This window comes from Rhododendron vialii, chromosome 10a (genome assembly GCF_030253575.1).
Source record: "Rhododendron vialii isolate Sample 1 chromosome 10a, ASM3025357v1".
NCBI lineage: Eukaryota > Viridiplantae > Streptophyta > Magnoliopsida > Ericales > Ericaceae > Rhododendron > Rhododendron vialii.
The window spans coordinates 24,726,461-24,870,639 of NC_080566.1; the positions used below are offsets into that span (position 1 = coordinate 24,726,461).

Genomic DNA, 144,179 nt, shown 5'->3' on the forward strand with positions numbered 1-144,179 from the left:
GACTTCGTTCATCACACCACGAGGGTTATACTGTTACAGTGTTATGCCCTTTGGACTAAGGAATGCTGGGGCTACATACCAAAGACTTGCAACCATTATGTTCAAGAAGCTCATCGGGAAGACTTTGGAAGTTTACATAGATGATATGGTGGTAAAGAGTCGAGAAAAGGGAGGGCATATTTCTGATCTGAGGGAAGTGTTCGAAATCCTGAGGAAGTATAAGCTGAAACTCAACGCCTCAAAGTGTGCGTTTGGAGTTGGTTCAGGAAAATTCCTGGGCCATTTGGTAACTCTGAGAGGGATAGAGGCAAATCCCGATCAGATTGATGCCTTACAAAGACTACAGAGTCCCAAAACTACCAAGGAAGTCCAGAGACTGACTGGAATGGCAGCAGCACTTAACAGATTCATCAGCAGGTCAAGCGACAAATGCATACCCTTTTTTCAGTTATTAAAAAAAAGGGAGGGATTTGAATGGGGAGCAGAATGTGAACAAGCTTTCCAGGACCTGAAGAAGTACCTGGCCGAGCCCCCACTGTTGTCAACTCCACAGCCTGGTGAGTCTTTAATTCTGTACTTAGCTGTTTCCGAGCATGCAGTAAGTGCAGTCTTGTTGAGGGACTTGGGGATCGAACAAATCCCCATCTATTATGTTAGCAAGACGTTGTTGAGTGCAGAGACAAGATATCTGCCTTTAGAAAAACTTGTCCTGGCACTTAGGACAGCAACCAGGAAATTGCCACACTACTTCCAAAGCCATAAGGTTGTGGTTTATACTGAGTATCCATTAAAATCATTGCTTCGAAAGGCGGATTTCTCAGGACGGATCTCGACATGGTCCGTAGAGTTAAGTCAGTATGATCTCGAGTATCAGCCACGCACAGCAATTAAAGGCCAAGTGTTGGCCGATTTTGTGGCAGAGTTTTCCCCCACTGTTGCTCCTTTGCCTCCTACGAGAAAGGAACAGGCAGCTAAGACATCATCCTTGAAGGATCAACCCGTAGCCGAACAGGATCCCAAAGAATGGAAGTTATTCGTTGATGGATCAGCGTGCAATACTGGTTCTGGAATTGGAGTTGTCCTCTTTCCTCCTCAAGGAGTTCTCATTGAACTCTCTGTTCGGCTTGGATTTAGTGCATCCAATAATGTGGCTGAATATGAAGCACTCTTGGCAGGACTGAGAAGTGCGAAAAACCTTAAAGCAGAGCGGGTAAGGGTGTATTGTGATTCCCAGCTTGTTGTGAATCAACTGTCCGGCGAGTACGAGACTCGAAATGAAAAGATGGTAGCCTACGTGCAGGCAGCAAAAGACTTGCTTGATACCTTCGAGAGGGTATATATTGAGCAAATAAGTTCTGGACAGAATGCTCATGCAGATTCTTTAGCTTGGTTGGCTGCAGCAGTACCAATAGAGTTTAAAAGAAGGGTGGCAGTAGAATACCTCAGTGAGCCGAGCATTGGGAGGAGTGTAGACTTGGTCTTGGACGTGAACCAAGGACCAAGTTGGATGGACCCAATAATGGAGTTCTTACGAGACGAGATACTCCCTTCTGATAAAAAGGAGGCCCACAAGATAAGAGTCAAATCTGCTAGGTTTTGGCTGTCCCCAGAGGGTAAGTTGTATAGGAGATCCTTTACGGGTCCCTATTTGCTATGCGTACATCCTGAGATGGTACAGAAGTTCCTTCATGAAATCCACGAGGGAACATGTGGGAGCCATGCTGGAAGCAGATCTATTGCCCACCGAGCAATTACTCAAGGCTACTGGTGGCCACACATGCAAGAAGATGCAAAGGTGTATGTAAAGATTTGTGAGAAGTGTCAAAAGTTCTCACCAATGATTCGAACACCTGCCGAAGATCTGGTGCCATTAACAAGTCCCTGGCCTTTTGCTCAATGGGGGATGGATATCGTGGGTCCATTGCACAAAGCAACTGGGAATCGAAAATTCCTGCTTGTTGCAACTGACTATTTTACAAGGTGGATTGAGGCAGAACCACTGGCCAAAATCACTGAGCCTATGATAGAAAGGTTCGTGTGGAAAAACATCATCACTCGTTTTGGGGTCCCTTATTCATTGATTACAGACAATGGATCCCAATTCCAGAAGAAATTCAAGGCTTTTTGTGCCCAATATGGAATAAGAAATTTTTATTCCACCCCAGCCTACCCTCAGAGTAATGGGCAAGCAGAGGCGTCTAACAAAACTATCCTAGATGGGATAAAGAAGAGGCTGGACAAAGCAAAGGGAAAATGGCCTGATGAGTTACCATTAGTTTTGTGGGCTCACCGAACAACGCCTAGGAGGTCTACGGGAGAGACCCCCTATTCGTTGGCATTTGGAACAGAGGCCGTCATACCTCTGGAAGTGGGTCTGCCGACCAACAGGACAGCTCTGGTTGAAAGTGGAGGCAATGATAGGGCCCTTCAAATCGTGCTTGACCTTGCCGAGGAGAGGAGAGAAAAAGCCTTGGTACATCTCGCTTCTTGCCAAGAACAGCTGATGAAAAGCTACAACAAGCATGTTCACCCTCGAGAATTTGGTGTTGGGGACCTTGTGCTACGAAAAGTGCTCGGCAACACCAAGGTGGCTAACGAAGGCAAGCTGGGGGCCAACTGGGAGGGCCCATACAGAGTAACTGAGATTATAGGCATAGGAGCCTATCGATTGGCAGATTTGGATGGTGATCCAATTCCAAGGCCTTGGAATGTTCATAATTTACGAAAATTCTTTGTTTAGAAGTATTAAATCCTGTTTTGGATTTACACTACGTGATTGTGTGGGAATTACGAATATAATTCCTTTGTTCTAGTTTTGATTATTTTTTAAAAAGGGTACGAGTAAACGCCCTCTTGCGTTTTACAGATTATGAATAAAATCACTTCTTTCGAATAACTATTGTGGTATTTAAATACGAACTACAAGTTTGGTTCTCCTTATTCGTATTGGGGAGCAGGGTATACCTTTTTGAGTATGTGAAACTTAAAAGTTTTATACATTTTTAAATACGTGGCACTTAACGAATACAAGTACGAAATACTTGTATAGAATCCCCAGTATGTGAATCCTGGGTATAAATTTGAATGCAAGTATGAACACACTTGTATGTATTTTCTTAAAGTACGTGATACTTAGCAAGTATGAAAATACTTGTGTGTTTTCTTTTAACAAATACAAGTACGAAATACTTGTATGGACGTTCAAAGTACGAGATACTTATATGGTGTTTTAAGTACGTGATACTTGAGAACCTGTATTGGCTTGACTTAAATGTAAGCCACATTTAGTTAAGTACGTGAAACTTAAACACAAGTACGAAACACTTGTGTGATGTTCTAAATACGTGATACTTAGGCGATTTTGTGTGAGTACGTGATACTTAACAAGTATGAATACACTTGTAAACTACTAAACTTAAAACAGTACGAGACACTGGGAAACAAATGTTTTTAAGTACGTGAAACTTAAACAACATTAAGTACGTGAAACTTAACAGGCGTGAAAGATTTGCTAAAAAGTACGAAATACTTATGCAAACGAATGATACATAAACGATGCTTAAACAGTACGAAATACTTAGATTGAAATTGCATACGAACAAATGCAGCAAACATGGAAGCCGAGCAAACCATAAAAGTTATGCCACGAAGGGCCGAATACCTGTTTTAAAAGTAAAGTATTGATAGTACTGGTACCACGCAGGGTAAAAAAGGCTATGGTCATGCAAGACCAGCCAGATGATTTTTAAAACTACCTGTTTATTATCTTAATCCAGGTTCTGAACCTCAGAAGGGACATCAGCCTCATCAACAACAGTAGCAGTTTGTACCTTTGGGATAACGATCTCAGTGGTCACTTCCAGAACAGATGATTGCACAACGTCATTTTGTGCCTCAACTTGTATTTCTTCATCAACATCTGCAAAATCATCAATCTGTTGATCAACGTCGTCTGCTGGAGCTGCAACTTGGCGACTTGGTAGATCATTCTCAACCCATAGGGGAGAATCCTCAGCAACTCCTGCCTTTGTAAGGCACGCCTCCCAGCAAGCAACCCAGATTTGGTCTTGAATATCAGGCATCTGCTCGACATAACTTGATGTTGTGGCGTCAAACCCCTTCTGATAACCATCTTCAAAGGATGCCTTTTTGGTGCTGTCCATCTCGGCCAAGACTTGATGCAGACTCTCCTCCGTGGTCACAAGCTTGCCCTTTGTCTCAGACAAGTCAGCTTTAGCTTTATCTCTCTCTCTCTAATCTCGTGACTGTTCGGATCAACCTGGTGTTGTCATTTAAAAGCCTGATCCTCTCGGCTTCAGCTTCCTGGAATTTTTGGCCCAGTACGACCATTTTTTGGATAAACTATAGCAAATACCAGAACGTGAGTAACTTTTTTCTTAAAACTTATAAAGATGAAGCTTTAAAGAAGAGAAGTTTCTATTACCTTGATTCCACTGACGAGACCAGTGGACACAAGCCGATCAGGGGGAGACGAAGACTCTTTCTGTAAGTCAACAGGGAGTAACAATCCTTGGGCCAGAGCAAGTGCTGTTTCCGACGAACTAGCACTGTCCCCGACGTGAACGGGACGGTCTCCTCTAGTGAATAGAGGAGTCCATGTTTGAGGAAGTACTTGGGTAGTTGGTGAAACGGGGTGATGTGTTTCGGTATCTGCTTGAGACGCAGTACCAGTTGGGTCTTCTGATCTAGGCCGTTTGTCTCTGTGAGCATCACTGGCCTCTATGGTAGTCTCCACTTCACAAGATGAAGTGGAGCGGTTCGAACCTCCTCTGTTGCGACGGGGTGCAGGGGGGGCGTTCCCTGTGGAAGCTACCCGACCAGATCCCCGTCCCCGAGAAGAGACGGTGAGGAGGGAGCTGAGGTTTAAAGGCTGACGTGTCATGGTGCTTGAGTTAGGAGAAAATTGAGAATAACCTGAAGAGGATGATTGACTGGTGTCAAGATTCAATACTGGCTGTTCGGGTTGAAGAGGAATGACCTGTCTGGATCTTCGAACTCTAACTCGAGGTAATGGAACACCTTCGGAAATAGGGATTTCACCCAATTGACCAGCTACAGTTACTCCTGCGTTAGCTCTTGTGCTCCTAGGCTGAGGAGCAGTCGATGTAAAGGCAGCGCTGGTGCTAGGATGAGCGAGCCTCCTGTCGATGACACCTCTGTATGCAGGATCGTATCCCAGAAGTACGTCAGCGTCACGACCCCGACCAGCTGTTCGGGTACCAGGCACGCCTTTATATTTCAGAACTTTGTTAATGTCCTCTGTTCGGATGTTGCTTGGTGTACGTCTGGGACGATGATTAACGTTTTCAGCTGCAAAATTCAAATTGAAAAACCAAATTTAGTCCATGCGAAAAGCTACGAGAAAGCAGTAAATGAAGAATTGTAAAAGAGGAAAATCAAGAGCATACGTGGATAGCCCCATATGTGGGGGCAATGGAGCCCCAGCACTTGGCCATCTTCCCCTAAAGGCTCGAATGCTCCAGTTACATAGAGGAAGTCGATCTCATGGTCACGAGCAGAATCTGGCAGATTGAGCACGAAGCGCTTCTCTGCCCTCCTAACTTTGAAGTAGTAAGTATTGTACTCAGGGTTTAGTACTATACTATACCACCACTGGATGTCCCAGATTCCTAAATTGGTTTCTAGAATCCCATTTAGGGCTATAGTCCCCATTATCAGTCTAAAAACGTTCGTAGAAACTTGCATGGGTGTAAGACGGTACCAGCTTAAAATCTGGCGGAGGAGTGGATGAAGGGGGAAACGGACCCCGCCTTCGACAATGGACACGATTGGGATACACATTCTATCCCACGATCCAGCATCCCTATCCGCTCCTAATGGAGCGAGTTCAAGCCCTACGTTTTCAGGGATATTGTATTTCTCTCTAAATGCCGCCATGGCAGCAGGGGTATCACAAAGTTTCCTAAACTTACTGGGTCTAGGAGGGTTGTCGTCCGCCATGAGTATATTCAGAAAAGAAGAAAAGATGGAAATGGGTACGAATTGAAACCCTAAGAAATGACCCACCAAATCTGAGAATGAGATCTCAGATAGAAACCTAAGAAGAAGAAGGGGAATGAGAGCAAGAATCTTACGAGAATATTGTGACGATTCCCTGGAGTGCAATCGAGTTTGCAGGCGGCGGCAATGGCGGAAAGCTTTAAAAAGAAAAACTGGAAGTTTGAATGTTTTGGATGAAAAACCAAAGAGAGCCCTTTCAGGGGTTTAAGGGTAAGAGACGGAGACGAAACGTCTCCTCTCACACCGTTACAGGAAAAAGTAACGGAAAGCAGAAACCGTTCTGACGCCGTTTCATAGAACGTCAGTTCGAAGTTAATGCTAGGCATACGAAAACGTGCCACGTGGAGTCGTTTACCCCGAAATGGTATAATGACATAGGCGCCAAAAGGCATCAATGAAGTATTGAAATTATGACTGCGCGGGATCAAAAGAGTTTGGTCTTGATAGAATTCTGTTTCTAAGCGTCATATATTACCCCCGAACAGTGGTAAATACATGAAGCTGGGGAGCAATTGTAGGGAGGTATTCCCGAGCAGATACATTTAGTTACCAAACACGTGATGTTTGGGAACACGAGGTAAATACGACTGGACTTATCGCCGGGCAGTTCGGTGAACAGCGATATGGACCAGTGATATGAGAAGTCATGGCTTCAAGCAGACTGTTCGGTTATGATACAGCCGAACAGATGTAGTAAAAAACCTAGCACGTGATACGAGTGATCACGGGTTGAAAACAATGCAATCGATATCCGAATAAATGGTACGTAGGACCATAGTTTGAATATAGACAGGACAGTCATCATGCTAAACAAGTGTTCGGCAATATGGACCAGTGACATGAGAAGTCAATGGTCCAGGAAGGTTGTACGGGCTCAAGGACCAGTTACATGTGAGGTAACTGGTCCAAGCCGTCTGTTCGGCTATGAGACGGCCGAACAAAGATGGAACTCCAATCGAGAGTAGGAGCAGAGAGAATACTCTGGAAGATTCCAGAGTAGTCATGTCTCATATAGGGATAAAGATCCCAAGAATATAGGATCTGAGAAAGATACCCAACGAGTATGGGATGTTCGGCTCTTAAAGGAAAAGAATCCTAAAAGGACTCTTTTCCATAAACTGATAAAGGAAACGAGACTCCTTGATATCCTGGGTTTCCTATACGAGTTAGGAATCCTATGGCAATAAGGATGCTTGGACAGCAAGCATCCATGAATCTATAAATATGAGGAAAACCTAGAGGTGAGAGGTACGCAATATTGCATTATTATTGCTTTCCTACTGATAATTAGGGCTGAGTTTTCTAGTACGTGATACTAACAAAAGCATCGGAGGGCCTTTGCCACGAGAGGCAAAGGTGCACTCACCCCCTGTCTATTTTGCAGATTAGGGTTCAGACGTCGAGCTAGGGTTCCGGTGAAGAGGCACGAATAAGCCGTTGCAATCCAGTTGATCCGAAGCGTCAATTGTTTTCATCCCCCTACAGATGTGATTGTAAGCTTAAGTGCCTTTTTGCTTTTGAAGAATTGTTGTAAATTTCGAACTTTATATTAGTGAGTACTAACACTATTTTGGGTTGGTGATCCAACGATGTATTATTTTGGAATGTTTGGAACTTCGGAAAGCTAACGAGGAAATAAAAATCTCTTTGGGGAATATCGTATGTATCTGTGTGAGAATTTTATTATTGGGAATCATTTATTATTATGTTGAAAATCGAGGGCGTGACAGCGTTCCTCGCATCCCACCATCTTCTTGGTCACATAGTAAATGGCTTTTTCAACTCATCCATCCCCTTCTTGTGCTAGCATGCATCCCATTGCCAATTCAGTCATAGACAGGTTTAGAATCAACGATTTTCTCAACACAAGCGGCGTCAAAACCGACGGGTTTTGTAAGTAGTTCCGGATCGCTTCAAAGGCCTTTTGACACCTCTCATCCCATTTGAACAACACATCCTTCTTAAGTAGACAAAACATCGGCTAGCAAGATGAAGTCAATTTGGCGATGAATCTGCTGATGAACTGAATTTTTTCAAGAAAACTCATCTTTCTCGGACCGAGGTGACTCCATCTCAAGAATGGTTTTGATTTTCGATAGATCCACCTTAATGCCTTGAGAAGTGATCTTGAACCCCGGCATTTTTCCCGAGTGACCCCGAACGTGCACTTCGCCGTATTTAGGCGCATTCTGTACTTGCAGATCCTCTCAAAGAAATTTCTAAGTGCGGGGAGATGCCCCTCTCGCTCTTTGGACTTGACAATCATGTCATCGACATAGAATTCCACTTCCTTGTGAATCATGTCATGCAGTCATGTCATAGCAGCCCTCTGATAGGTAGACCCAGCATTTTTCAACCCAAACGACATGACCCTATAACAGTAGGTACCCCATTCAGTGACGAACGTAAGGAAAGAGAGTTGGGACGAGGGAACAAAGCATCCCTAATTTTGGGGATGGAATGGATTGGAATTATTGACGGATAGGAGGAGTGGATGGTTAAAAGGTGATATTTGTAGGGTTAGTTTCTTGGAGTTTAGTGGGGAAGGATAAAGGGATGAGTATATGTATATATGTGGAATAAAAAATGAATGTTAGTGATTTTTATGAAATTAAATAAATGATGAGACTATTCTTAGATTAAATGTTAAATAAACAAATTTATTTATTTATTTATTTAAGTAATATAATTTAGAATAACAATATATTTTTTCAATTGAAAAATTTATGGACAAAATTAGGGTCATTGTAAGGGTGAGCGACTTTTATAGATGAAAGGGTCAATGTAGGCGATTTTAAGGGATAAAATTGTCATTTCCTTCATTTCCATCAACAAAGTGAACCATTTTTTCATATCATATAGACGGGGGGTCTGTTTGAGCGATTTTCAACGTTATGGGGTCTCTATGAGAAACGGGCATAGATGAGGGGGTCTCTGTGGATTTTCACCAAAATATTACTAGTAATTAATCACACGGACAAACAACAAATAATATTGAAACAAGATTGCTAGATTTAATTACTTTGAAAACAATAGTGTGGTATATTTTAGCATTTGAAGGGCTTAACCAGTCAAATGATGGATAACAATTATAGGCCCTTGCACTTTTACTACGAACCTCATAACCCCTTTCTGCACCTGAAAATTTGATAACTGTATAATAGTACTTCGTAATTGAACCAATGTTCTGAATGCCATACCAAACATAGAACTGCTTTTGCTATGGATACAATACTTACCAACACGGATACAACCAGTACCATATAATGCAAAATGAAAAACCATGGCACCCAAATACTTATATACCTTTCACCTACTAAAGAAAAAGAAACAAAACCTTTTCATTACAAAAAGAAACAATACCACAATTAGTCGCTCCGCTTGGTTCCCATTTTTTAGAGTAACTTTTTACTCTCAGCACAGTTTTCAATAAATCTCTCTCTCTCTATCTCTATCTCCACTCATTACCACTCATTACATCCAAAATAACTTTCTAAAATGTAAACCAAATAAAGTGAGTATTTTACAACTCCTTCCGTCTCTTTTTAAGTGTTCAGCTTCATAACTACGAAGACATTGTAGAGACTCGTAATTTATATTTTTTAACTTTCAAAATTTGAGATGTGATGGAGTTGTTGATGTGGATAATATGTTCTGTGGGCCAAGTGTAATTATTTATTAATTATGGGACCTGAAAAAGTGTTTAAGTGTTTGAGGGGGGGTAAGTGTTATTTACCCTATAAATATCAAAAGTCGGGAAAAGGAGAATACACTTTCCCCTCTTCCTCTTTCTTCTTCTACGTCTTCTCCTTCTTCTCCCCTCACACTCTCTCTCTTGACCTAGCTATCTCACTCTCACACCAAATCCATGAAGAATCCACACCATTTCCATCGTATCTTGGCAATCTAGACTCGTTGATTTTGTTGAAAAGTTTGGAGAGAGTTTTCGTGGTGGGTTTCAAACTTGGAAGTCTAGAGCTTGCGTGGATCTCTAGGGTTTTGCTCAAAACCCATCAAGTTTGGATTTCTCTCTCTCTCTCTCTCTCTCTCTCTCTCTCTCTCTCTCTCTCTCTCTCTCTCTCTCTATGTTTATGTGTTGATTGGGTGCTTAGATCAGTGTTTAATCCTCTATTTTTTTGTTGGGTAAAATCTGTCAAAGTCTAAACATCACATAGCTGAAAACCCAATTGCTACTAGTACCACTATTTTCCTCCTATTGCTAGCAATACTCCAAAATTGAAAACAATATTTGCTCCTATCGATACCACATCTTTCTGGCTACCAGTACCATTTTTCTACTCCTACCGGTACCATGTTTATGGCGCTACCGCTAGCAATTGTCCAGAATCAAAACCCAGTTTTTCGCTACTAGTACCACATTTTCCCTCCTACCAGTAGCACCTATAGATTTTTGAAAAAATTCTTGTATTGCGTATTCCAAGGCTGTGGTTCATATGAAATGGATTGTTTCTACATAATTACATGAGATTGAGTTTCTAAATGATAATTTGATACATTGTGGTTAGATGAATGGAACTCGATGATGAGCTTGGTGATGAAATGAAAACATGTGTAGCGAAATGGATGATGTAGGGAGGTATTCCCAAACAAGCCCAATTAGGGCCCAAGCAAGTGGTACGTGGGACCACAGAGTAAGTAAGATAAGATAAACCATCGTGGAAGGTGGTGATCGGCAATACAAGACCGGCGACATGAGAAGTCATTGGTTCAGGTAGTCTGTTCGGTAGATAAGGACAGAAGATACGAGAAGTCATCGATCCAAGTAGTTGGAAAGGTCCAGTGACATGTGAAGTCATTGGACCAGATGGACTGCTCGACAATAAAGGGGCCGAACAGGGAAAGAACTCATAGTATGAGGGCCCATGGTATAAATATAATAGGGACATTCGACGTGCAATACGGTGGTCGGCAATGAGGACCGGCGACATGAGAAGTCATTGGTCCAGGAAGTCTGTACGGGGTCAAGGTTCAACAAATATGAGAAGTTGTTGGACCAAGAGATTGATATAGGTACAGTGACATGTGAAGTCACTGGTCCAAGTAGTCTATTCGGCAATGAGAGGGCCGAACAGGAGGAGAACTTTGGGGAAAGCAGCCCCAGATGCAAGGAAAATTCTGGAAGGTTCCAGAACAATGTAATTCCGTAAGGGAATAAGATCTCGAGAAAATAGGATCACGGAGAGATACCCAACAGGAATGGGATGTTCAGCCAGTTATGGAAAAGAGCCCTAAAAGGACTAAGGCAATGAACTGATAAAGGAACGAGAATCCAAGATATCTTGGGTTTCCTATACGAGATAGGAATCCTAGGGCAACAGGGATGCTTGGGTAGCAAGCATCTATGAATCTATAAATACGAGGTAAACCTAAAGGTAAAAGGTACGCAATACGCAACACTTTGCATGATACAAGTTTCCTACTGATAATTAGGGTTTATTGCTAGTACGTGATACTAATTTAGACATCAGAGGGCCTTTGCCACGAGAGGCAAAGACGCGCTCACCCCTTCACTGTTTTGCAGATTAGGTTTCTGACGACGAACTAGAATTCCGGTGAAGAGGCATGAGTAGCCCTTACAATCTAGTGTTGTTCTAAGCACCAATTGTTTTCATCTACCTACAGATGATTCTCTTATATTGGATTCTTTTATTTACATTCATGGGATTGAGATCTTAAAAGCATATTGGACATAATGTGTGAGTTAAACTGAAGATAAATAATGTTGGCATCTACATTGAAGTAAATAATGATTTTATTGAGAAATGAGGAAAGTAAAGGAAAACAATCTGTCTTAAGAAATTGGAATATGGGCACACAATGCTAGGCGGGGGTCGTACGGGGTCCCAAATACCTGGATAAGGTGGGATGTACGGAGTCCCAAATACCTGGGATTAGGGCCACCTTCGGGTATGGCACTAGGCGGGGATGTACAAGGTCCCAAATACCCGGACAAGGTGGAATGTATGGGGTCCCAAATACCTAGATTATGAACCACTCATGATGTATTGGCATTGAAATGAAAACTTAATCATAAGGGATACGATTGATGAAAAAACTGAGATTTGTGGTATTGTAATACGTGTGTGTGGATGAACGATGTGATTTTGCTAAATATGTTTTAAAGACGTGTGGTGGCATCGTATATTCTTGTTTTTTATTTAAAAAGGGCATTGTGGGTGGAAATGTATGAGTTCCTTTGTTCTAGATCATGATGGTGTGTTAGCCTTATACAAATTTTATTGTTCATGTTATGATTCTTTGGCACGTCATCTCATATTCATTTAGAGTTAGCGGAGATTTTTGTACTAGGCAATTGTAAATCAACCCTTCCATTTTAATGTGCCAATCCAAGACCATGACATGGAGTGTGCATTGCTGGACCGTCTTTTGGAAAGTTTCTTGCAAAGTTATTTGTCTCTCTTCTTCTTTTTTTTGAATGGCAGTTATTTTTGTTATCTTATGTAAATCTTTTTTTTTTTTTTTGGAAGATGAGAATGTAACTTTATAACTAAATCTTTTTTACCATGGATAAATCTAAAGATTACTTGACTTCTTATATCTCGTTATACATATGGGATATTGGGCGGTGGTCCCGTGGATGTACATGGATTTCAGCATGATACTTGTAGGTATCTATGTATGAAAAGGATATTATTTTATTTATGAGAAATCCTTTATTATTATGTTTTAAATCGAGGGCGTAACAGACATCATTACAGTTTTCACATCAACTTTTACCTATACCTTTCAAAATTATCCTTCACTTTTGCTCATTTGTTCTTTACCCATTAACTTCTCCTAAAAAAGGACAAAATGAGGATTTTACAAAATTTTAACCATTAACTTTTGGGAAAATGACGGCTAAGGACATGTTTTGATAATTAATACTCGCTAAGGACATTTTCAGTATTAACAAATGTTCTTAGCATGTCCTTAGCGGGTATTAATTATTAATACACATCTTGAGCCGTCATTTTCCTTTAACTTTTACTTTTCAAACTGGACACTTCTTAAAGGACAGTTTAAAATGGAATATAAGACTCTTATTTGAAAACGAAGAGAGTAATATATATAGTCTTGGAAGTAAAAACGGAAGGTGGTTGAATTGTCCATTTCTCCAAAATAACTTTTCCTCTCCCCCAAAATCCTTGTTATATATGTACCCGAAAAAAAATTCTTTTTTGATCGGCAAATTTTTTTTATTAATCTCCAAAAAAGTACAAAGATTAAAAGAACAAGAGCAATTGAAAATTAAAATTAATTAATTTTCAAGGCTACCCAAGACTCAGGTGTTGGCTAGAAACCAACAAAAAAGACCGTAAACAAAATGCAACCACCCCTGCCCATCCAAGACAACCACCACACCCCATCCTCTGATTCGCCACCCCATCGGAAAAGACGCTTCTATGCCACCATTAGAACCCGGGGAACCAATCCCTGTTGTTGTCCAGAGCAACACAGAAAAAATGCCTCTCCACTATCGAGATACCTGACCAAATGAAAATCATAGCCGCCGCACACCGCCCATCAACCACCATCTACCACAGGCCAACCATACCAAAAAACCACCAAACACCAAAAAACAGAGAAGACCCATGTTGTCCAGCCCCGAAACACTCCCAGGTTCGGTCGCCAAGAAATCCGCAAATCGATCCTCACAAACAACCAAAGGCACTGAGAGCAAAGAGAAAACGTCGTCGAGACAACCCCGCCTCGGCATCACCCAATGAAATCTCCGAACAGATCATCCCGCTCTATTCAAACGACCCAACTAGATCCTGTTGCAAGGTTTCACTTGCCGTTAAGCCAAATGGTGCAAACCAAAATACCAAAGGAATCAAAGATTCAAAGAAATGAGCAAAATCTCATTAAAGGGGATAAATCCCAAAGGGTAGAGAGATAAACTATGTCTCAATCAATATATTCAATATTCTTAATAACAAAAGCTTACAAATGAGAGACTCACTCACCTATTTATAGACTCAATACTCTACTAGCCCTAAAGACTCTATAATGACATAAGTAACCTTAATTCTACTGCATCATACACCTCCTCTAAAAACAAAACAATTTGTCCTCAAGTTGAACAACAAAACTCAAAGACACTTAAATAAAGAAAACATAGAAGTGATTCTCATGCCGCTCTGAATTAGACATGTGGCTACATGTCACGCCCTCGATTTTCAGCTAAAATAATAATATATTTTTCATAACAAAAGTCTTCCTCTCACACTATATTTACCCTTAACTGACATGTCAATCCAAATAAAGAATCAAAGTCTCTTCTTCTTCTCTCTAAATTTTTTTTTTTTTTACGTAAAGTCTCCAAAACGTCTTCCATTAAAAAAAGGGCTTCACAATAATCAAAGAGATGAGTTTATACATAGCTTTACATATGTTCAAACCAAAAGATACTACATTCAATTGCAGGTGAGGTACACAACATGAATTAGACTAGTTGATAAACAACTCCTTAATAATTCCAACGAAGCTCCCAAGAGACGTCTCCATGTGCACTCCATGCAATCCAAGCTAAGTGCCATGGCGAGTACCTGAAAGGATAGGGTGAGCTACACTAGCTCGTAGAGATATCCATACCTAAATTACATGCAGAAGCGAAGACAAATCACAAGGGAAAACATTTTCCAAAAGCATACGTGTTTTGTCAAAAGTGAAGCTCAAAATGTCATACTCATGCTGGAAAATATTTAACTCCATTTCTCAAACACCAACACTCTCAACCACACACGCCAATATTCTTAAATATCTCAGCTTACCGCTACGGCATTACCCCACCCAATCCCTGCTTTTTCATTTCCATTTTATTGACCTAAAGATTAGTCTGAGTTCTTTAACAAAATGTTTTACTTTCTTTTCTCATACAACTAACCAACCTCTCACCAAAAATATACACACTAGGCATGTAGAGCTAGAACATAAGGTAAGCAATGACAAGTCGAACAATATCACACCTCAACGAGGAAACTCTCCCGTCAATCCCAAATCAAACTTCAAATCTCAACATCTAGCAAAACTCCTCCACATTAAGATTTCCCTTATAAGTCTGACGAACAAATACCATATATGAAACTCTCACAATGCATCACACCACGAGGTACCAATTACACATTCACACAGAACAAGATGCCCATCACACATCAGGAGAACAAGCCACAGTGATTTGGAGGTCTAAAGGGAAAATTAAAAGAAAACATGTATTAACACATTAGACGATCAAAGTTAACAACTCAAACTGACATTTTCAATCTTAGTATGATAATAAATAATAACAAGATTCTCCATTTTCACCATGTCACGCGTTTCGATTTTATTTCCGGGCATTAAGGACCCCGTGCGTCATAGTAAATGTCTTTTGTTCCAAGTGCACATTCCGGGTATTTGGGACCCCGTTCGTCCCCTGCCGGTCATCGCACCAATAGGTGGACCCGTTCACCTACTACCGGTCATCACACCAACAGGTGGACCCGTTCATTCCCTGCCGGTCATCGCACCAATAGGTGGACCCGTTCATTCCCTGCCGGTCATCGCACCAATAGGTGGACCCGTTCATTCCGGGTATTTAGGACCCGTTCATCCCCTGCCGGTCACCACGCCAATTGACGGGCCCGTTCAAGTTTCCTTAAGCCATTTCATTACTCATGTCGTTGATTACTATTACATCACTAAGTCACGAAGTCACGAGGTTCACAACTTGCATTCGGTGTTCGTGTGCTCCGTTTCAATCATATACCTCACATAAAGTGGCTTTAGTTCTCTTTTCGGCATTCGGCAATCGTATACATTAAGCTATCGTCATACTTCCCGTTAAGTGTAAGTTAACGTCCTTGAACTCATAAAGATACATACCATCACTTATGGAAACAAACCACGGCATTAGAATATGAGAACAAGAGTTTTTACAAAAATCTGCAGTGGCTACGGGTAGGACCAAAAACGGACTACGGGTAGCAGGACAAATGTTCAGTTTCTGATCAGTGGCTACGGGTAGTACCAAAAACGGACTACGGGTAGCGCCTGGAAATTTCAGCGCGATACACAGATTTCAAGGGCCAACAATACACTTCAAAACAACAATCAAACACGAGATTTTAGGTACAAATTCAACTCATCAACGTATAGAACAAGTAAGAAATCCCTACATATCAAATTGGCGAAATTAATCATTTACATTTGACCATATCCAATTAAACAACATGAATTCCAGGGCGACACTTAAACCATTGAAAAGTAGACTTCTTCTTCTTTGAATCCATAGGTCATACATCAAAAACAAAGTTCGGGTAACCTAACTACGGCCTTGCGATTATAGCTTCAACATAACAGTAAAAATTGGTGCAAAGGCAGAATTTAGGTCAACTTTGGATGCAAATCTGTTATCGCTCGGACATACCCATGATGCATGGGATGTATCGTTGGAAAGCTCTATGTGTCTAGTTTCTAACAAAACAAACGGTGCGTCATTTCGAGTCCCGAGCCAGGAGTTATGGCCATTTTACCAAAGTCCACCGGTGCTGTCAGATTCTACGCGGGAATAAGTAAAATTGATTGAAAAATCATAACTCTTCCAACTTAAACCCAAAAATATTGAAACCAACGCCAAAAGTCGCACCACCACAAGCCCTACACTCAGTAAAAATCCCAGGTTCAGAAACAAGAGGAGATTAACCCAACAATCAATAGAAATACAGATTCGCAACCATTTTCGCCCTAGTCGACCAACCCTACGTTAGAAATTCACCAAAAATTGTATACTTAACCGAATCACTTGATTCCAACGCCAATCCCTTCTCAACTTAAATATGTAGCTCCTGTAAAAGACCCAAAGCCACCAAATTGTTCATCGTGCCCAGAAAATTAAAAGAAGACAGCCACGCACAGATTCGCACATCCAGGGAACAGCCGGTATTCAAAAATTCATAACTAATTGTGTGATTATCCGTTTTTCATGATCTTGGTACCGAAATCTTCGTATTGAAACGTACTTTAACTGTTATGAAAACACTAAAAATTGGTTCCTAGCAGAAGGGCTCCCAAAAGACAGATTTCCAAAACCCACGAAATTTTCAGCATATACCAGATTTGTTCAAGACTCAAAATAAATGATCAAACTTGATTCTCGCACATTAAACCAACACTTAAACATGTAAAGAAGGCAGGAGATCCGTACCTCGAAGGTTGAAATTAAAACCCCAAGAATCTCCAGGCAAAACCTCTCCCGAAAATACCTCCTCCGAGCTTTCCAACGCGATCAACGGCTAGAACTCGACTCTAGGAGAAGAATACTCCAAGATCCCTTGGTTAATTTGAGATTTGGGGAAGAAATTTGAAGAGAGAGAGAGAGAGAGAGAGAGAGAGAGAGAGAGAGAAGCCGTGGGAGAGATGAGAGAGTGGCGTGGGTGTGTGTTGTGTTTACTGTGAGAGAAAAGAGAGAATTATAATTGAGGAGAAAATTATCTCCTACACCCACACATACATCTATCACATGCCATACACTCACATATTTCACAATTGCACCGAATTTTCAACTTCTTGCACATCAATCCCCAATTCATTATCCACCGTAATAATCAATTCTTTTAAAAAGGGTCCTCTAATATCCCCAACATTAAAAATAAAAAGGTTTTTAATACGGGTCTCTACACTACATTCCTTGATCAACGGATCACCCTCAACACAACCAATATTCAATATGAGCTTCTTCTGAATACATCCACCGCGGCCATACTTAGGTGTGAATAAGCAATCCATTTGGTATGTCTTTGGTATAGCAAAACACCTTCAAAAGATCTCTGAACACATACTCCCAAAATATACTTAGACCAATCATCATTCGAAGATATAAAAACGTACACCACATCATACCCAAGACTTGCTCGAGTGAACACCATGCCCAAGGGGTCTTCAAACTGTTCCATGAGTGCTTCTGCTTGTTTTGATGAAGTCTGGTGAGTGGGCGTGGAGAAAAGTTTTGGCTTGGGGACCAATGTACCACAAACTTGAACATCTTGCAATTGGGGCAATTCGGGAGGCAACACTTGAAAGCAATCCTCGACATGTTTTTCAACCAACTCTTCATCAAATAGTGTAGCTTCCAAATCATTCCCGTAATCTTCAAGTTGAGTGACTTGTTCCAAAGGCAACTTGAAATTCAAGTCTTGAGAGCAATCTTCAATCTCAAGGTCACAACTTACCTCTTTTCCATAACCTTCCGCCAAAAGTTCCTCACCACCTTATCTAGGCCTAAGAAAACTTTCTTTGAGCATATCAATAAGCATTCCCTCTTCATGATTAACACCAAACTCTAACTTGTCATAAATAGGAACATCTCCATGTGAGAGTTCATCAAAAGTAGAAACATCATTATAACCAATGTCCTCCTTTGAAAATTCGTCGAACACAGTACCTCCCTCAAAATCATCTCCAAAGTCTTCATTTGGAGACTCAACAAAGACTGGCAAATCTTCAAACCCATCTTCGACATCAAAGACATAATCAAATTCAAGAACACCGTAGTTCTTCACTTGGGTGTTCATCAAAGATTGGAACATTAGTGTACCTACAATCATCATTACAACTTGGTCCTATCACCTCATTGAAAAAAAGAGTATCAAGAATGGGCTCACAAGCCTTTTCACCAACTTTCAACTCAAGAAATGGTTCTCCAAGCTTAAAGCATATGAATATTCCACTAGATGACGGATTGCTTGCCTCCAAGGTGCCGGTTAAAGGTTGATTTTCAATTGGAACAGCCCTCAAGGACTTGCTCTTACCAAAACTAATCAAGGAATCGGCATTGAGATGTTTGATGTAAAGATAAGAATTCCTCCTTGAGCTTCTTCTTCATCTTACCCCATTGTCAAATCTTTTCTTTGTCTCTCCTTTGTCGATTAATTTTGAGTTGTATCCACCAATCTGAAGCTCTTCCCTTAAGGCAAGTAGATGCCAACTTCACTTTCTTTTCGTCAGTACTATAACAATATTCAAAAACACTCTCAATGGTGTTCAACCAACCAACGAACTCTAGTGGTCTTCCACAAAACTTGGGAAGTTTATTATCAACATCGTTCACCGATGTGTATTCAAATGTAAAAAGTCTTATGATGAATAGTGCAAGTCAATTATGAACAGTAAAAATGTCAGGAGTAAAAGTCATGTATAATAGTAAAAGTCATGTATAATAAATGTCTGTGGCAGGTAAATTATGTAGCGACTATAATTGGTACATGATGATGTAAGCAAGGTACCAATTATATGTTTATACTGTTTGTATGAGGTCACTACTCCTTCTGAACGTCTATAAAAGGAGGGCCTTACTTCTATAATCACTAAGCGAGTAATCAAGTCAGCTAATACAAGTATCCGTGTGTTCTATAATATCTTCCCTTGTATTCTCTCTCTCTTTGATCATAACCTACTTCGTGTTTGTAAACTTGGTATCAGAGCCATGTCTTCCATTCTAGCTTAAACCCCCTTCTGGGAACTTCTTTTCCAAAACTACTTCAAATCTTTTCTAAAAGAAAAAATTGAAGCGTATGCTCTATGATTGCCTTTTAAGGATCCTCCACATCAGAAACTTCATTAATTATTTTGATTAAAGAATTTTGTATCAGTGGGTTAAAGTACCTTGAGACTTTTGGCTATTGAGCGGTGTGTCTCGGTTTATCTACCCTGGTATATAGAATTTTATTAATCAAAATTGGTTGAAGATTTTAAGTGAAAAAAGAGAAGACTTGCTGTACGAAGGAAGAGAAGAACCCAGAATTTTACTTTAAGAAATAAATCATCTTTTTTCCACCCACTCCTCTGCTACGTCATCTTTAGTTCCTTCATGCTCTTCCACCAGTAGAAATTCCTCCACCTTTTCTTCTAACCTTGAATACTTGTATGAGTTTGAATACCTTCCTGATGATAGTAAGGTTCCTCTTACTGATCTCCCTTTTCTAAATCCCTATAATGCTTTTGTCAGACCCCAAACTTCTATAAAAAAAAGACCGTCACCCAACTTTTCTCCACAAAATGACCAACCTCCGTAAAGAATATGTTCAAGCCTCTAAGTTTGATCAATGCTTCATAGCAACTACAGAAGCTGAACAACTTTTACCTTTGGAAATCCCGGTTGATTTGCCTCGCCTTTGGCAACAACAAGGATTTACCCATCTTCACTTTGGAGCAATCAGATTGGCTGTCACTTTCCATGGCAGGAAAAGTTTACCTGTGACTTCTAGACTTGCTCTGGTAGACACCAGGTTTATCCAGTACCAGCACACATGTATTGCTACAGTCCAAACCACTTTAAATGCTGGAACTGTGATCTTTACCTTCTACCCCAATTTCAATATGCCATTAGCAGATCCTCATCTGCTATCCGCTTTGAAGGTCCAAGTTCAAATTGGTAGTGTCTCCCAAATTTCTACCACATATGTAGCAACCTTTCACTACCAAATGGCCTATCGCCTTCAAAACCATGTCTTTGACATGTCTTTACCGTCCTCCACCGATGAAGCCCTTTTCTTAACTGTCAACGCACCTCACCAAGCTTCTTGTGTCCATGTTCCACGACAGATTTCTCGTCCTGAGCTTCTCAAGCTTCTCCCAGAGTCTTGGGTTACAGCTTATGAGAAAAATCAAAACAAGCCCATACCTGTTCAATCCTCAAATCCAACTTTTATTTCAAAACCTGATGGTACAGTGGAGATTTCTTTCCCAAAAGAAACCTCTGCCTCATCCTCCACCCATCCTGTCATTTTTCCCTCTAGAATTGACATGTTTGTGGATGGTTCTAGGCCTGGCCCTCCAATTAAATATTTTGATCCCAGTGGTCTTCCAATCTTCTATTTCAAAAATTCAGAAACAGGTCATTGTTATTTTGATGCCTGTGACTGTGATGAGTGTCTAGAAGACAGTCTCCTAGAAGATGATGAGGACTTTGAAGATCCATGTCCATGTTCCATATGTCCTTCATTACCTCCCACTCCTTATAAATCTCCACATCCTCCTCAACCTCCCTCTAAAGATGGTTCTTCTGCTCAACCGAGTGGATGTCTTATGTTCACCTCATCTTCTTCTTGGACTAAAGCAGATTTTCCTCCTTTAGAATTTCATAGTTCCCAAGAAAGGACAACCCATCGGCATAAAATTTCAGATTCTACTACCATTCTCCCTGATGGTAGCACCAAAGCAGTGTCAGCAGCAAAAGCAGTAATAAATTGGCAGTCAGCAAATTCTCTAGCTCAAAACAAAATTCTTCAGAGAATTGCTAACTCCCAGCAAATTTGGAGAATGTTGTCCATAAGAAGTTATCAACTTTGGAACTTCTTATCAAAGATTTGCAGCAAAAAATTCAAAATATTCACCAGGAACTTCTCCAGATGGCATATGCCAACCAAGCATTTTCAGCAGCTTTTTCTCAAAAGGATGCTGAAATGAAGCATCTAAAAAATCAGCTTCACTCACTTCAAGCTCAGCAGTATTCTCAGCAAAAAAGCCCATTTGACATGTTCACATCTTCCTCTCAACAAAGTTTGTTTGGGTATCCTCAAATGTCTCAACCCTTACCTATAAACCCTACCTCAGAATTTGGTGAGTCAAGCTCCATCTTTAGGAGCTCATCAACTTTCCTTCCTCCACCAAAAAGACCATCTCCACCAAAACTTCCTTTCCCAAAGCCCCAGATAAAACCTATCCAACCTCCAACAATTCCGTCTCCACCGTCTACATCTGCTCCAACTACCTCTACTCCTTCCAAACCATCTGACCCAAGTTCAAAGTCACCCCAGTTAATGGTTCAGCCAACATCTAACCCTTCCAAAAATCCAATCTCCACTCTCCTACATACCTTAGCCACTATACCAGAAGCTCCATCTCCTGAACCAACCATTGAGTCTGAATCGGATACTGAATCCATTGACTCAATGCCCATTCCTCATGTTTTCATGATGAATCCAGAAAATACTCCAGAGGAACATGTTGATGATCCTATTATTGAAGAAGGTCCTGAGTTTGATACGCCTCCAGAAATTCCCACTTTTGATTCCTTTTCACATTCCAATATCCACACCCAAGATTTCTCCTTTGATAACATTCCCCCATCAAAATGGTTGGATAAACTTTATGAAATTCATGCTTGGTGCACTGCTGCTATGCTATCTCCGAATGCTACACTAAGTATTGTTATTACTAAGTGTACAGCAAAATTTCTTGGCCGTCTACGTCAATGGTACTTAGCTCTTGGTGAATATCGACAGCTACAGCTTAAACAGCTGCCAACTCTTGATCAATTTATCTCAGTCCTGCATACTGAGTTTCTTGGAGACCATAATAACACAAAAGAGTTCGTTCGAGAGGAATATCTCAGCATGAAGTGCTGTTCATTCAAACGAAAAGATCTGGAGATTCATTATGACCGTATGTCTCAGAGATTTTATCTTCTCAACGGCATGGATGATGTCAATCTCAAGCAAGTCTTTCTCAATTCCTTTCCTGAACCATTGGGAAATGAGACAACAAGGTTACTTCACTACTACAAAAATAGATAAAGACCTCGGTTATTTGGTGTGATCTTTCACTTTTAATCTCGCATTCAAAACCGTGGTCTATCAAGGTGTAACTAAAAGTCTCTATATTTTAACCACATGATAAAAACCGTAATTAAAACTCATTAATACCGTGACTAAAAACATAAAAACTGTGATTAAAAAAGACAAAACCGTGACCTTTAATAGCTTAACATCTCAGTTTCATTATAAAACCGTGGTTGTTTAGAGAGTAATAATCTCAGTTTTTGAAAAAACCGAGATTGAAAGTGGCGTTTTCCTAAAGGAAAAAATTCCCCTTTATTTATCCCGCTGGGTTTTGAACCTAAGTCTTTTGAGTTTTACTTAGAAGCTTCAACCAACTGCACCACACACACTTTTCAATATATAATTGAAATATTTAATATATAACATATGCATTTAACATTAAAATATATTTCGAACATCATTTTGAACCTTCAAATATTAAAATTAGAAATTTTGATAAACATGAAAGTTGTAGCCCTTTGTGTTATTGTTCAAACCCAATTTGAATTATCTCAATTAATGGAGTTTTGAGCATAGAGTTGTACTCGAAATACATTTGGCGACGAAACGCAACCTTCATAAATTTCATCACCAAAGGTATCCATTTGGTGACGAAATATATTTTCATCGCTGAAAGTACCCCATTTTTTGACGAAATATTTTTTTGTAGAATGGTTGAGAGTGACATTTATTTAGGGGTATTGCGCGCGTAGTCGATTAAGGGGTAAGCGACTTTCAATTTTTCCTATATAAGAGCTTTCATCTCAAGTCTAAAAAAAAATGTGATGTATTCTCTAACTTACGATCTCAGTTTCTAGATGATTGAGATTAAAGGTTCTTTTTATCTCAGTTTTTCAAAAAATGAGATCTATTCTTTAAGTTACAATCTCACTTTTAGATTATTGAGATTAAAAAATCTTTTCATCTCAGTTTATTTCGAAACGAGATATATTCTTTCATATATAATCTCAGTTTTTTGAGAATGAGATCTATTCTTGAAGTTACAATCTCACTTTTTAGATTATTGAGATTAAAAAAAATTTCCATCTCAGCTTTTTCGTATAACTGAGATTAAAACTATAGTCCATAACATTTTATTACGCTTTTACAAAAAGTGAGATCTTTTTAATTTTTGGACCGTGATCTTTATACCATTTTGTAGTAGTGCTTCAAACAAAAGGATTGACGCTGAATGCAACATCTCTTGGTGGTATTTACCAGCACTCTTTGATTGCCTTAGAAAAATTGTGCAATCACCAGAAATTCCTCAGAACTCTTGAAGAACAGGAAAAACTTCTTAGCAAAGCATGTGACCGTCCTGACCTATCTATAAAGTGCAAAGATAAGAAGTGCACTTGCCGTCCTTCATATCGGAAGTCCAAACACTTTCAGAAATAGAAGTTCCAATCTCCTGGCAAGTATTCAAAGTTTTCAAAATCTAGCAAGTTCTCACGTCGGAAAAAATGGAAATTTTTCAAAAAGAAGAAGTTCAAAGGGCAGCGAAAGTCTGATCGCTGCTACATATACGGAAAGAATGGGCACTATGCAAAATAGTGTTCAAATAAGGCAACAAGGGACAAAATGGTGAGCTCTTTGGCTCTCATTGATGATGATTTTGAAGATGCTGATGTCGAATCTCTGTTTTCTATCGACAATGAAACAACAAATGAAGCAGTCCTTGCATTCACTTTTGATGATTCAGATGATTCATCAGAATCAGATGACTCTTCTGATGATCCTGACTCATTCCCTTACGAAGTCCAAACATTTGAGTTCTCCAATATCATGCTGGCTCAACCTTTAGCCAAGGTCAAAATCTTGCTTGGAAAATATAAGAAACCCATACCAGTAATCGCTTTCTTTGATACTGGTGCAGCAGCCTCCATTCTTAACCCAGCAATTCTTCCCAGGTCCTACTGGCAATCGTGCTTTTGACCCTTTATAGCAGCCAATGGAGAAACTTTTGTCATTACTTTGATCAGTAATCCTATTACCATCCAACTTTTCCCAGGATACACCATAAAACACCAAGTCTATGGTTCTGATCTCCTAAGAAAAGATTTATTGTTAGGCTTTGATATTCTCCAAAATCTCAGCAAAGTCTCTTGGCTCAAAAAAGGTTCAAAACACAAAAACTACCTGTTATTCTGGACCTCCCAACCAAATCTCTTTTCCATCGAAAATTTCTCTTCCATCAAAGAAGCCATAATCCAAACTTCTTGTGTTGAATCTCATTCCCAATTCCTCACCAAATGCTCCAACCCACTTTGGAAAAATCCAGATTTCTTCATTTCTCTTCCTTTTAAAAAAAAATGAAGACATCAACCCCACCAAAGCTACCCATCATGGAATGAACCCAGAACACTACCAGCTTGCTCTTCAAGAGCTCCAGCAACTCCAATCATAAGGTTTGATTGAGCCCACAACCTCTCAGCGGGCATGTGAAGCATTTTATGTGAACAAAAGGACAGAGCAGATAAGAAGAAAGCATCGCCTGGTTATCAACTACCAGACTCTTAATCATTTTTTGCAGGATAACAAATTTCCTCTTCCTCGAAGAAGTGTTCTTTTTGCAAACTTGCATAAAGCTCAAATTTTCTCAAAATTTGACCTAAAAGCAGGTTTCTGACAGCTAGGCATTCATCTAGATGATCGTCCCAAAACTGGTTTTTGCATTCCAGATCACCACTTCCAGTGGTCAGTCATGCCTTTTGGATTGAAAACAGCTCCATCTTTATTTCAAAAGGCCATGATTCGGGTATTTGCTCCTATTCTATCCTCAGCACTTGTCTACATTGATGACATCCTACTTTTTTCTCCAGATATTGAGTCTAATGTTGTCTTACTACAAATTTTTCATTTCCTAATCCAAACTCATGGTATCATGCTCTCAGAGAAAAAGATGCTTCCACTTTTGCTCTACACCAATGTGGAGCACCATAACGATTTTTCAATAGATTGCAATCCATTCTATTGGTCGTATGTTGCAAACGCCGTAACCTTTCAACCAAGGAAGTTACTTCTTCACTCAACTCTTTAATCTCATTCTGATTATCTTTCAAATTGCAATCATTTTGCATTCCACACTGTGGAATAACCTTCAACCATTCACCGTTGTCCACCACAACTTCTCTAACTCTACTTCCTCTTATACTTCTAGCCTGATAAGTCATTACAATACCACAATCAACTCCAAATTAGCAAATCAACCCCAAAGAACATGCAGCCAGTCATGTCAAGACCCGCCTTTTTTTAAAAAAATAAACTCCAAAATACAGTATATCAAATACACTTCCAGGCCCTACTCTTCCAATATCCAAATTTACAATACCAAATTAATATATCTCGCAATTCAAGTTCTTACAACCCAAAATAAAAGTTTGCAAGTCTTATGGACCAAAAATATACAAGTATTTCATTACACTCTTAAATAAAAGACCCATGATTCTTAAGCCTTGAATCCACTTCCAAACCTGAAAAATTTGAGTTAACAACAACATGAGCCACAGCTCGAGCAGGAAATACGCTAAATAAAAAGATAAGAACATGCAAAACTTGATATACAAAATATACTCTTTTTATATATAAGTATTGAAAAGTCTTTCATGCTTTCTTCTCCTTCAATATTCTAAATGAAGTAATTAAATCTCCCAATTCAAAGCCAAGTTCAAAGTAGCAAAAATAATTCATGCATTATACTAAGTGTTTCCAATTTCTCTTTCCCTTCAAATGCTCAAAAGAATGTCATTAAACCACAAACTCAAATCAAATCCCGAATAAAGGAAATTACCCATAAAAGTCGATACGGAAAAATAACAAAGCTCATAATAGAATGACCAACCAAAACGAATACCAAATTTACTCAACCCGAGACATAAAATTATATGAGTTGCTCACCGATACAAGCAACCAAAAACCGTACTAGACGTCTCTAGCACAAGCACTTTACGGGCTACTAACCCGAAAGACAAAGCAACCTACCCCGCGCGGGTTTACGGACTTTCACCGACGGTGTCTTAATTGACCCAAGTAGGTTTACGGACTTTCACCAACGGCGTCTTTATTGACTTTCACCGATGGTGTCTTAATTGACCCGAGTAGGTTTACGGACTTTCACCGACAGCGTCACAATTGACCCAAGTTTCTTGGTGACCCAACTCAAAATCATGAAAATAACAATTCCAATATCTCAATACTTGGCTCTAAGCCCAAATCAACCAAAATTCTTCATATACTCACCCAAACTCATCAAAATAGCCAATATAGGATAAATTCGATGTAGTCTCCATAAAAATCAACTAACAAGTATCCAAATCATATATCACAAAATTTCTTTCACCAGTTCACTAAATGCAAAGAAACAAGTATACTTGGTATAGATCTATGCCCATATAAATTATTTCCATTTCCTCAAACACATGGAGTGCATAAACCAGCTCTTGTCCTAGTATCACTTAAAATTCTTAATTTTCACATTGTAAGAAAACCCACACAGTAAAGTTCAAGAATATCAAAACTGTACGTATAACCTCTATCACAATCATGAATAACTATACAAATCTTCAAGCTAAAACCCATGCGTACCAAGCATATCCAAACAAATCAATTAGGGCTTACTCTATCATTGGATTAACTCTAACCAAAGCTCAAATTAAGTATACACCAAGGCATATACATACCCATATTTAATCATTTAGCATAAATCCTACCTCAAAGAGAGAAATCCCCAAATTGATGAAATCCCAAATTTGACTGATTGAGATTTTGTTCGGATAGATGCGTAGCCCTTTGTCCGTAGATCACGTTTTCTTCTTGCTTTGTTGTGAGATTCTCGAACCTTGGCCTTCAATTTTGTATTTGAACCATGAGGGCTTGAAGAAGGAGAGAAAACAGAGAGAGAAGACGCAGGAAAAAGGAAAAAGAAGAAATGAGAATCGGCTGGGTCTCTTGGATCCTTTTAAGTGTAGTTATTACACTACACCCCTCGACTACCTTAAGTACTTTCTCAAGTCCTAGAATTTAATATGTAGCTACACTAATACCCTATGAGCTATAAAAATAAATAGTAACTACTCATAAAAGTTACCCACCGCAGGTTCCCCAACACTCTCGTCCTATGGCCCACGAACTCAGGCTCGCACGACCAAACATACATATACATATATAAAATAAAATTCATTGCGCACAAAATTATCTACTCATAATTCCACGTAACCATATCATAAATAAATTAATTAAAATTAGGGACAGATCTCTACAAGTCACCTCAGTCGCTGAACTCAGTTAACTCAGTGATTTTAGACCCAAACTCAGCCAACTCAGTACAACAACTCAACCAAAATCGATCAAACTCAATTAACTCAGCACCAAACCGTCTCAACTCGCAAGTAAACAACAGAAATCTGATAGTAATCGCAACAAACCGCAACAAACAAGACAAACTTAACTAAAATCAAGCCTAAATTTCATATTCAAGTGTCAGAGTAGTTCAAACACCCTTACCGTTGTTTTTGAGTGCCAGAAGAGAGTTAGTCAACATATTAGACTTGAATTGAAGGTTGTTCGACCCTAATCAACAATTTCAAAGTCAATCTAAGGTTGTTCGAAGTGTATGAGTGATTCAAACACCATAGAAGCACTTTGCAAGTACGGGTCTCAATTTCGAGCTCCGAAATGGCTGAATCGAGTGTGAAATCACTTGTTTGAGGTCCGAAATAGGCAGATCTGGCCTTGTTAGGGTTCGAAAATGAGTTTTAAGTGCATGAATAGTGCCGAAGTGAAGATTCGAGCACTGGGTCGTACATGAATAGTGTCAAAATGGGCAGATCTGTAGCCAAAATGGGTTTTAGATGTCTGAACAGCAAGAATCAGCTCCGAATCGAAAATGGTCAAATTATGAGTTTCACTGGTCGAAATCAAGTTTTAGGGTCGTGGGTTGGACGGAGAAAACGAGCGGATTGGGCTCTGACGAGGTTTTTCAATGCCATTTTAGTGTTTTAGCGAGGTTTTGGTTTTCGTCGAGATGAACGGTGTAGCCAAAATGGGTTTTAGATGTCTTTTTTTGATCCTCTGTTTTAGATGTCTGAACATCAAGAATCAGCTCTGAATCGAAAATGGTCAAATTATGAGTTTCACGGGTCGAAATCAAGTTTTAGGGTCGTGGGTTGGACGGAGAAAACGAGCGGATTGGGCTCTGACGAGGTTTTTCAATGCCATTTTAGTGTTTCAGCGAGGTTTTGGTTTTCGTCGAGATGAATGGTGTAGCCAAAATGGGTTTTAGATGTCTGAACAGCAAGAATCAGCTCCGAACCGAAAATGGTCGATTTATGAGTTTCCCAGGTCGAAATCAAGTTCTAGGGTCGTGGGTTGGACGGAGAAAACGAGCGGACTAGGCTCTGACGAGATTTTTCAATGCCATTTTAGTGTTTCAGCGAGGTTTAGGTTTTCATTGAGACGAACGGTGTAGCCAAAATGGGTTTTAGATGTCTGAACAACAAGAATCAGCTCCGAACCGAAAATGGTCGATTTATGAGTTTCAAGGGTCGAAATCAAGTTCTAGGGTCGTGGGTTGAATGGAGAAAACGAGCGTACTGGGCTCTGACGAGATTTTTCATTGCCATTTTAGTGTTTCAGCGAGGTTTAGGTTTTCGTCGAGATGAACGGTAGGGATCAAGCCTAGAAGCTTTGATACCAAATGATGCAAACCAAAATACAAAAGAAATCAAATATTCAAAAAAATGAGCAAAATCCCATTAAAGGGGATAAACCCGAGAGAGAGAGAGAGAGAGAGAGAGAGAGAGAGAGAGAGAGAGAGACTATGTCTGAATCAATATAGTCCAATCTGCAAGCCTTAAATAAGCAAACAATAAGCCAATAAAAATAAAAGAAACTATAAAGACCTATCAAAATGTTTTCCTGCTTAGCCCTAAATTCATCCAAGAAAGGAAAATGCAAAACTGAATTTTACATTCTTTGCTGCAATAAAAGGAAAATGTGAGACTTTTCTCCTTGTTCACGAATCTTACAGTTTATGCTATAATAACGCAATGTGAAAGGATTCACATGAAACTACCTCAGTTAGTTTTCTTTTCTTCTTCCTTTATTACTTCCAGACCAGGAGCAGCCTGATTTCCATCTTCACCAGCAAAACCGAATTCATTTACCCGTTTCTTGTCGACTGGATAAATCCACCTCTGGTACACATATATGAGAAAGATAACATCTGCATGGCATGAGCAGGAAGATAGAAAAGTAAGTGTACCAGGTCATATGACGTAAAACATGCAACATATTCCATAGAAGTTGTTTCCGAACCCAGGAATTATGTTCCATGGTCGTAAAGTACTATGTTGGCACATTGGCAACGTTGTTAACCTTGTGCACCTGCAAGCCTCAGGGACATTAAAAAAAAAAAAAAAAAGAAGAAGGCCAAAACTATTTGATCAGTTCTACTTTTGGGCCTCTTAGAGCAATCTCTGATCATATCAACGAAGTTAAATCCCATGAAGGGATATTTCTACTCAAATCTGATGAAATTTGTTAAATAACTGAGGTTAAATAGGGTTCTCTCCAGCGAAAAAATCAAGATTTTTCTGACATGTTACGAATTTTTAAAAACCATTTCACGAATGAGAATTTGGAGTCAAATCACATTAGTTTTACTCAAATCTTGATCAAAATATGGAGTATGGGTTGCAGATGGCCTAGCAACAAGGACTGAAAATCTTGGTAACGTGCTTCCACTAACGCACAGGACCCTGACCCCCACCAAAACAACATAAAAAGCCACCACAGACGGAAAAAAATAACGCTGACACTGCTGCATGATAATTATCGAAACAAACTTTGAAAGAACTCATACTATATCCCTGCAGCAGATCCTAGTTAAGAACCTCATTCTGTGACAGAGTGCAGTTAAGGTATGTGACATTTCCTTGTAAATCACACTGTTACCACAACTCACCATCACGGAAGACAGAAAGCCTATGCAATGTCGGCATTTTTATGACGAAGGCAAAGAGATCATCAATAATGGTATTAAGAAACTTGTAGGTCATCTGCCTCCAGGGTAGATGGGCCACAGACTTCAGCTTATAGTTGATGAACAATTGAGGGCACATCATTGAAAAACCTGCAAAATAATAGGAAAGAAATCAATCCAAATAACATGTCAAATTCTTTACCGACGACGACATTCATATGAGATGTGCATTTGTTGATAAGTGATGACATATTCCCGTACATAGATGGCCAAGTAAGAAGATGATCGAAACTTGTCACTAAGTGTTAAGTTATGGGTTTATATGTAATTAGCTGTAGTTTACATTTAATCTCTTATGTAAGTAGATTAGAAGATAAGGGTCTAATGTGTAATTATTGATTACAGTTGTATAAGTATAACGTAATGAGAAATAAACCTAATTACTCTGGGTTTTCCAATTCTATCGTAATCTTTCATGGTATCAAAGCATCGACGTACCTAGGGCGTCCGTGGGTCATCATCGTCCGTTGGTGGGTTGCACACAAGAAGCCAACGTTGGACTTCTACCAACGTCAAACTTCATCCAGTCATCTTCCTGAAGTCGTGGACCAGGAGTTTTTTTTTCACCCACGGCAATGGCAATATCGATCGATCTTTCTATTGCTGATCCTTTAGGTCGATTAAATCATATCCTCTGACAGACTTGTCTCCAATCTCGACTACAGCCTTCAATCTTGAGCAACGACAGCCTCCAATCTCGAGCCTATCTCTGCCGTTTGCCTTTGAAATTGACTGGGTCAGATCAGCTGAGCTATTTCGGCGCTCGCAAGTCCTTGTTCTGTCCACTTTGATACTCGAAGGTTCTCGGTTTGCAGTTTCTGTTTGATTGAACGAAACCCAATCTGTTCCGGCTTGTTTTTCAGATCTCATTTAGCCTTTTTTAACACTGTTTCAGCAGTCATACAGTGGTAAGTGCTCTAATCTGTCTCTGGGAGGTCGAATTTGTGTTTGTCTACGCTTGCTTTCGGCTGGGTCACACCTATTTACTGTGATTTGTGTTGCTTTAAGGCTGTGTACTGCTGGGTTAATTGAATATTGTGTATTTGGGGTTGTTGTTCTACTATTAAGATGTCAGAGGGTAAAAACAAGACTTCCGCTAGTACAAAGGATGAGTTGAATCATGTAGGGACTTTGGAAAACTATCCTCTGGATATTTGTCATATTAAATTGGATGGTACCAATTATTTGATTTGGTCTCGCACTTTTACTTTAGCTATTGAGGCCAAAGGGATGTCAGAGTTCATTGAGAACCCTGTTACTCCACCTGTTGAGACTGTTGAACTTAAGAAGTTTAAATCTCAGAAATCATTGGTCATGACCTGGTTATTTAACTCCATGAGAGCTGATATTCGCCATACTTTCCTGCTTCTTAATACTCCGTATCAAATTTGGACAACTGCAACCCAAACCTATTCGCAACAAGGTAATGATGCACAGTGTTTTGAGTTGAGGAAAAGACTCCGTACATTGGAACAAAATCATCGCTCCGTCGCTGTATACTTTGCTGACCTGAGTGGAGCTTGGGGGGAATTTGATTATTATCAGGGCTTCCAGGCTGTTTGTGATGTGGATGCTGCTAATTGGCTAAAAAGGATGGAGAAAGAGCGTGTTTATGACTTTCTTGCTGGTCTTGATTTGGAGCTTGATCCAATTAGAGTGCAGGTGTTGGGTCGTGTTCCGTTTCCATCATTGGGAGAGGCCTATTCTATTGTTCAGCAGGAGGAGAGTAGGAGGGGTGCTATGTTGCACCCTCCTATTTCTGATCGTTCTGCCCTGGTTGCTACTCCTCAGGTTCATTTTGGTTCCGATAGTGGGCCTATTCTCCAGGGTGGCAAGTCGCAGTCTGGCATTCGCAACGGGCCTCCTGATCGTGCGTCACTCCAGTGCGATTATTGCCACAACACTGGTCATACCAGAGATTTTTGTTGGAAGCTACATGGGAAGCCTTCTCGTGGGCGAGGAGGTGGACGCGGTAACTATGGTCGTGGTCCGATGCGTTCTCGGGCCCAGGCCCATGTTTCGGAATCTACAGTTGGCACCTTGCCTGATTCTGGGATTCCGGCGTCATTTGATCAAGTTGGTGGTTTCTCTCAAGGGGAGATACAAACTCTCAGGCGCCTTATGGCACAGGCTGATTCTCCATCTACTATAGCTTCCTCTTCCACAGCAGCTCCTACTTCATCCTATTTTGCTCACACAGGTATCCCGGCTAGTGCATTTACTGCCTCTTCTGCTATTCCTTGGATTATAGATTCTGGTGCCTCAGATCATATGACTGGGTGTTCCTCTGTATTTGATTCTTACTCTACTTGTTCTGGTAAGGATAAGGTCCGAATAGCAGATGGGTCATTCTCTGCTATCTCAGGGAAGGGTTCCGTTCGTTATTCTCCCTCTATTTCTCTCTCTTCAGTTTTACATATTCCCAACTTTGCCACTAATCTTATGTCTGTTAGTAGCCTTACTCGTTCTGCAAATTGTTCCGTGACCTTTTTTCCTACTCATTGTGTCTTTCAGGAACTGGATACGGGGACGGTGATTGGCAGTGGTAAATCACATGGTGGCCTTTATTTTTTGGAGTCTGCATCTCATCCACCCATGTCATGTGGTCTTGCTCTACAAGCAGATACGGATCCAGCTCTTACTATGTTACATCAGTGGCACCGTAGATTGGGTCATCCCTCCTTTAGAATTTTAGAGAAACTTTTTCCTAATTTATTAAAGCATTGTTCTAGGAGTCAGTTTTTTTGTGAAGCCTGTGAGTTTGGAAAACATAAACATTCATCTTATGCACCTATTAATAAACGGAGTGCGTCTCCTTTTACAATTATCCATTCTGATGTTTGGGGTCCTTCCCCTGTTACCTCTCTTAAAGGTTTTCGATGGTTTGTCACTTTTATTGACTGTTATTCTCGTGTTACTTGGGTGTATTTACTTAAGTCAAAAAGTGACGTCTTTTCTTGTTTTAAATCTTTTTATGCCATGGTACGCACTCAATTTGATACGAATATTAAAATTCTCCGTAGTGACAATGGAACTGAGTATATAGATAGGAATTTTAGGGCATTCCTAGAAGAAAATGGCATTCTTTATCAGACGACTTGTGTTGACACTCCACAACAAAATGGAGTTGCTGAACGCAAGAATCGTCATCTTGCTGAGGTAGCTCGCTCTCTTTTATTCACCATGAATGTTCCTAAATGTTTATGGGGAGAGGCGATTTTGACTGCTACTTATCTTATCAACCGTATGCCATCTAGTGTTCTTCAGTTCAAAACTCCTATCGAGTGTCTTCCTCATAGTTCTCGTGTCACCACTCTCCCACCGCGGGTGTTCGGTTGTGTGTGTTTTGTTCATGTCCCTCATCCCTCTGGAGGCAAGTTAGGTCCTAAAGCACATAAATGTGTCTTTATTGGGTACTCTCCTACCCAGAAGGGCTATAAATGTTATGATCCTCGCTCTAGAAAGTTTTATGTCTCTATGGATGTTACTTTTTGGGAAACAGTGTCTTTTTACTCTCCCTCCACTCCATCTCTTCAGGGGGAGCATCGGCAGGAAGAGATGAGGGAGGAAGAGATGTTTACCTCATTTTATAATCATGGTGAGGGGGAGATGAAACAAGTTAGAGAGGAATCAATATCTGCTGAAGGAGCAACTCATGACGTTGGTGACAATATTGAGGAACTACCACAACGGCTGAAAGGGTCTAACTTAAAGACCTACATTAGACAGAAGAAAGGAAAGTCCTCATGTGTAATACCACCTTGTCAATTACAATCCCCTGCTCCAGTTTCGGATTCCTCAGCTGACTTATTTGGTAATGAATCTTCTCCTATTGAACCTCCCTACATTGAGTCTGATAATCTTCCTATTGCTCTTCGGAAAGGTGTTAGGTCATGTACTCAACATCCCATCTCTCAATTTGTCTCTTATGATCGTTTATCTCCTTCGTACCATGCATTTGTTTCGTCTCTTTCTTCTATATGTATTCCACAGAATTGGCAGGATGCACTCATAATACCTAAGTGGAAAGGAGCTATGGTAGAAGAGATGACAGCTTTGAAAAAGAATGGCACTTGGGAGCTAGTATCACTTCCAGGAGGAAAGAAATCAGTAGGATGCAAGTGGGTTTTCACTGTTAAGCAGAATGCTGATGGTACAGTTGAGAGATACAAGGCGAGACTTGTTGCCAAGGGTTTTACTCAAACCTATGGTATTGACTATGAGGAGACGTTTGCACCAGTAGCAAAGATGAACACTGTACGAGCTCTGCTTTCTTGTGCTGCCAATTTGAACTGGCCCCTTCGCCAGTTTGATGTGAAAAATGCATTCCTCCATGGTGAGTTAGAAGAGGAGGTATATATGGACGTACCACCAGGTTTTTCTTCCTTTGAGGCTGAAGGGAAGGTGTGTAGATTGAAGAAGGCCTTATATGGGCTGAAGCAATCACCGAGAGCATGGTTTGGCAGGTTTTCCAAAGCTATGTTGAGGTTTGGATACAAACAGAGCCATGCAGATCATACTATGTTCATCAAGGGAGGCGCTAGTAGGATTGCTGTCCTTATTGTATATGTTGATGATATAATAATGACAGGTAATGATGTGAATGAAATTCTTAATCTCAAATCTAGTCTGGCTCAAGAATTCGAGATTAAGGATTTGGGATCACTAAGATACTTTCTTGGCATGGAAGTGGCAAGGTCTGATAGAGGTATTTTTATCTCCCAACGGAAGTATATACTTGATCTTTTGGAAGAAACAGGTATGTTGGGTTGTAGACCTGCAAATTCTCCTATTGAGGCGAATCATCATCTTAGTGGCAATGTGGGGGAGTGCACTGACAAGGAGAGATATCAGCGACTTGTGGGTCGACTGATATACTTAGCTCACACTCGACCGGATGTTACTTATGCAGTGAGCGTTGTTAGTCAGTTTATGCATGATCCTCGTGCTTCGCATCTGGATGCAGTTTATCGTATCTTGAGGTACCTCAAATCAGCTCCAGGGAAGGGAATTTTGTTCTCTAACCATGGTCACCTGCGATTGGAGACATTTACTGATGCTGACTGGGCTGGTTCTGTGGATGATAGACGCTCTACTTCTGGCTACTGTACTTTCATTGGGGGAAATTTGGTTACTTGGCGAAGTAAGAAGCAATCAGTGGTCGCCAGGTCTAGTGCAGAAGCTGAGTATAGAGCTATGGCTCATGGCGTTTGTGAGCTCTTGTGGCTCCAAACCTTGTTACGTGATTTGGGAATTAATGATAATGGTCCTATGAAACTCTACTGTGACAATAAAGCTGCCATCAACATTGCTCATAATCCTGTTCAACATGACAGAACGAAGCATATAGAGATTGACAGGCACTTCATCAAGGAGAAGCTAAGTGCGGGTTTGATATGTATGCCTTTTGTGAGATCTGAAGATCAACTAGCTGACATATTCACAAAAGGACTTGGTAGTAAGAGTTTTCACCCTATTGTGTTCAAGTTGGGCTTGATTGATATCTTCGCACCAACTTGAGGGGGAGTGTTAAGTTATGGGTTTATATGTAATTAGCTGTAGTTTACATTTAATCTCTTATGTAAGTAGATTAGAAGATAAGGGTCTAATGTGTAATTATTGATTACAGTTGTATAAGTATAACGTAATGAGAAATAAACCTAATTACTCTGGGTTTTCCAATTCTATCGTAATCTTTCACTAAGTGTTTCAACAAAAACCAAAATCTGGCCCGAAATCCTAACTCGTTAGGTTCAGTTAAGTATTTTATATTTCAACCCGATTGGTAGTACATGAAGGATTACTTTGCCCAAGACCCTCCCTTGGTTTGCAAAAATATACATGACCTACGTACAATTTAACGTATACAAAACTGTGACATCAAGGTCGCCTCAAAGTGCGAAGCAATATGCCAATGATCTATTTGATTGGCCCAACTCAGAGATTTTCTTCCTATTTTTTTTATCGGGACTAGTGAGTTGAATAAAAATTGCCTAGGGATCAGTACAGATGAGTAATCCCTCATTCTGGATAACCAGTACTACACAACCCTTCGGTATAGTCCAATACTATTGTCCAGTTCATCAATTAAACAGCCCATAGGGTTGGCCTCAAATATTGTAAAACATGCACACACACACAAAAAAAACTTGTACATCTCGAACTAAAAAGTTTCAACAGAAGTTAGCACATTAGCCAAGAAAGAAAAAAGAAAATATGAAACAGACACCAAAGAGTAATCGTATTACTAGTAAATAATAAGGATAAGAGGCTGCAGAAAAGACAATTGGAGGAATCCAAGGTCTTACCAAACATGTAAACACAGCTTGTAAGCGAAGAGAGAATCCACGAGTACCAGCTCTTGTGGCGTTCGTACATGAGAGAATAAACAGAGGAGCATGCAACCAGAAAGAATAGCACATAAGACAAATACTTCATCGCAAGATCATCATACTCCTTTGTCTTGTTACCCGCATATGACTCACGATCTCTGAATCTCAACATAGGTACCTTCCCAGACCTATCAATCTGGAAAACATTAAGCGAACATTTTCAAACAGATGCCTTGCAGTAATTAAACAAGGCTAATAAGTATGACAGCAATTTGATAAACCAGCAACTGATGTAGATTGACCAGTAAGGTAGTCCCAATAAGAGCACAGGATTCACCGGTACGTGTATACAAAGCACATGCAAACATGATTTTCAGGAAGACTACAATCCAAGCAATTCTAGTGCATTCAGGTACCAAATCACCTGCACTGGGGTGGGTCCAAGCATCAGCGATTGACCAAGGACTCCAAGTAGTAATGAAACACAGGTCTAAGGAATAACCAACAATGTTATGAACTTCATATGACATTTTTATCAGCAAACGCGATAGAGAGACCATGTGGCCATATAGAATAGTCAACCACCCAGACTAGCAATTGGGTATCAGTTAAACAAATCTGGCTTTGCTGCTCTACTCTATTAAGGGGCAAGACTAGCCATCTTTTCTTTCTGGTTTCTGGGAGAGTGGTATTTCTTGTTATTGTTATTTATCAGTCTTTGTAAGGTAGTGTAGTCTTTTAGTCGCATTAGGGTTGCCAAAGGTTAACAAGGTTAGCCTATATTTTACCCGTATTATTGTGATTATGCCGCATGGGGTGGGTCTTTGGACGGGTATTAGGAGAGGATGGGGTGAGTTATCTAGACATATTAATATGAAAGTGGGAGCAGGGAGGAGGGTGAAGTTTTGGGAGCATATATTTGATGTGGAGATGTTAGGTTGCGAGATGCTTACCCTTCTATATTTCAGTTCACAGCGGATGGGTGCCGCCACCGGAAGAAGATTTGATTTGCATCTGCATCTGCATCTTCTATTAGGACCGGAGGGACACCACGCACACAACCCACCCACCGATTTCAAAGAAAAACTCCCTTTGTATATATATTCACAATATATAAAGATGAAAAAACTCTCCAGGAACCGCCGGTTCCTCTCCGAGAAGCCACAAACCGGCTCCCCACACTCGCCTCACCCTCTCCCTCACATCATGTCACACTCTAACCCTAATAGGATTTACAAGCTATATATATAAGGGAGTTTTTCTCTAAAATCGGTGTGTGGGTTGTGCGCGTGGTGTCCCTCTGGTCCTAACCATTGGAATCAGAGAGCCAATCAAGTTAGATTGAGAGGGTCACCAAAAAACGTTTTTTGTCCCACTGGTTCGATTTCTGGAAAAAAAAAAAATGTGCTCAAAAACTGTGTTTGATCATAGTTTTGGATTCCCCTCACAGACAATCACAACGGTGTGTGCGGGATCATGTTTCGTCCCCCGAGGAGGTCGCACAGGCATTTTGAAAGGCGGCGGGCTGTTCTATGTTGGCTCAGATCAGAAGTGCTCGAAAATAAATTTTGACCACTGGGTTTTGTTCATCTCGTCGAGACGATCTCGGGAGTGGCCAAAATGTCGCCAGAATCGCCCGGGAGAGGCTGCGCGCGCTGGTCAACGGTGGCGCGTGGCAGTGAGTAGATCTCACTCGCGTGCACGCGCGGAAGGATCTGGAGAAGACGCTGAGTCAGCTGCCAGCTCAGCATCACATGTTGACACGTCAGCTGCCATGTCAGAGATACGTGGCAGCCACGTCAGCAGGTATGGGTCCCAGTCTGCCACGTCATCATGTCACATCGAATGGCCAGCTGCCACATCAGGCAGCCAACGATGACATGGTTGTCCAGTCAGCTGCTGAGTCAGCGGTTTGTGCCAACCAGTTCAAAGGTTGTTTTTTGGACCGGTTCGAAGTCGATATGGCCGGTTCAGACCAGTTTTGGACTGGGTTCAATGTTCCAGATCCAACACCGCACTCCGTTTTTGGTTTGAAGGCTCCTAAGCTAGTGTAATTGCTTACTCTAGCAGGAATCGGATGTTTGGAGGCGAATCAGGTTGTGAGGAGGCTTGTTGCAGCAAAGTGATTGGTTCCGGACGGCCATGGGAGGTCGTAATCAGTCACGGAATACCTAGTGAGCAAGAATACATTCTTTTGAGCGTAGCATCCTGGTTTGGGGGGTGCTGGAGAGCTCGTCTGGTAATGACACAGGCGCTTACTAGGGCGACATATCAAAGATCAAAGGTTGCAAGGAAAAGACTAGAGTGGAACGAGGAACGACGAGTGGCAGGAGGCTCTAGGAGAGGTATATGTGATGGACAGTGCTGAAGACCTATCTTCAAGAGTTGCAGATTTGAGTTGTGATTTGGGCTACATGAGGAGGATGGGCAACCCATATTGCAAAGACGCACAGGAAGGGCACTGGAGTACAAGGAGTCATGACCTGAGATGTTCAGGAGGTACCAAATCAGTTTGTGCGTGGAATAGTCTGCAAACGGTGGGGTGGGCAACTGGCTGCTGGGAGTTGTTCACTGAAGATCCGGACAGAGGGATTGAGATGGAGACGCAACGATGCATCGTTGGGATCTCTTCCTTCATGGATTTTGTGTCTAGATCCTCTCTAGGATATGCAGTCGCATGAGGAGGAGAGATGGAGTCACGGGTTGGTGTCCTGTGATTGGGCACGGGCGTTCGCGGTTTGTCGGACGCAATTTATGGCATCCAGGTGAGGATGTGGGCACTATGGTTAGGGTGTGCAGGCACTCCGATCAAGGGGTGCAAAATTGCAACCAGACAGCATGTTTAGCCTCGAAACTCAAAAGATCTAGTCTTGCAAGGAGACATTCAGTCAAGCAGGGGTACTCCGATGAGGGGGTGTTGGACACTAGACTTGGAGTGATACTAGACGGATGCAACGATTACCCACTCTGTGTGGAGGGGGTGATTGTTGGGGTCCACCCATAGTGGTGGGGTTTTGTGAGAGACACCCATAGTGTTGGGTGTCTTGTGTATTTTACCCAAAGCCCTTATATATATAGCTTGTAAACCCTATTAAGGTTAGTGTGCCACATAATGTGAGGGAGAGGGTGAGACAAGTGTGGGGATCCGGTTTGTGGCTTCCTGGAAAGGAACCCATGTGTGGTTCCCAGAGATTTTTTCATCTTTATTTATAGTGTGAATATATATCAAAAGGAGTTTTTCTCTGAAATCGTTGTGTGGGTTTGCGTGCGTGGTGTCCCTCTAGTCCTAACATCTTATTTCTATGTCGGTTTGTCTTTGTTCCTATTTTGCACTGCATTTGTCTATGTTCATTGATCCGCACTTCTCTTTGCCGTTGTGTGACCTCCGCTGAACTTTGCCTGAGCTGTAGAAGCTCCAGCAAACTTCACTGGAACCCTAAGAAGCTTTGGCGACCTCTGTTCAAACAAATCAAGACTGGATCTGCAACCCTAGCACATGGAAAACCTTACGATTTAAACAACCAAGAACCACTGAGCCTCGTATGATCTTGCGGAACCTTGTCCGACCTCCGGCAACTTCGGCTACCTTTGTAAAACCCCCAGCAAAGCCTGCGACGATTCGTCATCGATCTGCAACAGAGGCCTCCGATCAGCAACAACAGGACCTCGCCTATCACTTATAGCCCTTTCGAACTTTGGCAACCTTACACGAACTCCCGAGAACCCTCTAAAACCTCCAAAAACTTCTCTCAGCCCTTGATACATGATTATTTCTTCATGATATGTAAAGCAGGAGTGATTTTGACTGGGTCAGCCAGGGCTGGCCCTAAGATTCTCGGGACCCTAAGCAAAAAATCAAGATCGGGCCCTTGATCCTTATTACCTATGCCTCACCCACTAAAGCTAGATTGATGCAATTCCTACCAAAAATTGTGAAGCATTCTTAAGGCATTATTCGATTGATAATTACCATAGCATTCTTAACACATTTGTGAAGATGCCTTTTGATTCTTGGATTATGCATCCGTTTTATGTACAAGCCATAAGTCCGTAAACATGTGTTCTGCATCTTGTAATGTACATCTTTTTCAAGTTCAAGCTTTGTGATATAACTGGAGGACACATATATATTTCTCCCTTTCCAATAGCTAATTTTTATCTTTGCCACACGTCTTCAAAGAGTTCATAATAGGAGTCCTTAGGAATTTCTTTTAATCAAGTTTCAAAATATTTCAAAAATTACTTTAAAACTATGATTCAGTGTATTTTAAAAGGAAGATACAAAATTAAGGGAAAAAATCACAAAAGCAAACCAATTGTGGTGTGGTGGAGTACTTTAAATCTGTATGTTTGATATAAATATAAATGTTCATCTTGGAAGACAAAACATATTGGCCCAACAATATGGTGTCTCTAGGCTAAACCATTTGGTTTTGAGTTCAAAACTCGATAGCAGCATTTAATCCCTACAACGGTTCTATAAGAAAATTATTTTATATATTCAAAAAACAGATGCAAGAAGGCCTTCCAACAACTGAACCATAGGGGCCCTTCAAAATTGCACTGCATATTTCATTTAATACTTCTCTCCTTTGGGGGCCCTATTTTCCGGCCCAAATGTGGGGGCCCTCGGTCAGCGTCTTCTTTGAGGAAGTCTGATACCATTTTGATTCTTCTTTTCATTGTTCATCATGTCTCACAATAATGTGCAAGCTATTAGCAGACATTGACCGGTTAGAATTTGATGCAAGCCAACATTTTAATTATTACAGATATATAGGAATCTTATATTATTATTCTAAAATAAGTATTTTAGTAGGAATGTTTTATTTTAGTCAAGATTTTTTTTATAAGTATTTAGTTTTCCTGGTTTGTTTTGATCTATTATTCCTATTTTGTATAGGATTCTTGGTCAAGAAAAATTAGGACTAATTTTGTTTCCTTATTTTTATGTTCCTTTTGAGTTTTTAAGAATGGTAGGTTTAGAAATTCAATTAGTATAATAATTGGTGTAAGCCTTAGGGCAAGGTGGTTGTTATTTGATTAATAAAAAAATTGAGAGTTTTCTCATTATTGTTTATTCGTAGAGAGAGTATCTCTAGTTCAAACTTGTTCGTGATTGCCCTTGTTGCACGTTCTTCTTTTTCAAGACGCTTCCCTGCGTCAGAATTGCTCTTATTGGTCATAAGCGATGGAAAATTTGTTGTCGACAAGGGTATGTGGGGGACATGCAAATGGTTTGGTACTACAGCCTACTGATCATAAGTTGAAGGTTGTGCGATTACACTTGCAACATGGAAAATGGAGAAGGCACGGATTCTTACTTGATTCACAACTCTGTAGAACCAAGTACAGGTATGAATTTTCCCCAGTGCTATACAACAAAGAAAGTTTCGAGTATCTGAAAACCATGTACCTTGAATCGAATTTTACTAACCAGTGCTTGGAATGTCCATTCGAAGTGCCACTCAGAAAGATAAATCGATTCAGAAATTTTACGATGAGATGACTGACTATCGGGATCTATTGGCCTCCTGGAACCATCAGATTTGCAACTACTAGAGAGTGATGCCAAATTTCAGAAGAAACGACTTGAATAGTTTCCCATGGCCATCCAAGATCAACTTGAGCCTACTTGAAGGGCAATTCTACATCAGTCTCCTTTACCCACAGTGAATGGAGCAGTTCATACAAGGAAACCTAGGTTAAAAGGGGCTTACGTTGCACCTCGCTCTGTCTGTTTTAGTCACTTCATCTGCACCTCTCGTGCCTAGACCAGCATCACATTAATTCAAGTCACGGGCAGACCCTAAATTTCGTATTACTATCAACGAATGTAGTTTTAGCAGCCAAAAGGGCCAATTGAAAATGGCATGCCCTAAGCTTGTACAAATGAAGGGATGCATCCTCGCCATCCTGCAGCCTACCTCTATCGCTATTCGATCTTTGTTCTTGTTCGCACAATTCAGTAGTTCCGGGCTTTTGTGTCTACCAACAAAGGGGATCCTCAACAAACTTCTAGTATGAATACCATTCACTCATGTTTACATGGTTCTTATACCACACTTATCTTACCAACATGACACAACTTTTTTGTCCAGTTTCTTCCCAGTAATTGTGTTTCCTCTACTTTCCCTTATGGATATTGCAACCATAAACGGACCCTTATGCATAGTGTTTTATGCGTTTGTGATATTATATTCCCTATTTCATCCCTTTTATTGTCCATCTCAAATATATTCTATGTGTCTCGGTTCCTTTTTAAGCCTAATTTCAATTAGTCAATTGTCTAAATCTGTCTTTGACATTTGGTTCTTTTCTTCTTGTTGCATTGTGTAGAATTGGGCATCCAAGAAGCATATTGGGACCGTCGTAGAGTTGGTGATCTCTACACTCTAGAAGCTCGCACATTCCAATGGAGTCTACTTCCACCACTTGATTATCTTTCTTCTTCTCTTTCTTTTTGCGTGGAAGGGGCATCCTCTAGCTTTCTCGTTGGGATTATAGGACACTTGTCTAGTGAGTAACTCAGTGTGGCAAAGTCTCCGGTGAAATTTCTTTGCAAAGTCTGGTCTTTTTGGTGAAATTTTTATTTGGAAAATTTCTTAGTGTAGCGGTTGTAACTTCACGAAAACGTCTTCTTTAAATGTAATAAAAGTAATTATGTTTCTACTTCTTTTCATGTTGTTCAGTTGTTCATACTAATTAGTATGGGATCCTTCTCCAATTCCAACAAAGGGTGGTTCTATGTATTTTATGTTTCATTCATAGATGATCACCAGTTGGCTATGATGCACCGACACGGGCACCGACACCGACACCGAAACCGACACATGGACACTAGAATTCTAAAAAAATGAGGACACAGACACAGCGGGGGACACGCCACATGTATATTTATTTAAATAAATAAATAATTATAGTTTAACACCTAGAAATTTTTAAAAAATTATAATTTGGCCCCAAATTTTTTTAAAAAAATTACAGTTTGACCCCCAATTTTTTCAAAAATTGCAGTTTGGCCCCCAAATTTGTTTTAAAAATTGCAGTTTGGCCCCTGTAGTGTCACCATCGGGGTCCCCATCAGTGTCCCGCCGTGTCCCCCTCAAAATTTAATATTAAAATAAGGGACACGCCACGTGGCGTGTCACGTACGAATCTCCGAGGTGTCCCGCCGTGTCCCCGTGTCCTGACACTGCAATTCATCGACATCTAGAGGTGTCGGTGCTTCATAGCCAGTTGGCTTTCATAGGTTTATTCACTGACAAACAATTTTTCAAAACTTACGTCACTTTTCACGCTATGGCCCAAACTCAATTTTCTACCTCGGTTAATGGGGTGAAGAACACTTTTAAGCCAAAAAAAGTCAATTTTTGGCAACTCATGCTATTGTTCACCAAGCCTTTTTTTCCTCATACTCCTGCCCAATACAACAAGCTGAACGAAAGAATAGGCATCTCTTCTTACGAGCCTCTCTGTGGTCAAGTTCTGCTCGTTGTGTCCTCGGTGTTTTCTTGGGATATGGCATCAATCAAGAAGAGCTATTACTTTTGTGACCATGTGACTAAGGAGTTGTACGTGTCGAAGGAGCAGTTCATGTTGGTTCTGTAGAGCATATGCAGTATTTTCCCTTCCACCCAAAGCTGCACCTGATGCTAAAGTACTTCGTTCAAATTGATTCATTTTGGTCCAATATGGTTTCAAAGGAGTACAATCTACCCTCGAACTAGCTTTGTGCTTCTTCTTCTCCTCCCTACAGTTCTCCAGCTCTGCCTCCTTGGTCCAGCATGTCTAATCACCATTACCCTACTCGTGATCGGCATCCCCTGATAAGAATGGTTCCTTAGTAGCAGGATCCTTCTAAAATGGGTGCGTTCCCTTGACGGAAGCTCGAATCGGCACTCCCAAGATGGGAGCTTGACGGGAGCTCGCTCCCCTCAAGATGGGAGCTCGCTTCTAAATAAGATGAGAGCTTATCGGCCGTCAAGGCAGTTATTCTTGTACTTTTAAGGGAGTTATGCCATTGTGGAAATAAGAATATGAGAATCATATTTTTTCTTGATAGGCATATGAGAATCATATTAGTCAAGAAGTTTTGCAAATTGTGAATAAATAACTTCCAATAATTACACTTTAAGAACAAGAAATTCTTTAGTATTACTTGTTCTTCGATGGTTAAGTATTTAAAAATATATTTTATATACATTTTTATACAATCTATATATGCTCCTTAGGTGCTCCCAACCTTAGGAGCTTCTAGTTGCCTCCGCTCCCCCGCACCCGCTTCCGCTCCCGCACCCGCTTCATGCTACTAAGCTTGGTTCTACTAATACTTACTTTTCGTCGTCCCCCGATAAGTTTCAGAGGTTATTAACCAATGTCGAACAAGCTCTATCCAAAAACCTACCACCAAGCCCAGCAGCAATGTTTACAATTATTTACTCGTTCCAACATTTCAGCCAGCTGCATGTTAGATGTTTAGAAGCAGGGCCTATGAGCCAATATCTTATGGTAAGTCCTTTAAAGCGATGGTCACAACAACTGACCAAAGCATTCCTCTAAGACACATGTTTCTTAAAAAAAATTTAGCATCACCTACAAATACAGCTATGTGATTCTCAACGTTAACAAGCAAAAAAGTGGATATGGAATTCTAAGATGATTTAAGCATGTCATTCTCTATTTGACTATTTCTCTCAACCTGAGATTGACATACCGGATATTAAATGGTAAAATGCACAGTACAAAACAAAATAATCTAACAGAAGTACACGTTGACTTGACATTCTGGGACATATCTTTTATCTTCTGAAGAAAATCAATTCAAGCACTTTTCAGGGTCCAAATAGGCGTGAAGACAAATAAATTACAAATCACAGCATGTTACAAAAACAACAAAAGACTTGAAATATGGAAAAATGAACGTTTATGGTTTCTGTTATGATACTAATGATTCATTGCCCCCTCAATATGACAAATACCACAGGTTTGATGGAAAATAAGCTATTAGCTTACGTTTTATAACATAAGAGACAAAACCATTTTGCCAACACAAATAGAAATGCATCGTCAAACAAAAGCAAAGATATATAAAACAGCATTGCTATACACTTTTGTAACCTGAAGCAATACCTCAATGTGCATGGCTTTCCCAATTTTCCAAAACTCAATGCAACAACCAACACCAGAACTTGCAAGTATCATCCATGAAGTATCATTGTCAAGTAGGTAGAGAAAGACAATGAACTGACATATAAAGCTCACGACAACTGACTTCGCAGAAAGTCCTTCCATTGATTTATTTTTGTTCCAAAACTGAATATCTGTAGTGCATGGAAAACTAAATTAATATATATTTCCCATGTCCCATACTACTCATCATAGAAGAGATACAGATGATTTCCATTACCATTCTTAAATGCCAAGAAGTCAAATATGGAATGAAATATTGAGACAACCATTGTAATCACTAGAAGGTACGGATTCCCTTCCAAGAATACTCTCTGCAAAAAAAAAAAAAAAAAGCAGATTAACCAAACCAAAATTTGGAGTGAACAAGTAGACTTAGATGACTTAAGAAATTATAAATCCCATTACATTGCTGTAATGTATTTAGATGCATATTAACAAAACAAACCAATAACAGCATGACAGAATCCCATCACATTGTCTCCTTTGTGGGTCAAAATTAGCAATGGACGCATCATTCACATGATTATAAGTTAGCAGATGCAGTCGCTATGGAGGATTTGGCTCAGTTCTAATTGTTTTAGTTATTAGAATCGTATGATTCACGATTAGTACCTTACGATTCAATACGAAGGTCGATTACAAAGGCTACCTGTATCGGAAATAGCTGTGAATCGGTGGATCTTTTGATTCACTCAAAATTTGCCGAATTCGTTTTTCACTCATTTTTTGCTTTTTTGTTGTTGGAAAAGGGATCAAAATATTTTTTTTAAGATAGTATTGTTATATGCAATCTTTTGCCTATGTTTCTCCTTATGTAGTATTATAGGTAATAAGAAGGGGAGATTTATTAAGAAGATGGATCGGAAAAGACAGAAAAAATGGGGTTGTATTTTGTACTTTCAACTCTTCTCCATAAAAGGGACCATAAGTAGAATTCACAAATCCACATCTCTTGGAAGCTGCAATAGAAGCAGCTTAGGTTACCAAATTGACATTTAGAAGAAGCTTTTTAGTGATTTAGGTCTAAACTTTCCTTTCCAATGTATATTTAGTTACCAAATCAAATCATATGTTTCCATGCATTATAGAAATCATGACTGGATCGGAGCGATTCACGATTCAATTGGATTCACCATTCGAAAAAGGACCATTTCGATTTTCGATTCAATTCACGATTTGACAACCTTAGCATACAGAAATCAATTCCTGCTAGGCAGATGTGATATGTTTGGCTTATCTTAGGCAGTATTTTTGTGATCTCGTATACTATCCCCAACTATGGAACTGATATGGAAGGGCGGGGCATATGTCTTAGGGCCCAATTGGATGCGGGATAAGGATTTGGGATATTATTTATGAAGGGGGATAAGATAGTAGGGGGTATTATTTAAGAAAGGTGAACCCACATTGATATGACTTTTATGGAGGGGGGATTAATTAGTGTTTGGTTTGGATGAGGTATTAGAGAGGGGGATAAAATAGTACTTGATTTGGATAAGGGATAAAATGGGAGGATAAGGAAGGGTGAATGATGTAAGAAGCTGTTAAATGACTCTTTTGCCCTTGTGCATTAATAAATTAGATTATTCATTAAGTTAAATATAAAAATGCAAAAGTCAATACAATTAATTACTTTTTTCATAATTAAGCAATAATAATTTAATTTATTAATTAATTAATTAATTTAATAAGTATAAAAATTCAAATTCGTGTTTTTTTAAGTGTGGATTGGTAAGGTTGTATGGAACACAGGGGCACGCATAAATAATAAATTTCCTTAGTTTTTTTTTTTTCCCTTGTTCTTGCCGTAAAAGAGTGAGTGAGTGAGAGAGAGAGAGAGAGAAACGGCAAAAGACAAAGAAGAAGAAGAAACCCAATTCACAAACAAAGCTTCACAATCGCCGCCGGCTCACGGCAAAAGACAAAGAAGAAGAAGAAACCCAATTCACAAACAAAGCTTCACAATCGTCGCCGGCTCCTCGCCGTCATCACGGTATGCCTCTCTCTCTCTCTCTATCTCTCTCTCTCTCTCTCTTCCATTTCTCCTGATCGTCTAGGTGTGCATGTGTGTGATGGGAGGCTGGGAGTGGGGGAAGGGGGATAAGGAGGGGTGGAATCGTCAAATTTTGAGGGGGATTAAGGGGGATAAATTATGGATACCTCAAACCCCAATCGAAACTTAGACCCCTGAATCCCCTCTTCTCCGGTCTTACCTAAGAAAGGGGATAAACGAATACCCCTAGGTTTTGGCTTCCCAAACCAGGGCTTAGAGATGGGCCCAGGTCCAATTGAGGGGTGATAACTTATACCCCTCCCTTCTCCGGCATCCAAACAAGCCCTTAAGTGTCTAACATCCGTGCCCAACTTCAACTCTTTGATCATCTTAACTTTTATGACTTTAAGAAAAACAAGGTCACATCCATTAGAAAATAAATATTTCTAGCCTTTCAAATGGATGAGATAGAAATTTCATATTTTGCCTTAATCCCAATTTATGTACTTGGATGAGAGGTCTAAACAAAACTTAAAAAGATCAAGAGTAAATAATTATTCGAACTTCGAAGCTTCATAAATCTCAGGCTAAGGAAAAAGGTAGTACCTTGAGCTCGTCAGCCTCACCTTCAAGCATGCTCCCGTAACTACGGTGGATCTGGAATGATTGATCAATTTGCTGGAATAGCTGCCACTTCGTCATACTTATCGGACCCACCTCGAGATTCAGCGACAATTCCTTTATTGTGTCATTTATCATTATTAACTTATCTCTAAGTAACCAAAACTCATTGAAGAATATGGTTGGATAGTAATTCCCAGTTTTTAGTTCAATATTCAAGTCTGCAAACTCAAGTCAAGAAAACTCAAGACCACAATGACTTCAAAAGCACACTTTTCAACTAAAACCTCCCTTAATCAGATACATAAATAGTTAATGAAGTCCAAAACGTACGACAGGGAGAAGAAAAGAAAAGGAAAGAATTTACTGTTCTATTTTAGTGCAAAATGAAGTACTTCGCAAGATGTACGACTGGGAGAAGTGCAGAACACTTTAGTGCTTCGTACTTAAATGAAAAGCACTTTTAAATAGAGGTCTTGACATCACCAAAGGAGATTCAAATTCACTAATCAGTCCATACAAAACTAGTACTAGTAATAGCAAATCATTGTGAATCAAGTACTGAATGGAACCAATTCTTGCCAATTCTGAACAGTAGCCAAAAATGAATCTTTGTCAGAGTTTCATAGACCCACCAGCAAAAAATTGCAGCTTTTTTTTCCTCCTTTTTCCGAGGGCATATTTGTGTGGATGCATAAGTGTAATGCCCCATGTCAACCAACCTAGTAACTAATTGGAGCCTAACTGCATGGCCCAAAATGCTTAAGCACAAGTTACTAGTCGTAGGTTACATGGTTCTTTATCTCCCCAAGATGACCCATATAGACTTTCCATGCAATCTCTCCACCTTTATGGCCTCACACCCTTGCAATGGGTTGAGCACTAGAGTCACGACAATATTTCACAGGTCTTTTCCATAATGACCAAGGTCACCACAGCATCTCTTTTCCGTGACCCGAGCACACACGATTGTGTACACAAGTTGCTCTAATACCATAATTAACGCCCCCTGTAGACCACCGACCTAGTAACTTGTTGGAGCCAAACCATATGGCCCAAAATGCTTAAGCCCAAGTTACAAGTAGTAGCTTACATGGTTCCTTGTATTCCCATGATTACCTATGTAGACTTCGGAAGTAGGACTCGGTGTCCCAATAAGAGCCTCGAGAGGTGTTATTTACATTATCTTTGATCTCCCATCCCTACTCGTATATGAGGAAGAACCCTACGTGGGGCAGGTTTAAATCAACAAAAACAAGGGATCCCTAAGGCTTTGGCCCTTTCATTCTTCTTTAAGGATATTGGGTACTCTTTATTTCTTTTTGAGGTTGTCGAGTGCATCTGTGTCGGCTTTTGACAATTCATTCAAGTTTATTCCGCACTCAAGATTATCGTTTATTGCTAACTTTATTGAACCCTTTCAAGTTTCAAGATATAAGACCACACGATCACCAATCCATCAATTGAGATAAACTTTTCAGTGATCAGGACCTAATTATGCATTCTTAATACAAGCACATTTGCATTTTTTTTTTGAAAAACATGACCGAGTCAGAGCGATTCACAATTTGCCATTTCAATTCACAATTAGCGGAAGGACATTAAAGATTCTCCATTCAAATAAAAAATTTGATAACACACTGCCTAGAACACTTAAAACATAAAAGTTATCCTAGCATACTAGCATGAACACAATGCCTTAAAGTTCAGGAATCAATACCGAAATATACAAAGCAATTCCACACAAGCATGAAATATGAATAATACAAGCAGCAAGATGAACATTTTCCTCTGGGCCCATTCAGAACCCTAGTTTTCCAGTTTTACTTGATTTATCAGTCTTTTTTACAATGCTAGTCCAGTTTCATACATACTAAAACACTTTGTTAAATATAGGGTACATCAAAAGTTTCATGCTTGCAGCATAGGAGCTCCATAAGATGTGTCAAAGAAATAGAGTCCCACATTGCTTGGGAGTGGAATGGGTGATCACTTAATAACATTTGGGACCTCTTCACTCATTGCCAATTGGTTTTGAGTTTGATATAAAGTTTCCACATGGTATCAAAGCGGGGCCCCTTCCACCGCACATTCTAAAAAAAAATTCACAATTCACATCCCACGATGCCAAACCAGCAAAAATAGTTGCACGATGATAGGAACCAAAAAGTGGTCACACGTGACAGACCTCAAACGCAGCTACAAGTGAGGGGGGATGTCAAAGAAATAGAGTCTCACATTGCTTGGGAGTGGAATGAGTAATCACTTAATAACATTTGAGACCTCTCCACTCATTGCCAATTGGTTTTGAGTTGGATATAAAGTTTCCACAAGATGTATCATCTAATAACTCTAATAAACCTCTTCAGGAATACTCAAAACAAAGTCAAGAAAGTTAAGTAATGGATCACAACACAATCTAGAAGGACAACAATAGACATTGAAGGATACAAGGATCGATATTGGGCGGAACAGCATTTTTCGGATATCTGCAAATGATTGGCAAGATTAGCAAATTAATGACAATGAATTCTCTATAATTGAAACGTGATGCGTACAAACTCAACATATGAATAATTAATTGCACTTGGTAGATTCAGAAGCTGAAACAAAGAAATACACAAATATGTATATCTACAATCTGAATGTCACAAAAAGTGGGGTGAATGTCAAAACAAGGAAACATGCAAGACAATTGCAACTAAACAGCTCAGACGATTTGCTGATTCATGAACAAATCAACAGATAAATATAATCTACCACCTTGAGGTCAAACCCTAAGGCATGTTACCTCCTCAACATTGAAAAATATGCAAAGGAGCCTCGAGTGATTTTGGACTGAAATGCTACAATTAAATTTTCCATCTACTTAGTCTGCTAAGAAAGTTCCGCTAACGAGTTAACAAGGGGGTATTATGGCCAATTAGCAAGTTAAAAGATGTTACTGTGCAGAATGCAGATTGATCCAACAACCATACGGCCTGTATGGTGGCCGGAGAAGGGAGGGGGATAAGAGCCTTCATGGGATAAGCAAGCTCTGTCCCACTCTTATCCCCTGTGTTTGCTTCCCCCTTTGAACCCGGATTGCTTATCCAGTGGATAAGCGAAACCCACCCCAACCCTCCGGGATAAGCTTATCCAAATGGACATAATTACCGGCATGCCCTTTATACCTCCCCAAACCCTGTTTGTATTCTCATTATAGGGAAATTAAGTTAGCTCTCTCATTAATTCTTTATCCACCCAATCTTATCCATCCATTTCAACTACCAAAACAAACCCCTTCTTAGTTACTTCCTCTTTCTTAACTCATTCCCCCTTATAACATATCCACCCTTCTTCCTTATCCCCCAAACCTTAACAGCCCACCAAACAAGCCGATAGGGTAGACGTGTGCTGATAATCGAATGTGAGGTGAAGAACTGAATAGCAACTTAAGCGAAAGTAAATCCTAAGCAGTTTTTGGGCAAGCTTCATGCAGGTCAGCAATCACAATTACAGACGATGTGAGAACAATGTTTAAACTTCACGCTTTTCCTTGAAGGCTTGGTTGTTCAAAGAACTTAGTCATTGAGTAGGTTCTAAGCGTCAGCAGCCAAGCACCTCATCAGGAAGCTGCCCCCTTAGGTAGCTCACTATTTGACAAACTTACGTGCTTCCTAACAATGCAACCTCCTTCAGATAGCATTGAAATATTCTCCCAAATGGACCTTCTTAGGTCCGCATAGGCTGCACAAAGCTGTAATTTCTTTTTAAGGTTTTAACGGGTAAATGAACTTCATATTCTCAACTAGCAAAACAACACCATCATCTCTCTTATTCCATTTGTCTGTGAATGTATCTTTGTGTTTCGAGAATGCATTTTTGTGTATCTTTCTATTCCTAGGCTTAGACCCTGATCCGCTAAGCACTTTTTCTTTTAGCATTTTTTGTCCTTATTCAAATTTTTTTCACGTTTGTTAGTTTTGCACCAAACTTTTGTGGATTATTGATTCATCGGAAAAGTAAAAAAAAATTACTTTTACCCAAATATTTTGGAAAATAACCACTTTTTAGCAAAAACAAAAGTCAAAAATTGACATTTGCTAAAAAGTGATTATTTTTCAAAATATTTGGGTAAAAGTAAAGTTTTATATTTTACTTTTTTTTTGGGCTAAAAAGTGGTTATTTCCCAAAATATGAGTAAAAGTAAAAAAAAAATTACTTTTCCGATTCCTCTCGTCGAGACAAATCAATAATCCACAAAAGTTTGGCGCAAAACTAACAAACACGAAAAAAATTCAAATAAGGACAAAAACGAAAAAAGTCCTAAAAGTTTTAAAAGTTGTTAGTGGAACAGTCTTAGATTTAGTATTGCTTCTCTTGAGGGTAGGATAGTCATTATGTCCTCTAGGGCAACGTAATGTTTTTCTATTTAACTGTATTAGGGTTGTATTACATCTAACTTGATCAGCAATACATTTCTGCTTCTTCTCTCTCATTTGCTCTGCATCACTATCACCTTCGTGTATCTCCTATTAAGAACTTCATCCGATACAGATCTAATTGCATGCCAGTACTTGGAGATGCATGACAGGCAAATGGCGAAGTCGCAGGTCAATGGTGGCGGATTGATAAGCGGATCCAATGGTAGATGCGAAACGGCCCAACAGTCAAGGCCCATCGTTCTATAAAGGCATGGGCCCCAGCGGTTTTCAGCCCAATTCCTTTGTTTGGGCCTCTGAATCATCAATTTTGCCATGTTAGGAAATAATTAAACTGTTAATTACTTGGTCAATACAACTCCGTTTTGACCTAGGTTTTTGGCAGTAATTATATTTTTAATATATAGTTTCCAGATTTGAGCCTAACTCAAATCTTTCAGGTTTTGGTAATTTTCGTAATTTCTTTATTTTGTTGCTTGGTCGGCAAGTGCTGCCTTTTCCGGTTCTTCCCTACTTTGTTTAGGGTTTTCTTAGACTATAAGTTATCGCTGTAAGGCCTAGGGCTATTCAGTTTTGAGTTGATTCATAAAAATTGAGTCTTAGAGAGAGTTCCTTTAGATTATCTTGTTTGTGATTGTCCTTGCTGCATTGCTCGTCAATTTCCTATTCACTTCCCCTGCATTATCCCTTCTTTCTTTAGTTTTTATAACTGAAATAAAGTCCCTCCACTTTCCCTACTCCTCTCTCGTCAACATAGTCACTCAAATCTATCTTTACTCAAATGTTTCTCACAAGAGAACCGACTTTGATAATGTCTAAGATGTAGTGAATCAACAAGTATAACAAACATGAGTGAGTTTTGATTAGTTGGCATTTGTTCCTCATTTACAAACAGGTTCTTACAGACACTGCAAGTACCTTGTAAAATCATCAACCAAATTCACAGTAATGTTTGGTTTCCAATAAGACACCCATTCCACATGGGTATCATCTGTAGGAGCTTCAACTTCCACCTGAAGCAATCAAAACACGTCTTTATTGACATAAAACATCTACAAATAGCATAATCCAGGCAGAATCAGAGCGAAAAAAGATGTAACTATGCAAAGGAAACGAAATTATACCTTCATTCACTAAAAGGAAAAAAAGTTTATACCTTCAGCAATCAAAATATAATATAAGGTAGGTATGCTATGCTATGCCTGAGCTAAGAATTATCATGCCGAGAGTTGAAGATAAAAAGATGATGATTTATCTGGTATTAGACTAGTTCCAATAGCAAAATCATTTTCCAAGTTCTTAACTTCATAATTTGTCATTTCAGAAAGTAAGCATTAATAATATAACCATCAGTTTGCTTTCCTGATTTTCCCTGACGTGGTTATTATTCATCACACAATTAACCTTTCCTGTAGTTCGATTATAACCTTTTTGACAGGCAGCACAGAATCCCACTAGTTAAAAGTCCTCAACAGTGTGTGTGGGAGCATGCCTAGGGTCGTACCCAGTAAAACCATAATTGAAATACAAGGACCGCAAAAATGATGTAAAATGTGTTGCCAAAACAACAAAGACACAAAATCCCACTAGTTAAAAGTCCTCAACAGCGTGTGTGGGAGCATGCCTAGGGTCGTACCCAGTAAAACCTTAATTGAAATACAGGGACCGCAATAATGATGTAAAATGTGTAGCCAAAACAACAAAGAAAAATAACTCAGACAAAAATATATATTTGAGGATCTAGCATGGATAAGCAAAACTTATATAGGTTACAGCAATTTGAGGGGGGGGGGGGGGGGGGGGGGGGGGGGGGGGGGGTGGGAAAGAACCTCAGACACCATTGCACCCTCGCTAGACCCTTTGGAATCTCCCAACAAGCTCTTCCGTTTATCTGCTTTTGACTTGGGCAGGTAGGTCACAACAGCTGATATCAAGGAAAGACGAGATCTCGTTGTTTATACTTTTAACACAGTGATTTATCTGTAGTTAATGAGAAACAATCTTACAGTGCGTCCTCCCAAATGCAGCCAATGGCTGATACTCGGGATCATTAGGGTCCGGTGGGTAACCAGAACGAGCAAAGAAAATGTGAGCATAAAGACTGCCGTTCTGCTTCAAAGCCTGATAGGAGAATATTATGAGAAGTTTGGCATAGGTAATCAAATCTTTCCAAACACAGTAAAAGGTCCCATGCACGTGCAAGTATCAAAAGACAAGTAATATGCACTCAAATGTAACCCATAAGTAATCTTTGCTGTGTAAATTTACTACCTCAGATGGATAGTACTTGAGAGACAAAGACCTGGTACTCTCTGGTCCCCAAACAGCATAAGGTATATTTGTCTCATGCCAAACAAGTGCACCTTCGCTACCAAAGTCATTGAACTTTTCATGTTCTGAGAGATAAAACCACATATCCTGAACAAGCAGACTTACATTGTCAAATGGTAGGACTGACAATGAGAAAGAGGAAACATATCAACATAAGCAGTAAAGACTTTTTATAAGACATGACCAGAGACGGCCCATTTGATGAAGTCGACCCAGTCACAGTTTCTGATGAGGTTGATGAAGGTTCTTGTGGCCCTTCTCATCTGATATCGTTTTTTATTGATTTCCTTCTTGATGACATCTCAGTCAATAAGAGCTGTTAATTGCATTATCAGAAAATCAAGTGATGGGAAGTTATTTGGTTGCAATACTGTCTATGTTGGTGCTATTACTGCTATTGAGGATGCACTACGAGGTATCATCTGTTCACAACTATTAGTTAGGTCCGTGTGTGTGTACTCTTCACAAAGTATCTGTGCCGATCGACAATCAACATGCGGGTAAGGGTATACAATCCATGTCCTGCATGATTAGTTAGACATTCACCAAACAACCATATTGTTCAATTCAAGTGTGCATGATATATTATGCATGACTGGTAAACAGCTACATCTCATAGTTCATGATTTGAAACAAACAAAAATCTCCATGAAGTTTTGTATGCCTCTATGTCAGGTTTGATTAAGTCTATGCTATTATTTTGTATCAACCCCAGTTGCTCTTCTCAATTAACTGTGTGCAATCGACTCAGAGAAGCGTCATCATGTGGTATATTCTTCCTCCACCACTCTATATATTTTCTCTTCCCAATAGATCGCAGAAAAATGTTCAACATCGCCAAGTGATAGTAGAAGTTCTTATAGGAAACCAAAGCGTGAAAAGCTGGACTAGAGTGTTCTAAGACCTCCGAAAGGTCGAAAGGAAAGAGAATGATTTCCATCAAGTGATGGCAGTTGAAGTTGAACCGCTCAGTGTACTCGAAAAGTATACAGTTGGTGGTATGAACAAAAAACCAAACCAAAACCAAACCAAACCGAGCCTTACGTCCCAATCACTTGGGGTCGGCTACATGAATCCCAAAAAAACATATGTATATTAACTTCCCGACGGCCAATTAAACCAATGAGCAGGCAGAAATGTGCGAAGCGCGAGCATTACACTAGTAACCATAGACAAAATTTCCTCGAGTCCAACACTCTGTACCTATTTGACTTAAAAGAAATTTTTTTCACCCAATGGACTTACAAGGACTAATCCTAATGAATTTTCCAAAATTAGTATGGAAAACTAATGTAACATGTGAGAACATTTGGAGGGCCCAGGCACCCCGGCACCCCCTTGTGTCAGCTACTGACTACACGTCGCCACTTGGCTGAACCTCACCTAACGGCTCATCCAACTCTCTGCATAGGCAATACAGTCAAACTATACCCAGATCATAGGGCTATCCCATAACAACGATATATACAGAGAAATTTATGCAGAAGCAAGAGATTTACTATACCGACTCACAGAGGTAATAAATTTTTAACCTCAGGCAAATCAAAAAATCAAATCGACCGACGAAAAAGATCCATACTGTTAAGAGAAAATCGAACGACACCAATCAAATCGGTGCGTTTTAGTATAGAGTGAGATTGCGTAGAAGACGAACCAAGGGTTCACCCTTTTGGATGAGATTAGAGATCTGGAGAGAAGGCTCCAGAGGCTTATTCTTGGGAGCGAAGAATTTGGAGGCAAAGTACCAAAACACCGCTATTCTAATAACTCCGGTTACGGTCTGCCCGAAACCCTGCTGCTGCTGCGGCTGCGGCTGCCTCGCTTCACCTACGACTCCTCCTCCGCCGGCAGCTCCGGCAGTTGCAGGCGGCGCCATGGCCACGATCTCAGATGGATTGGATTTGACCTAACAGTTCACGCGAGCAACGTCGAAAACAGGAAGAGATAATATGCGATTAAAAAGTCGATTTCTTTGTTCTTTTCTTTTTTTGGACGGTGAGATGCTTAGAGATATTTTCTCGCAGGCGCTTCTATTTGCAACTACAAATACAATTCTTTGCTAAATAAAATCCACCCTCTTTTTTTTTTTTAGTCATAATATATATATATATATATATATATATATATATATATATATATATATATATATATATATATATATATACACTTGTAATAAAAGAACCAAGGCCGGTAAGCCACGACATGTATTGAAATTATATTATTGTCCTCTGAAGTTTTTCTACTGTCCTTGGTCCTTTCATGTGTTTGTCTTGGGCCAGGGCTAGATTTGGTATTTTGCATTTTACTTGCAAACACTTAGACGAGGGCCGGTCCTCCAGCTTTCACTCGCAAAACTTGTACTCCGTTTCCAGATTTCAATGGAATCTTGTGCTTTTTGAGCCGTTTGATCTGTACTACCTCGGCGATCTATCGAGAGCAAAAGAAACTGAGTGCTTGCTTCTCCGGATTTTACTCGCAGAATTTGTACTATCTTTCCAGAATTTACTGAAATTATGTACTTGCTCAGCCGATCGATCTCCTTCCTTCGGCGATCGATCTCCTTCCTTCGGCGATCGATCAAGAACGAAAGAGACGAATGTTTGGTTGTCCGGAATTTACTCGCTGAAATTGTACTGTATTTCCGGATTTTGCTGAAATCTCGTACTTGCTCAGCCGATTGGTCTCCTTATTTTACTCAAGAATCTGTACTATCTCATGCTCAAAGCACTGTTTTTGCGGCTGTTGCCGTCATTAAAGAAGAGCCGAGATATCTTATTGCTTCATTCATTCCTGGGCTGGTTAGGGCTACAACAAAGAAGACAAGTGACCAAAGGTAAATTTTCGTTAGTTTTCAAGTTTCGATTCGATTCGATGATTTGTGTGATATGATACGATAATATTGCTGTAATTTGGCTTTTGAATTGTCTCTTTCAAGGATGCATGTATTCCATTTATGCTGTGGCTATGATTGTTAAAAAAACTCAAACTACTGGATTTTTCAACATGTCACTGAATCACGTGACTTAGAAAGCAGGTAACAGGTACATAGGTTCAGGAAAATTGTATTTACTTGAGTAAAAGAGTTTCTAACCATGAATAGCAGAACTAATAATAGAAGCCATGTACTATTAGAAGTTATAAAAACGATATGAACATTCACTGAGGTATGAAGGAATAAGAAGGAGAAAGAGGAAAAAAGCTGAAGAAAAAAAAAGGGTAAATGATACAGAAACTATACTAATTGCTCGGACAATGGAGGTTTCATGAGGTGATGAGTTTTGTAGATTATAAAGATAGAGTAAAAAAGTAGAGGGGAAAAAAAGAAAATGGGTAAATGATACAAAAAATATACTAATTGGTGGGACAATGGAGGTTTCATGAAGTGATGAGTTTTCCTAGATTATGGATACACTATCTTGACAATGGAGCCTGAGTAAAAGGATACAATACCTTTGTTTGTGTTATATGTATAGAACTATTGATTGTTAATAAAGGATACATTAAGGTTTGGCTATTGACAGAGCTCAATGGAAGAAAAAGATTTATGTAGCCGACCCCAAGTGATTGAGACATAAGGCTCGGTTTGGTTTGGTTTGGTTTGTATGTTTAGACTGTTAATAAAGGATACATTAAGGTAGTGGAACAAATTAGATGTTCAATAGAATATGGCTTTGTTCAAGAGGACACATTAAATGTAGTAGGGGATATAGTTTTGGGCCTTTTGGCCTTGTTCGAATCCCTTTGTCATCTTCTATGTGTGCACCATTTGAACACACTGATTGCCCTTTAGAGCTCTTGTGTAGTGTTGTTTTAAACTTACTAGAAAGATATGCTATGCTTTAGTTGTGCTGCATGTTTACAATGTTAATAAAGGATAAACTAAGGAAATGGAACTGAGGAATAGATTAGATGTCCAGTAAAATAGGACCATCAGATATGTGCAATTGATTAGACTTGATGATTCAGTTTTCTAAGTTATCGATCAAACCTCAATTTTATTTTATATGTAGTAGGGGATACCGTTTTTCCTTTGTTCGAATTGCTTTGTCATCTTCTATATGTGCAGTATTTGAACATGTTGATTGGGCTTTAAAGGTCTTGTGTAGTCCTGTTTTGAGTTTATCCTTGTCTATTTCTTGCAAGTCTTGGCCCATCTTTTTATGTTTGAAGGATTTATGCTTCTAATTTTTGACTAGGATACTAACATCATATTAGTTATCTTTAACCTATCTAATAATTTTTTGAAATGTCCATAAAGGTCTCTTTAATTCAGTATGGCTATGAGCTTTCAAGATGCATTGGCATCTACCTGCGAATACTTTGTCGAAGTTTTGGGTGTGTGCCTTCAAAAGATTGGAACTGAACCTGGAGCAGTGTACCACTTGAGGAGTTCAAATGACACGCTTGTAAACGTCGAAGAAGCAGTGTCGCGAAGTACACAACTTCATTTACATTGTTGACGTGCCTTTCATAAAGAAATATTCAGTCCTATTTGAGCTTGGTTAGCAGTTTCAGTGGGAAAAATGTGCGGACTTTGAAGCTTGGTTGAATTCAATTGTGATTGCAAGGTCAAAGTCTTACAGTGCGTTTTTTGAACCCAGAGGGTTCAAGCAAAATTTTGAGTTTTGAATTTGTAATGGTCCTAATTGTATTGCGTTCTTACATGGAAATCAGGAAGCAAAAAAAAAGAAAAAAAGAAGTTCCATTTCATGTGGCTATGTTTGGATCAAGGTTTTTCATTTCCTTTTGCTCTGTCAAGTACCTTTAGTGTTTGAATATTTGCAGCCCCTTTGGACTGAGTGATTTTAAGAGGAATGAAAGGGTTATGGTTTCTCGCCAAATCTCATCATTTTTTGTAGAAACAAAATAGACCTTGCATTTGCATTTACTCACATTTCTCACATGTTTATCTAAACAAATGGTGAGATTCTACTTGCTATTAGTTTCCTTTCTCACCAAATCCCTCAATCCAAAGGGGCTTTTAGGAAATGAAGTTGCAATTCTACGTTCTTGCAGTAGTATTTCGTTTGAAAAACAGCTCTAAATCTAACTTGAGTATCATCTTCCTCTCTTCTCTTGATGCTTTTACGAGTCCTTATGTTACTACATGTGAATTTACAAATTGGATGGTTCCCATGAATTTTATGGTGCGACTTGACATCCATATCATGTGCTTTCATGTTCTCCTGAATTTGATGTAGGAATTTTTTGCAGTGAGATTTCTGTACGTGCTGGTGTTGCAACTATTGTGTACTGGTTATGGCTTCAAAGAGGATTCAGAAGGAACTGAAGGACCTGCAGAAGGATTCTCCTGCTTCTTGCAGCGCTGGTTTGTTCTGTTGTTATGAACCAGTACTTGTGCATGCATAATTTTTCCCTATTTAATATGTTCCAGAAAATGCATTTTTTGGTATGAATTTAGTGTGATGTATGACTATATTAATCTCACTGTACTGGCATTGGGGAGGTTTCAACATGGTAATCCACTGCTTGCTTATAGTTCTAGCATCTCTTCTCCAAGCTCCTCCCCCCTTCATTTTCTTTGAGCAATTGGTTTAGCATTATCGCGTCGTTGGTTTGTTTCGAGGTTTATGTATTCGTTTTGGTGGCTATTATATTGTTTGGTTGGGTTCAAACTTAATTCATTCGGATGAGTGTGATGGGCAAAATTCACCATTGGGTTTTGAGTCACATTGAATATTATTACTCAGATACAGGCTCTACAGCTGACACTTTCTGTAGTCACGCAATGTTTTGTCTATCCAAAATGCTACTGTAATGTTTGCAGTGGCATAACGTCCTTTAATTCGGTTGATGTAAGAACGTAGAAGTTCATTCGTTTACCCCACATTTTAATGGTTGACCGAAACACATCCCTTATATACTTCAAACAATGTTGTTTTCATGAATGATCTTAATTGATTATGTTTTTGCAGCAAGATCAGGGGTTACTGCGTTGGTGTCTATTTGGAGTGTAACTATGTGAGTGCTTCATTTGGTTGTTTTTATGAAATGGTTTTGCAGTAGGATCGTGGGTTACACTGTTAGCTTCTATCTGGAGTGTTAACTATGTGAGAGTGCTTCATTTGGTTGTTTTCTTCATATAACCTCGTTGCATGCATGTGGTTGAGCTGAACTCCAATCTGATCTCTTACCTTTCTGAATTTCCAATAACTTTCAGTCCCTTCTCTCTTAGAGACATTTTCATTTGATCCTCGCTCTCCCTAATCACATTTCTAGGAAAAACGGGTCGGGATTTAAAAGAATTGGGTAATTTACTTATACCTACTTTTCCGTTTGGTTTTTGATTCTCTGGGTGCACACATCCGTGCAGAATGTTATATTTACTGCTGTGTTGGAGTTTGTGAGTTGGTATGTAGTAACTTTGGTGTGTTCTTGGGTGGAATCACTTAATTGAACCAAGGTGGCTTAGTTTGGATTCAAGGAATCCCCCCTTAAAGATTGGTAATCTGGCTACTACCAAACTTAGCATAAGAGGAATGTTTTCGCTTTTTTTAGTGAAAGTTGTGTATATGGGAAATTTGGAATTAATATTTTTATTTTGTCCTCTAATTCTCTTTGACCTTTTACCATCTCATCAGAAAAATATACAGTCATGGTGTTAAGGAAAAGGTTTAAATTTGTACAGGTCCTGTTGGTGAAGGCATGTTTCATTGGCAATGAACAATTATGGGCCCTGCAGACAACCCATTTACTGGTGGCGTGTTTCTTGTTACGATCCACTTCCCTCCAGATTATCCTTTTAAGCCGTCGAAGGTAATAACATGTTCATTTAGTCAATGAAGAAAGTTAGAAGTGTATTTTTCCTTCTCCCAAACCTCTCCTTGTATCCATGTCTATTTCTGTATATTCTAAGTATGCAGTTATGTTTGTGTTGGTTTAGGCTTGCCTTAGAACCATGGTTGGCTATATTCCAATGGTTGGTGCGCACTTCTAATTGCATGATTCCACTGTTCACCATACCTTTTGTACTACCATTTGCAACCTTGGAGTTGGATGCTTATGTGCTGGTCAGATAGTCATGAAAAATTCATGATTGTGTGTTTAGCAGGTTTCTTTCAAAACAAAAGTGTACCACCCTAACATTAACATCAATGGTAGCATTTGCCTTGACATTCTTAAGGAGCAGTGGAGCCCATTTCTTATCGTATCCAAGGTAATGTGCTTATTGTTTGTGCTCTATAAGAGTATGTGGTATATTTGGGATTATTTGTCCTTTTGTACTATTGTGAATGAGTAATACCCACTCAACTTAGAAATCTCTCACCACTACTTTATGCTGTGTCCTTGTTTTTCAGGTGCTGCTATCGCTGCTTACGTAACCGAAACCTGATGATCCATTAGTGCCTGAGATTGCCCATACGTACAAGACTGACAGAGCTAAATACGAAATGACGGCTGATGATCCTTTTGTGCCTGAGATTGAACTCACATATGACTATGTCGTCATAGAAATATTCTTCCTCATTCTCTGAGTTTGTTAAATCTTGAAGGCAAGCTTTTGTGATCACGTGATAAGGACCAATTTCTGCGTCCTCAGTACTGGTTTTCTGATTCAAATAGACAAGACAATTGAGCTGTTTCGTATGAATGCTACCTCCTAATATGTTTCAATGTCTGAATTTGGAAAATCTTTCTGGTGTTCACAAATATTACACCTTCAGAACAATCTCTCTCAACTTCGCAAACAATTTCCAAGTCCAACGAAAAAAATCATGCAATTTCCAAGTCCAACAAAAAAAAATCATGCAGTCTGCTGGTTTGCCACTCACTCCTAGCATTCAAGGTAAGTATCCTTGCCTGCATGCTTGTAGATTTTTAAAGCCTTCAATGCACTGTGATTCCTTCTGTTAAGCTAAACAACTAAGACTTGCTTCTGCGTATCCAACTTTTGTGCTCGAAGTTAAGAAGCCAATGGTGGACTGAAATTTAGATGCTTAAAAAGAAAGTAATCCTAGCCTTAAAGCCAAAAAAATGCTTCCAAGTTAGATCCACCATAGGAATGTGCCAATATTATGCTCTAGGTTCAGAACTTGATTTACTCCCAACATTATGCTCTTGGTTTAGAACTTGATTTAGTTCATGCCGTGCTCTTCTTTGAAGAGTTAGCCCAAAAAATAACTTGCAGTTTCTGCAGTTATGAAAATGAAACACATAAGATATGCCCAACAAAAACAAGCCTACTATTTCAAAAACTAAAACTCATTTCTGGTTCAATAACACCTCAATAACACCTCTACTATCATTACTACGAGAATCCAAAACACTTCCTGATACAAAAACATTCAATGAGCACGCGAAAACGTGCGAAGCACGAGCATTACACTAGTATATATATATAACAATGGAAATTGGTAAATCCACCATGCACTGCGCTGGATGATTGCTACTCCATCTGTCCCTAAATGTTTGGCACTTTTGGGAGTTCTAACTTTTAAGGAACAAATATTATATTATTGTGCAAAAATCAAGTGTCCAATCTTACCCTTCTAGTATACTTTGAATAGTACTTGAAAATTTGAATTTGAAATTTGGTGCCCAAAAGAAAAGGGTAACATAGGAAATTTAACATATTTTGCTTTTGACTTTTCAAAATGGACAAATAATATGGGACAATAAAAAGCATGAAAGTGCCAAACATTTAGGGACGGAGGGAGTAAAATATAGGGCAAATTTCACTGACCTCCCTTGAGGTTTCTGACACCGACAGATACCTACCCTGAGGGATCTAAAATTTCACTGTCGTCCCCTCCTTTGGCTGACAATGCCAAAGGACCCCCTTCCCGCCAATTTAATTGAGACAGCGTTAAGTTCAGCGTTAAATGAGTCTGAAAAGACGGAATTGCCCTTATGTATGTAAAGTCACAGTTGGAGATATTTTCTCCATTTGATACGACGCACAACGAGAGAGAGAGAGACATCGACAGAGCTCTAGAGAAAAAGAAGAAGGAGAAGACGACGAAACGATGAGGAACGACGATCAGATCACGTAAGAAGACGATTACACGATGATGCTCGCGATTCTTCTCCAACACTTGAAGAAGGTGGGTCGTTTTTAAAGAAGAAGATCGTGGGACTCCAACTCTCTAAGAACGATTCATCCTTTAAGCTAATACAGGTAATCATGTCAACCCTAAATAGTGTAGGTAGAAGGCGGGGGCTCTGCTGCCTGGTAGGAGCAGCAGGCCCTACCCACACCTCAAAACTACGTAGTTTTGAGGCAAAACTATTGGTCCCCTTCTTCTGTTTTGATGTGCTGGCCGCCTGGGCCTCTTTTTTGCTCTCCTTTGTCCACAAAAACCAATTCTCATGGGCAAGAAAAAAAAAACTGAATTAGACATATGGTAGTGTAGGACTGCTAAACGAACCAAGATACTCGAGTTTGAGTTTCGCGTTCATTCGTTAAAAATTTGTTCAAGATTGGTTTTTCACATAAACAAACCAAGCTTAAATAATTTTTTTTAAACTCCTTCAAATTTCAAACCAAACTTGAACAAGCTATTACTTTTCTCGTTCGGATTATTATGTGTAAAAAATTCAAGTTAATTGAGATCGACTCATGTTTGGCTTGATTAAAGCTTGTTTGAGATTAGTTTGTCTCATAAACAAGCTAAGCTCGAACATATTTTTGAAACTCGTTAAATTTTCAAACCAAGTTTGATCAACTACCTACTTGGCTCATTTATCACCCCAGTAGTGCAAGCATCAAATGACCCAAAAAAAAAAAAAAATTCTCATGGGTAAAAAAAAAACTGAATCTCCAACATTAGGTTCCAATCATAAATATAATTCTTCACAAATTTTTATATTGTTTATATATTTAAAAATATAGTTAAAAAATTAAGTGCTCCAATTTTCAATCCATTTGTACCGATACAAATATTTTATTTTTTAGATCATTTTATCCTAAAGAATCATATTTATATAATATTTATCTTTGGGGCTCTCATAATTAAATATATGATCTTTATTTGGTTCTATGACTCTCTTAGGGCTCTCATATAAGAGCATTAGAGCCAAGAATTAATTATGACCTTTTTAAAAAAAAATGATTATAAAAATAAAATTTTCGTACCGGTTCAAATCGATTGAAAATTTGGACCATATGACTATTCTAATTTTTTTTTTGTGCCCATGAGAATTGTTTTTGTGGACAAAGAAGAGCAAAACCAGCAGATCAAAACAAAAGAAGAGGACCAATGGTTTTGCCTCAAAACTACGTAGTTTTGAGGTGTGGGTAGGGCCTGCTGCTTCTACCAGGCAGCAGAGCCCCCGCCTTCGTGTAGGTATGTTTGTTAGATTTTGCTTCTTTTTTTACAGTTTTTTTTGGGTTTTGTAGTGAAATCTGAATTGTAAGTTCGGGTTTCAAATTTTAGGGCTTTTCTGTTCCCTTGATATGGCTGTGATCCATGTTTTTTTGGTTTAGTGTTGTTATATTTTGTGTAATGCGTCCTGTAATGCAATGCATCCTGTGAAATCAATTTGGGGCTTTTCTTAGGGTTTTTTTTATTGTCCTGCAATTTGTTTTGGTTAATCCGACTAGTTAGGGTTTGAAAATTTGCGGGTTAATTTGAATATGACTTCTGTAAGTTAGGGAAGGAAGGCCTTCCTTAAAAACTGGAAAAATAAAGAGCTTTTTCAATAGTTAAAAAAATGTTCAAACGTTCTGCCATATTGGTATGAGTGTTAAACCAATCAATACTTCCATGAGCATTACTATAAATCCTTGGATTTCTTCATCCTGACATGGGACACAATACGGACGAAAGACGAATTGACTTCCGTCTTTAGCCTATATCGCTCCTAGCCTTTCTCTTTCAGAAATTTGGGCCTTTACAGGGATACTTTTACTTATACTTAACTGACCCAAAAACATTAGATCCTATTGGTAGAACAGGAAAAGACAGCAACAAAATTGCTCCTGAGTGGATCCAAAAATAAATAAATAAATTTGCTCCTGCATGTTTGATTTTTGCTCTTCTTTTTTTTTCTTTTTCTTTTTCTGTTTAACCAGATTTTTCAAGTATTCCTCACTCTTTCCTTAGGGGGAAAAAAAAAAGAGAAAAACATTACGCTAAAATAATGGGCTATTTAAAGTTATCCAATCAAATATCTACTCGAAGAAGGTGGTGGTTTGCATTTGATTACCGTGGACGGTAGTAAGGTAGATTTCTTTATTAGTGGTCATATTTTAGTTCTTAAAAGTCTGGCCATGCAATCCGTTCTCATCTACTTTAGATGGCAATAGAGGATTCTCTTGTTCTAAAAGGCCTAGCTAACACAAAATAACCTCATCTCACGTTAATTCAGTAACAATATACATTTGTTTCTTGACTTTTTTTGTTACTTATTTTTTTGAACACCATTTTAACTGCATGCATTTGTGCTAATGAAGCAATAATGGCTAACTTGATTCTGAGATGCAATCATTTGTTGTTACTTGTTAATTGATTCAAAAGAAAACAGGAAGAGCAATCTAGATATTTTTTTTGTTGGGTGTTAAGTTATGATTCTGGGGCGATTTCAGGTCTTTTTGTAACCATTTGAACTGGTGGAGCAATCTTGGTTCTTCTTTTTTTTGGGCAAAATGACACTTTAGGTAGTCAAAAATTGCTTTGAAGGTACTATGAAATGTTTGGTAATTGCCAAAATTTGACATTGCATTTGGCACCAGGGCAGATAGAGTTTTGCCATTGATGTCAAAATTTGGCTTTGACATGGCATTTGGCACGACGGTGGGCTTGCTCTAAGTGTGATTTATATGTGTTTGGCTGCAATAATGAAGGATAGGTAGAATGTGGAAGACTTTGTTCACTCATACCACTCTAAGGAGATGTACTTAAGAGCACATGGGGAAGTATGATACACCCAATCCTTGATCATTCAATGTGGACAATAATTCCAGGTGACCCATTAGACCCACCACCTCTTAGAAGATCTGCAAGTAGGCCAAGGAAAGTCAGGAAAAGAGCAGTTGATGAACCTGCAGCTGGGACAAGTCAATCAAAGAGGTCACAAACTGTTAAATGCATGCAGTGCAAAGAGTTTGGGCATAACAAAAGGACTTGTCAAGGAGGACCAGTTAGGGGCAGAGGTGGACCAAGCAAAAGAGGTAGGGGAAACAATGGGAGAGGTTCTGCGAGTGGCAATAAAGTGGGGGAAACACATACTATCAACATTGGTAATGGCAGTGGTACAGCTAGAGGCATAAACAGAGGCAGAGGATCAAGAGGAAGGGGCAGAAACACAACTACCACACCTCAAGTAAGAAGTACTTTTTATTTTTTTACTAAGTGTACTTAATTTCATCACTTGTAAGTAATAGTTTTCATGTGCTTATATATCTATTGGAATGAATTTAGGGAAATCAAGCGGGTACATCACAGACACAACCTTCACAGTGTGTCACTCAAAGCCACCCATCAGAGTGGTCTCTTTTCTAAGTGAGTAGCAAGTATTTCAATTGCTTATTGCATGTATTTTTTTTGCAATTCATCTCGTAACAGTCCAGTCACACTTTGCCTTGCAGATGACATGAAGTTTGAGACTTTTTTGTGAGCTAATTGAACATATTGAAGACTAACTTTTTGTATATGGTACTATAGGGCTAATGTGGTAGTATATTTAGATACCACTTTTTTGTATAGGGCAAAATAGATTCAGTACTTCTGTGATCTTTTGTTGGATACAAATTTATGTATAGCCCTGATTATGCTGTGATTTAGCCCTCTTTTGTAATATGGATGACTGTAAACTTCAAACTTATGTCTTTTGATTGCCACTTGGATGTACGGAATTTGCATATGATGGTAAAGAAGTTAGTTTGCCTTTGTTTGGCTTTGAACTTGTTACCTTGGTAATTGCTTTCAGGTTGTAAATGCAGTACATATTCTTGTATCTTTTAGTTGAAGCTGAAGAAACCATGGTTTCTTGAGCACCACAGGTTTTAGGAGGAGGAAGAAAAATGATGAGAGATGAGAAAATGTTAGAAATGTTTTTTTAGAAATGAAGTTTTTGCCTCTGCATTTTCGTACCACATGTTTCTTACCTTAATATTTTTTCCTCTGTTTTGCTTTCTTATTTCCATTTTATTGCCTCTGAAAAGATATTGTTGAGGGGATATATTTATAGTAAGGGTGAGGGTAGAATGGGTATATTATAAGTTAGTGTATCATGACATCATCCTTTCCATCCAAGTTCCAGCTGCAGATTAACGGAGGGGGGTCCTTTGGCATTGTCAGCCAAAGGAGGGGAGGGCAGTGAAATTTCAGAAACCTCAGGGGAGGTATCTGTCAGTGTCAGAAACCTCAGGGGAGGTCAGTGAAATTTGCCCTAAAATATACCAAGACGGATATTCACAGTAGGGACATACCCTTGAACTTGAATTTGAAATGTGGGACGGAACCTTGAATTTGAATTAGAAAAGTGGGACGGACCTTGAAGTAAAGTTCTCAAGGCAATTTGTGCCAATTCGAGAAACAAAGTTTGAGCTTGAAAATGGGCAGACTCTCGAGCTTGAATTTGAAAAGTGGGACGAACCCTTAAAGTTGAATTACTGCACTGCGATGAATTAAACAAGACCTAGGGTCAAAAGGGGCTTAAAAAAGAGGTCGAACAGGTTCAAACATGGTAATGACCAAAAGGTGCAAACTGTCTCCTAGATAGGGAACCCAGCGCTGGGATTTCCAACCCCAGCGCTGATGAGACACTTTGTCTTTCCTGATTTTAAGTGCGCGACCCTTCACATTCAAGCGTTCTGGTTCTATTTTCGATGACTGGGTGTTACTTTTCGGTAGCCAGCGACATGTTTAAATGCAGAGGGGAGTTCTAACCCTTTCACATTCATACCATTTTTCTCAAAAAAAGAACATTTCTCTGTTATTCTCAATGGAAGATCTCAAGATGTGCATGGCAAGCCTGGAGGCCGAAGTGGCCTCCTTGTGTGAAGAAGTCGTTGCGCTCTAGTCCCACATTTCTTCCTTGCGGTCCAGTTTGCAAATGCTTCAGAGGGCGTTCTCAAATCTCCAAGACATAGCCTTTGACGCGAAGGACGATGGTCCCAACGCGAAGCTCAAAGGGAAAGTGACTGCTAATGAAGAAAGCAGCAGAGATCCAAATGCTTCGGATGATCACTCTGATGCTTCCAATGATGCAAGCGATGGGTCAAGTCCCGGAGATGATGGCGAGAATGAGGTTGATGACGCTGACTTCGACGTCTTCAACCACGTGGACAGTGATTGGGGGGGGGTGCAACCTGTTTTTGTTTTTCTGTTTTTTGTTCAAATCTTTTGCACGAATGAATGAAGCATTTCCATTTCTTGCCATAATTATTCTAAAAATCACGGATCACGGGCAATGCTTATTCACAATCAAACCTGTCCGACCACTCTCAGTGAAAAATTACTCTAAACGTCAAACATGAGCAGCGTTGGAAAGGGGTAAGAATCCCACGGCCTGTGTTAGGCAAAGCCCAACGCTGGGCTTAGCATCCCCAGCATTGGGGATCCGGTCCTGGACTTAAACGAACATGACCCTTTTCTTTTCTTTTTTCCCCCTCTTCTTCTTTCCATGCGTTTACTCCTCACACTCATGCGCTCCAGTCCAGAGATCTCCCTTCTCTCTTTCAATCTCTCTCTCACTCTCAGTTTCTCTCTTGGACCTCACACTCTCGATTCCTTCTCTCTCAGACCTCACTTTCCTCGATTCCTGGGCCATGGGCTATCCTTGGGTTTGATTGGCAGGCTGTTTGGGCTAAATTAGCTCAATCTTTGGCAAAATGATTGTGTGCAAACGTGCCAAAAAAGAATAAAAATTATCTTTTTCAGATTAACTCAAAAATAGCTAACTTAATAAGGCAATTATGATTATCCGTTCGATTACCTCAACGAAGAGGATTTTTCTATAAGGTATCAACCAAAATGAATTGACACTCTTCAAATAGAGAAATCATAAAAAGATAATTGAATATAAGCAAGCTTGAATTTAATCAAAAGCAGGCTTATATACAATTACTCTTAAGATTTCAAGAAGAACAAAACAGAAATATAAGCACGCTTGAATCTAATCAAAAGCAAGCTTATACGTGATTGCTCTTTTAACAAGAACAAGACAAAATAATGTAAGATAACTTGAATTTAATTGAAAGCAGGCTTACATTCAAATAAGTCTTCAAACTTGCAAAATATTAAATTACAATTACATTAACTACTTCAAACTAATTGCTAAGTCCTAAACTACTTTAGATCTCTGAACAACCGTTTTTTGTATGGGATGTCAGATGATGATTTGTCGGGGGCTTCTTCTTCATTTTCTTCTTCTATTCATAGACAAAGGGTCTATCTGTAGTTCTCTTTCTCCACGTTTCCCTTGAATGTCTGAGTCTTCATTCAAATTTGATTTGATCTATCATAATTCCCTCCAAGAATGGTTGCAATTTCCTTCGAACTGTTGTTGACTTGGTCTCTTCAAAAAACTCTTCTCCTTCCCACGTTTGCTGCTATAAATCGTGGCTAAACACATGGATAATGGGCTCCTGTTTATGCACAACATGAATTAGTGCTTCGAAATAGGTTACCCAGATGATTATGGGTAAACATAACTAATCTTCCTTAAGAAACGGATCTCTAATGACACTGTTCGATGGTTTTAAGAGTTAATCAACGATTATAATTAATTATCATCTTGATATCTGTCGTTTTATGACCAAACATGGTCGTTTTCAATCTAAACGATACCGTATAGTACTAAAATAACATCGTAATAAAGCTCATCGATTATTTGTATCTTGGGCATAACTACAATGTGTTTTGATTGGTCCGCACACCGTTTAGTGCTATGTGTCATTTTTTCATTGGGCGATATATTTTTGGATGTAAACACAGGCGCAATGGGAAAATCGCGGGAGCTCTAGCCCTTTCTTGAAGTTTGATTAGCCACTCCTGCTTGCCCATCTAGATTGCGTGATGAGGAGTGCCTGAGGTGGTGGTTGTACATGGTGTGGTGGCTCTTTTACGCCATGTTTGAGCCACATGGTGGTATTCTTGCGCCATAATGCTTCTTTGACACACACCATCTCGGCGTCGCTTCCTTCTGCTGTAGTACTTTTTTGGTTCAACCATCAAAAGCTTCTACGTGCTCTAGTAGTTTGTTTGCCCTAGTAGTTCATAGGAGTAGAGATAACAGCTGGGCCTGCGTGCCCCTTTTTGCTTTAAGCACTCTATTTGCGTTTATTTTGATTTGACATTGGGCTTGCATACCCCGTAGTTAGCATTGGGTTGACATCCCCCACTGTACATGTACTTTTGTACTTCAACTTATGGATTCCATCTTGGTTATAAAATCTACACTTTCACTCGTTAATTCAATTCTTGTCATTACTAATTTTAATGAAAATGAACATGATTGATAATTTGCACTAACAAATAGACTTGAGACTTTTCACGTAGCTATTTTGTAACTATACAACCTTGTCTAGCTAGAAAGAATAAAGAATAAGAGACAAAAAACAAAATGGTATTCCTTAAGTGGGAAACAGTGAGATTTTAGTAGAATTTGTACCAAAACTTTGAATTTGTATAAGTGGACAAAACTGACACTCATACACAATTGTAAAATACACAACGTGGCATGTATGATTCGATCGAATGGCCAAAAGTACTCTTGAGACGGATTTTGAAGCACCGCGGGCTCGTTTGAATAGAAGATTGACATTTTTCGTATTGAACCCATGGATTTTGATTGGGATGGACAAGGGATACTGCCGTGAAGTCATATGAACCCCATAAAACATGTTAGGACAATTGGATGTGGCCCAGGAGGCTCGGGAGTGATTTTGGATGCTTGAAACCAAAAACTGCAGAAATCTGCAGAAAATGCAAACTAAAACCCAGCGCTGTGTTTTTATTTCCCAGCATTGGGCTCAGCTTTAGAGAGCAGCTGTTTCCTGATTCCCCAAGGCTTGTCTTTTTGGCTTTCCCATGCTTTGAACGCATTTAAACCCTTGTATAGTCATTAGACAAAACCATGCAAAGTTCAAAATTTTGAAGGCAATATTTAAGTTTTTTTTTTCTCAACAATATTTAAGTCTTCCTATGTTAAAATTTATGGAGACTTTATATCGAGTACAAATGGTATATTAATTAACAATATGTAAAAATAAAAAATTAGTCTTAGGTTCACTATAAGGAATTTGAAGAGTCTCTAGTCCACCTCCCAAGTTAATAAAGTCTCTAGTCCATTTTTTAACATTTTATAGTAGGCCCAGTCAACTTCATTTCAATTTAATATGTATACCCTCTCGCCACATCATTGCCGGGAAGTTGATCGGTGCCGGAAAGTCCACTGGAAAATTGACTGGTGCCGGAAAATTTGCTGGAAAATTGGCCGGCACCGGAAAATTCGCCAGAAAATTTAGACACTTTCATATGATTCTAGGGTGCACTTAGTTTCATAGGGTTTTAGTGGTTTAGGCACTTTCATTGGGTTTAGGATTTTAGGCACTTTCATAGGGTTTTAGGGTGCACTTTGTTTCATAAGGTTTTAGTGATTTAGGCATTTTAATGAGATTTTAGTGGTTTAGGCACTTTCATAAGGTTTTAGTGGTTTAGATAATTAGTTTCATAGGGTTTAGTGGTTTAGGCACTTTGGGGAACTTTTCGGTGGTGATGTGGGGGGGTGGTTTTGGTGGCTTATTAAGCAAGTGGACTAGGGACTCTACAAATTATTGAGATGGACTAAAGACTCTACAAGTTCCTTATAGTGAACTTAGGCCTCATTTCAGAACACCTTCTTAAAAAATAAATATTTATTTTACATTTTCAAACTCAAAAATAATGTAAATGAAAAATAATTTTTCAATTTTTTTGCATTGTATTAAAGATCTCAATGAGATTTATCAAACAATGTAGAGAGCCGTATTTTCGAAAAATGATTTGAAGGTTTTTATAAATGCTAAAGTATTGAATAAATGAGAATTTGTGAGTTTATTTGATTTGGGGCCTAAATGAAAGGATTGTTATTTGAGGGAGTATACATGTAATTTGTATATGTACTAGTATATATAGGTGGGTGTGTGTGTAGGGGATCATAAATCCCATTTCCCACTCTCTCTACCTCTCAGCTCCCTCTCCCCCTCTCGGCCCATCTCTCTCTTCATTCCACCTCGAGACTTGTAATACACCTTGATTGCTTGAAGATGCATCTCCTCTCCACTGTATGGAAGTGTTCTTGACTCGTGGATCGTGAGTGTAGAGCTCGAAGGAAGAGTTTCGCGGTGGGTTTCGAGTTTGAAAGCTAAGGCTCGCTTGTTTGGGTTGGATCTTCGTGTTTACACCTCAAGGTAGGGATTTCTTACTATCTTTATGTGTTTATGAGTTGATTTTGTGCTTTAACCGAGTTTGAATCGTCAACCGTTGTATCTTCAAAAAGCTGTCGAAATCTGTAGAAAATTGCCCAAAATCGCCTAGGGATCGATCCCTCATTCGAATATGGACTTTTTGCCCTAGGGGATCGATCCCCATTAGAGGATGGATCGATCCCTTCCCTCTCTGGAAATTCTGCCTGCTTTCTGGGTTTTAGCCCAACTTCAAACGGCCATAACTTCTTCATCTAATGTCCATTTCATGCAAACTCATAGGCACCCAGTAATGTAATGAAGGGTGTGCTAGTGTCTAGTTTTGGTTTAATTTAATTGTTAATTAGTTGTTTTTAATGATGTTTGCTCGTAGAGTGTGTTAGTTCTATTTTTGTAGGAGAATCACCAAATAAAAGAGCTTTAAGACCTAAGGCAAGTCACAAGGCGGAGGTGACCCGACGGCTAGAATTGCCAAGGCAACGCCAAGGCAGAAAGCAGGATCAACTCCAAGCTGCAGCCTTATCAGCCTCGGCATCGATAGAAGTTGATAATTTCCATCGGTACCGAGCTATCCAGAGAAGACCCTTATCAGCCTCGGTAACGGTAGAATCTCTTAGCCTTAGCCTCAATTGGTACCGAGCACCTTTCAAGCGACAGCCCCTAACACATTCGGTATTGATGCCACTTAATTTAGTCTATCGGTACCGAGGTCTTATCTCAGCAACTTAAGGCTTTCGCGATCGATACCGAAGGCTTAAGAGGGGACTTTCAAAGCATCTCTGGAGAATATGCTGGGCGCGGACAGAGAAAAAAAGTAGAATAGATTTTTGCTTATGTCATTGTAGATCTAGATCTAGATTTGTTTTTGTTCTTGAGTGTTCTTCATTTTCAGCTTTGAATATTTTAATTTCTGCCTTTATTTGTTAGTTTTTGATATTGTCGCTTTAATTAAAGTTGTTGCTTTACTCCCGATCTATCATAATCTCTAATTTTCTTCTAGTCTTGTTATTTCATTATGTTAAGTAGATTTTTTCTTGCTCCTATCTCAATAGATATGGGTGAGTAGTTTTCCAAGGTTAGGTCATGAGGTGATTAGCACCTCATGGCACAAGTAGAATTGCGTTTTTCACCATAAAGTTTAAACCTTTGGTTCGGAAATCGATGTGGGGTTCGGATTTATTTGTCAAATCGCTAAGGTGTTAATCTCCTTGATCATGTGTAGGTAGGAGCATCGCCTACCTACCACACATGATACTTGAAGCTCTGATGCACGAGGCATTTGCTAAATAAATTCTAGAGCTAACTTGGTGATCGAACCATTCTATTTTCCGATTCGAGAACCTTAATTGTGTATCCTGAATTGCGTATTCGGGTAAGAAATGCAGTTTTAACTTGAGTCGTGAGTGTTAGTAATTCCTAGACCTAACCTGTCTTTTATCTTAATTTATTAGCTTTTCAATTTAGCCCTTTTCATTTCCACTACGCACGTAAAACCAAGTTGGCTTTCTAAAAGCCGAAAGACCTTGCTTGCATCTACAAATCCAGCAAAGCCGTGTTAATTATTCCCTTGGGTACGATCCCGGATTTCCGGATTATCATGCTTCAACTGACGTATTAGGCCCTATGCTTGGGGCGTTATTTCTTACATCGGAGCGAACGAAGCATTTTTGGCGTCGTTGCCGGGGATTTCTTATTGTGGCTTTCTTGGAGGTTCGACAAACCACTGTAAGTATCCCGCTTTCGTCTAGTAGTAGTAGTAGTTTAGTAGTTTATGTGTTAGTAATTCGTATTTAGTTTAGTGGATACCTCTAACCTAGTTATACCAAACTTGAGGTGTAACGAAGCCAGGCTAAATATCGGATTTGTTCTTAGTTAGTGTAGTTAGTTAATTTAGTTAGTTAGTTTAAATTTGATTGCATTGCTTAGCCGAGGTGGTGGCATAACCCCTCGCATATTCTGTTTGTTGAGTTGAGGTGGCGGCATAGCCCCTCCTGTCTGGTAGTTAGTTAGTATTTGTGTTAGTTTATGCCTGTTTATCGAAGCCCAATTTCCAATCGGCTTCATCGTTCTTCTTCACCGCCAAGAATCCGTAGCATTGCCAGGGCGTATCCTGCCCACTATCCGCCTCGCAAACTAAATCGCAATCGCAAAGGCCCAACGGCCGAAGAAGTTCCAGTTCGTACTCTACGTGATTATCTGAATCCAGAACGGGCTCCTCAAGTATCTCCTATTGTTATTCTGACTCCGACCGCTGGAAATGCATTTGAATTCAAAGCTGAGTACCTTCGGATAATTCTAGAATTTTGGGGGCGAGAATTGGAGGATCCTTATCTGCATATTCGGGAGTTTGAGAATATTCTACACTCTTTTGTTACAGTTCCGGGGCAACTTGATCAAGCCCGCCTGAAGTTATTCCCATTCACTCTCAAGGATAAGGCGAAACAATGGTTCAATTCTTTGAAGCCACAATCTCTACGTAACTGGGGAAAAGTTCAGGATGCTTTCACCACTAAGTTCTTTCCAGCCAGCAGGACGAAGTTACTTATCGATCAGATTCAATGTTTCAAGCAAAGGGATGGAGAGACTTACGACAAGTATTGGGAGCGATACAAAGACTTGCTTATGTTGGTTCCTCATCACAACCTTCCATTGTATCTCAGAGTCAATTATTTCTACACAGGGTGTTCTCAAGAGAGTAAACAGCTTCTGGATACTATGGGTGGAGGTGATTTTATGGGGAAGACACCGGAGGATGCTTGGGATTATTATGAGTCGCTAGCTGAGAAGACCCAGTCTTAGCAGTTTGCAGATCCAGGAGATAGAGCGATGTTCAATCAAGGTCTTACAGGTTCAGGAAAATTCTCTATTGCAGAGCATACAGCTTTTGAAACTCGATTGGAGGAGATTGCTCGAAAACTTGACAAGTTGGAATTAAAGAGTGCTCAATCTCAAGAAGTGAAAGCAGTGCGCCAAGTGGAGGAAGTATGTGTTATTTGTGAGATTGTGGGCCATTCTACCGAAGCGTGCCCCAATATTCCTCCTCTTAAGAACGTGATTAATGGAATTGCTCCAGAAGAAGTACATGCAGTGCAACGTTTTGATCCTTATTCTCAATCTTATAATCCGGGGACAAGGCAACATCTAGCTTTCCGTTGGAATCAATCTAATGAAGGGAATTCTTCTCAAATTCCACCACCTGCTCCTCAACTACCTTAGAAGCAACCTTAAAATGCTTTCCGTTTCCCTCAAGCTCAAGGTCCGCCTGGTTTTGCTCCTTCTGCTCCATTCCCACATGCAAACCAATTCCAACAACAACCTGCCCAGTTCCACCAACAACCACCAAAGCATTCTTGGGAAGATCAATTCAGTGCTCTCTTGCAAGGTCAAACTGCTATCAATGAGCAACAAACTCAGATGATGAATGATATCAGAAACCAGTTGGGCAAGTTGACAACTACAGTGGGTTTGTTACAACAAGAGAAAGGGAAGTTTCCTACTCAACCGAATTCTAATCTAACTTCTCAAGGTCTTCACTTTGCTAGCTCTTCGGTGACTTTCCCCGAGCAAGCAAAGGCTATTATTTCTCTTCGAAGTGGCAAGACGGTGGATAACCAAATGGTGATGCCTCCAGAGCCTACCTTATTACCTTCTCCTATCGAACGTTCAATTCCAATCCTTGGGGAATCTCCCAAGGAAGCAAGCAATGAGACTCTTGTAGAAGAAGAAGAAAAGGATAAAGGCAAAGACAAGGAAAGTGTACCGGACCCTCAAGTTATTCAAACACCGGCTCCGTATCCGAATCGTTTGAAGGCTTTGGCGAAACCAAATTACAATGCGGAATTGCATGAATTATTCAATCAAGTGAAGATCAACATTCCTCTCATGGATGCAGTCAAGCAAATTCCCTCATATGCCAAGTTTCTTAAGGATTTGTGTACTCGGAAGCGCAAACTTAATGTTCAAAAGAAGATATTCCTTACTGAGCAAGTGAGTTCTATCATTCAAACGAATATCGCACCTAAGTACAAGGATCCCGGGAGCCCTACTATCGCTGTTACCATTGGAGGAAAGCGTATCGAACAAGCCTTACTTGATCTTGGTGCTAGCGTTAATCTACTTCCATACTCCGTTTATCAAGAACTTGGGTTGGGGGAGATGAAGCCTACTCGTGTCACACTACAGTTGGCCGATTGGAGTGTTCGTGTACTAAGGGGAGTAGTGGAAGATGTTCTAGTCCAAGTCGATCAATTTGTCTATCCGGTAGATTTTGTGATTCTTGATACAAATCTGACCGACTCTTCTGTTGCTTCCACTCCAGTAATTCTTGGAAGACCCTTTTTAGCCACGGCGGATGCAGTTATCAACTGTCGAAATGGACTTCTCAATATGACCTTCGGTAACATGAAGATGGAGGTCAATGTTTTAAATGTGGGTAGTCAAATGGGAGATGACGAGAACGTGAATGAAGTGAGCCTTATCGATACTCTTGTAGAAGAACACGTGGATGAGTTGCTTTTTAGTGATCCTTTGGAAGTCGCTCTTACAACTGAAGAGGCCGAATTTCTCGAGTCTTCTGAAGTGAGTTATTTGTGTGCGTTGCTCGATAAGGATGAAGTTTGTGCCATGACCTCTTGGACTCCAAAATTTGAAGAGTTTGAAGAACCACCCTTAATAGAGAAGAAGGTTCTTCCCTCTCTTATGGATACCCCTTTATATGATGATCCGGGGGGAAAATGCATCACTCCTAAAGTTGTCTCTTTCGATCTCCCGTATCTTGATTCTTCCTTGGAGGATTTACTCATTGCTCACAAGATGAACATGCTTGAAACGTCGGGCTGCTACTATGAAGATTCGTTGGAAAAACCTCTCACCGCTAAAGAAATGGATGCCGAAGTGGATTACTTATATTCGTTGTTGGCTAAACAAGATGCTTATGGACCAATCTTTGAAGAGTTAGAGCCCATGGAAGCTACAACTGTCCCTTCGAGTTCTCCATGCCTTAATCTTCTCACCACTAAGGAAATGGATGGTGAGGTAGATTCCTTACACTCTTTGTTAGAAAAACAAGATGCATGTGGGCCTATTCTTGAGAAGTTGCCAATCATAGAACAATTGATTTTCTTGGTGTTGACAATTTTCTTGTGGTTTATCATCCTTACATTGTAGATTTGGTCAACAAATTGAAAATTGATTTTTTTTGGGCTATGCACTTGGTGGAACTTAAGTTTTTAAAACGAATTCGGCAATTGCTTTACTCAAAGTATCTTATCTTGTGGCATGGTCGAGTTCAATTCTTGGCAAAGAGTGTAGCATGTGGTGTTATATTTATTATATTAGCTCTTAATGGCATGATAACAATTCGAAACCATCATGTGGATGAACATATTTTCTCTCTCTTTCACTCATTGTCACACTCTTTTTCTCTCTCTCATTTCTTTTTCACTTTCAACGGTCTAGTATAGCCACCCATTTCTTACCCCAACGGTAAGGGATGGGAAGAAAAGTATGACTCATGTGATCGCATGATGATCGGGTGGTGCATTGCATTTCATTCTGTTTTGCATGTCGTGTTTAATTGTTTTGTGTGTTTTCCTTTACCTTTTATCTTTTTACTTTTTGTTTTGTTTGGAAGCCGGATAACACGGGCCGGTGGTTCTAATGTCAATTGTTTTGTGGAAAGTTGTTCTCTTACGTCTTCTGCAGGGTTTATATGCTACCACACCAACCTTGGTAGTTTGGGTCTAAAGCCGGAGTAAGTGAGGCGTTCAGGAGCCCTAAGCATGGGTGTGCCTAAGCGCCGCGGTTGTTAGTCCGATAAAGCTTTGGATATGGCCCAGTGTGACCAGCTATGGTTTCGAGTTGGTAGAACCGAAGGAGTAAACCCTGGAAGCATCTAATCTGGCTGGAGCAAGACATTGACATGAAATCCTCCAACTTGGTCGAGGTATTTAGGGGTTGACATTCCCCTTAGACGGTACATTCCCGCACTCTTCCTCTTTTCGCTCTTGTTCTTAATGCTATGAGGGCATAGCATCGCTTTAAGTTGGGGGGAGGGGTTAGCTCATGTGCTATTTGTTTGCATTTTTATGGAAAATAAAATTTGAAAAATTCAAAAACAATTGAAAATTCAAAAACCAAAAAAAATTGAGAAAAATGAAAACTTTCAAAAATAAATAAAGCTTTTTACTTGCAATTTCTTCCTTTTGTCATAGTTTTTAGTTTTGTTCATGACTTGTTACATGCTTAATAATTGTTAGTTGGCAAGAGTTCGTAGCAATCCTAAGAAATTTTGTGCTTCTCAATTTGCATGCTTAGTTGAAAGTTGAACGGTTTAAGTTTTGAGTAAGTTTTTGAGCAAGCTTTTACCCATATCCCCATCTTCCAATAAAAATGCTTGTAGTTAAGTGAATCGCATGTCCATCTCTAATTGTGTTTAATGTCGATTTTCAATTATTTTGGAATCCAAGGCGCACTTAGGAAAGGATACAAGGCATTCTTTGCATGATCATACCACATATGTGTCACCTCATCCTATTTTGCATCCTGTTGTTTCTCCATTCTTTGCTTAACCTAGGCAACCGGTTGTTTGGAGGGATGTTGAGGATGAGTGTTCATTGATGAAAAGGTGTTTTGGGGGTGCTAAATGAATTATTGGAAGTTTCGGGGTTCAAAGTGAAGAAATACAAGAGTTCGGAGTTATTGGTTTCGGTATCGGTAGATCAAAATAGAAGCTATCGGTACCGAGGAGGTTCAAGGGAATCAAGCTAACTGGTTCGGCATCGGTAGAATATTTTAGCGTCCATCGGTACCGAAGTGTTTAAAGGATTCTCGTCCAAAGCAGGTCGGCATCGATTGAACTTAATATTGTCTATCGGTACCGAAAGGCTTCAGCACAGATCAGTTCAGATTCCAGTCACGAACCAACACTCTCTTCATCCTCTCTACTGTCCGAATTTCTCTCTCTCTTACCCACCATTGTTTCTCCAAAACCCTAACCCTAAACCTCCTATCAACCCACCAAATCTCCCATATTTTAACCTAAAACCCTCAAATCTTTCATCTCCCTCAAGTAACCTCAAGATTTCTTCAGCTACTTCAAGGTCTTCAACCCAAATCAAGGTAAACCCCATTTTCCTCTTTTAAATCCGAATTTTTTCTTATTTTTCCACAAAAATCCCTTTCTTTTTCTTATTTTCCACTCATATAACCACTACCACCATAAATCCTACCCTACATTCCATTTTTTCACCAAAAATCAAAACCCTAGAAAACCCCCTTTAAAAAATCCAAAAATCCCAAAAAATAAACCCAAAACCCCTTTTTGCTTTCAATGCCAAGAACAAAACAAACCGCACACCGGGCAGCCCCTTCTCAACCGGAAATCAATGAGGAGGATGAGGATTTTATGGCTGAATCAGAGGAGGAAGAAGGAAATCAAGCAGGGGGAGCTTCGGGTTCTCGTACTCGAAAAAGGCGGAGAACTCCGCAGGAAATGGCAGCAGACAAACAGAGGAGTTGGGAAGCAAGCATGGACAAACAGAAATTCAAGAACGAAAGGCAGTTGGTTGCTGAAGCTTTGGGAAAAGAGCACCGTGATCTCCGCATTGTCATGCGAAAAGGTTTTACTTTCTGGACTGAAAAATTAGGAAGTTATAATAAAAAGTTAGTTGTTGAATTTTATAAGAAGTTGAAAGTGCTTGTGGGAGAGTGGGAAAACGATTCCAATGTTGCTATTACTTCTAGAGTTACTAGCATAGATATTGTGATTACACCTAATGATATAGCCCGTTACTTGAAAATCACTCGCCCAGCTCCCGAATCGATTACTTATTCGGTTAAAGGCATGCAAATTGATTTAGGGGTCATTAATAAAGAGCTGTTTTTGGACATGTCTGAGGCTGAACTCCCCCATGTGCCTGGGAAATTCAAAGGGACTTATCGTTTTTTGAATAAGTTAATTCATTATAATGTTTATCCGAGAGGAACCGAGCATAAGCCAACTAGGAAAAGTGGAGAAATTCTATATGCATTTGCTGTAAAGGATGTGGTAGTGGATTGGGCTTTCTTTATTTTTACTCAGTTGGTGGATTTCAAGAATGATACTTTATCTACAGCTCGTATGCCATTTCCATGTATGATCACGGCTCTGTGTAAGGAACAAGGGGTAAGGTGTGAGGAGTATGAAAAGGTGGAGGATCTTGAGCCGGGACCTATGACTAATACTTTTAATGAGAAGAGTATTTCGCAAACCCATGCCGCCAAAGCTAAAATCATGGGTTCAGGCAGCTACTTGACCACTCTGCCTTCGAAGAAATCAAAGCAAAGCACATGGATTAAGCTACTCTGTTGCCAGAACATTTCGATCATTAAGAGTCTGAGGAAAGAAAAAGTGGAAAGGAGAAGGATTTTGAGGGAGCAAGCTCAACTCAAAAAGGAGGTGGCATGGCAAATGAATATTCTTGAGCGTCAACATGGAGAGAAATTCATACCGGAACAAAAAATTGAGCCAGAGGTGAGTGATGATTTCGGAGAAGAAGAAGCAGTGGATGATGATGAAGAGGAAGGATGAGGTGGTGACTTGTGGTGGTGATCCGATAGAGAGTCGGTGACTCTAGAAATCCCCGTACTTGGTCAGGGTCTCGGTTGGTTGACATGACAACTATTCTATCCTTTTGTTTTGTTGCATTTTCATTTCGTAGCATAGCTTTGCACATTAGTAGCTAGTAGTTGGTTTATTGGTTTGGCCGGTTTGGCCCTTGACTTGGTTTATTCTGTGTTGACGGCAGTCATGTGGGTAGTTAACCAAGCTAGAAATAGACCGTCGCCCATTTTTGCTAACTTGTTCTTTGTAACCAAGGTCGTTAAAAGCTAAAAAGTCCTTAGTTGATCTTATGCGCGCATGAATTCCTTAATGATTGATTGTCTGATAGTTGCATAATTAGTTAATGGCATATTTTTCCTTTCGTTATCCAACTTTTATTCGTTAGTTGTTAATTCTGTTGACTAAAGTGTTGTAGTTGTTTGAGGCATAGTATTTCTTGTTCGCTGTTGCCTGTTTGTCAAGCACTTATTCGGTGGATATGGTTTAGTTTGAATTCGCAAGTTTGGTGTCCCGTATCCTCCCATTGTTCGAGGACACAAATCTTTTTAGATTGCTCTTTAACTTGCTTGATACTTAGCCTATTTAGTTCGATACTAAAGCAGTGAGTTGTAGAAATGAAATAAAAAGCCGGATTGTTGAACTCTTGCTAGTTCGTAATGTTAAGCATGTTCTAAGTTGTGAATTCGGAAGGATTGCATAGTTGCTAGTTTTCTAATTTTCTGCATTTTGTTTGCTAGAGACTAGCAAACCTTAAGTTGGGGGTGTGATAAGCACCCGGTAATGTAATGAAGGGTGCGCTAGTGTCTAGTTTTGGTTTAATTTAATTGTTAATTAGTTGTTTTTAATGATGTTTGCTCGTAGAGTGTGTTAGTTCTATTTTTGTAGGAGAATCACCAAATAAAAGAGCTTTAAGACCTAAGGCAAGTCACAAGGCGGAGGTGACCCGACGGCTAGAATTGCCAAGGCAACGCCAAGGCAGAAAGAAGGATCAATTCCAAGCTGCAGCCTTATCAGCCTCGGCATCGATAGAAGTTGATAACTTCCATCGGTACCGAGCTATCCAGAGAAGACCCTTATCAGCCTCGGTAGCGGTAGAATCTTTTAGCTTCAATCGGTACCGAGCACCTTTCAAGCGACAGCCCCTAACACATTCGGTATTGATACCACTTAATTTAGTCTATCGGTACCGAGGTCCTATCTCAGCAACTTAAGGCTTTCGCGATCGATACCGAGGGCTTAAGAGGGGACTTTCAAAGCATCTCTGGAGAATATGCTGGGCGCGGACAGAGGAAAAAAGTAGAATAGATTTTTGCTTATGTCATTGTAGATCTAGATCTAGATTTGTTTTTGTTCTTGAGTGTTCTTCATTTTCAGCTTTGAATATTTTAATTTCTGCCTTTATTTGTTAGTTTTTGATATTGTCGCTTTAATTAAAGTTGTTGCTTTACTCCCGATTTATCATAATCTCTAATTTTCTTCTAGTCTTGTTATTTCATTATGTTAAGTAGATTTTTGCTTGCTCCTATCTCAATAGATATGGGTGAGTAGTTTTCCAAGGTTAGGTCATGAGGTGATTAGCATCTCATGGCTCAAGTAGAATTGCGTTTTTCACCATAAAGTTTAAACCTTTGGTTCGGGAATCGATGTGGGGTTCGGGTTTATTTGTCAAATCGCTAAGGTGTTAATCTCTTTGATCATGTGTAGGTAGGAGCATCGCCTACCTACCACACATGATACTTGGAGCTCTGATGCAAGAGGCATTTGCTAAATAAATTCTAGAGCTAACTTGGTGATCGAACCATTCTATTTTCCGATTCGAGAACCTTAATTGTGTATCCTGAATTGCGTATTCGGGTAAGAAATGCAGTTTTAACTTGAGTCATGAGTGTTAGTAATTCCTAGACCTAACCTGTCTTTTATCTTAGTTTATTAGCTTTTCAATTTAGCCCTTTTCATTTCCACTACGCACGTAAAACCAAGTTGGCTGTCTAAAAGCCGAAAGACCTTGCTTGCATCTACAAATCCAGCAAAGCCGTATTAATTATTCCCTTGGGTACGATCCCGGATTTCTGGATTATCATGCTTCAACTGACGTATTAGGCCCTACGGTTGGGGCGTTATCTCTTACATCGGAGCGAACGAAGCACAAACTTTATATCGATTCGAAGGTCTTGAAGTCAGCTTTCCATTGCCACTAGAATCACTTTAAAACTCTTAGCACACAGAACGTTATGATCATTTGAGTAGAGGTGTGCCAGTCTGCCGAGGTCTGTGACTATTCCTAAGACTGTTCTTGTTCCGTGTTATGACTCCATATATAATTAGAACATGTTTAAATCACTCTCAAGCATGATTACGTGTGCCCTAATTACTCGTTCGATATTGTCTCTTGGCACTCAATAGAGTATAATATCAGTGCCGTTTAAGTAGGGAATGTACCATAAGATTGATAAGAGTACCGTAGGCTATAAGGGGTAATGTGGTGAGTGTTATGGGTAGACATGAGCTCGTCTAATGATCCGAAGGGTAGTATTGTGACTTATACCCTCGTGCTTCATCTTGTTGATCCTTCTAGGTTCCTTTGGCACTCGTTCTATAAGACTCTCGTTTAGAACCTAGCGGGTGATGTGTCGTAGAGTCATTTATGGGTTCAATACGTAACAAAGGGCATCGTAATAAACTTAGAGGAATGACGTGATCTTAAAGTATCTAACAATGTACGATGTGATATGTCTACGAGTTTGTATTACAATGTGAATTCGGAAAAATGTTGCTTGTACATTGAATGGTGGTTTGTGTGTGTATGTTTGAATTGAGAATTCGAATAGAGGGTCCCGCAACGCAAGGTGTGGTAATGCGAGGACTCTAGAGGGTCCGCTATGCAAGGTGTGGTAAAACAGAAACCCAAGTGGAGAGAATTCACTGTCACGCAATGGGTGGTAATACAGTTGATGTCTCGCCATGATGAAGAGAATTTTGATTGACTGTAGAAGTCTATGTTGATGTTTGGAATGGCTTGTTTCTTGGGATTGTGGTTGTTGAAAGAAAGAATAAATGGTTGGTTCTATCAAGGTTTTATTAAAGAAAATAATTTGAGTTTTGAAAAGAAATTTTTTATCAAAATCCTCCGGTATTCTTGAGCGAATCAACAGATCCGATATTTGGACACAAATTAACGGACTCCAGCATTCAAGCTCGAATCAACGGAGCTTGATCCGTGATGGTCTTGAGTTTTCTCTAAATTGTTTTGGAAAAAAAAAAATGAGAGTTTTATGAAATAAGGCTCTATGGAGGACGGTATGAAATGAGGAAGCGGTTTGTGGCATTCATTCAAAAAGTTATTAGATTGTTGAACTATTGTTGTTGTTTGTTTGATTGATATGAGTTTAAATGTTGCTTTTAGTTGACGTTCGAATGGTTATTGTTATTTCTAAGACATTAGGAGTCTCGCAAATCTCATTTTGTTAGTTCATTTTGGTAACATGTAACATTTCGAATTTTTAGAAAATACAAATTTTGAAATGTTAAGTTCTAGTTCAATAATTAATTAGGTTAATTAATATAAATGCATGTTTATTAAAATCTTTCTCATATGGTAATGAAACAACATGCTGTTTCCTATCCCAAAAAGCATTTGGGATATCACTACAAATTTTCTTTTTAAAATTCTCTTCAATTTGAGAAATTTTCTCTTTTAAAAAAGGTTTTTGTAAGACCTCTTCAATATTCATTATTTGAATCTCTTTTTTGAGAAAATTTATTTGTTTATCTTTATGAGAAATTTTTCTCATTATATCATTTATTTCTTTGTAAACAGGTGGAGAGACAAATTCAAAAAATATCTCATGATCACCTATCCGTGCAGTTATTCCAACCGTGCTGGTTTTCATAGGAAGCAACATTGCCAAAAAAGGAGTTCCAAGGATTAACTCCTGTTGAAGATTCCTAATACATAGAAATGTTGTTTCTAAACAAACTCCCTTATTACAAATGTAAACATTATTGAGTTTGTATTTAATTATCATTTTTTCTCCACTGGCATTAGTGAGACTTTGAGAAGTTTTCTTAAAGTATTGGGTTGGAACAATCCCTTCTTGGATACAATTCATATCCGCACCACTATCAACCAAAGCAATAATATTGTTGATAGTGTATTCCTTATGGATAACCAAATTAATCTTGATATGCCATTTTTGGTAAACCACTTTGTTTATAGAATTTAAATAGGCCAAATCGTCAACCTTGCTTGATTCGCCTTTATTTTCTAAGACAACTAATCTTGTCTTAATATCGTAAAATTCTTGAGCAGCTTTGCTCTGGAAAGTCTTCAATGATCGAATCTCGGCTTTCAGAATATTAATTTCACTCTTCAGATCAGGAATTGTAACAGGTTTAAAATTATCCACCTGTTCTAATCGATCAAGAATAATTTTTAAACTATAATTTTCATTAGGAAGCTGGGGTTTTTCTCCCTCTTCTTCTTTCATTGAAGATATACAAGTTTCTATTACCCTCATCTTTAGTTGGGGATCATCAATTTGATCAATAACCTCTAAAAGGCCCTGCTATTTCTCAGTTAGAACATTCACGCTGAGACCATTCATTTCTACTATAGCCTTCCAATAATCATCAGAAGTCGAACACTCAATACCATTGCAATTGCAATCATTAGTGATCTCTTCTTCCGAAGTAGAAGAGGTATCTTCATTCTCAGAGAGATCATTAATTTGATCTTCTGAATCAGAATCACTAGAATCAATTAAAAGCTTGTAAAGGGTCTGCTTTAACCCTTCATCTAATTGAAGTTCTTCTAATTTCTTTTTAGTCTTGCATTTATTTGCATAATGACCTATTCTGCCACATTTAAAACATTTGGCAGAGACCTTCTTTTTACCCTCATTTTTCTGCTTTCTAGCAGTATTCTTAGGATTTTTTGAGCTTGATTGCTCATCCCTATCCTTATGTTTCTTTTTCTCATATTTTTTCTTAGAATATTTTCGAGTAGCCTTATTACTACTCTTATTCTTATGAGGTTTTGAATACTGGGGTAAATCATAACCAAATTGGTCACAAAATTGCCCTAACTCCTGTTTACCGGTTAGGTTCTGTTTTTTCAATTGATTATGCAACTTTATGTCATTACATAAAGTCAATCCTTCCTGGATAATTATGGCTATAAGCTGGCCATAAGTGTATCTATTATAATCAATAGATAGACCATTATTTTGGTTGCGCAATTTCTTCCTGATTTTCTCAGCAAAGAAATAAGGTAAACCGTCAACAAATTTTGACTTTCAAATTCCAATGCTCACTATTAGCATCAATTCTCTGCATAACCTTAGCAAGAAACACATCTTTATACCAACGAAAATGAGTTAACGTTGGACATTTCAAATTTTGAAGTAGCTCTCTACTTCTTTCTCGTTGGTTATCCTAATGACCAACAAAATGTAAAATTATTGATTGGACAAGAGTATAAACTGCATCTTGCTTTATTGTGCCAGTCTCAGTAGTTTTGACTGCATTCAAAATTTCTTGTCTTTGGTCTGTGGTTAAAATATTATCCCACCAACCTTTAAGCATACCAGTGAATCCAACTGTGATCCAACCGGCGACTTCCTTATCCTCATTTTTATTGTTAGTACATATTGTGCTATACATCATCATTTGATGTGCAACACCAAAAATTTGATATTCAGTCATACCATCTATGTTCCATTCATAGATAGTCCTGCCACTATAAGACATCTGTTTTTGAAAACCAGATTCTTCATAAAGCATATCTTGTGGAGCAGGTCTAGGATAATAGTACCTATCAGCTCCACTATAAGGAAAATTTTTTGGATATTGAATTTTATTAATAGTCTCATGTTGAGACTGAAGAAAAGAATTTTCTAATTCTACCACATCATGTGGAGACATCTCCTGGTCGTGGTCATCAGAAAGAGCATTAAGGGTTAATCCCTTAAATCTCATTTGTAATTCTTTCAGTAAATCAGAATTTTTATTAGGGTTTGTGAGATTAAACCCAGTTATTGGCAATGGTGGTCGAATATTGGATGGTGAAATCTCATCCTCCTTATTACCGGTCTTAGGACTTATAAGTCTAATATCTTCTCTTGTTTGAGCTATTTGCTCTTCCATTCTGACCAATTGGTCTCCAATGGTATTAAGACAAGCATTAGTATGATTATTCTGCTTATAAACTTTACCATTTGGATCTGTGCTTGTAGGTCTAACAAAAGCAGCAGTTTCCAAAGGTGGATCAGACTCAGAATTGCCCTCAATAGACAAAGGTATAGTTGGAGGATGGACTGCACGAATCATAGTTCCCGACATAGACCTCCAATTTCTATGATAATCCTGTATAACATTTATGGATCTATCACATTCAATCCAATGTCTACCATAAAACCATTGAGTGAAAGGAATAATTTTTTGTTGGCGTTCAAGCCAATCATAAAATTCATTTTTGAATTTTTGTAATTGACTTGCCTCATATTTAGCGAAATACCAACTCCTAAACTCTTGATATTTTGGGAGTTGAAATTCTGCATTAATTTCTTTCCTGAGCTCAGCCCCTATTATCATTATTAATCGTAAATGCCATCTCACTGGCAGTAGGTGATTCTACTGCGTTATTCTGGTGAGTATAAACTCCATGAGGTATTTGGTTTTGGGATAATCTTATCCCAATCAAATTCTCATCCTCCACAGGATGGTGTGATTCTGGAATTTCCGATGTCGAATGTCGACTAGTATTTGGTATGCTAACTCTATATGGAGTTTGATTATTTCGAGAACTCAAACTTCTCGTATAACTACCGGCCTTGAGAGTTTCTAAAATTTAAGAAAACAGTGCCATCATTGTCTTGAACTATTTGTTCAATTGTATTACTAAAGGGTCTAGGAGGAACCGCATTAGGCATAGTCCAACTATCAGGAAAGGTAATTTCTTCCCAATTAATCAACCTATTAGTTGCCACATTAGATGTCAACATATTAGATTCTATTAAAACAGTTTGATCTGTGGGTCGCATCATTCGTACCCTAGGATTCATAGTATTCATTACTTTGTAATAAATCCTATAAATCACAGCAATAACTTCGGATCCAGGCAAGAAATCATAACCTCTAGTCCGGATTCTACAATTCAAAGCTTCCCCTATATTTCTATCGGTAAGAGACAGAGATAAATCAGGAAAAGCATTAAAATAAACAGGACCATGACTAAAGCTGGTCTCAATTGCCCCAATAATTGAGGATCTCCAATTATTACACCTTCCATCACGCAAAGTGACTTGTAAACAAGTGTCCATTCCTAGTAGAGTTAAAGGTTTATGAGCAATTTGCACTAAACCAATATGAACATACCTATAATTATGCATGTGTGCAAGTAGATCAGTACGATCCATAAGATTTATTATCTTATCATTTAATTCTAGGCTTTCTGTTCTTTCAACAGTTTTAATTGCCATACTACTCTTTAATTCAAACATTCCGTGTTTGTATATAACAGAATGGCGAACTGGAGGAATAGTCCAGTGATTTAATTGTTCTTGCACATTAGCATACTCTATTAATTCAGAATTTTTAATTCTATCATTATCAGAACGAAATAGCCTTCTCATATTGAGATGGGTGTGTTAGTGCTTACATATTCCATTATAACATAATCCAGCCTTTTTTTTTTAAAATGAAAGGGAACATTCCTGATAGCACGTCTGTCAACGATTTACCGGAGCAATAGGCCAGATCACCCTTCCCGGGTCCTCATGGCGGGACAAATCCGAACGCGACTTGGGTGACGTCCCACTACCTTGTATGTTATCTTACATTTAAGTTTTGTATTAAAACATTTTATTTATAGCAAAGGCTTCATCATGATATCATGGCTTATGTTTGCACTAACACCAAAAATTAAGCCAAAAGAATAAGAGTAGTAATAAGGCTACTCGAAAATATTCTAAGAAAAAATATGAGAAAAAGAAACATAAGGATAGGGATGAGCAATCAAGCTCAAAAAATCCTAAGAATACTGCTAAAAAGCAGAAAAATGAGGGTAAAAAGAAGATCTCTGCCAAATGTTTTAAATGTGGCAGAATAGGTCATTATGCAAATAAATGCAAGACTAAAAAGAAATTAGAAGAACTTCAATTAGATGAAGGGTTAAAGCAGACCCTTTACAAGCTTTTAATTGATTCTAGTGATTCTGATTCAGAAGATCAAATTAATGATCTCTCTGAGAATGAAGATACCTCTTCTACTTCGGAAGAAGAGATCACTAATGATTGCAATTGCAATGGTATTGAGTGTTCGACTTCTGATGATTATTGGAAGGCTATAGTAGAAATGAATGGTCTCAGCGTGAATGTTCTAACTGAGAAATAGCAGGGCCTTTTAGAGGTTATTGATCAAATTGATGATCCCCAACTAAAGATGAGGGTAATAGAAACTTGTATATCTTCAATGAAAGAAGAAGAGGGAGAAAAACCCCAGCTTCCTAATGAAAATTATAGTTTAAAAATTATTCTTGATCGATTAGAACAGGTGGATAATTTTAAACCTGTTACAATTCCTGATCTGAAGAGTGAAATTAATATTCTGAAAGCCGAGATTCGATCATTGAAGACTTTCCAGAGCAAAGCTGCTCAAGAATTTTACGATATTAAGACAAGATTAGTTGTCTTAGAAAATAAAGGCGAATCAAGCAAGGTTGACGATTTGGCCTATTTAAATTCTATAAACAAAGTGGTTTACCAAAAATGGCATATCAAGGTTAATTTGGTTATCCATAAGGAATACACTATCAACAATATTATTGCTTTGGTTGATAGTGGTGCGGATATGAATTGTATCCAAGAAGGGATTGTTCCAATCCAATACTTTGAGAAAACTTCTTAAAGTCTCACTAATGCCAGTGGAGAAAAAATGATAATTAAATACAAACTCAATAATGTTTACATTTGTAATAAGGGAGTTTGTTTAGAAACAACATTTCTATGTATTAGGAATCTTCAACAGGAGTTAATCCTTGGAACTCCTTTTTTGGCAATGTTGCTTCCTATGAAAACCAGCACGGCTGGAATAACTGCACGGATAGGTGATCATGAGATATTTTTTGAATTTGTCTCTCCACCTATTTACAAAGAAATAAATGATATAATGAGAAAAATTTCTCATAAAGATAAACAAATAAATTTTCTCAAAAAAGAGATTCAAATAATGAATATTGAAGAGGTCTTACAAAAACCTTTTTTAAAAGAGAAAATTTCTCAAATTGAAGAGAATTTTAAAAAGGAAATTTGTAGTGATATCCCAAATGCTTTTTGGGATAGGAAATAGCATGTTGTTTCATTACCATATGAGAAAGATTTTAATGAAAAAAGAATTCCTACAAAGGCTAGACCTTCTCAAATGAAACAAGAATATTTGAAATTATGTCAAAATGAGATTGACAATTTATTTCAAAAGCAATTAATTAGGAAAAGCTATTCTCCTTGGAGTTGCACAGCTTTTTACGTTAATAAAAATGCTGAAAAGGAACGAGGTGTTCCTAGATTGGTTATTAATTATAAACCATTAAATGAAGTTTTAATGTGGATTAGGTATCCCATTCCTAATAAAAAAAATTCGTTGGATCGACTCAATAGGGCAGTCATTTTTTCCAAATTTGATTTAAAATCAGGTTATTGGCAGATTCAAATACAGGAATCTGATCGGTATAAGACAGCATTTGCTGTTCCATTTGGCCATTTCGAATGGAATGTTATGCCTTTTGGTCTGAAGAATGCACCTTCAGAATTTCAAAATATTATGAATGATATTTTTTATCCTCATGCTGATTTTGCAATCTGTTACATTGATGATGTTCTACTATTTTCTGAGAACATTGACCAGCATGTTAAACATCTTATAATTTTTAAAGATGTAATTAAAAGAAATGGTTTGGTAGTTTCTGCTCCTAAAATGAAATTATTCCAAACTAATGTTAGATTTTTAGGACACAATATTCAACAAGGGAAAATCATCCCTATTGATAGAAGTATAGAATTTGCGTCTAAATTTCTAGATGAAATTAAGGACAAAACCCAATTACAAAGGTTTTTAGGAAGTCTCAATTATATAGGAGACTATTATAAAGATTTGGCTCAGGATTCTACACCTTTATATGACAGGCTTAAGAAGAATCCTCCTCCATGGTCTGAACAGCATACTAGAGCTGTTCGAAAAATTAAATTGAAGGCTAAGCAATTACCTTGCCTAGCAATAGCCAATCCTACATGGAAGAAAATTGTAGAAACAGATGCCTCAAATATAGGTTATGGAGGTATTTTGAAACAATATGATATCAAATCTAATAAAGAAGAATTGGTAAGATTTACTTCTGGTTTGTTTAAAAATGCTCAAACTAATTACAGTACCATAAAGAAAGAAATTCTTTCTATTATTAAATGCATAAATAAATTTCAAGATGATTTACTCAATCAACAATTTTTATTAAGAGTTGATTGCAGTGCTGCTAAACAAATTTTGAAACAGGATATTAAAAATCTTGCTTCAAAGCAAATTTTTGCCCGATGGCAGTCTGAATTATCTGCATTTGATTTTGAAATTGAATATATCAAAGGAGAGAATAATTCTTTACCTGATTTTCTCACCCGTGAATTCTTGCAGGGATGAATCATGCTAATTTTGTCCAACAAAGGACAATTTTTCAGCAATGGCTGAAATTAAAGCAAGCCGTTTTCAATACTCATATTGAAATGATAATATTTAAATGGCCTCAAACGCGGTTTAATTTGATGCGTTGGATACATGCCAGAGAAGCTCTGCTTCGGCATTATCAACAATATGGAATTGAAGATGAAGATCAAGATTGGGACATGGAGTGTCTCCAATTATCAATCAATAGACTTCAAATGAAGTTAACAATTTTATCCACTGCTTAATTTTGCAGAATGAACAGACCACCAGATCGAGGACGTGGTCGAGGCAATACTCCTCGAGGAAGGGGTCGTCCAAAGGTGACCCAAGCAGAAGTAGAAGCCTACTTGAAGGCTCAGAGATTGCAATATCCATCTCTGCAAGAGGCTAATTCCGCCTCACCATCATCACCTTCAATGGCGGAGGTAGTTCAATCTGAAGAAATCTTCAGAACCTCAGAAATAATTGAGACAATTATGATCCTGGAATCTCAGGATGAACAATGGAAAGATGATCCTTGGGAAATTAAGTCCCGATATATGGATATAATGGGATATCCAGTTCCTGAGGGCAAATATCGCTCTTGTTATGAAGCAATGCTAATTCAATCAGGATCGGTGGAATTTAGCCACACTTTTGAGAAAGTAGGTCAAAAGAATGGGCCTATTAGTTATAGCAAAGCCATAATTAAAATGGTTATTCCAATTCACAGATGGGGTATTCACCCACAAAAAGCAAAATTTTTGCAGATTAAGAATGACAATGGAATATCCACTATTCAATATAATTATTGGGATTATATTGAGGCTTGGTCAAAAGCATTTTATTATTAGAATCCAAAGAAAAAGCATTCTTGGTTTTTCAAAATATGTCCACAATCTGTTGGACAAAATGAATTCCCAAATTGGTTTATATCTTGGTGGAACAAATTTGGTCCACACCCAGATTATCTTCCTCAAGAGTTACAAGGGGAAATAGAGTCCTTTACGAAAAACCAGTCTCAATTATGGGGACCAAATATTCCGAAGGGAAAATTATTCCTTCAAGCCATGGCATCTTGTGGAATCCCATGGATCTGGCGTTGGGATATCCAAGTTGCTAAAGACAATTTTGGCTTTCCAATTTTGGAACGTTTTTATCAACACAAATGGTGGAAAGGGCTTCAGATTGAGGAGCAGCTATCAACAATAAAGTTGAAAAATCAAGAACTGGCCAAGCAAGTTCAGCAGAGGGAGAAACCCTCAATCAAGAATCCATTCTTGGAAATTTCTGCTCAAATAAGGGCAAAAAATCCGTCTTTAACTGATGAAGATATTGTTGTCAAAACAATGGATTACATGAAGGAACAATTTTTACAATCGGTTAATCATGTCTCGGATGATGCATCCATGACATCAGCCACAAGTAATGAGGCTGACAATAATCCTTTCACTTGTCTTGCTGGTGAATCTCAAGACCCTTATGAAGAGGATCAGCATGAGCCCACCTTAGGTGATTTTTGGGATAGCATGGTTGAAATTGTGACAACCCAATCCCGTAAAGGTAAGGAAAAACGGGATCAATAATGGACGCTTTGGCTTAAAGCAACAATAATGGAAGAAACTTGAAATTCAAGTTTGAGTGAATTCAAAGGCACTCAATAATAGAGTGCATTATTCTCAGCTTTTGGTGGAAATGATATGTGTTGGGCCCCAGTGTGTTTCCCGGCAATTATTTCCACAGTTGTACAGTTGTATTGTAATAATTTCATTTTCCTGTTTCAGTCCTGTAGAGTCCTCTATAAAAAGGACGCGTCTTTCTTTTCCAAAGCAGGTTTTTGGTTTTGCCCTCTCTCTGTAAAAACCAAGTACTCTGCCTCTCTCTCTCTTGTAATATTTGCAGTCTCTTTCCCTCTAATAAAAAGGTTAGTTCTTTTCCGATCCTTTGTATTGTCGCAATCTGTTACATTGATGATGTTCTAATATTTTCTGAGAACATTGACCAGCATGTTAAACATCTAACAAGAATATTTGAAATTATGTCAAAATGAGATTGACAATTTATTTCAAAAGCAATTAATTAGGAAAAGCTATTCTCCTTGGAGTTGCATAGCTTTTTACGTTAATAAAAATGCTGAAAAGGAACGAGGTGTTCCTAGATTGGTTCTTAATTATAAACCATTAAATGAAGTTTTAATGTGGATTAGGTATCCCATTCCTAATAAAAAAGATTTGTTGGATCGACTCAATAGGGTAGTCATTTTTTCCAAATTTGATTTAAAATCAGGTTATTGGCAGATTCAAATACAGGAATCTGATCGGTATAAGACAGCATTTGCTGTTCCATTTGGCCATTTCGAATTGAATGTTATGCCTTTTGGTCTGCATGTTTAGGTGTAAAGTTAATATTAGTCATAGTAATTGTATACAATACAATCATTATACCTTACGTAGATATATACATATGTATAGTAAGTATCCATACTAATTTTTCCTCTACCTATTCATACTTATCCATATGCATCAGGATTTCGAAAGCCAACAGTGGCCCAAAAATTTTGGCTTTTGTTCTCATCCTCTCGACACCCCTCTCCCTCGTCTCTCTCTACCTATACTCTCTCTCGTTTCCTTTTTACATTCCATCACCCCCACACTTATTCCCCACACTCCTAATACATCTACACTTACACCCTCTCTCTCACACTTCTCTATACAAAACCCACATCTCTTATATTCCTAAAATTGATAGCCAAATCATTTCCATAGCTGCATAATTGTTGAGAGAAACATCCACAGCTCGACTAAAGTCAGTCCTGAGGTCCCCCGCCGCCACCATTTTTTTTCATTTTTCTAAAACCATCCGGAATCCGTTTTCTTCGCTCTCAATCGAATTCGAGGTAGAATAATCACTTCCCTACTCTCTCCTAATGTAGAGACCCACAATTTCGTTTAATAAGTTTAAAATGTGTTATGTGGAATAAATGAAGGAATTGGTGGAGGATATTGGTTTTGGGGCTAATGTAGGAAGATTGTTAGAAGAGGGGTGTAAGTGTAATTTACGTGTGTGCTAGCATATATAGGTGTGTGTGAGTGTAGGGGATTAAAAATCCCAAGTCTCACTCTCTCTCGTCTCTCCCGACCTCTCATCTCCCTCTCGGCTCTTTCTCTATATCCCTCACTCTCACTCAAACTCCTCCAAACCAACACAAAACCCATACAATACACCTTCCAATCTTCCATCCTTCCGCGTATTGGAGCTCGAATCGCGTTCGTAAGAGCTCGGTGGTTCGTATTCGGCTTGGTTAAGGAGTTTGAAGTTCTAGGGCTTGGGTGATCTTTTGATTTCGGCTTTAACCCTCGAGGTAGGGATTTCTCTCACTCTCTATATGTTCTTGAGTTGGTTTTGTGCATGAAATCGTGCTTTTGATCGTTGTTGTGGTTGTTGATGTGTTTGTTGTTGAAAACCCCATGAAAATCTGCTGAGAATTTGCTCGAACAACAATGTTATCGATACCTTTTGTAATTGTCATCGATACCTTCGTGTTCCAAAGCCCAGAAAACCCATTGTTATCGATACCCATAGCACTGTTATCGATACCTCTGTGTTCCAAAAGCCAGAAAACCATTTGTTATCGATACCCTTGCGTCTGGAAGATTTTTAGTCCAAAGGTATCGATACCTTGTCCCTTGGTATCGATACCTGTTGCTTATCTCCAGCTTTTCCTGTTTTGCTATATTTTTCACCGTTTGGGTTTTCGATCACTTCTAGCCATTCTAAATGACTTCTAGACATAGTTATTCGCACTCCAATTATTCCTTGGTCATCTTCGTTCGTAGGCTCTCGTTGCGTTGAACACAAGTGTCATATGGAGTGGGTTACCGTCCTAATGCTTTATTGGTGTGCCCGTTTAACTACTAGCTGTATTGTAAGATGTTTAGATAGACGGAGTGAACTCGTTAAAACTAAATGTGTGTTTTGAAATAGAGTTGATTGTTAGATAGGAGGATGGATAGATCATAAACGCACGCAAGAACTTGACACTTGATGTCGTGTAGTATGAGGAGTGAGTTAAGATAACAAGTTTGGAAACAAAATGGAAATATGAATTGGCATGTGGACTGTCACTTAAAATCAATCTCCCTTTATCTACAGTCGTGAAATCAGAGTATAAGAAACACATATGACGAAAGGTAATACAGATGAGTGGTAATTGGCATACGGGGTCTTGATACCCGGAATTTGAATTGGCATACGGGGTCTTGATACCCGGAACTTGAATTGGCGTACAGGGTCATGAGTACCCGGAATGTAGAACGGATGTACGGGGTCTCAAGCACCCGGAAAGGTATTGTGGGTATATGGGGCCCTAAGACCCGGAAGAGTTCTTAAGCTCACTATTAGGTATGTTAATTGAGGAAGAACTACTTGAGCTCATATTGGAAGTCAATAAGAGATGTACGGGGTCCTTAAGACCCGGAATGTAAGCTAATAACCGCAGAAGTGTACAAACTGAAATTGGTCAATAAGAACACGAAAAAGATGGCTAGTAGATCGATGAATGACCAGTGAAGTGTCCCTTGAATTCTTAAGTTCCCTCATGAAGTTACGATGGTTGCATTCTCTATCATTGTCTCCGACTTCATTCTTTTATGTTCAAATCTCCTCATTTGCATATAACGTTTGTAGAGATTTTCCTACTGGGCATGTGTTTTGCTCAAACCCATCATTCTTTCAGGTACAACTCAAGAGTGTTAGCATGGAGTACTTGGCGTGCATATCATCTCATCCTTTTGAAAGTGAACATCAAGGAAACAACTCAGATATCTTTGTAAACTCTTTTGAGAAGACATAAATTGTAATTTTCATTTACATCCTTGGTTCAAAAGTATTGTAATTATTTAACTTATCTTTGTCTAAACTTTGGAACTTTGGGGCCGGAGTGCCATTGTTGTAATCTTTCGAATTAGATCGTACTCAATAAATGAAGATGAGAAGGTCTTTGGGGTTATTATAAGTATACCGCGGGGGTTTTCCTTTTTAAAGTTATTATTATTATTATGTTAAAAAATTGAGGGCATGACACCTAAAGTGTTGGTGTATTGATTTATAACGTTCCAATAATGGAGAAAATTGGTCCAAAAGCATGAACCGACCGACCACCCGGCTGGCCTATTAGTACTCTGTTTTTGTTTCCTTTCGGCCAAGAACAGTAAGGCCCATGAAGTGTTTGTTTCTTTTCTTTTTCTTTTTTTTTTTTTTACTTTTTGTAAGAATCATACCTTAACCCATCTATTACATTAGTGAAAGACTTGGAATTGAAAAGGGATAAGTTCGGCGTCGATCGAGACGAAACCATTTTTTTTCTTTCCAAGGTGGTCACTGTGCTGGTCGAGTTTTGAAAACAGGAAGATGATAAAACAAATACAATTGCCCCCCTTAGTCTCTTAAGTGTATGGATTTCAGCCCAGTTGTATTAATAGTATATCACAATTAGCCCAGGTTATTAAAGTCAACATTTTGACCTAATATCATACCAAAACTATTATTAGTATTATAATCGAGGTATTCAATTATTTATTGGAGTTAACAAGTTGTAGAATTTTATAACAGTGGATTAGTACTGAATGCATAAGAAATAATTTAAACAGTAAGTAACTAGGTTATTAAATTAGTAGTTTAATAATGTAAATGAAAACGTTATTCAAAAGCCGTCGGATTACTAAGTTGTTAAAATTAGTTTTGGAACGTATTAATTTACAGTTTGACGCCAAGGAGGTAGGAAAATACATTTTCAATTCTAAGTTCATTAATTCGTACATCGAACCCTTAAGATGTACGATATACCAATTAAACCTAAGGGTTACAAAAATACTAATGAAAGTCCTCAAAGTTAATAAGAATATATACTTGTTCGATAAAACTTAAATATTTAAAAAGGCATCGGCCCAATCCAAACCCCATTTGTGTTTAATTATTTGCACTTATCAATTGTTATATTGTTGCCTCATTAAAATATATCGTATTTGAGTGGTTGTTGATTGTATCATAATATACATGCTAGAATGGACTTAGGTTCGCTGGGTGGCTACGAGTAGTGACTCACGTAGACGATGTTTAAGTAAAGGATAAAATGGTAAAGTTGATTGAGAATGTTGGGTGTCGGTAAAGGACCCTGGTACGGTATAGTACCTTTAGTTGAGTTGGGAAATGGTAAAGGACCCCGAGTACGGTAAAGTACTCAGAGTGTGTGGAGACGGTAAAGGACTCCGGGTACAGGATTTTGGATACAGTAAAGGATCCTAAATGCGGTACAGTATCCAGTGTGTGTGTGAAGGACGGTAAAGGATTTCGGGTACAGTATTTTGTGAAAACAGTAAAGGATCCCTGAATATGGTACTGTACCCAATGAGTAGATTAGGGGTATGGTAAAGTACCCAGTGTGTAGAGTTGAGAGACGGTAAAAGATCCTAACAATGAGATAGTGCGACCCCTAATGCTGAGTTGTCATGGTGAGCTGTTCCTTTATTATGGTTATAGACGAATTCAGACTGAGTACATAATTTAGTAGTATTCGCTTAGAACCCTAGTGCAGGACAAATAAATGGAGAGTTATTCCATGGGACGATCAAAGTTGGTGGATGTGGGAGGAAAGGACCTTGTGGAGAGGATCTTTAGATTTCATATAAGTCGATGGATAGTAAAGAAAATGACGATGTAATGTTAATCTGTACCTTCTGTGTATTATGAATTATTATATTGTTGATCTGCTAATTGTAAGGTAAGGGGTTAATAGGGTTGAGATTATCTTATGAGTTTCAAAACTCATTACGTGTCGTTGGGCTGGCATTTCATACCAGATAATCAAGAGACCAAAGAGCAGAATCTGTTACAAGATGATCCATACCAGAGTGAGGACCTCCCAACTGAGGAAGGGGAGTTTATTGAGCCTTGAAGGCCATATCCTTAGAAGCTCTGTTAATTTGACGTACCTTTATTTAAATTTTCATAAGTGTTATCTTATTTATCAAACTCTATTTCATTTTGTTGATTTGTAAGATAATTAAGTAGGTTTGAATTTGGTATTTGAGGTTTTCGCTGCTAAACTCTGTTTAATAAAATTTCATTTCTTATATATGAGTTTTATGAATTATTAAATTAGTTGAAAATGATTTAATTAGCGTGTCCGAAAATCGGGGCGTTACATAACACCTTGTGTATCTCATATCCGCTTGTTGAGTCTCATTCATGTTTGGTGCATACTTCATCGCATTTTCATATAACTAGAGTATATATTTCTCTACTGGACTAGTTTAGTTTAACTTATCATTTTCAGGTACAAAGCAAAGAAGTTGGCATGACGTGTATGTTGATCATGTTTTTCGAAGGTATAAAAGAGAAGATCTTCTGCAAATTTTTTTTTAAAGAAGTGTTTGAAATAATGATTAATGTAAACTGTAATATTATTTTGAAACTTTGTATAATTTGGGGTCTTGAGTCAGAACTGTAACTTTTGAATTTAACTTTGAGAACGGGGAAAGATATGTCATTTGGGTATTATCGATACTTTAGTTATCATTTTATTTATTGAAAATAATTATTATTTATGTTAAAAATCGAGGGTGTGACAAACAAGATCCATATTGATAGAAAAATTATTTGCGTAAACATATGATTTTTGAACTTGAAATTGCATTCTTAAAAAATAAATATTTATTTCCCTTTTGGAAATGAGGACTTATCACTATCTAAAAATAATAATGAATCTAGATGGGGTTTTCATACACATGTTAAATACCACAATAAAAGTAGTAAGAGCAACATGTTGAAAAATAAATTTACAACCTATTTTGATCACTATACTCCTACACACTACTCTGTACATATTTTTCCAATACTATATAGTATCATAATCTGTTTTGACTATAATCTTCTAAAAAACTACAATTGACAACCTAAAATACAAAATGCAAAAATACAATTAGGCGCCGGACCCAAAATCGGAGTTGTGGGTGAGTGTATGGTGCGTCAGTCGTAATACGGTTGTTTGAAAATATTCTAAATCAATTCTTCTACCACTACACCCATTCACACACCTAATCACAAAACCCACATTAACAACAAAAGTGGAGCTTGCACACACTACACACTCAGTATGTGTGGGCCCCACCCTTATTGTGAGTGTGAGTGTGTGAATCAATATGTAAATGAATGTGGTGGTAGAATTACCGATTCTAAATTTCATTCACTTTGTTTGTTGTTAGTTTTAAAATAAAAAAATTCTATAAGTTTCCGTATTTTTCTGTCTTTAGTAAATTTTTTTAATATTTTAATAATCTTTTTATTTTTTGAATAGATATATGTTATGTATATTAAAAAGTAAAAAATAAATAAAAAATCACTAAAAACAAAAAAACACGAATGACAAATCAGTCCAAAATTTCGAAGCGAGATCTCTCAGACAAGTTTTGGACGGATTATTTCTGAGAGAGAACTAAGCAAAGTGATTCTGTCCCCACTTGAAAATATTCTGTCCCCACTGGTCTCCCTCCCACCATCGTTCCCCTTCCGACTCGCTCTCTGCACTGATAGCTCTGCACAGCCCGCACAGGGAGAACGACAGAGAGAGAAAGAGAGAGGGAGTAGAAAACCCTGCAAGCTCCGTTTCCATGGCGCGCTTATCGAAGAAAGCATACAACAACGGCAATGGCTTCGGAGACCACGAGGCCGTGTACGATGACGTCTTCAGAGGTCCGCCCAAGTTCGGACTCCCCACTCTCTCTCCTCGCGTCGAGGACTACGCCGAGATTTTCGGCGGCTTCCACGCCTCTCGCGCTTCATCCATCCCCATTCTCGACCTTCCGGCTCTCGACCACGAAGCCAATTTTTCCTTCGAGGAAAGCTCCCATTTCGACTATTCGCAAGTCTTCAGCGCTTCCAACGCTTGCGATTTCGCCGTCACATTCGAACAATTGTTCAACCAGTCGAACAAGAATTCCTGTGACGAAGCTTGGTATGCAATTTTTTTTCTCCAGCTTTTCCCCCTCCTTATGCATTCATTTGGTCATTTATGCCCTGTTGGGAACTTGAGGAAAGTGGGGGAAAAGACAATTGTACTGTTCGCATTACTAAAATTTCCTATTCTCTCTCCTCTTTCTCTCCAAACCTAACAATGGAGTAGAAATTTTTTAAATTTTCCTTTCCTTTCGTTCAATTTTTTTTTTGTTTTTTTATTCCCATTTATTTATGCTGAAAAATAGCATTCCTGCAAAGAATGCTTATTTATTGTTCTTCTTCTTCGTAGTGGTTAATATTTGGGTACTCAAACATGATTCCTTGTAAAACAGCATTTACAGGTTACTGCAGTTAGAGCATGTACAGCCCTTACTGAAATCTCCTCTTGAACTAAACACCATCACCAACACACACCCCCTACCTACCCACCCCAGGGGGAAAAACTCCCTTCACTTAAACCTAGGCCAAATTGAGTTTTATGCAAAATTTTGCTAAAAAAATCAAGGGAAACTCAAATATGTACTCAAACTTTTAACGGCCATTTTGTGTCTTCGAATTCAGAAGAATCAGAACGGTGCCTTTGTTTAAGCTTTTACTCAAATTCATGGTTATATTGAGTTTACTCGTTGAAGTGCTTAATATGGAATGAAGCATTACTCAAATTTGAGCAAAGGCTTAAAATCGTTATGTGATTATACTGTAAAGTCACTTTGGGCCTTCAATAGTGTATTACAAAAATTTTCTTTGAGAAACATTTAGCTTGGTACCTTGTCGACGACAGAATATACCTAAGAAAGACCAATTTTTTTTGGCAAAGAATGTGCACTTCTTAACATTGACATAAAGTTTGTTTTCTCTGAGGGTGTGTAGCACTTGCCTTAAATGTGACAAATGATCCTCTGGATAGTATGTATATTAAGATAACATTGAAGTATATGTCAATGGATTTTCCGATGAAAGATTGAAGGACTTGGTTCATCGGATGAAGGTGCGTTTGACAAACCAAATGGCATGACAAGCCACTCACAGTGGCCCTCTTTAGTCTTAAGGCTGTCTTCCGCTCATCCCCTGGTCGTATCCTAATCTGATGATACCCCCTCCTAATATCAATCTTGGAGAAGATTTCGCGACACTCAACATATCAAGCATGTCATCTAGTCTAGGTATGGGAAGCCTATACTTGATGGTTATTTTGTTGCTAGCGCGACTATTGATGCACTTTCTCCAAGTGCCATCCTTCTTTGGTGTAAAGAGTGATGTAACTGCACAAGGACTCCTCTCTGTAAGAAGCCTTTTACTAAGCAACTCTGGAAATTTCTTTCGTTAGCAACTCTGTTTCATGCAACGGAGGCTTCTTATCTGAAATTGTTTTCTTCATAACTTAAATTCTTGAGCTCGAGATTTTATGGGCTCCTTGGAAATGTCAGGGGATTCTAGCAAGTAAAACGAAAGGTAGTGTTCAGGCTAATGATCTAAACTTGCAAAGGGAGCGCCAAAAGCATTTAATTAAATACTCACCAATATTTTATTACTTCTAGCGAGGATTTTGTGAATTGTTGAAATTGATCTAGGTTTATGTTCTGTAGTTCCTCCATTTAGTTAAACTATTTGTGTAGGTATACATGAATATGTGTATGTACTATGTTTATTTACCTCTCATAGACACTGCTGCAAGTGAAGCCTTGTGCACTGGGTACAACTTTTTTTCTTTCTTTCAAGGAACTCGCTAATAGAACATTGATGCTTGTGTCACAATATGCTGCTATTAAGATCATTGATTGTAGGTTTCCCATATGCCAACGAGGCAATGATATCCCAAGTTTTTCTACGTTGCTTATTTTATGAGCAAGTTTAAAAGCTCAATCATTTTATTTTATTTTTATCAGAAAAGCTCAATCATTTGATGTGTTATTTTGTCCTTATTGTAGGACTCCAGCTCAGAGCGAATCTTTGTCAGATGAGTCAGACCCTTCTGCTGGTTCAGAAAGGAGTCGGAGCTTGTCAAATGGAGAATCTCACCAGTCATGTGATGGCATTAAGCATTTCAATATTTTATATAATAAGGCTAGTCAAGGAAGCAAGGAAGATATCTCAACTGGGATGGCCCTCAGAACTCAACTGCTTGCTGTTCCTGGTTTCACTTGCGTATTTAATGGGAACCCTCTTTCGCAAAAGAAGGGGGATAGGGATACGCCATTTCTGGTAACTGATGTTCTCAACCCAAGTGTGGATTTTAGTGGGAGAACGAGAGAGGGAAAGCAGTTCAGGAAAACCGTGTCACACCAGGCAACCAGTAGTTTTGGCACAATGACCTGTAGAACTGATCTGAAACCTGTTGGACATGGAAGAAGTGCTTCTTGTATGGATGGGGCATTTGTAACTGTAACTGATATCAGCCTAAGAACTCAGCCGTCTCAGTTGCCACCACCCCTGAGGCCGCCTCCTGTTATAGCTGTGAAAGATGGAGATTTGGATACACAGAATGTGAAGTTCAAAGCTTCTAAAAGTTTTTCTTTAGGAGAGACGGCAGGCGACAGCTCCCCACCTTTCCTTGATGTGGAGGTAGATGCAAGTTCATCTGCTGCAGTCTCTGCTGCAGCTATGAAAGATGCCATGGAAAATGCAGAAGCAAAGCTAAAAAGTGTGAAAGAACTAGCGGAGAGAAAGAAGGAAGGTCTTCAAAGCCGTACAAAGCAGGGATTGCACAATGACGCAAAATATAGGAAGGAAAAACCAAGCAGGGAAATTGATGTGTCCAACTGTTTTAACGAAGACAGAACGCTTGGAACTTTTCAAAGAGATTGCAGTGGAATGAAAACTTTTTCTGGAGATGAAAGGAAGGAACTAATGACGATGACACTGGTAGATTCGGATTCAACTAAAGAGGAAGGACATAAAAATTTGGCAACAATTTCTGCAGATAAAAAGCATGGGAAAGATAATTTATCTCAAGTATGTAATGAAAGCGAAGCATCTGTGGCATGGGGACAAGCACATAATTACCAATTAGTTGAAACAGATAAATGCAGAAATAACTTTGACCCGGCAGAGGATTATAGGGTATCAATGCAAAATGCACCTTTTCATGAGCCCAGGCAAGAGAAAAAAGAAACTGCCGCACTTCAGGAGCAAGAAGATGACAATACACAAATAAGAGCTGATAGGGAGGCTCTTGAATTGGATAATGGGAAGGAGGAGAGATCAAAGGCAACTAAAGAGTCAAGCAGGCAAGAGAAGCAGGGGACAAACGTCAATATGCATGAAGAGGGTTGTGAACAGGAAGAAAAAGGGAAGCAAAGCGTTGCCCAACCTAAGATTCCAGTTGAAGCTGATAAAAGTGAAGTGTGTGAAAACCTTGCACAAGTGAAGCATAATGAGCATGGAGTGAAAGTTGAAAGGAAACTGAAAGAGGCTACCGAAAAAATTGAAGATGACGAAACACAAAAGGACTGCTGTGAAAGGGAAGAAAATGAAAGGAGATTAAAAGAAACTCTTGAGAGGGAAAGATATGAGAAAGGACTCAAAGAGGCCACTACTGAACGGGCAGAAATTGAGAAAAGACTGAAGGAAGCTCTAGACCAAGAAGAGAGGGAGAAGCAGCAAGGAGAGGCTTGTGAAAGCAAAAATAAAGAAAAGAGACAAAAAGAGGCTCATGAAAGAGAGGAGAATGAGAAGAGATCTAATGAATCTCTTGAGCAGGAAGAGAACAAGAAGAGATTTAAAGAGGCTCTGGAGCGGGAAGATACTGCAAAGAAACTGAAACTGGCTCTCAAGGAGGAAGAGAATGAGAAACAGCTAAAACTGGCCCATGAAAGGGATGAAAATGAGGAGAGGCTTCTAGACGATCATAAGCGGCAAGAGATTGAAAAGAAACTGAAAGTTGCCTATCAGCAGGGAGGAGATGGGGAAAAACAAAAAGAGGCTCAGGAAAGGGAGGAGAAAAGTAAGGAGAGACTACCTGTGGCTTATAAAAGGGAAGAGAATGAAAAGAGACTTACAGAGGCCTGGGGACAAGATGAAAATGAGAGAAGATTGCAAGAAGTTTGTGGAAGAGAAGAAAGTGAGAAGAGATTAAAAGAGGATCTCGAGCATGAAGAAATTGATAAAAGACCTGAAGGGGCTAATGACTGTGAAGAAACACAGAAGGGAATTGAAGTTGCAGGTTATTTGGAAGAATTTAAGGGATGCAGCAACGATCATGAGCAACATGTAAAGGATGAAAATGGAAGAAGACTAATTTCTAACCAAGGAACTTTTGTGAATGCCAAGTTGGAGACTTTGAAGGCTTCTAATGTGGCAGTTGAAGTGGTGAATGTCCTGACTGAAGAGCAATCAAACTCTTCTGGTCTGGCTGAAGATGACCCACAACATGAAAAGAGCCAAACCAGAAAGAAATACTCGATGGAGTCACTTCATCTACATGATAGTGTGAAGTCTGTTGAAGCTGGCATTGACAGTAAACAAATACAGATAGACAGCGATGAGAAAACTTCTGGAATCGCCTCTAATAATGGTAAGCCACATGTGCTCAGTAATCAACTAGGAGAGAGGGGGCCCAATGTTGAAGAAGTGGAAGTGACGTTTGAGATGGAAGAAACCGAAGATAAATTCATGTCATCACAAGTTGCAACTGAGTTGGTTGAAAATGGGAGGAAAATGAGAGCTGATCAGACAGCTGTGTTGGAGGAAAAAATAAATGCACAACGCATTCCTCAGAAGGCTAGCACAAGCCAATACATCAAAAGGAAAGGAAAGAGTCTTAACAACATCCTCGCACCTGAAAAGAGAGAAAAACAAGATAGCATGAAAAGAGAGCTGGAAAAGGACTGTCAAAGAAAGATAGAGGAAGAGAGGGAAAGAGAGAGGGAAAGAGAAAAGGACCGGATGGCTGTTGATAGAGCCGGCCCTGAAGCTCGTGAAAGTGCATTTGTTGAAGCCCGTGAAAGGGCAGAAAGGGCTATTTTGGAGAGGGCAACTTCTGAAGTACGACAAAGAGTTATGGCGGAGGCCCGAGAAAGGCTAGAGAAGGCACATGCAGAGGCTAGAGAGAGATCATTAGCAGAAAAAGCATCTGTGGAGGCCAGGCTCAGGGCAGAGCGTGCTGCAGTTGAGAGAGTAACCGCAGAGGCTCGAGAGCGAGCTTTTCAAAAAGCCATGAATGAGAAGGCTACTTTTGAGGCACGAGAACGCATTGGAAGATCAGTTGCTGATAAGGCCTCTGCTTCTTGCAATAATGGTGGAATTAGACAAAACACTTCGTTTTCTGTGAGTATTCAGTATTCACCTCATTGGTTATAACAAAGTGCATGCTGGATAGCCTATTAAACTGAACGTACATTGCAGGATCTGCAGGATATGCAATGCCAGGGAGTAGGATTTTCCAGAAATTCATATTCATCTTCCTCAGTCCATTGTGGTACGTGCTATGTAACACACTGGGAATAGTTTTCTTAGTGTAGAAGCTTTTACAGTTTTATACTTGAACCCTAATAAACTAAGAAGCACTCACACTTAAAAGAAGGTGACATGTCGCTGTTGTACGTGTGTCTGACACTGACTCTCCGAAATCGTTATTCGGATGAGTGTCTGACACTATTTTTGCGACGTGTCTTAACACTTCTCTGGTGTCCATGACTAAGAAATTAAGACATTTGTTAGACACTTGCTAACGTGAGACTATCAATAAATTTTGGAATTTGAAAAAGGTGAATAATTTTAAAAAAGTTGAAAAAAAACAATTGGTATGATTAATCAACTTTAATTTGACTTAAAATTTGGAGAGATCTTTGTAAGAATTTGTTTGAGGATGCCTAGTTATGCCTGTGATACATCTTTAAGGATTTCTCTGAGTCCCATGTCACTGTAGACTCTTTATAACTTATTTGTCTTGTCGGTTATATGATTTGGGACGTAAACTTACAGTAATGTATAGATGCAGAACAATATGATTGATATATATAATTGAACGTATTCCCAACGTGTCCATGTCCTATATTATGGGAAAATAACGTCTCTGCATGCCTTTGTTGTCGTATCTTTTCTCCCGTCTTCGTATCCTTGCTTCTTTGCTAAGAAGCAAATACTCCCAAGAAGGTGACCTGTCTAGGATGGGACATCACGTGGGACACTTAGTCTTCCAACCATGTGGGAAATTGACATGTGTCGAGCAGTCTTCCAACCACGTCCTATTTTTGGGCTTCCCTGGAAAATAATTTGAGTTTGGACACTTAGGAAAGGTGTGTCCGTCACTGAAGCACATGTTAAACACTTTTGCCGGTTTGAAATGAGTAAACCTTCTGATCCAATAACATAATGACGACAATGTAGATCTATGGGCATTAATCTCTCCTCCTTTAGGCTTTTGAGTTTAAGAGATTCTCGATTGCCAAAACGTAAGTTCCGTTTATGAGAAAACTTCTAAAATAGGAGTTTGTGGCTTATTTTTCACACTTCTTATCTAGTAAGTGAATACAGAAACTGGTCTTACTATTTTTGGTTTGATAAATATAAATGGATTTGTCACTCACTAATACTAACACATATAACTTCTAACACTCCCATCAAGCTGGAGAATAAGTCTCACTGAGGCTTAGCTTGTTACGTGACGGAACCAGGATTTTCTATATGAGGGGGTGGGCCACAACATGAAAAATAAAATTCTAAAATTTCGATGTTCAAGAATATAAAATATTTGGATGGCCAAATAATACCTATTACAAAACACAATATCTAGGTGATCTTAACAAACCAAAAACAACTAAAAGGTAAAAAAATAAAAGTTTTTCAATTCGATACACCTCAAGCACGTATCAAAATGGAATTTAACGACACCTTAGATCCAAAAGTCACCTATGTATGATTGAGTTGGAGCTAATTGTTGCAGTAATTTTCTTCTCAAAAAATATAACCAAAACATTTATGAGAAATTCATTCTCCATCCAAAGCATGTGTTCTAACAATATATATTTATAGTTGAAAATGTTATTTCTAATCAACTATTTTTATTTAAACAAAAAAAACTTAAATAATTATAAAATTTCGAAACCACGCCCACACTTGCCTCTGTCTTTGGTTGGGTGGCAATCCACCGCCAAGCGCCTAGCCCGCCGAGCAATTTGGCGTTTGTTTTTTTTTAAATATTTTTGTTAGAAACATAATCCATCATTTTTTCGCTACAAAAACAAACCAAAGTGGACTTGAACAACATACCATCAAAAACTTCACCAAACAAGCTTCATTTCGATCGAGAGAGAGAGGAGGAGGGGGGGTGGGGGACGTCGTCGCCGATGAGAGGAGACTGGATTTGGTTTCTCCTTTGGCGATCGGCGCCTCTGGAGTTGCTACTAGTAACGGGTTAGGGCAGATTGTGTTTTGTTATACTTCGGTTTACAACACCAAGACCCTTTTATTATTTTACTACAACACTTAGACCTTTAGCCGCCTAGCCTAGCTGCCTAGGCGTCCACCAAATGCCGCCTAGTCTCCCTGGCTGCGATTGAACCGCCGAGGGGTATAATCGTGGGGGCAGGCCGCCACCGAGGCCGCCATTTAACTGGGCACTTGTAGCCACAAAGTGAGTAGCTATCTCGCCACCATCCAACTTTTCTCAAACAATATGACACTCAACTTTTATGTGGTTAGTCCTCTCATGAAAAACTAGATTAGAAGCAATATAAATAGCTTCTTGATTATCACATTAGAGATTAATAGATGAACCACCCACTAAACCCTATCCCTTCAAAAAAGGAGCGCACCCACAAAATTTCAACTGTAGTGTGAGCCATATCTCTCTACTTTTGTGCTAGACATGCAACGACCATCAGTTCTTACTCTCTCATGTAGTAATATTTCCACCAAGGGAGGTACAATATCCTGTTGTAGATCTCCTATGAGATGGCTCCCCAGCCCAATCGGATTTGGTAAAAGCCTCAACATGCAAGTGTCTACTAGCTTAGTAAAACAAACCATGTCGTGGATGTCGGTTTTCTAAGGGAAGGGATTGACTGGCCTATTCCGCCTGGGGCTTTGAGATAACTTGCAATTGTAAGAGCAACTTTCCAAGAGATTGGGAACCAAACAACACTGTGGGAAGACCTGTCATGTAATAGAGGTACCCAAACTGAACTTTCCTGAGTGTACGTAGTAGTCGAAGAGGATGGTAGAAGCTAGGCAATGATACTCATCCTCTAAAACAATAGCGTGATGGGCAAAAGGACGACTATGAAAATCCCTAAAACACTCAACAATATGATTATTGCCTTCATAGAAAGCGCAATGTTGAGGAGCATGGCCATGACCAAGGCCACCTCTTGTGCACAACACCCTGGACTTGAATCATGGTTAAAACCACAAGCTTCATGCCTAAATCACGATTAAATCTACCATGACCACATTTGTCTGACTCCTAACCACCATGTCTAATATCACAAGAGAAGTAACCACAAGAGACAACGGTGACCGAACCGAAACGAGATCAAGGGTAGCAAAAGAGCAAAACCAGTATTAGACATGGAAGCCTACTAAAGATTGCTGAATTCCTCACTGCGAGAAGTAAACTGTAACCTTGAGCTCCCATAAGTTGAGAATGAACAAGATCATACTGATATCATACAAATAAGAAAGGAGAAAACTGATATTGTATTACTGTTGAAGAAGATAATTATTACATGGCAAAGCTGGGTATAAATAACACTAGGAATGATAAAAAAAGAAGGTAAATCTAATCAAGCCTAATCTGTGCCCTAATTAGTACGATATGATTACGCCTAATCTTTGCCATAAATAGCTAAGATATGATACACCAAAATATACATTAAGATTCATTCCATTCACTCCCCCCCCCCTCAAACTCAGGATGTGAGAGCGGAGAGCATTGAGAGTTTGCCGAGGAAGCGAAATCGAGCTGTAGTGTGGGTCTTCGTGAAGAAGTCAGCCAACTGCAACGTGGAGGGAATAACGGGTAAGGTAATGGTGGCTGACTGAAGATGTTGACGAACAAAATGGCAATCTATTTCGATGTGCTTTGTGCGTTCATGGAAGACCGAGTTGTGGGCTATCTGAATTACACTCTTATTATCACAATACAAAGGCCTAGGCGAAGACCAAACTTGGGCTTGGTAGTTTTGTGATGAAATCTTGGAGAAGACCAAACTAGGGCTTCGGTAGTTTTGGTTCTTTCCTGTATTTTATGATGAAATCTTTGTAGCCTTCGGGCTTCTTACCTTCGGGTATTGTGAAATGAATTGCTTGGCTGCACAAAAAAAAAAAAAAAAAAAGAGCTTTGCCAAACACCAAATCCAATTTAATCACCAATTTACCTCCCAATCTCCTTATTCCACACCCCAATTCCATTCCTTTTTGTTTCATTTCACTCGGGAGAACGAATATTACAAAAATCTTTGAATTTTTAAAGGAACAAGACCAAAGTCGAGTCGGAATGCTAGACAGAAAGCATCAAACGCATATCCTAGAATCACAAAAATCTTTGAAACCATGAAATCGTAAAATAGTCCCAAGCGTGAAGCGCCAAGATGGAATGTTGGAATCCATGGGAAGTTGCCACTCTTTTCAAATGGTCAAACACATGTAAAACGAGAAAACTTTAAATATCCTGCTTAAGAGACTAATCAATCAAGTCCATTTATATCTGTGGCTTTATTTTTGTGCTACTTACAAAAGCGTGCAGAAGATCAAGCACTTAAGGTGAAAAAGAAATTGGTGACATCATTGTGATTGTTTGTAGGAATGGCAACATGAATGGATTTTAAATCCCATGTCTTCGAACCCGAAATTTTGTTACACCTCTAATCCTCCATGATCCCCCTCAGCTAATTTTTTCGGCACTTAAGGTCCTTTCCCCACGATTAGTAGGGCTTCTAACGGGTATTGAGTTTCCCCACTTCCCACCCCAATTTCCATAAACCAAAATGCCCCTTCGGGCATCAAAATAAATGTTATAGAAAGACGTAAGAACATCAAAATCACTAAGACATGGAGAATTAATGCAATATTTGACTTAGAAAAACAACGTTAGTCTATCTTTTTTAGCGACATAACCTAAAATGAATTATAATAAGAATATAAAAATTTAGTCTACAAAGAGCCAAGGAGAATAATGTACTCATATATACTGTATAAAGATGTAAGAAATTTTCGTAAAAAAACATATTGAAGCAAGTATGGGCAGAGGTATATCTTTCGTTGCTAAAACTGTTTTGAATTTAATAGAGAAAGAGAGGGGGAGAGGGGAATGGGTGAGCAAGATGAGTGTAGTGGAAATGAGAATGTTGAGGTGGATGTGGTAAGACTAGACGAGACAGGATAAGAAATGAAACGGTCCGCGAGATGGTAGGTGTACTGGTGTAGCACCTATAGAGGAGAAGTTGAGGGAAAATAGGCTAAAGGTGGTTTGGGCATGTCTACTGTAAACCTGTAGATGTAGTAGTTAAGAGAACGGATAGGATATCTTTGGGTAGTAACGCTATGGGGAGGGGAAGACCTAAATTGACATAAGATACTGTTGTGCACAAAGATATGAGTCTAATGGGTTTGAGTGAACAAGTAGCCTTTGACAAAGCTCAATGGAGAAAAAGGATTCATGTAGCTGACCTCAATTGATTGGGACATAAGGCTCGGTTTGGTTTGATAATCTTTTATTTCGTCTTACCAGAGCTATGTGTGGGGTTGTGACTCAAATCCAAGACCTCGCCTAAGCCTCTGGTTCAGCAAATGGGTTAGCCTAGCTCCTTTGTCCTAACCTGCACCGGCGAGACCCACCGTTGGTGCCCAAGCCGGTCAAAGTCAACTGGTCAGGCGCTTCGATGGTTAAGTAAGCAAGTGCGTGAGGAGAGGAAAGGAAAGTGCAGAGCAATTAGGGTTAGAAGGAATGGTATACCCCGCTGCGTTGATCTCTTTCCTTTATATAGAGCCCCAAGACTTGCTCTCCAAGTAAGCACGTGTCTATCATGCTTTGTAACTGCTTCGGTTGATGTCATACCTGACGTTCTGGATAAGGTAGTTTCTGAGCACATGCATGAGCTTTCACCCTCGTGCGCTCGTGCCCAACTCGTGCGGTAGCTGTTTTGGATGACGTCACACCTGACGTATGAAGTAAGGAGGTTTGGTGCACACGGATGTGTTGGCACGTATGAGTTGGCCGAGCCACAACGTCAGAAACAAACGTAATGTTGATGCCATAGTGAGTTAGCAATCCATACCTGCTTATCAAAATGTCGCTAATGCCAAACCGAGTTGACCAAACCTACCAGCCCGGTCAATGACTCAATCTGATTAGACAGATTCAAGGGGCTACGCCTGGCCTTTAGCGTATTGACTTTGAACGGACTAGTGTATTCGGCCCACTACATCGTGTTCCTTGGTTTAAAGCTATAGGAACCTCTTTCAGTTAGTTTAACCAACATTGTTTTCTTTGGAGTAGTATATACCTATTGAGCGAGTTAGATTATTTAACTTAAAGAAGTTGAGGAAGTGGGGGGTCGGGGGCCATCAAGGGGCCGGAACTATGAGGCTAGCTGATGCACTCTAGTAACCCTCATGAGAATCAAGATTTAACGCATGACCATTAATTGCGATACCCGCATAACTGATGTCCAATACCACTTTGTGTGTGTGACATATTGAGTTTCCATTCATGGAGCTGAATTCAAGACATAATTCATTTTGGCTCCTTAAATGGAAGGTGCTTGATGCAAACCAAAATATCGAGGGAATCAAAGATTCAAAGAAAGAGAGCAAAATCCTATTCAAGGGGATAAACCCCAAAGCGTAGAGAGAGAAACTATGTCTCAATCAATATATTCAATATTCTTAATAATCAAAAAGCTACCTAATAAGCACTCTAGACTTCTATTTATAGACCCTCTACTACAAGGACTCAAAATGACATACATGCCCTTAAACCTACTGCATCAGACTCGCCCTCTTAAAAAAAATCTTGTCCTTAAGTTGGACAACAAGACACAAGACACTAAATAAAGAAAACATAAAGCATGCAAGCTTCGGGTTAGGCATGTAGCCGCATTTTATTGACCATCATCACCCTTTATGCAATAACCCATCTTCAATACGAGCTTCTGTTTATGTATATCCACCGCTTCCTTGCTTATGTGCCAAGAAATCATCCATTTGCCATGCCTCTTTAAGGCTCAACATTTCCTCAACATAGGTGACTACCTTTGGTTCCAAAACGTCACAAGAATCACCAACCATCGCATAGAGAAATTTCAATCTCAACCCATGCCCAAAATCATGCCCAAGACTTTCACGAGTGAAGACCATTCCCAAAGGATCTTCAAGTTGTCTCAAGTTGCCACGAGTGAATTCAACACAGTTCGCTATCTCGCACCAAAGATGATTCGGGAGGCATCTCATGGAAGCAATCATCAAGCTTCGACTCTATGAAATCCTCTAGAACCGGCGGGAAATCAAATACAACCTCTTCTGATTTTGGTAGCACACTCAATGCAACATTAACTTCATTCCATTCTTGTACCTGTTGGCTATCTTCACAATTCAATAAGCAAGGCTCATTGCTCACAAGAATAGGCATTTCTTGTTCTTCATTATTGCCACCAACGTGCTCAAGCCCTTCATTACCCAGCTCTTCTTCAAACTTGTCCCATATGGGAACAACTTCAAAATCACTGCAAGTCTCAACGATACAATCATTTTTAGACACTTCATGTGAAAGTTCATCAAGCATAGGAACAATATCCTTATTATCTTCATATGGAAACTCGTCAAAAAAAGGAATTCCTTTGAAATTACCTCCATAGTCGTCATTTGAAGACTCATCAAAGATGGGCAATTCTTCAATCTCAAAGACACAATCATCTCCAAGAACACCCTCAAGTTCTTCAGTTGGATGTTCATCAAAGATTGGAACATTAGTATACTGATAATCATCATAACAACTTGGTTCTTTCACCTCGTTGACAAAGACAGGATTAAGAACATGATCGCTAGCCTTTTCACAAACTCCCAACTCAAGAGATGATCCCCCAAGCTTGAAGCATTCGAATATTCCACAAGGTGACAAATTTCTAGCCTCCAAGGTGCCGATTAAAGGTTGATTTTCAGTTGGGACCTTAGTTGCACGAAGCAGAAGCGGGGGTGGGGGAGCGGAGGTACCCAGAAGCTCCCAAGGTTGGGAGCGGCTATTTATATTTTATTGTATATATTTTTTAATTTTCGGTGGTTAATATGAAATTACTCAAAATGTAATATTTTTAATTTTTGGGGGTTAATATAAAATTTCTCGAAATATTTGGGTTACACTGTAATTAAACCTTTATAACTCAAAATCCACATCGACTACACCACGGCTACACTTCTTCCAAGCCCTAGATCTAGATCGACACATATTTCGTCTCCCTCTCTGGTATGTCTCATCTCTCTGTCTCTCGCATGTCTCTCTTTCTGTCATTGTGTGAATATATGTATGTATATAGGTCGGTGTCATCTCTCTCTCCCCGTAAGCTCCCATCTCCGGTAGGAGTGTGATCCCGTCTTAAGGGGAGCGCACTCCCATGGTGTTTCTTACTCAGCATCGCCGCGCCTACCAAGTATGCGTTTCCTGCAACTACGGTTGGGATAGCCCCTAAGGGCTTACTCTTACCAAAACTAGTCAAGGAATCGGGATTGTGATGTTGATTGAAATGTAAGAATTCCTCCTTAAGCTTATTCTTCATCTTACCCCATTTCTAATCTTTCCTTTGCCTCTTCTTTGTCGACTAACTTTGAGTTGTTTCCGCCAATCGGAAGCTCTCCCTTTAAGGCAAGTAGATGCCAACTTTACCTTTTTTTCTTCAATAACAAAACAATATTTGAAGACATTCTCAATGGTGTTCAACCTACCAACGAACTGTAGTGGGCTTCCACAAAACTTGGGAAGTTTATTATCAACATCGTTCACCGATGTGTATTCAAATCCAACCAAATTTGCTCTTCGCCAATGTGGAGCACCATAATGAATTTCCAATGCAATGGAATCCTTCCTTTCGGTCGGATGTTGCAAACGCCGCACCTTGTCATACAAGGAACTTGTTTACTCAACTCTTTAATCTCATTCCGATTTTGACTCGCATTTTCATACTAAAGCCATCACCATTGTTCACCTCAAATCCTCTACCTCTAGCACCTCTCCTACCTCTGCCTCTATGAGCCATTCCAATCAACCACACATAACTCCAATCAAATTAACCCCACAATTAACCTGAAAAATACGCAGCTAGAGAAAACCCTGTCAACTCAGTCACGCAACCCAGTCATGCAACCCAGTCAACTCAGCTCAGAAAATTAGTGAATTGGTACCCACCCAGTCAACTCGGTAATTTCCAACCCAAACTCAGCCAAACACAGTTCAAAATCGATGAACAGAACCAAAAGAACCACATACTCGTACACAGATTGAACAGAAAAACCCAATTAAATCCTCAAACCTGATTTAGGGTTCGAAATATGCTGAATCAGATTTGAACAGGTTGAATTGAGTTCGAAATTGTCTGAACTGAGTTCGAAACAGCTCCAGATGGACTGAGATATGATTTTCGAGTGCTGAAATAGGATTTCGAAGGCCTGAAATACAATTTTGAGCGTCAAAATGGTTGGTTTAATCGAGTTCGAATAAGGCTGGGTCAAGTGCGAAATCACCTGTTTGAGGTCCGAAACAGGTAGATCTGGCCTTGTATTGTCGGGTTAGGGTTCGAAAATGAGTAGGTCATGCTCGAAATGCAAAACCGAGTGTAGATCTGGGCATGAACAGTGCCGAAATGGCTGGACAGTGCTCGAAATGCTCCGAAATAGGCTGTACAGTGCTTGTAATGCTCTGAAATGGGTTTTGATGTCTGAAAACAGTAGGAATCAGCTTTGAAATGGTCGATTAGTGAGTTTTGAGGGTCGAAATCGAGGTTTGGACTATTGAGTTGGGTAGATCTTAGGATTTCGAGTGGTTTGGGGGCTCCGGCGAGATTTTCCGGTGCCATTTTAGGTTTCCGGCGAGGTTGGGATCGAGCCTAGATGCTCTGATACCTAATGATGCAAACCAAAATATCAAGGGAATCAAAGATTCAAAGAAAGAGAGCAAAATCCCATTCAAGGGGATAAACCCCAAAGGGTAGAGGGAGAAACTACGTCTCAATCAATATATTCAATATTCTTAATAATCAAAAAGCTACCTAATGAGCACTCTAGACCAGTGTTTTAAAAAACGCGCTTGCTATAACACAAAGCGCAGTGAAGCGCAAGGCATGCGCTTCGAAGATGTGGGCTATAGCGCGGACCCTAAGGCGCGCAAAAGGCGCCGAGGCGCGCGCCATGGCACAAAGCGCTAAGGCGCGCGCCTTTCGTCTGTGAGCCAAAAATCAGATTTGATGGCTCTCACCCATACATAACATCTTCGCGATGCACTGAATAATTCTTTCTTTTAAGTCGATTTCAACCCTAATCGATCATACCCAGTAGAGCAGCTTCAACGACAGCAGCTTCTGCTCATTTTCTTCTCCTCCTGTTCAATCGAGAGACAGCAGCTCCAGGTAAGCTCCTCCTCCTCCTCCTCCTTCTTCTCACATCTCTGTTTTTCTTCTTTCTCTTCTCTCATCACGTCTCTGTTTTTTTTTTTTCTTCTTCTTCTTCTCACATCTTTGTTTTTTTCTTTTTTTTTCTTCTTCTTCTTCTCCCACGTCTCTGTGTTTTTTTTTTTTTTCATAACAGAAAATCAAAATTTCAGATTAGTTAGACTGTAGAAAATCGAAATCAAAATTTCTGTCCCTTCCACGTCTCTGTATGCCTCTAGATTTTATTGTCTTTAATCCTTATGTTATGTCACCAAGGCTAAACATTATTATGTTAGCTTTTCATGGATGATATGTTATGTTTAGTGTTTGGTACTCTCGTTTAACCATTGACATGTTATGTTTGATGACATTTGAAAGTTTTACAAGTGTTTGTTTTTCTTGAAAACTTGTTATAATAAAATTTGCCTCGCTGTGAAGAAAAAAAAAAAATTTGTGCTTCGCGTCAATAAAGCGCGCGCCGTGCCTCGCGCCTTGTGCAAAAGCCCCAGGGGACCGTTGCGCCTCTGTGTGCCTTTCGCCATCTAAAACACTTCTCTAGACTCCTATTTATAGACGCTCTACTACAAGAACTCAAAATGACATGCATACCCTTAAACCTACTGCATTAGTGCTACATTAATTGTAGGTGCAAGTTTGGAAGATAATTAGTCCTACTACATAGTATTATAGTTTTCAAAGTGTCTTTGTCATATTGTGAAGTTGTAAAGGAAGAGAGAAACGTGGAATGGGAACCCTCAGATTAGGGTTATTTTCTCATAGAATGAACTGATTACAATGTGAGATAGTTATACAACACACTAGACTAATTACACTATGGTCCTAGAGAATGAACTAGTTACACAATAGAACAACTAATAAACTAATTACAAATAAACCCATAATCTAACACTCCCTCTCAAGTTGGTGCGAAGATTATCAATCAAGCCCAACTTGAACACAATGGGGTGGAAACTTTTGCAACAAAGTCCTTTTGTGAATATGTCAGCTAATTAATCTTCGGATCTCACAGAAGGTATACATATCAAACCCTCGCTCAACTTCTTCTTGATGAAGTGCCTGTCAATCTCTATATACTTCATTCTATCATGTTGAACAGGATTATGAGCAATGTTTATGACAGCTTTGTTGTCACAGTATAGTTTCATAGAACTATTATTAGAAATTCCCAAATCACGTAGTACTGTTTGGAGCCATAAGAGCTTACAAACTCCACGTGCCATAGCTCTATACTCAGCTTTTGCCCTAGACCTGGCAAGCACTGATTGCTTCTTACTTCGCCTAGTAATCAAATTCCCCCCAAGGAAAGTACAGTAGCCAGAAGTAGAGCTTTTATCATCCACAGAACCAGCCCAGTCAGCATCAGTAAATGTCTCCAACCGCAGGTGACCATGATTAGAAAACAAAATTCCTCTCCCTGGAGCAAACTTGAGATACCTCAAGATACGGTAAATTGCATCCAGACGTGAAGTACGAGGATCATGCATAAATTGACTAACACCTACTGCATAAGTAACATCCGGTCGGATGTGCGCTAAGTATATTAGTTGACCCATAAGTCGCTGATACCTCTCCTTATCAGTGCGCTCCCCCACATCTCTACTAAGATGATGATTCGCCTCAATAGGAGAATCCGCAGGTCCACGGCCCAACATATCTATTTTTTCCGAAAGATCAAGTATATACTTCCGTTGGGAGATAAAAATCTTTATCAGACCTTGCCACTCCCATTTCAAGAAAATATCTTAGTGGTCTCAAATCCTTAATCTCAAATTCTTGAGCCAGACTGGACTTAAGATTGAAAATCTCATCCACATCATTGCCTATCATTATCATATCATCAACATAAACAATAAGGACAACAATCTTACCGGCACCTCCTTTGATAAACATAATATGATCTGCATGGCTCTGTTTGCAACCAAACCTCAACAGAGCCTTTGAAAATCTACCAAACCACGCTCGAGGTAATTGCTTCAACCCATAAAGAGCGTTCTTCAATCTACACATCTTTCCCTCAATCTCTGAGGAAGAAAAACTCGGGTGTATATCCATATACACCTCCTTCTCTAACTCACCATGAAGGAATGCATTTTTCACAACAAATTGGTGAAGAGGCCAATTCAAATTGGCAGCACACGAAATTAGAGCCCGCACAGTGTTCATCTTCGCTGCTTTGCTACTGGAGCAAACGTCTCTTTGTAGTCAATGCCATAGGTTTGAGTAAAACCATTGGCTACAAGTCTCGCCTTGTATTTCTCAACTGTACCATCAACATTCTGCTTAACTGTGAAAATCCACTTGCATCCCACTGATCTCTTTCCTCCTGGAATTGATACCAGCTCCCAAGTGGCATTCTTTTTCAAAGTTGTCATCTCTCCTACCATAGCTCCTTTCCACTTAGGTACCATGAGTGCATCCTGCCAATTCTGTGGAATAGATATAGAAGAAAGACGAAACAAAGGCATGGTACGAAGGAGATAAACGATCATAAGAGACAAACTGGGAGATGGGATGTTGAGCACATGCTCTAACACCTTTTCGAAGAGCAATAGAAATCAAAATCAATAACAGGAGGTTCAATGGGAGAAGATTAATTACCAGATGAGTCAGCGGAAGGGTCCGAAACCTGAGCAGGTGATTGTGATAGACAAGCTGGCACCACACAGGGGGACCTTCCATTTTTCTGTCTAGTTCTAGTGTACACCTTCAAGTTAGACCCTTGCGGCCATTGGGGTAGTTCCTCGATGTCATCACCAATGTCATGTGTTGCTTTTTCGGCAAATACTAGTTCCTCTCCAAATTTTCCCTTTCCCCCTCACCATGATTATGAAAAGTAAATATCTCTTCCTCCCTCATCTCTTCTTGCCTATGCTCCCCCTGAAGAGATGGAGTGGAGGGAAAATAAAAACACTTCCATTGTGTTTGGTTTGCAGTTTTGAGATAAAAAAGTTCTATAGGTTTGCGTATTTTTCCGTCTTTAGTAAAATTTTATAACATTTTAACAAACTCTTTTACTTTTTGAATAGAGCTATGCTATGTACATCCAAAAAGGTAAAAAATTTGACAAAAAATCACTAAAGACGAAAAAATACGGATGACAAAACAGTCAAATTTTGGAGAGATTATTTCTGAGAGGAAAACCAAACAAAGTGTCTGTTTCCCAAAATGTGACATCCATAGTGACAAAACTTCCTAGAGTAAGGATCATAACACTTATAGCCCTTCTGGGTAGGAGAGTACCCAATGAAAACTCATTTATGGGCTTTAGGACCTAACTTGCCATCAGAGGGGTGAGGGGCATGAACAAAACACACACAACCAAAGACTCTCGGAGGAAGAGTTGTGACGCGAAAACTGCTAAGGAGACACTCAATCGGAGTTTGGAAGTGGAGAACACTAGATGGCATACGGTTGATAAGGTAGGTTGCAGTCAAAATCGATTCTCCCCATAAATATTTGGGAACATTCATGGTGAACAAAAGAGAGCGAGCAACCTCAACAAGATGACGATTTTTGAGTTCAGCAACTCCATTTTGTTGTGGAGTGTCAACACAAGTCGTCTGAAAAAGAATGTCATTTTCATCCAAAAAAAGCTCGAAAACTCCTATCGATATACTCAGTGCCATTGTCACTACGGAGAATTTTGATATTCGCATCAAATTGGGTGCGCACCATTGCAGGAAAAGATTTAAAACAAGAAAAGACTTCACCGATAACCCTTAAGAGAGGTAATAGGGGAAGGACCCCAAATATTAGAATGAATAACCATAAAAGGGGAAGCACTCTGTTTATTAATAGGTGCATAAAAAGAACATTTATGTTTTCCAAGCTCACAGGCTTCACAAAGAAACTGACTCTGAGAACAATGCTTAATTAAATGAGGAAAAAGTTTCTCTAAAATCCCAAAAGATGGATGATCCAATCTACGGTGCCATTGATGTAACATAGAAAGGGTTGAGCTCGTATCTGTTTGCTAAGCTAGACCACACGACATGGGTGAATGAGAGGGATGAGCTACAGACTCCAAAAAATAGAGGCGACCATGTGTTTTACCATTGTCAATCACCTTCCCCATATTCAGTTCCTGAAAAACATAATAAGTAGAAAAAAAGTCACAGAACAATTTGCAGAACGAGTAAAACTACTAATGGACAGAAGGTTAGTGGCAAAGTTTGGAATATGTAGAACTGAAGAGAGGGAAATAGAGGGAGATAAGCGAACGGAACCTTTTCCTGAAATAGCAGAAAAAGTCTCATCTGCTATTCTGACCTTATCCTTACCAGAACAAGTAGAGTAAGAATCAAACACAGATGAACAACTTGTTATATGGTCTGAAGCACCCAAACCTATAATCTAAGGAATAACAGGAGAGGTAGTAAGTGCACTGGTTGGGATACCTGTGTGAGCAAAATAGGATGAATTGAGTGCGACAGTGGAAGCGGAAGCTATAGTGAATGGAGAATCAGCCCGAGCCATTAGGCACCTGAGAGATTGCATATCCCCTTGAGATAAGTTTCTAGTGGAAGCCTTTTGTTTATCCTCCAACATTTCAACAGAAGAATAGCAATTCCAAATAAGCAATACCGAGTCAACTCAGTCAAATTAGTGATTTTAAACCCAAATTCAGCTAACTCTGTACATAATAGGTGCAGAAAACTGTCCAACGGAGCTGTATAAGATGTCAAACAGTACACTAGCACAGATTGGGGTCTGAAAAACCTTGAATATACCTTACCCATTCAAAAACGAAACTGACGAGGGTCCAGCGAAGTCTGACGAAACTGACCCAGTTCTTGAATGCACCAAATACCTCGGATGATCAAGCCAGTTCAACACGAATAAAAAAAACGAGTGACCCAGTCAAAAAGAGAGCCAAGAACGATGACCCAGTTCAAACAGAGGTCGCCAGTGGTCTGAAAGTCATTCTGGTGGTCGGCGAGTGCTCTGTTGTGGCTGAAGATGTTCAGCGAGTGGTGACCCAGTCTGGAACAGGTCACAAAAGGAGATTTGGGATGTTGGAGATCTGAAAAAACTCAAACTGGGCTGTTGGAGACTATGTAGCCTCAAACAGTGCTGGAAGCACAATACCCAGCAAAAAACGAGAGCCAAGGAGGGTTGCCGGATGTCGGGGAGGGGCGCCGGACGTCGGGAAATCAGCGCCGATGGTCGGTGAGTGCTAGGCTGTGGTTGCCTGAGATCAGTGACCACTAACGAGTGTCTGTTGTTGCCAATAACCAAAACAGAGCTGCTGTTTGCAGTTGTTGTTCAGTAACGATGGCTCCCTTTGATCAAACAGGTCCCCACGCATCACGTTCTCTACAAAACACAATGGATGATGGATCAATGCTCTGAACCATGTGAAGTTGTAAAGGAAGAGAAAGATGTGGAATGGAAACCCTCAGATTAGGGTTATTTTCTCATAGAATAAACTGATTACAACGTGAGATAGTTATTCAACACACTAGACTAATTACACTATGGTCCTAGAGAATGAACTAGTTACACAATATAATAACTAATAAACTAATTACAAATAAACCCATAATCTAACACAACACATATGTATGTATTTTAGGACAAAATTAATCGCCAAGTCAATTATAAAACATTTAAGTTCAATAAAAGAACGGGTTTGTTGAAATATTTGAATCAAAAAATAATTTACTCAATGCTATTTCCGTTAATTTTTTGGGTAATAGAAGTTAGGTTGAATGGAAAATGGTAAATCAATGCTCCAATCATACGTTACTTTTGCATGGGTCTACATACCAGACGAATTTCATAAGGCCGGGGCTAGGGGATAGCTTCTATAATTTTGATTTTTGGCTTCTCCTTTGGCTCTTCTTCCCTCTATGGGATGAAGACGTTTATTCATGGCTTACTAAGGTGATGAGAAATGAAGTATGGGGCTGGTGTATGGGCTGCTATGGGTGATCCATTATGGAGCATGAGGCTGATGAATAAATGAGTTTTGGTTCTCCATCTATATACATGTGTTAAGTTTTGAGATTTCTATTCGTGTTACGGGTATCCTAAGTCTCTGTTTTCCGAATACTAGACAAAGATATAATTATCAATGTTAGTTTTGTGGGCAGATGTGGTTCGTTGCTGGTTCTATCCTCCCAGTGAATGTGAACACTGGATGAGGAAGTGTTGTGACCTTTGGTTTCATCTCGAGCCAGTTTGAACCTTTTTGTGGGGAGGAACATGGGATTAAGGGCAGTGGTTATTCGCCTGTGAATCACGTGGCAGATTATCTTATACATCCTTTTGATACTTCTTTTTTATTTACCTTTTCTGCGGTGGTCATTTTGTTGGGTGCCCTGTCCACATAGTGACCAATAATAATTTTCTTTACGTTGTGGATTTTTGTTTCTCCATCAACCTTTGACATTTTTTCTTCTTTTTTTATAATCACGATGTGTTTCCATTTTCTATATCAAGCTTCCAGTAACACTCTGAGATTTGTAGGATTTGAAGGTGAATCAGCTCAGAGGTGTAAAGCTAGGTTAGAGAGGCATCAAAGAACTGCTGAGCGTGCAGTATGTTTCTTTTTTCTCAATTTGGTTTCCATTGGTCTGTAGAATGGGTATTGTTTTGTCCGCACCTATTATTCTGAACTCTCACCATTCCTGTCATTTTTTTCCAGGCGAAAGCTCTAGCAGAGAAGAACATGCGGGATCTTCTTGCTCTAAAAGAGCAAGCAGAGAAAAACGTAAATATCATTCCATATGTGTAATTTCCACGACCATGAACTAGCACTTCTTTTCAATTGCTCAAATTAATATATGCTTGCAGAGATTGGCTGAAGCTCTTGATGTTGAAGTGAAGAGATGGTCGAGTGGAAAAGAAGGGAACCTTCGTGCATTGCTTTCAACATTGCAATATGTATGTATTAATGACCTTAATCCTTCTTGAACGTAAATGTGCTCTGTGCTTTTCTTGGTATTTACACAAATTCAAGTGCATTCTGAACTATTGTTATGTTTATACTTTTCAGTTATGGCATGTACTTCCCATAGAAAATGAAAAGACAATTCAGGGCAGAATCCTCTTACAGAGTTGCAATGTGTGAGCTTGTCTACGGGGCTTGTGTTGTTTGGCTGTTTGAAGGTCCCATGAATCTGTTTTTCAGCCTACAAGCCGTTTCAGTGGGATCCTAATAATTGGTGTGATGTAAATCCTAGAGTGCTAAATTCTTCAGGCTTGACTTGATCACTGTCTTGAAGATGTATAGATTTATATATCGAGATCACTTAGATTGGCTAAGTTATTAACATGACTAAACCATACAAGGAACCAAATTTACTATTGTCCATGCTACTATTTCTGGATTGAGGTATTTGGCTGCAGTGACAAATTTGCTTCTGATGCAGATTTTTTATCTTTTATTTGTTCACTTGGTTTTTTATGGTAATTGATTTTCACACTCCCCTTTTTTATAACCACAGTCCCTTTACTGTCCTCTTGAGAAAGATTATACAAATAAAAAGGTTAATTTTGTAAATTCACACGGACAACAAGGGAGTGTGGTTATGAAAAAGGAGAGTGTGAAAATCACTACCCTTTTTATAGTCCTTCAGAAACTGAACAAGGTCCATATTTTGTATCCGTATAATCTGATATTATCTGTAATAATTTCCACGTTCAATTATCTTCCACTTGATGGATGCTATCACTGTTTTATCCATGCTTCTATGATGATGAACTTGTTCAGTACTAGTATTCATCCTTGATAAAAATAAAAAAAAGTGTCCATCCTCGCCTCACTTGGTGCTCTAACTGTGTATTTTTCTGTAATTTTCGACTAACCTGAGCTCTAATTGCCTTTTTTTCATCCATTCTCAGATCCTTGGGCCTGATAGTGGTTGGCAGCCAATTCCCTTGACAGAAGTGATAACTTCTGCAGCTGTTAAGAAAGCTTACAGGAAAGCAACTCTATGTGTTCATCCTGACAAATTGCAACAACGAGGTGCTAGTATACAGAAAAAGTACATATGCGAAAAGGTTTTTGACCTTCTGAAGGTATTTAACTGGCTTCCTGTTCTTTTTAGTAATTTGATTTGATTTGATCAATGACTATATGTTCTAGAAAGCATTCATTTGTATTTAAAATGAATCCAATGCAATAGAAAGCTGAAAGTCCTTTTGATTAAAATATCCTTCTCATTTCTTTTGTAGCTTCGTAAGGGTAAAATCAGAATGGTCATCCAATGGATACTAATTCTTAGTTTATTATTGCAGTCGTGTTATTGTTGAGCTTGATATGGTCTTGTTAGCTAGTCCACTTTACCTCCTCCTTGTTTGGGTTGGGTGCGTTTTACCTACTGCATGTTTGAACTTAATCACATAGCCCCATGTGGTTTATGAATCAAACTGCAGTCTATTTCTCTTAACGGAACAAGGAAAGACAAAAACACCCTTTCATTTTTAACTCCATATTCAGCCTACATTACTTGGAACAATCAAGCGTTTATGGCTCTGTAAAGCAAGGGGTTGAAGAACGGTCCCTTTGGATGCTTTATCAACGGATAATGACCGGGGGAAAATCAGCAAATGCTTATCCGGATTTCACCGAAAGACTTCTATGTGAAAGAATTAGAGCATACCTGTAAAACCCCATCTCCTCTCTCTCTCTCTCTCTCTCTCTCTCTCTCTCTCTCTCTCAAGCCGAAGTGAAAAAACAAAGGAAGAAACAACAAAACCAACAACATAGACCAGTGTATTTATGCGTCGATGGAAGAAGTGCCATCCAAAACATGGGTAACGTCCTTGAATTTGTTAAAGGAGTGAGGTTTATTAGCACGAAGCCACAAACTGAGTTTTTGTAGCTGACAAGATGATGGAAGTTCTTTTTCTTCTATACTCTATGTGTTGCTTGCTTGAGGTCTGGGTTAGGGTTTTGGATATAGGCTCATAGAATTAAAAATTACAGTTTGTGTTTCTCAGGTTTGATTTCAGTGTATTGTGTGCAAGTTATTATAGCTTAGGTCTAAGAAGAAACAGAGGAAGAAGAATAAGAAGAAGAGTGGCATTTTAGCAAGTTTGGGATCAGATAATGGTGATCTTGGGTTCAAATAATTAATGTACCTATACCCACTCTACAAATATGCGAGTGGGTGACACCTCTAGTTAATTTGGATAAAAATTTTGACTTTGCAGTTTAATCCATACTGCTATCGGGCCTACAATGTCGTATGTCATGGAGTGTTGGGCCACCAGGATAATAACATGCGAGTAAGATTTGAAGCTAAAAAAAAAAATGCGAGTAAAATGAGTGTAGCTGAAATAAGAATGTTGAGATGGATGTGTGGTAAGACTTTGTGAGATAGAATTAGTAATTAAATCATTTGTAGAATGGTAGCGATAGCCCCGATAGAAGATAGAAGTAATTTGGACATGTTTATCATAGATTGCCGATGCAGTAGTTAGGAGGAGTGATATAGTTACGATTGAGGATAACACTAAGAGGAGGGGTAAACCAAAATTGACATTAAAGGCGGTAGTTCGAAAGTATCTCTGTCTTTTAAATATCACGAAACCCGATGCCCCCGTTCGGTTTGGGGGCAAATAGGGGCATGCCCCTATTTGCCCTCAACTGTTGGATCTCCATTTTTTAATCTCAACCATTGGTTGGATTCCTCTCGTAGTAAGTGTAGCCATACATTGTGGTCACCACCAGGGGCGGTAGCGTAGTGGCTCATGGCTCACTCCCACAGGGTTTGGGTGGCCAAGAGGTCACGGGTTTGTGTCGTGCTAATGACACCTCTCGAATTTGGTCCTCTTGCGAAGTCTGGCAACGGTCCACTAGCCCTTGGTGGGGCAGTAGTTGCTGTGGTTCTTTGGTCCCTTTCGGGACCCGCCGCGAGTTTGGCGTCCTTATGGTCACGCCCAGGAGAGGGTTGCTATGTTTGGTCACCCCCTCTTCCACTTTTTTGACTTAGCAAAAAAAAGAAAAAAGAAGTGTGATTATACATTGTAGTAAGTGTGGTCATATCATAGTAAATGGTATGTAAAGCCACTTTGTGTGGTAAGTAAAATTGCAAATTTTTGTGGAAAAAATTATAAAACCATCTCGTTTTTGGGGGGGTTTTGATCTAATGGCTGAAATTTACTTATTTTTCAATCTGAAGGTCCATACCACTCAGGGGCATAGCATGGAAGAAAAATTCAGAAAAAAAAAACGTATTCATGTAGCCGACCACAATTGATTGGGACGGAAGGCTTGGTTTGGTTTGGATCTTGGTTGGACAAATTATGAACACCGTAACTAGCACAGAAGGAGTTCCTGCAATGTTCTAGCATTTATTGATATCGAATCGACCCCCTCAATTATGACCGTATCAGATGGACCATTAACACTACTGGAATCTGTATCCACTTTTTACCAAGTATGGTGTTTGCAATCTAAACATTGTGGGTTTACAGTGTGCACTGCTATAATAGGGGTTTGTCGTATTTCTTTATTGGTGGATAGATCTATAAGTCCATGGAAGAAAGGGGGTCAAGGTCCTGTCATGAAGCAACAACGATGGATACTTTCTGAGATTAATCGAGTTTGGATGAAAACACATTGCAGTAGTGGAACATCACTTTCACCATTAGGAAGAGGCGAATATGGGCTGATCTTTGCCACGGGCGTCGCGTTTTCATCTTAACAGAGTACAGGAGAACTGTTGTATTCAATTGGCACTGCTCCTTTTTGTCGTTTTCATCTCTTGCTTGGAACAAAATGTTAGTGTGAAGCAACTAGCGATTGCATGTTTAATAATCATTGCGGTAGTGAACTGATTATTGTTTTCTTATGCTTGTTTTCAGGAAGCTTGGCACAAATTTAACTCGGAGGAGCGGTAGTTCGGCCTTTGGTGCTCTCCCAAAGGGTGCAAAGTTGTGGGTGCAAATACTCGACCAAAAAAAGTTACTTCAGCGAAGCGAGCCCTGCAAACAAATTTGTTTGGTACGAGACCCCATTTTCCATCTCATGGTATTTAACTGCCGAGTCAAGTTTTATCCCACTGTCTTAGTCTTGTGTGGAATTTAACTTCTCCAACTGAAACCAATTGTTTCCAGTTTCTTTAAGTTATAGCATGCTTCTTCCCCCAACCTTTTACCAGGCTGAAAACAATAACTGGTTTTAATTCTCATGTGCAATTTAGTTGGCCATCTTTAGATAAGAAACGCAATATACAGTTGAAGAAAACAAGGTGAGGATCATGCATGAATGCAGGATAAAAAAAGACAATGAAGTTGACTGATCATGGGATAGCTGCATCAATCGTGCGATCACATGATCAACTCAACCTACATTCTGCAACTGCGATCAACTCAAGATATATTGTACAAACGCGTGAATGATCACTCGGTTGCGAAATCTACATTCGACATTAGTTTCAAATTAAAGCAGAATTAAAGAACTAAAAACATGTTCGACTTGGATAAAAGTTTACTATTGAGCCCGAAAGCTTACTGTTAATCCAATTCTGGTCCCCTCGGTTACATTTGATTATCCAACTTTGCGATCTTCAATCTTCATGTGTTAGCTCCTCTGGAGCGGCTTGAACAGACCTTGATCTCATGAATAGTATTTGATCTATTATGTGTATCACGGTTGTATTCTTTCCTCAAGTGTATTTGCCAAAAAAAAAGAGTAAAAAAATACATCTAAATGATTCTGGTTGAATTTCTCGGTCAACATAGTCCGATTTATGAGCATTGTTTCTGGTTGGAAATTAAGTCCAAATTACTTTTATAATGATTAAACTCAAGATAATTACCTGTAACATAAAAATAACTGTGGATAAAAGCACATTTGAATGAGTTTCAGACATTTTGATTTTTCCAAAAAGAAAAAGATTGAGTTTCAGAAAAAACAAGAATGCCTTTTGTATTCTCTCTGTTCCTTTTTAAGTGATCAGTTTCGTAATCCCAACTTTTTAAGGAGACATCTATGTGTTTGGTTTGCAGTTTTGAGATAAAAAAGTTCTACAGTTTGCGTATTTTTTTTGTCTTTAGTAATTTTTTTTAATATTTTAACTAACTCTTTTACTTTTTAAATAGAGGTACGCTATGTACATCCAAAAAATAAAAATTAAGTAAAAAATTTGACAAAAAATCACTAAAGACAAAAATACGGATGATGAAATAGTCAAAAATTTTGGAGAGATTATTTCTGAGAGGAGAACCAAACAAAATGAAATCATTATACCTTTCGCATTAACTTTTATCTTTACTTTTCATACTTACCTTTTATGGAGATATCATCTTTACATTTTTACTCACTAACTTTTCAAAATGGAATCTACTTTTAGGGCAAAATAAAAAATGCACCAATTTTTATCCACTAACTTTATAATATGGACACTTATTTAGGAACAATCTAAAAAAGAATACTAGACTCTAAAAAGGGTCGGAGGGAGTATTTTCTATGGTTTCTAAATACCACAGTTGCAGTGTCGCACCCACCTTTGAAATAAATACCACTGTCGCAGGGTTGATCATGCTGCGAGTTTGAGGTTTGGACCTTCAACCGTATGGTGTGATCATGTTTTTAGTGCTCTTGATCCTATGGCCAGATGATCAGTTAAGTTTTGCTTGTGAGCAGGCGAAAAGAACACTATCGGTGACGAAGATGTGAGTCGCTATAGGTCAATATTTTAGTCAGCAAAACCCTACCTTTCTCTGTGTCAGTTTGTTTGTCCCATTTCGACATAACAAGAATCATATAGCATATAAAAGTGTAATAAATTGATAAAATAGTGAATGTGGAAAAAAAAATTGAGAGAAGAAGTACAATTTGGACTGCAAAGCATATTCACATAAAGTATTTGAGAGATATTTTTGTATATTTGGTGAACAACCTTTAGTCGTCGTCGATTACCTCTGATGACCACCTGTTTCTAGTCGCCGAACAAAAACATTGTTTTCACGATTCAGAGTAATTTGGTTTGGTTCGATTGATCAATTTGTTCTTCGGTTTAGAACAAAAACACAAGTGACTCCAAGTATCATATGGATTAAACAACAATTTGAAAGTTCAAACAACAATAGGCATGAAGCAAAAACAACTAAAAATAACATAAGAAAAAAAATAGCAGCAGAAAAACCTTGAAATCTAAAGAACAATATATTTATGAAGGCTTAACGCTAGTAAGAGCACTTTCGTTAACCGGACTAGCTTTGAGGAATTAAATAAGGACAGAGATGAGAAGAATGTGTTAGAAGGGGGATTAAATTATGGGAGATTATCTTATGTACATGGTGTGGTTGATAGTTTGTGTGGGTGAATAAATTTGGGGGGATGACGAAAAAGGTAAGTTCTCTCTTTACCGTTCCAAATGTGTTTTAATGCACAAGTTGGTTGGTTCCGTATTAGCCTCAACTGATTTTGAACCAACTTAATCCGCAAAAATCACTTTTCTACTTCGGCTATTCAGTTTTTCCCAATTACACAACATCGGACTCTTTACTCCCACTCTCTACCATATTTTTTAATATTAAGACTAGTGTGCACAGTGCAATGAAAATATTAAAATAACCGTGAACATTAAAATAAGCATGAACAGTGAAATAAAAAATATTAAAATACTAAGTAGCAAATTAATACTAGTTGCTCGGGACTTTGCACGAGGCATTGTAGCATTTGTGGAAATTTGGTTGAAGTAAAGAGCAATAAGCGAGGCTGATGAAGGGATATTTTTGGGGGTTGGCTTGTTACTTCAGCTTAGAGGAGGGAGTAGAGAGGGAGGTGTTGGTGCTCTTTAATGGTGGACATGATTGAGAGTAGCTATAAATAAACCCGCTGTAAAAATTCTATTTAACCCCTTGAATTAAATAGTTCGGGTGTGCTTGTCTACCAAATACTATCAAATTAGCTAATTCGGACATATATAATCTATCCAACCACATAGTCCACCTAACAAACAAGCCACTAAATGTTAAGCGAACATCAGAACAATGCCAGCAGGCATTCGAAGTCTAAACGACACTCTATCTCTCCTCTACATTAGTGGGGAAAAAAGAGTATTCTTACCCACACAGACAAAACATCCTCAATTTGATTGGATCGAGTACTTATAGGTGTTGAATTGAGCTGATTTTTCACATGGACCTTTGAAAAAATGTTTTATATTTAATGAACAGCTCGGATCGTTTAAGTAGGACCCACAGTGTGCCTCATAACAAAATCTGTGCATAATTTGTGCATGTTTTATCTGTGTGAATAGCGGTACTCTTTTTTCTCCCACTATTCTTTCAGTTTTGGTTAGACTATCATTCCAATGAATGAAATTTTTTTTTGAAGGTTTTAATCATTGTAATTTGTTAAACAAGTTTTCAATGGCTTCCCATGATTTTTGTGAGCTTAGAAATGAATTTTTGAATTTCGATGGCTTGATCGTATAATTTTTCTCAAAATGTGGTTACCAAAATGAAGGAATTTTTATGTGAGAACATGTTGTTTTTGCACTCTTTCACATTTTGATCTTTACCAGCTAGTTCTAAGCGGTTTAGTTGGTAAAAAAAAAAAGTTTTGCAAAGGCTTTTTCTTCCGTAAATAATAAACAGATTTTTCGTTGATGCTTTTAAATTTGGTTTCCATGGATCAATGTAATTACATCTAAAAAAAAGACATCATCAGTTTATAAAACTTTGGGTCGTGACACTTTAATCGGTACCCCAAAAATTGGGTACGTTAATTGTTACCCAAATTATGCAACCTAGAGGGGGGGTGAATAGGATTGCTAGTAATAATTACCAATAAAAATTTATCTCTAACAATATATGCAAACAATAAGTATGCAATCAAAATAGAGAGATAGAGAGATAGAACCCGTTTATAGTGGTTCGGTCCGGATTTGTCCACGGTCCGGCCCTACTCCACTTCTCCTCAAGCAATTACTTGAAGGTTAGACTAATCTTTAAAAGATTACAACTTGTAAGTCTTGCGGGTGCTTACAAGAACCGAATGCCTCTAGCTTTCCCGAGGAGCTAGCACAACCGCAAGAATTTTCTCCGAAAACTTCTCAAAAACAATAACACCCAAATTCCAACCCGAATTTGGTCTTCTAAGCTTTCAAGTGTTTGACTCAAACACTCACTTAGGAAATACAAGTATGTGAAGAAGGTATGAAAATTATCGCTCACGACTTGTACAAATTTTCTCTCAAGAATAATATGAAAGTGGAAGAACAATGAGAATTTTTGGCTTTGATCTTTTGAGAATTTGCTCTTACAATAATATGGAATGTTGTAGCTTGTATATATATTCATTAATGAGTTCTTGATGCCTTATATAGCCATCCATATGCTTCCTAGCCGTTGGAAACTAGCCGTTGGAACTAGCCGTTGGAAACTAACCGTTTGAAACTAGCCGTTTGATAGAGTGGTCATCCGGGTGGTCGTCCGGTTGTCACAGCTTTCTGTTCAGACAGCCGGCTTGTCAGCCGGTTCGTCAACCTGTGGCTCACAATTTCATCTAAATAAATCCGTTAAAGCATGTATTGAGCTCAATAAAGTCTTTGTAAATATAAATCATGAATCCAAGAGACTTTATGCTATATTTCAAGGTCACGAAAATATTTAATTCGGGAATCGACTTTTCGATAATTTTGTATTTGCCGAATAAAAATATCATTGAATTAATCATCAAAATAATTAATAGAGATGCATATAAATTTTCACAAATTATAATGCATACATTTTTCAACAATCTCCCCCTTTTTGATGATGACACAAAATGATAGTTTTTATTCAAGTAGGAGTTATGCCAATCTCCCCCTTAATACATGCACCAAAGCAGTTATCTATGATCAACGAGTAATAGCAATAATCATCAGATCATAGCAAGCAATTTTTTTAAATTTGCCCAAAATGGCAAGATAGATCAATTAAAACTTGGCTTTTTCTCCCCCTGTGACATCATAAAAAAAAAACTAAAAAGAGAAAAACAATAGGGCCATGGTTCCAGCACCATGCCGCTCTTGCCCTGTAGCACTCTATCTTCGTTCATTGAGAGCTTGGCGTCCTTGATTTTCGTATTCTCGAATAATGGCTGCTACAACGGCAGCTATAATGCCAATCCAATACCACAGAGTATCCACATTTACATTCCATCCGAACCATGGTGGTATTCTCATGGTAAGTAACGCACACAGCAGAATGAAGATAAAGAGTTGCATCCAAATGGTTTGGATAAACAACCTGAACTCTGCTCGTTCGGCATCTCTTTCGTAAAACTCAAACGGTAACGCTTGCGGTATGTTTGCCATTGCTCGATTTTGAAGGATAGAGATTTGGAGAGATTGATAGATGAGGAGATAGAGATTGTGTTGTTGAATTTATAGAGTATGAGATTGCCGAAATGTTTGAAATGCTGCGCCGAATTGTTTGAAATTTGAGATTGAGGATATCCGAATTGTTTGAAATTTGAGATTGAGGATAGGGGATGCGGTAGGCGCCGAAAGAGATATAGATGAAGAGATAGAGATAGGATAGGGGATACGGTAGAGATGTGGTAGAGATGCGGCGCCGAAAGAGATAGAGATAGGGGTGGCGCCGAATAGAACAAGAATAGGGGAAGAAAATTGTGTTCGGGTGTTTATTGTTGTGTCCCCTTAATACATGCTCCCCCTAAAAGAGAGCTTTTTAAAGAATGCGAGGGGTATTACCGAGAATGATTATCCCTGCAAGCTTAGAGACAAGAAATTCATATCGGCGAAGTATATAAGAGACAATTTAAGCACTAAGCCATGAAGTTCATACAAACTAAGTGTAACAGACTTAATAAATCAGAGTTAGCAACGCAAAAGCTTGAATAAGTCTCAACCTCACGGTTGTCCGGTTGGACATCCGCTTGGACATCCGACTGACAAATGCAGGTTAAGTCCAGAAATCGTTTAAGAGGAGTAACATTAAAGACCATAAAACTGATTTTCTTCATACCAAACACAGGAAAATGAAACATATGATAAAATGTTTGGAGGGTGATTTCTTTATCAAGATCATTTGTACTCTCCATCAAGTATGATATTTACGAATTCAATCAACTCAACATTGAATCCAAAAAAAAACTTTTGACATCAAGAACACAAAACTTTTTCATAAATGATTAGACATGCCGAGTTCTCGTCGAATGAAACAAAATTGTTCTTCACCAAGGGGTTTTGTGAAAATGTCCGCCAATTGCTTGTCGGTACTAATAAAGTTAAGTTCAATATCCCCTTTTTGAACATGATCTCTTATAAAATGATGTCTAATCTCAATATGTTTTGTTCGAGAATGTTGAATCGGATTCTTGGTTAAGCTAATTGCACTAGTATTATCACATTTAATAGGAATATGATCATATTGCAAATTGAAATCCTCCATTTGTTGTTTGATCCACAATATTTGGGCACAACAACTTCCGGCCGCTACATATTCCGCCTCGGCGGTAGATAGAGCTACGGAATTTTGTTTCTTGCTATGCCAAGACACTAGAGAGTGCCCTAGAAATTGGCAAGTCCCACTTGTACTTTTACGATCAACTTTGAAACCTCCAAAATCCGCATCCGAATAACCAATTAAATCAAATGCAACTCCACGTGGATAAAACAATCCTAAGTCATGAGAACCGCCAACATATTTAAAGATACGTTTAATAGCTTTTAAATGCGATTCTTTAGGACATGATTGAAATCTAGCACACATGCAAACACTAAACATTATATCCGGTCTACTTGCAGTGAGATAAAGTAATGAGCCGATCATACCTCGATACATCTTTTCATTGACGGCCTTACCATTCTCATCTTTGTCTAGCTTAGTTGATGTGCTCATTGGTGTGCTCGTTGGCTTTGATCCTTCCATGCCAAACTTCTTAATAAGTTCTTTCGCATACTTGGCTTGGTTGATTAGGATCCCCTCATTAGTTTGCTTGATTTGAAGTCCGAGGAAGAAGTTAAGCTCCCCCATCATACTCATTTCAAATTCACCTTGCATACACTTAGCAAACTCTTTGCACATATTATCATTAGTGGCACCAAAGACAATATCATCAACATATATTTGAATAATGAGCATATCTTTACCTTTGGCTTTAATGAAAAGAGTAGTATCAATTTTTCCACGAGTAAAGCCATTGTCAAGCAAGAATGAACTAAGTCTATCATACCATGCACGTGGTGCTTGCTTCAAACCATATAAAGCTTTTGAGAGTTTAAAAACATGATCGGGGTATACATGATCTTCAAAGCCGGGAGGTTGTTTGACATAAACTTCTTCATTTATGAACCCATTCAAAAATGCACTTTTCACATCCATTTGATAAAGCTTGAAATTTTTGAAAGATGCAAAGGCAAGTAATATGCGAATAGCCTCTAATCTAGCTACCGGTGCAAAAGTTTCTTCAAAATCAATACCTTCTTCTTGATTATAACCTTGAGCAACAAGTCTAGCTTTATTCCTAACAATATTTCCGGATTCATCTAGCTTGTTACGAAAAACCCATTTAGTACCTATAATAGTGTGATCAAGAGGCTTAGGTACTAATGCCCAAACTTTATTCCTTTCAAATTGATTTAACTCATCTTGCATGGCCAAAATCCAATTTTCATCATCTTGAGCTTCCGAAAAGTTTTTAGGCTCAATTTGAGAAACAAAAGCTTGATTTTCACAAAAATTTCTATGAGACGAGCGAGTGGTTACCCCTTTCGAAACTTCTCCAAGAATCAAGTCCTTTGGATGGTTTTGCACGAATCTCCAATCCTTGGAAAGATCTTGGTTGTCTCCCATGGCATCTTGAGGTTGATTAATAACTTCATCTTCTTTGATTTGAGAGCTTTCTACTTGAGTATCACCATCAACTTTTTCTTGAATTTTCAAGTCATGAATCTCATGTGTAATTTCTAAGTCATCATTATCAACAACATCCTTAGTAGCACAAGGATTAGATTCATCAAAGGAAACGTGAATAGATTCTTCAACAAGATTAGTGCGCTTATTATAAATTCTATATGCTTTGCTAGTAAGAGAGTAACCAATAAAGATGCCTTCATCCGATTTTGAATCAAATTTACCCAAGTTATCTTTTCCATTGTTTAATACATAACATTTACAACCGAAGGCATGAAAGTAATTAATGTTGGGTATTCTACCATTCCAAAGCTCATAAGGAGTTTTCTTGAGGATAGGCCTAATTAAAACTCGATTCAAAATATAGCATGAGGTATTAACGGCTTCCGCCCAAAAATATTTTGGCAAAGAGTTTTCACAAAGCATAGTGCGGGCCATTTCTTCCAGAGTACGATTTTTTCTCTCTACTACTCCATTTTGTTGAGGAGTACGAGGTACGGAAAAGTTATGACCAATACCATGTTCATCACAAAACTTTTCATATAAAGAATTGTCAAGTTCTTTTCCATGATCCGTACGAATGTTAGAAATAACAAATCCTTTTTCATTTTGAACTCTTCTACAAAGTTTAGTGAAATTAGGATAAGCCTCATTCTTATGAGCTAGGAACATCACCCATGTATATCTAGAGAAATCATCAACAACAACAAGACAATAATAGTTTCCACAAAGACTTGGAGAGCGAGTTGGTCCAAACAAATCCATATGAAGTAATTGCAAAGGTCTAGTAGTTGAGACAACATTTTTGGACTTAAAAGAAACCTTGGTTTGTTTTCCTTGTTGGCAAGGACCACAAAGTCTATCTTTTTCAAATTTGATTTTAGGAAGACCTTTTACCAAATTTTTTCTAGAGAGTTTTGAAATAGCATCCATACTTGCATGTCCTAGGCGCCTATGCCAAAGCCAACTATTTTCACTCAAAGCGGAAAAACATTTTATATCACAATTACTTAAATCATTGAGATTAAAAACATATACATTTTCAAGTCTTTGTCCAACGAAGAGTGTCTTGTTGCTTTTGACATTTTCAATGATACATTTGGATTTTTCAAAGATAACACGATTTCCTCTATCACATAATTGACTTATGCTAAGAAGATTGTGTTTTAAACCACTAACAAGTAAAACATCTTCAATAATAGGAGAATTACCTATATCACCGATTCCTATGATTTTGCCTTTGTTGTTGTCTCCAAATGTGACATGTCCACCATCTTTAGGCGAAAGAGAATTGAAAGCCCTCTTGTCACCGGTCATGTGTTTTGAACATCCACTATCAAGGTACCAACTTCCTTCCTTGAGAGAACTTTTGAAGCATACCTACAATAGCACATCAATTCTTGACTTTTGGTACCCAAATCATCTTGGGTCCTTGAAGGTTAGCATTGATACGGTTCTTAGGAACCCAAACCTTTTTTGCATTAGAAGATGAGTATCCTTTCATAGGACATGTAGGAGAAATATGACCAATTTTACCACAATAATGACATGTCAATTTAGAATGGCTAGAAGGAGGAACATCTTTTTCAAAAAGATTTTTGTGTTGAGTGGGATTATAACCAATTCCGGCCTTGTGAAAAGAAACCATTTGTTTTCCAAGAAGAATGTCTAAACTTTCTTTTCCATTAGTGAGTTTTGAAAGAGAATTAGTTAAATCATCAATTTGTTTTTCTAAAGATTCGTTTTTGGAAGTATCCTTCAAATACTCTTTTTCTTTTTCCAAAGAGGTTCTTAAACTTTCATTTTCTTCCTCCAAAATATCTTTCTCTTCAATTAAATCATTTATTTCTAGTGAAAGATCTTTAGCAATCTTTTTAAGAAATTTGTTTTTAGAAACAACCTTTTCAAATTCTACTTTCAACTCTTTATAGGCAATAAATAATTCATCAAAGGAATAGGATGAGTCGAGATCTACCTCGTTTTCTTCGATGGCCATGAAACACAAGTTAGCGACCTCTTGTTGCTCATCGTCCTCATCGGAGCTACTATCGTCACTATTGTCCCATGCGGCCATCATAGCTCTCTTTTTGTCCTTCTTTGAATATTTTTTTGCATATGGACATTCACTTTTGATGTGGCCGGGCTTCTTGCACTCGTAGCAAATGATTGGATCCTTTTTACTATTTTCTTCTTTGCCTCCATCTTTTCTTGAAAATCCTCTGCCTTTGTGAGATGCTCTATTTTTGAGGAGTTTCTTGAACGTTTTTGTGATGAGCGCCATTTCATCATCCTCACTTTCGTTGCTTGAATCCTCCTTGCTTTTTGATTTGCTTGTTGTACTTTTGAAGGCAAGATCCTTAACTTTCTTCTCTTTTTCACCCTTGAGGTTGTGATGCATTTCCTCCGTCATGAGAGATCCCATGAGCTTGTCCATCGTGTATGTTGAGAAATCTTTGGATTGTAGGATGATGGAGGTGGTAGTGTCCCAATTGGTTGGCATGGAACGGAGCACCTTCCTTGTCATTTCGGATTGACTGTAAATCTTTCCAAGAGCTTTTAAACCGTTAGTAATACTAGCAAATCTAGCAAACATTTGAGATATAGATTCATCCGGTTTCATTTTGAAGAGCTCATAGCTATGCACAAGAATATCAATTTTGGACTCCTTAACTTGACTATCTCCTTCATGTGACATTTCTAACTTATCCCATATTTCTTTAGCCGATTCACATGCGGAAACACAATCATATTCATTGGGAGTAATAGCACAAAAAAGAAGGTTCATAGCTCTATAGTTCTTTTCTATTGAAGCCTTTTCCAAATGACTCCACTCATAATCTGGTTTAGGTATAGTCTCTTCTCCAACTTTCTTAGTAGGAATAATGGGACCATTTTTGATAATTTTCCATAGATCATAATCCGTGGATTGAATAAAGATCATCATTCTATTTTTCCAATGAGAGTAATTTTCTCCGGTGAACAAGGGAGGTCTATTGGACGATTGACCTTCGATACAAGAAACATTACTAGTGGTTGCCATGGATCTTAACTCTTAGATGGTTAAATCTACAAACAAGAGCCGAGGCTCTGATACCAATTGTTACCCAAATTATGCAACCTAGAGGGGGGGTGAATAGGATTGCTAGTAATAATTACCAATAAAAATTTATCTCTAACAATATATGCAAACAATAAGTATGCAATCAAAATAGAGAGATAGAGAGATAGAACCCGTTTATAGTGGTTCGGTCCGGATTTGTCCACGGTCCGGCCCTACTCCACTTCTCCTCAAGCAATTACTTGAAGGTTAGACTAATCTTTAAAAGATTACAACTTGTAAGTCTTGCGGGTGCTTACAAGAACCGAATGCCTCTAGCTTTCCCGAGGAGCTAGCACAACCGCAAGAATTTTCTCCGAAAACTTCTCAAAAACAATAACACCCAAATTCCAACCCGAATTTGGTCTTCTAAGCTTTCAAGTGTTTGACTCAAACACTCACTTAGGAAATACAAGTATGTGAAGAAGGTATGAAAATTATCGCTCACGACTTGTACAAATTTTCTCTCAAGAATAATATGAAAGTGGAAGAACAATGAGAATTTTTGGCTTTGATCTTTTGAGAATTTGCTCTTACAATAATATGGAATGTTGTAGCTTGTATATATATTCATTAATGAGTTCTTGATGCCTTATATAGCCATCCATATGCTTCCTAGCCGTTGGAAACTAGCCGTTGGAACTAGCCGTTGGAAACTAACCGTTTGAAACTAGCCGTTTGATAGAGTGGTCATCCGGGTGGTCGTCCGGTTGTCACAGCTTTCTGTTCAGACAGCCGGCTTGTCAGCCGGTTCGTCAACCTGTGGCTCACAATTTCATCTAAATAAATCCGTTAAAGCATGTATTGAGCTCAATAAAGTCTTTGTAAATATAAATCATGAATCCAAGAGACTTTATGCTATATTTCAAGGTCACGAAAATATTTAATTCGGGAATCGACTTTTCGATAATTTTGTATTTGCCGAATAAAAATATCATTGAATTAATCATCAAAATAATTAATAGAGATGCATATAAATTTTCACAAATTATAATGCATACATTTTTCAACATTAATAAATAAAATCTTTCATTTTATTTAGAAAAAATGTCAACTGCATTAAATCTTTTAAAAATTTCAAATCTCCGCATACTAACGGTAAAGGAAACTAATGAACTTATTGCAACTGAATATTGTTCAAATTTGTCTGAAACTCAAATTTTACTAAACTTAACTAGGAATTTAAACAGAGCAATCTAGCCAATGGATCTATTGATAGAGCCACGGCTCCGACTGTCCATCTCAATCCTGCTGCTCTGTCACCTCATATTATGCAGGTGGCTCTTCGTATCCATGCATTATCTTCAAAACCTCGAGTAAAGTGTCAGGGCCAAAAAAAAAAAAAGCACCGTGAGTGAAAATCAGTCATTAGGGCCCTAAGCCACCAATTTACTAAGAATTACTCATGCATTCACGTAATAGAAGTTACAACACATAAACACAATGAATAAATATCTTAACCCGATAAACAAGTCTTCTACTCAATTTTTCAATGGTTCACAACCCATAATCCAATTCGACGGATGTAACAACAAACATCAAATTTACAATATTATATCTCACACTTTTCAATTTCTCAATCAACCACTTGTTATGCAACATCGACTCTCATCCACAACTATCCCAGTACCCTAGGCTCCCATACACCAGGTCTAATCCTCCAGACCATTGACACGGCTCATGACCTTAGGCTCCTATACACCAGGCCTAACTCTCCAGACTCTTGGCATGGCTCATGACCTTTGACTCCCCTATATATCCGACCCACTCCTAGGACCCGGGCACGGCTCATGACCTTTGGCTCCCATACACTTGGCCCACTCTTAGGACTTGGGCACGGCTCATGACCATTGGCGATATTGCAACTGACTCACGACCCATGCTGGATAGAAACACCCCAACCCACATTATTTCAATTTTATATATTATCTTAAATAATTAACTGACAAAAGTATAGGGTTCAAGCAGCAATGTGGGGCCAATAAATCACGAATCTAAATTCAACAAATATTAAAAGCACAAGTACTAAATTTACACGACACAAGAATGATCCAACGACTTTCAATTTCTAAAAGATAGCAATTTAACTCCAAAAATTACGATATCTTACTAGAGTGTAGTTTATCACGTTAGAAACAACTTTCGTGGTCTATGCAAAGTCCAATTCGCACGTTAAACGAGGCAAAAATGACTTTGAATACAGAACAATGAATCTATTGTGGGCTTCCCGCCCCAGAGAGCACGCCGTCCTTTTCTTATTTTTTTTTGGAAAAATGCACCGGCACATTGGATTCGGATTTGCCACTCGGATTTTAGTGGTTAATTTGTCACCCGAGGAACCGAAGTTGAATGACTTCCATCACTTTCATTTGGAAAAGGGTGTTGTTTACCGGTCCGTCATAACCAGAGACGATGTTGGTTCAAGAGCCAGGTTACGAGAGGGAAACGGTTTTACAGCACCTCTCTCGCCCGACGCAAGGGTCAGTCTTTGCTTAGTGCTTGTGGGATTTTAAAACCATTCTATCTTTTAACTCTAATCAAATAAGGGAGAGGGGAACAATAATGGGGAGCGAAAACAGTAAACACGTTGCATGTGAGTGTATGATCAATGTGCAGCTTATGATGATAGGCATGAGATTCTGTACAACCAAAATAAAACATTATTACTGTAAGCACTTTTGAGTGCTCAGCTATGGACCTGAGCGCTTAAGAACTAATCTTAGGTGCTCAGGTCCTGTTTCCTTGCAGGTTCTGGAACAACTGATATGGGTTATGAAAGGATCAGTGTACACCTAGAAACACCCAGAAACTATCACAAACTTAAAAATGATATTTACAGCAAACAAAAATGTCGAGACATCTTTTGAGCACTTAACTCTACTCCTGAGCACTCAAGAACTGGTCTTGAGTGATTAGGTGTGAGGCTCAAAACATTCTAAAAATAAACAGGAACTAACACAAACATGACTGTGGGTAGTGGTGGCAATGTTGGCAATAATGGTAGTGGTGCTGATGGTGCAATGATGGAGTAGTGGTGGTGATGATGGCGATAGTAATAATAATGGTGGCGGTGGTGGAGTGGTTGTGGTGGTGATGGTGTGGTGGCATGATGGTTGTGGGGTGGTAGCGGTGGAGATAGTAAAGGAATGGGTGATATGTAACTATTGACAAATTTAGTTAGATTTTGTAACGCCCTAAATTTTTGGAACGTTAAATAGGAAATTTCATTGAAAAACTAAATAGAGTTTGGCTCAATATTACAATATAAATCTCAAAAGAGTACTTTTATTCAAATAAGGGAGGGCACTAGGGTTCCTATCTACTGCTCCGCCTGTTCCTCCATCCTGACCAGCTCCTCGGCTTCCAAGGTGTAGAGTTCACCCTGTTCATCTATAAGATCTGACACATTATACCAGCGTCGCCACCAATATAATATGTCAGGGTCACCAAAGGTAACACCGTGAGCTACAAAAGCTCAGTAGAGTAACCCATACCCACTAACCCTTAACTTACGAGCAAACGATCATAAATTCAATCTTTGCACATAGTTCATACATATTCGACAAAACAATTAACAATGACACATCCGCATTCACTATTCAACTAACGTTGGTGTCCATGATTTTTCGAGTTTCTCCTACGCGACTCCTCGTAGACCGTGTCACCAATTTCCACATTTCATAACCATATCAACGTTTTCAAAATCGTTTTTAACACACCCAACCTTGGTTCCGCCGTTTCGGTCTCCCGAGTATCCTCACAATGGTTCCGCTACACCGGGTTCCCATTGGCACACTTTGCATTGGCTCCTCTCCGCGGATAACCAAGCCACACACCCAACCTCGGTTCCGCCGTTCTGGTCTCCCGAGTATCCTCACAATGGTTTCGCCGCACCGGATTTCCATTGGCACACAAACCACACACCACACAATGGGCTACCACGTCCGGCCACATTGCGGTTTCCAAAACATTTCTCCTTTTCAAAACACGCTTTTTTCATTAACCACACTCTAGGTGTCATGTTTCTAACTTTCTCGATTTCCGTGTCACGTTTTCATGCATAGACTCTGCGGTAGGACTTTTTACAAAAGTAAACATAAATCATTCATTGTAATCTTGAAACTAAACTAGCAAGATCATCCAACTCTATATTACTAATCATGCTCAAATCACCACTTAAAGCATAACGCCACATGTACGGACGCCTTTGGAGTGAAAATCACTTATGCTTTACAACAAGACAAGTAATACAAGCAATTCATGTATACATACTCATAACTATCTTAAGATCCAAATACGAATACTTCTTTCAAATGATAAAGTCTTATCTTTCTTCATGCTTTCCAAACATTATAAGTAATGAACGAACTTTATATATACTTAGAGTTAAAGTATAAGAATAATCTACTTT

The 144,179-nt window shown here is 38.9% G+C and overlaps 3 protein-coding genes and 3 long non-coding RNA genes across 9 annotated transcripts; 3 read left to right on the plus strand and 3 right to left on the minus strand.

The window, feature by feature from the left end:
* Positions 1–13,240: 13,240 nt before the first annotated feature.
* On the minus strand, positions 13,241–17,660 carry LOC131303400 (uncharacterized). The gene is made up of 2 exons (XR_009192020.1): positions 17,252–17,660; positions 13,241–14,615 (listed from the first exon to the last, which is right to left on the minus strand). It is a non-coding gene; the product is annotated as an uncharacterized LOC131303400 (long non-coding RNA).
* Positions 17,661–25,876: 8,216 nt separating this feature from the next.
* Positions 25,877–27,538, minus strand: LOC131303401 (uncharacterized). Its single transcript, XR_009192021.1, has 2 exons — positions 27,353–27,538; positions 25,877–26,116 (listed from the first exon to the last, which is right to left on the minus strand). It is a non-coding gene; the product is annotated as an uncharacterized LOC131303401 (long non-coding RNA).
* Positions 27,539–29,465: 1,927 nt separating this feature from the next.
* LOC131303402 (uncharacterized) lies at positions 29,466–57,650 on the minus strand. Its single transcript, XM_058330251.1, has 12 exons — positions 57,232–57,650; positions 55,518–55,664; positions 55,253–55,367; positions 55,076–55,170; positions 54,165–54,259; positions 51,274–51,311; positions 48,808–49,043; positions 46,426–46,519; positions 46,149–46,339; positions 36,993–37,212; positions 30,607–30,774; positions 29,466–29,865 (listed from the first exon to the last, which is right to left on the minus strand). The coding sequence occupies exons 1-12, from the start codon at positions 57,451–57,453 to the stop codon at positions 29,717–29,719; spliced, it is 1,770 nt and encodes a 589-aa protein (XP_058186234.1). The 5' UTR covers positions 57,454–57,650; the 3' UTR covers positions 29,466–29,716.
* Positions 57,651–57,901: 251 nt separating this feature from the next.
* On the plus strand, positions 57,902–63,197 carry LOC131303403 (uncharacterized). Of its 4 annotated transcripts, none has more exons than XR_009192022.1 (3): positions 57,902–58,410; positions 59,836–62,354; positions 62,650–63,197. XR_009192022.1 is itself a non-coding variant. In XM_058330252.1 (3 exons), the coding sequence occupies exons 1-3, from the start codon at positions 58,091–58,093 to the stop codon at positions 62,237–62,239; spliced, it is 444 nt and encodes a 147-aa protein (XP_058186235.1). In that variant the 5' UTR covers positions 57,902–58,090; the 3' UTR covers positions 62,240–63,197. The 4 variants fall into 4 exon arrangements, 1 of the variants encoding a protein (XP_058186235.1); XR_009192023.1 differs by having other exon boundaries at positions 59,836–61,559; positions 62,227–63,197; XM_058330252.1 differs by having other exon boundaries at positions 60,796–60,906; positions 62,227–63,197.
* A 1,383-nt stretch (positions 63,198–64,580) lies between these two features.
* LOC131303405 (uncharacterized) lies at positions 64,581–68,428 on the plus strand. The gene is made up of 4 exons (XR_009192025.1): positions 64,581–64,716; positions 67,504–67,862; positions 67,961–68,041; positions 68,128–68,428. It is a non-coding gene; the product is annotated as an uncharacterized LOC131303405 (long non-coding RNA).
* A 33,238-nt stretch (positions 68,429–101,666) lies between these two features.
* Positions 101,667–129,004, plus strand: LOC131303406 (auxilin-like protein 1). Its single transcript, XM_058330253.1, has 8 exons — positions 101,667–102,248; positions 104,179–107,515; positions 107,594–107,666; positions 124,315–124,385; positions 124,493–124,558; positions 124,642–124,731; positions 125,692–125,868; positions 128,662–129,004. The coding sequence occupies exons 1-8, from the start codon at positions 101,905–101,907 to the stop codon at positions 128,695–128,697; spliced, it is 4,194 nt and encodes a 1,397-aa protein (XP_058186236.1). The 5' UTR covers positions 101,667–101,904; the 3' UTR covers positions 128,698–129,004.
* Positions 129,005–144,179: the final 15,175 nt, after the last annotated feature.

Bases quoted from the DNA above. Each gene is read 5' to 3' on its own strand.
- LOC131303402 (XM_058330251.1), bottom strand. From the start codon at position 57,453: ATGGCGCCGCCTGCAACTGCCGGAGCTGCCGGCGGAGGAGGAGTCGTA. The intron at 46,340-46,425 runs GTAATGGAAATC...CATGCACTACAG, and splicing joins CTTCTTGGCATTTAAGAATG to ATATTCAGTTTTGGAACAAA. The intron at 30,775-36,992 runs GTAAGACCTTGG...ATTATTTTGCAG, and splicing joins AAGCTGTGTTTACATGTTTG to GTTTTTCAATGATGTGCCCT.
- LOC131303403 (XM_058330252.1), top strand. From the start codon at position 58,091: ATGTACTTGCTCAGCCGATCGATCTCCTTCCTTCGGCGATCGATCTCC. The intron at 58,411-60,795 runs GTAAATTTTCGT...TTTTGCAGTGAG, and splicing joins AAGAAGACAAGTGACCAAAG to ATTTCTGTACGTGCTGGTGT.
- LOC131303406 (XM_058330253.1), top strand. From the start codon at position 101,905: ATGGCGCGCTTATCGAAGAAAGCATACAACAACGGCAATGGCTTCGGA. The intron at 102,249-104,178 runs GTATGCAATTTT...TCCTTATTGTAG, and splicing joins AATTCCTGTGACGAAGCTTG to GACTCCAGCTCAGAGCGAAT. The intron at 124,386-124,492 runs GTATGTTTCTTT...ATTTTTTTCCAG, and splicing joins AAAGAACTGCTGAGCGTGCA to GCGAAAGCTCTAGCAGAGAA.